This window comes from Oncorhynchus mykiss, chromosome 14 (assembly GCF_057628025.1).
Source record: "Oncorhynchus mykiss isolate SJ-2025 chromosome 14, ASM5762802v1, whole genome shotgun sequence".
NCBI lineage: Eukaryota > Metazoa > Chordata > Actinopteri > Salmoniformes > Salmonidae > Oncorhynchus > Oncorhynchus mykiss.
Genome location: NC_143035.1, coordinates 10371686 through 10515864, shown reverse-complemented (window position 1 = coordinate 10515864; position 144179 = coordinate 10371686). Strand labels below are relative to the sequence as shown.

Sequence of the window (144179 nt, the reverse complement as noted above, 5' to 3'; positions counted from 1 at the left end):
ATGATTGTTGTTCCGGGGGGTTAGAGACTGGTGATAGGCCCTTTCTCCTGCACCCCAACAGATGTTGCTGGGATTTTAATGTGGTTATCAAATCAGAGTGCCCTCTGAGCCCTGGGAGTCCATTGTGTGCTGGTCGCATTCCAGGGCCCTGCCGTGGCAACAGGGCATCCTAGGGGCCAAGCGGGGCTCCCGCTGAGTCTTCCAGCAGCCTTCAGCTCTGACAGGTCAGGGCAGCCCCTCTCCCACACCATGCCAGCTCCTCTACCCCCCCTCTACCCCTCTGTGTCATAAAGAGCCCCACACATCCACCCTCTCCTCTCCCACACTAGCCCCTCTGTCACGGTAGTGATGAGTCTTTCTCACAAACAGCCCCACTCACTCACATTACCCCACCCACTGACACTCACAGCCCCTTCACGCACATACGCCCATTCCCAAAATCTATCACCCCCTCGCAAACACATTACTACTACAATGCTACACCACTACCCAAACATATACAGATTTTTTTTCTCACAGCTTCACACTCCCCCATTCTCATAGTGTGCCAGTCACATAATAATTAAACAATCACTCAGTACAATACCCAACCTCACATCTATTAAGGCTACCCCTAAAAGTGGAGATAGTCTGAATACAATATACTATAATCTTGGGGGAACAAACCTCCAGGCCTCTCCTGTTAGAGGACCTCTCCTCTACCTGATGCTGCTGTTGTTAATGTGAGATTTCCTTCTCCAGGGCCTATCATCTCTTAAGGAAGTGTCCCGTTACAACATTGAATAGCAGATTTGGGGCAAGTGGGAGCTTACACTGCCGCTACAGCTAAAAAAAGGTCTGTATGCCCTCGGCACCTAGCCATGTAATAAAGTCTCCTGGGCTTTTTGCATAATGAAACAGACCTTTACCCAACACTCTATGTCAACAATGAGCACACTCTGTTGCCAGTATATGACAGTTCATTTGAAATTGTAAACAGCTTCAGTGTTCCGAGGTGTCACAGATACCTCACTGTGATGAATAGAGGCATGGCACCCATCTCACAGGCGATACTGGGGCCCTGGAGGGCGACCTGGGCTTTCAATCTCCTGCACTGCATCTACAGTATCAATGCCAGCAGCTGTGGGATTGTTTGTACACAGATGCGGGGATGCTTGATGATAATTGCCTCGCAGCTGCACTCCGGGCCTGGAGTCGGCTGGGTTTTTTCACACAGGCTCAGGCTCGTATTGTGTTTGGAGGCGTCCTTGCTCACGAGCAGGAATGTTGGAAACTGCCGTAATTAAAGTATTCTGTAACCCAATTAAGGGCCCTGCCCTTCAGCACCACAGTCTCAACCCCAGTCACAGTCCTACCTAGCCCCAGCATTAGTGACTCGATCCTGGGAGAGCTTTTAACCCTCTCTGTCACCTCTAGTTTCCCAGGAACTCTCTTAGACCAGGGACTAAAGTGTTTAACTGGACTGGTTAGACTGAGAAAGGGAGAATTTTGGGGATTGAATGTGAAGGTGTAAGGGGTTTGAGGTGGAGAGAGAGGGAGAGGAGGACAGTGAAGTGGAATAAATGGGAATGGATGCTCTTTGGTGCAGGGCTGTGAACCAGGCTTCTATTCTGAGGTGACGGAGACACTCATTAGACCTATGATTTATTTGTCACAGAGTGCTATCGCCTCACAGTGCACAGAAGATGGATGGCTGACTATTACTTTGGTGAAAACCTCATATGCCCTCATCATTGGAAGGAAAAGAACAGTTTCGCAGTGTAAAATTGCATCAACAATTTCAAACACCCAAATATAGATTGAGTTTCTGAATTTGCTATTATTGAGGAAAAATCATTTGGAGTTATACATGTAGCCACATTTCTAAATCTATTTCCAAAAGTTAAAATGGCCTTGTTGACATTGTCAATAGTATGACTAATATGTTTGGCAAAGAAATATACATTTGTTTGGTTATTTATGGGAATGGGAAACACAACTCACATCTTTTGTCCAAACCCACCCAAAGACTTGGGCCGGTTGCTGGGCAGTGTATCTGAGCACCAGGAACAATGAAAGGCTACAATAGATGTGCTCAATTAACTGTAGAACACTGCCATCAATTAAGACATCAATTACTAAATTGATTGATGAGGCCAAATGATCCGATTCATTTTATCCATCCAGCGTAAAAATTGGAAGCACCAATATGGGGAAATTAGTTGATGAATGTATTTAAGTATATGGAAATCTTTTGAGCCCAGCGAATGGTAATGTATACTGCTCTCTCTCTCTCCTTTGATTTTCTCAGCTCACAGTTCTGTAGGAAATTAGTTCTTGATAAAAACAACTCACAAATAATTTTCTAGCTCTCACACACAGTCAGTTCCATAAGTGTTGCATTTTTAGGTGGTATTTGTTGAATTACACTATGATTTTTTAAAAACTATTCTTCATTAGATTATACAAAAGTGTTCCTACACACAGCTGTTTGAGAAGGTTTGAATCCTAAGCAACCTGCATACACATTGTTTGAAGTACAATAGACCAACATAGCTACTGTAGTAGGTCAAAGCTGTGTGCTGGAAAACCTTGGTAGAGCATGGGTGGAGTAGGCATTGTGATGCTCATGTGAATTTCCTTTCTTTTTTGGCTTTAAACCAATGCCTACTTCTCACTTAAAACATTTTTTTTTGCTTCTAATTTCCATGGTTTTTACACCGGAAGGTGCTGTTGAAGGCGCATTATACAGTATTTCCACATACAAAGACAGATTTTTTTGGAGCAACCAAAAGTCTGTCATTGGCAGTGTTTTTGTAACCATTAATTTGGCCTCTACCAAAAGGTCTGGGCCTTAATGGCACAGGTGGTATGCTTGCATAACTGCAAGGGTTGCTGGTTTAAACTCTGGTCTGCTGGCTGTTGCCCTCTAATAGCTCAAATCAGTTTTGAACTAACTTTTAAAGTATGTAAATAATTTATCATGGATAGTCAAAAGGCATTGTCTGTAGTTTTCAAAAGGTGAATAGCTCAATTGATTGCAACAGTCTTACATTGTCAAATATGACTAAATTCCCATTGAAAGCAATGTAAAACAAAAAAGACATCAATTTTGAAGGTCGTATAGACTAAACAAAGATACCCCCATGTACAGTAGAGCTGCGTCTTTCTTGTGCCTTTTACAGCTTGTTACTTGTCTAAAGCATTGCAGAGTTATGCATCCTATACATTTATATAATACCATTTTGGGGGGGAAGTATCCCCCTCCACCCACTCTAGCAAGCATGGATTTGCACACTGCAGTCAGTGCACAACCGAGGCGTTGTTTACACATCTTCTGTGTCAAGGTCAGCCGGTGTTGTCTGGCTCTAGCTACCTAATGGCTGAAGTCATTTGTGTAAAAACCTTCCATGACCAAATATATGTAGCTACCTTTCTTTGCCAGTTAGCTAGCTAGCTTTCAGCTGACTGGTGTTACCTAGCCATAGAGACTAGCTGATGTCCTTCGAATATGCAAGCTAACATTAGCTATCTAACCTAAGCTAACTTTGCAGTCTTACGTTGGCTAACTTTACCTAGCTAGCTAACGTTTACTGGCTATCGTAGCAGCCAAGGGTGTTTGCTCGCTTATTTGTTTGTTCTCTGGTTACACACAAGTGTCTAGGTTACCTAGCTAATGAAAAAAAAAAACACATTCACTGGTTTATCAAATCGGAAACAGCTCACTAATAACAATCAACCCATTTTTATCATGTCAAGACAATTATCTGTATGCAATTATTGATTCACCTCAGTTTGACTCCAGTAGCCTAGGTTTGTTCTCAACCACTTCTTATGCTTGGTGCAGGTGGCCAGCTGTGTTATTGAGTTGCTGAGCAACCAAGTTGCTGGGCCCGGTTTTAGATAGAACCCTGCCCTGAGATTCGGCTGAAAAATATGTTAGCATTATCAGAAATGCTACACATCGTTGTTTCTTTCGTCGTGGGGGTTACTTACAATCAATTTGATTTGCATCGACATTGGCGTCATATTAGTGTAACAGTATAGACCGTCCCCTCGCCCATACCCGGGCGCGAACCAGGGACCCTCTGCACACATCAACAACAGTCACCCACGAAGCATCGTTACCCATCACTCCACAAAAGCCACGGCCCTTGCAGAGCAAGGGGAACTACTGCTTCAAGGTCTCAGAGCAAATGACGTCACCGATTGAAACGCTATTTAGCGCGCACCGCTAACTAAGCTAGCCGTTTCACATCCGTTACATTAACTTAGATGTGATGTTAGGAAGATTGTAATTTAACATTGAGCTTCAACCTTAGCCTACTATAGTCACGCCTGTAATTTAACTGAAAAAGTAGCAGCTCAAATTTTCATCTGCATTCATGTTACTCAGTTCTGTAACAATTTTCTGAACAATGTAGAAAAGAAGTCTTGAGCAGCAGCTTGGACTAAGGCTTGTGTTTTATTCACTCCATGTTGTTAGTGTGTAGAGGGATAATTGAACCGGCCTGCCACTATAGGATCTTTTTATCCTCAGCATAATTCCATCTGTATTCAGGCATTATCATGGTGTCAGGGACGGGACAATAGCACAATAAGGTCAATATAATGAAACTTAAAAACAATATGGTGTCATTCCTTTCATAAAACAGTGAGACACTCCCAATTCTCTTGTCTTATTTCAGAGGCGGTGATATATGGAGTGTCTTTCAAAAAGTAATTATTAACAGTAACTCTTGCTAACATGCTATTAGTGAAGGCGATGTTTGCAGAATTGTTCATCTTTATTCATTAAGAGTATTTGCCAATTAATCTACATATTTGTTAGAACAGATTAAATTGAATCTCATCAAGTTTGATTTTAAAAAGTAAAGAATTTAATGTAATGTGTACAGCACATTTTTATTCAAAAACATGTACCCTGAAGTTTGCAAATTAATGTTTGCAGATTTAAAATAAATCATGTGAGAAAATATGTTTACATAGCTAATAACACCAACATAACACCACAATAACCTAAAATGTTTATGAAGTAAGTTTATAATTTTATATTTGCCATTAGTATTTGGTCATTCCAGCCCAGACCTATTAATTACATTTGCTGGGAAGACTTCATTGTTGTGTTATTTTTAATTTGCTGTTATTCTCACCACCAAACTGTGCCAAAATGTCATCCTCTTTTTTTGCCATTAGCAATTTGACAAATACCCCTTTTATAACACCCCCAAATCATTCTGCTTGACTTTCCCTCATGGCCTGAATTCAGTTATTGATTGCCTGTTCAGTTTCACTTGGAAAAGGTTGATAAAAGGCAGTTTTCACTTTCTCTATTGGATCTGACAGCTCCCTAACAGGAATAATGGAAAGCTCCCATTCACAGGCAAATCAAGCTAATTCAGCGTGCCCCTTCACTCTCAATGGAGAAGTCACAGTCCTTCCCGGCCCATTCCATCACAAGCCTTCTTTCTTCACAAACCGTCAAATTTAGCACTACTCATGCTCTTTCTTAGCCTCTTTACCCCCACCATCAAATGAATAAATAGGTTGATTAATGTACACAAAGTCAGAAAGGAAACAAAATAGAAGCATAAAATCGGTTTTGTTTTTATGTGTAATCCACTCTCAACGATTCAGCCTGCTCTTTCTGTCGGCTTTCAAGAGCAAGGTAGAGTGGAAAGTGTTATTCTCACACTTAACCTGGAAAATGTATTCAGATTACATTGATGTTAATTAAAAGCAATGCAATAGCTTCAAATGAGGTTAACTTTATAAAAAACACTATTGGACCTGAAAATGTAATGTCTCATTTGAGCTGCTGTCAGACAGACTCCCTGTGTGGGATGGAGGTTAATCTAGGCCCATTCTTCACCTTCAGTGTAATAAACTCTAATCCCTCTGTACAGTGCCTAGGTGAGAACACACAGGTGTGCATGGTGTGTGAGTGAGTGTCTGTGTATGGACATGAGCATATTTGTGTGAGTATGTGTATGTATGTGCATGTCTGTGTGTGTGTGTGTGTGTGTGTGTGTGTGTATGTGCATGCCTGTGTGTGTGTTTACATCCTCACGTATGTGTGCGTATGGCGCCTAAATCAACAGGGAAAGGTGAATCCTAACCCCAGACAGACCCTGACACAGTGGAGTTAGTGTTGGGAGAAGATTAAATGTATCACAGGAAACTGTGGTTTAATCACACTCCAAGGTTCCTCTGAGCTCCACACAGTGGCAGCTCTGTGTGTTGCCATGCAGCATTATCCTGCCAGGAGGGCTGAGACAGGGACAGGGACAAACTGTGAGAACACACAATATTCTGTCTTATCTAGGAAACCCAGAAACTGAAATAATGTTGAACTGTACCAGAATAATTTAAATACATCTGTGTTATATATCGAATCATCCAGTGAGTGATGTCTATTTCAATAGATTTTCAGAGGGATAGTGGTCAGTGCCAACATGACGACTTGACAAGGAAAACTAAATGTTTCCAGACAGGACAGCTCTAATTCACAACTGAACAAAGTGGACATAAGATTATTACCCTATGACTTTGAGAGACCTTGGAAGAGGACATTGGAGGTGGATCAGGTTTATACCCATTTTACCCTTAAAAGATAGAGGAGATGAACATGATTTACCTTTATCCAACACATACAGGCTGTGATTTATCCGCCAGAATCCATAAAAACAACCCAAGGGCTTCAACGTCCAGCTCTGAATGCGCACTTGTTCCTGCTCTCAATTCGCCTTTCAGCCCCCACTAAAGAGACAAGGCCCAATCACAATATTGTCAAGGCTCTGTTGGTTTTCTGGTTCAAATCCTTGTTCACGCTGTTTGCTGAGTACTCATCTGCTGTGACAGCCTTCAGACAAACAGAGAGTCCTGAAAGAGGTCTTCCACGACCAGATCTTTCCTGCTGGGCAGCGGCTGAAACGGCCCTTTCTCTCTCCATCAAGTGGAACCCGGCCTATTGAGTTGGCCCCTGGGATCCCTCCATTGAGGCGGGCTATTGGACAGTGGTTTGCCCATCCGTGTCCCGGGCCGCCCGAGTTCTCCCAGAACACCTGTACACCTCAACCACCTCATGGGAACCTCCCTCTCAGCCTGTTACACCTGAGCATACAAGGGAAGACAGTACTGGTTAAATGTGGCAATGCTAAATGTTAATTAAGTTAAGCACAGAGGGTTTGGAGATGGGTTGTGTATGGCAATGTGATTTTTGAAGTTGATGTTGTTGTTTTTAGCACAGATGTAGTACTACATTTGGATAGTCCTACTTAAACCGTGTGCATTCAACGTTTACCGTTGTTAACACAACAACAACAACAACAACCAAACACCCTGAACCAACGTCCGAACTCTCTGCCTCCCACACACCCTCCCCAGTCCCCATGCACCCCATCCCTCTAAATCTCCATGGCACACTGCAGAGAAATGGCATCAATTAATCAGCATTCATAAACCGTTTACTTGAGCTCTCCTTTGTGCACTGCAGCCAGGCAGGGTCTAATCCAGACAGAGACCAGGCTGTTCTGCAGCTCTGCAGACAGCGCCACTCCACCCACTGTGGGAGAGAGATGGCCGGCTCCAGGCATAAGTGACATAAGCGGTCGCTTAGGGCCCCCATTCGCTAGGTGTCCCCCGACCCCCCCCCAAAAAAACATGTTTTTAGGAAACCTTACTGTTACGAGTTAGAATAGTAGAATATACAAGGTGCAATTTCGAAATTTGGTTTGAGCGTCAGCAGTTTTTCTCTTGCTATGTCAGTCACTGACAGTCACTAAATTAAGATAACACTTTTTAGATTGGTAAGTTAGTCTAGCCAGCTATCTAAAATAGTCATCATGGTTGAATATCGACCAGGCATGCAGGGCATGTGCCCAGGGACCCTGACCTTCAGGGGGCCCCCATTGATCACTCTCACTCAGATATAATTAACACGGCTTGGCAAAAGTCTTGGCAAAATGTGTAGAATTGCAGGTAATTTGCTTTAAAACTGAACCAATTTCTCTACACTCCATGGCAAAATGGGAAGAATTGTAGGAAATTATCTTTAAAGCGCTAATGTTTCTCTCTCCCATCAAGAGGGGGGCCACTAAAATGTTTTGCTTTGCTGTCCCTTCACTAACAGTCTAAACCTTCCACCTCTCTTCTTCTCTTCTCCTCTTTTCTCTTCTCAACTCTCCTCTCTCACCATCTCCTTCCTGTGCCCTCTCACCACTCAGGAAGCACCATCTCCTAGAGAAGGGCTCTATCCTTCCATCTCCATCACACCCTCTCCATAACCCCCTGCATCACATGTACTGTATGAAGACATCTGTCCATATTTATATCACATTTTCCATTTTGGTGCAAATGATCCCACCCCCACCCGTTACCCCTTAACTCTGAAGGAGGCAGCATTTAAATCATGGCAATACTTCTTGCCATAATTCCCTGCCAATTCTTTGCCTTTCAGAAGAAGCAAGTTTAATTGGGAGATGCATTTAGACAGCTATTTTACAATTATACAATTACAGCCAAGATGCATTTCTGCATGTTACTCTGTTTGTCCCAATTTACTGCACTGTTCCTGCAGTTTACCTCTAGTTTCCTTTTCATACGATGCAAATTTGCCTCACTCAGCTCCAAATGAAGCATAATTGCTCATAGCGAAGCGCACACCTTTCTATAAGAGGTTCCTGCCAGTTAGCGCACATTAAATCTTAGGAGAACAAAAATCTCCAATTCCATTTGCGCACGTGGCAGCTGTATCATTTGGGTGGTAAAAGCAAGGAAATGGATGATGAAATGGATGCTGAACACTGTGACTGTATAACAACCACTCAATTCTGGGTAATGGCACTGTAGGATAACACTGTTATTTGGGGGCCATACACACCGTAACTTGCTTTCCCTATACTGTAGGCCTATAGCTTTACAGTTACCAAGACTTCATGCTTTAAATCATATTTTTGAATACATCGTTTGAATAGTACATTAGTAGATAACTATTTCAAAGATGAATAAAAAAAATCTTCTATTTTAAATATTTAATTTTGTGGACAATTAGTGTTGTTAAACCTTGAAAAGCATTCAATTAAATGCAGCCTAATTAGTTCAAATATGGCCCCATTATCTTTGTATGTAAAACAAAACAAAGTGGTGTATCCCCCTGACATCTGATCATGGTCAAACTATTTCCCACTCGTTCCTTTCTTTTATTTCCTTTACCCTGGAAAGTTCTAGAACAACTCATTATCGACCATCCCCTCAGTGTCTGAAGTGGCGGCCTGTGCCCACAACAAACAATGGCTTACAAGATACTGTTTTAATTCATATATGTTCTCCCTTTCTTAAAGGGGGACAACACAACACACCGTTGACCCACTGATACACAATTAGAAGTGATGCGGCAGTTAAGGCTACAAGCAGCTCTGTTGAACAGTCTGTCTTTGACCCTTCACCACTGAATAAATATAATGCTTAGAGTGAGAGTAAGACACATAGAGGAGAGAAAGGGGAGCCAGGGGGAGATTTTAAGCCACAGATTAGTAGTTAAAGACCTTTATAGACTATAACACCATTATCCCTGCTGAATAAAAATAGGATTGAGTGTTTTTTCCACTTAATTTAAATCAAAAGAGTCCCCACCTTACATATTGCACTGGTAATGTAATGGAGAGAGAGCCACAAAAAAAGGCTTTGTGGCTCTGACACCTCCTATAGTGGGACTGTGTTGTCCTGGGACCAAAAGGGAGAGAAAGGGTTTTCCTTCTACGCTATCTGCTAACACATTCTAATTGATGCTGCTGCATTCCTGCACTGGATGCATTCAGTGAATAACGAGGCCTGAACTGAATGCCTATGAATTGGTCCCCTTTAAGCAAAGCAGTCACCCTGCCCCCCACCACCCCCCGCTATCCATCCATCAATCCACCGCACCACGACCACCACCCCGAAACAACCACCACCTCTCCTCAACCCTTCCCCAAATCTCTAATATAGCTTTACTGCCCATTAAAGCACCACCATTGTGTGGAGACGCAGCCCACAAAAGCTGTCAATCTCGCGGGGTCCACCAAAGCTTGGACTCACACAGACTGGAGTGACAGACCTCCCCCCCCCCCCCCCCCTCCTGCTTCCCCTAACCCTCTCCCCCAAACTTCTCAGCTAGCTAACTAAACTACTTCCCCCCACCACCACGCACACACACACACACAGGCACAGACACACACACACGCACACTAACACACACCCACTCTTGCCTCAACGCACAAAGCATCAATCTGTCTTCAGGCCCAGCACCCTTGGCCCTTTGTCCCATCTGCAGGTGCGTGTGAAAGCACCCACGGTCACCCCAGCCTCCGTGCACACCACGCCTAGTCCAGGGACAGGAAATGCTGACAAAGGCCCAGTGTGGGAATGAGGGATGCGTGGAAGGAGGGGGGGGGGGGGGGGGGGGGGGGGGGGGCTTCTCTAGGACAGATGGCTGGGGAAGTTTCCCAACTCCACCAAGCCAAGGCTCCTCCATGGGGACTGTCAGTTAGGATTCACAAGTAGGACTGACACACACAGTGGACGAGCCAGTGGAGGAATGCCCTCTAAACTGTGGAGGGAAGGGGGGCACTTTAATCACTACTGTAAACACTTCCCTCTCGGGATTACATATGAGGAGTATAGCAGTGCTTTAAATATAACAGACACTCCTATTTTATAACTAATATCCTTACTGCAAAATCATCCCCATACGATTCTTTCCCAAAATGTTAATCAACATTACAAAAAGGGTTATTTGGATCCATACAACGTATACCAAATAGCCTACAGGTTATGATAAAATGGTAGCAGAGAAACAGACGTTGCTTTAAAATTGCTATTACGGTTTTAAAAAAAAGTGTTACTCCACCCAATAGCCGTTCCATTGCCTTCATTGGCCTGCCATCGTGTGGAAATCTTTTGAACGACAGAAACTCAATTTTAGTTCGTTCATTTTTCAGGCTCCTCGAATATCCGCCAAGCATATTATAAAATGATGTCGACACAGTCCAAACATTGTGATTGGTGTGCTCTCAAACGGTTGGGTTTATGGCTCCATTAGATGTACCTAATTTTGTAGTGTTTGGTCTAGTGTTGAAACACAATCTCATACTCAATTCGTACAAAAAGTATGGCTTAATTCGTGTGAAAATACACGTATTTTTTGTGCGACTTAATTCGTAGGAAAAGACAACAAAAAAATCACAGGAAAATACATTTTTTGGAGGCAAACTTCGGAAAAATCTTTTGAAAGTTATTGGAGCAATGCATTTTGGGCAATGATGTTGTACGCTGCCTTTTTTGTAAAATAATCGTGTTAACAATCAACCAGGTTGTCAACGAAATATATAATACTAGCCTTACGATGTTGTTGTTTTTATACATTTATTTGTATTAATGCCAATGCTGTTTTCTATGCTTGCTTTTGCTTAATAGTTTGGGATACTGATGCTACATTTTCATGATGGGAAATTAATGAATAATGCGGGAAACAGAAGAGGTGTAAATTCCCCTGGTGCAAATGCATGGTATTTGGACAATGACCAATTAAGTAATATCAATGCAGTTAAACAGGTTATATAAGCCCTAGTTAGAGTCCCTGTTGCAGCTTTCACTTTCTTCCGCTACGTTGGTGGCAGCATTGGGATCACATCCAGCTCACGTGATCTAGTGGTGCCAAGCATTCTGTTTTTCAACATTGTGTTGGGTATAAATACATTGATATATCCATTGAACAATGGTTACGCAACAATGGGTGTGACAGATAGAAGTAGTCACTACAGGTGTGATCAAGCCTTACATCAAAGTTGCCTGAAGCTGAATGGAAAGTGCCATGCCCTGACCAGTTCTTCAGAAGAAAATCCCCTGTGGCTGTCTAATTTACCAGCGTGGAACCAAAACAAACACATTCGACACATTTATAAACTACCTGTTTCTGTTTTATTACAACCATGGTGTTCTGTTGTTACTGAAGCTCATATGTCTAATAACCTGACAATGATCCACATCATATGGGCAGACAAATCATGTAAGTGTGTTATGCAGCAGAACACAACTATCGTTTTTTTTAGGATGCAAACCAGTAACATGAATATCTGTTGATCCATCCTGTTTTGATCTAATGACATGGATGTAGAATTTTCTACTGGCTAGAATTGAGGCCCCTGTTGGTTTTCATTGGCAAAGACTGAACTCAAGTTAGGGGTTATATGTCGGACTCTCCTATACCACTTTGCCCAACATATTATACCCCAGATGTTGTAAATAAACACATTTTTTAAGGTTCTATAACTTGCATCATTATTATAGGGTTGTGAAACCCATACCCGAATTGCTTCAGACTGAGCATTTCTCACCATTTATTTACCTAGTGCAATTTCCATTTTAGAACAGGTACTGTCCATTTATTTAAAGTAGTGTGTTGATTAATTATTGCTTTCTTCAGTGGAAATACAGAATGTGTATGAAAATGGCAAATATACCAAAAGCTAAATCAAACAGAGATTCAAGCAGAGATTTAACCATGTTAATCCTTACTGAAACATCCAAACTACAAACACTTAACTAGTTAAAGATAATGAATACATGACAACTAGACACAAATATTTAAACCCAAAAAAAATCATACAATGTCAAGTCGAGTTGGCTATAACAGTACAAACAAAGTGAGTGTGTGTATATTTTTGTAAGTGTTTGTGTGGGAGTGTGTATTATGGTGTGTATTATAATTTCCCATCATAAACATGTATCCCCATTCCCCAATCAAATACCTTCATCGATACCACAAAGAAATATACACTGCTCAAAAAATAAAAGGAACACAAAAAAAACACATCCTAGATCTGAATGAATGAAATATTCTTATTAAATACTTTTTTCTTTACATAGTTGAATGTGCTGACAACAAAATCACACAAAAATTATCAATGGAAATCAAATTTATCAACCCATGGAGGTCTGGATTTGGAGTCATACTCAAAATTAAAGTGGAAAACCACACTACAGGCTGATCCAACTTTGATGTCATGTCCTTAAAACAAGTCAAAATGAGGCTCAGTAGTGTGTGTGGCCTCCACGTGCCTGTATGACCTCCCTACAATGCCTGGGCATGCTCCTCATGAGGTGGCGGATGGTCTCCTGAGGGATCTCCTCCCAGACCTGCACTAAAGCATCCGCCAACTCCTGGACAGTCTGTGGATGGAGCGAGACATGATGTCCCAGATGTGCTCAGTTGGATTCAGGTCTGGGGAACGGGCGGGCCAGTCCATAGCAGCAATGCCTTCCTCTTGCAGGAACTGCTGACACACTCCAGCCACATGAGGTCTAGCATTGTCTTGCATTAGGAGGAACCCAGGGCCAACCGCACCAGCATATGGTCTCACAAGGGGTCTGAGGGTCTCATCTCGGTACCTAATGGCAGTCAGGCTACCTCTGGCGAGCACCTGGAGGGCTGTGCGGCCCCCCAAAGAAATGCCACCCCACACTATAACTGACCCTCCGCCAAACCGGTCATGCTGGAGGATGTTGCAGGCAGCAGAATGTTCTCCACGGCGTCTCCAGACTCTGTCACGTCTGTCACATGCTTAGTGTGAACCTGCTTTCATCTGTGAAGAGCACAGGGCGCCAGTGGCGAATTTGCCAATCTTGGTGTTCTCTGGCAAATGAAAAACGTCCTGCACGGTGTTGGGCTGTAAGCACAACCCCCACCTGTGGACGTCGGGCCCTCATACCACCCTCATGGAGTCTGTTTCTGACCGTTTGAGCAGACACATGCACATTTGTGGCCTGCTGGAGGTCATTTTGCAGTGCTCTGGCAGTGCTCCTCCTGCTACTCCTTGCACAAAGGCGGAGGTAGCGGTCCTGCTGCTGGGTTGTTGCCCTCCTACGGCCTTCTCCACGTCTCCTGATGTACTGGCCTGTCTCCTGGTAGCGCCTCCATGCTCTGGACACTACGCTGACAGACACAGCAAACCTTCTTGCCACAGCTCGCATTGATGTTCCATCCTGGATGAGCTGCACTACCTGAGCCACTTGTGTGGGTTGTAGACTCCGTCTCATGCTACCACTAGAGTGAAAGCACCGCCAGCATTCAAAAGTGACCAAAACATCAGCCAGGAAGCCTAGGAACTGAGAAGTGGTCTGTGGTCCCCACCTGCAGAACCACTCCTTTATTGGGGGTGTCTTGCTAATTGCCTATAATTTCCACCTGTTGTCTATTCCATTTGCACAACAGCATGTGAAATTTATTGTCAATCAGTGTTGCTTCCTAAGTGGACAGTTTGATTTCACAAAAGTGTGATTGACTTGGAGTTACATTGTGTTGTTTAAGTGTTCCCTTTATTTTTTTGAGCAGTGTATATATGTATTTTTTCTCCAATTTTTCTTCCTCCAAAGATGCAGGAAATATGAGATTGCAAGACCCTTTGGATTAATATGACCAATATTGGACACATTTATCAAAAAATATAGAAATTGTTGAATTCATTTGACACATATTGACATATTTGGCACAACGGTTAATTTAATTAATTATTTTTTGCAAATACATACATATTATTCAATTGATTAATTGACAATACACTTTATTGATGAGTTTTGGTCATTTTACAGAAATGTTCCTTTGCAAACACATGAATGAACATTTTAGCCTACTCACAACCAAGGTTATAGACCGAGATTAGACGATGAGTGCAGATCCACACGGGGGCGATATAGTCAAGCAGACGGATCTCACCATTATGAACAGCCCACGGTTTTGTGACCAGAAATTATATTTCCAATGGTGTGACAATGTCATATTTATTTATATAATGTGCAAACCACAAATTGACATCTGTGCCTCAGAAGAAGAGAAGATGTCAGATCTGACATAATTCGATTTGGTGACACATAAGCAGCAGCAGGGGCAGCAGTAGGCCTGCTCTCAGTGTTCTGTAATAATTAACTCCTGGGTTAGATAACAGAATATACTCATGAATTCATTACAGCCATTGTTAAATGAAGTGTTCCTGTAAAAAAAAAAATATTCGGACTTCTCAACAATTGATGCAGTTGATACTGAACAAAATTATAAACGCAACATGCACCAATATCAAAGATTTTACTGTTACAGTTCATATAAGGAAATCAGTCAATTGAAATAAATTCATTAGGCCCTAATCTATGGATTTCACATGACTGGGAATACAGATATCTCCTCTTCAATGGCTGTGTGAAGTTGCTGGATATTGGCGGGAACTGGAACAGGCACGTCGATTCAAAACATCCCAACCAAGCTTAATGGTTGATATGTCTGGTGAGTACGCAGGCCATGGAAGAACTGGGCAATTTTCAGCTTCCAGGAATTGTGTCCAGATCCTTGCGACATGGGGCTGTGCATTATCATGCTGAGACATGAGGTGATGGCGGCGGATTAATGGCACAAAAATGGGCCTCAGGGTCTCGTCAAGGGATCTCTGTTCATTCAAATTGCCTCAATAAAATGCAATTGTGTTCTTTGTTCTCTGTATCTTATGCCTGCCCAAACCATAACCCCACCACCACCATGGGAAACTCTCTTCACAACGTTAACATCAGCAAACCGCTCGCCCACACAACACCATGTATGTGGTCTGTGGTTGTGAGGCCAGTTGGAGGAATTCTCTAAAACAGCGTTGGAGGCAGCTTACGGTAAAGACATTAACATTAAATTCTTTGCCAACAGTTCTGGTGGACATTCCTGCAGTTCACAGGAATGTGTTGACAATTCTGTTCAGTGTATTTAGATAGTTGCGCCGATTCGGTTTCCGGATTATGATGCATTTACAGTACATGACACTACAACATTCTATGGTAGCCATGTTAGCGGCCATTTAACATTACATGGGGGATATTTAAATATTGCCTTGTAACTGTAGCCTATGTCTAGAATTATAAACTGGGTGGTTCAAGCCCTGAATGCTGATTGGCTGACATACCCGTATACCATGGGTATGAAAAAACATGTATTTTTACTGGTCTAATTACTTTGGCAGCCAGTTTATAATAGCAATAAGGCACCTCAGGGGTTTGTGGTATATGACCAAAATACCACGGCTAAGGGCTGTATCCAGGCACTCGGTATTGCGTCGTGCATAAGAACAGCCCTTAGCCGTGGTATATTGGCCCTATACCACACCCTCTCGGGCCTTATTGCTTAATTAGAATACTATTGTCTAACTATATGGCTCTGTCATATTGTGACCTTATTGGCAGGGTAACAGTGGAATTTGTATCAGTAAGAGGATTCTATGTATCACTGATTGTGGTGTCATAAACTAACATGATGGCATCAACATTATAATCAAGCCTTAACCCTCTAAATACAGACAGACCCTGTCAGAATCTTCTACTCCTTGAAGAAACTACTTCAGATATGAACTTTTAGACTAACTGTTGGTGACTTTGAAATTCAAGATGAATAGCCCAAAACTAGGCACAGATTCAGACTGAGGCTAAGAAGCTTGCAAAGATAAGAAATTGGAGACTGGCTAAGAGACCGGTTAAGCATTTATCTACGGCTGGCCATGCTTTCCACCTGGCTACCCCAACCCGGCCAACATCTCTGCACCCCCTGCAGCAACTGGCCCAAGCCCCCCCGCCGCTTCTCCTTCACCCAAATCCAGACAGCTGATGTTCTCATAGAGCTGCAAAATCTGGATCCCCTACAAATCAGCTGGGCCAGACAATCTGGACCCTCTCTTCCGAAAATGATCCGCCGCCATTGTTGCAACCCCTATTACTAATCTGTTCAACCTCTCTTTCGTATCATCTGAGATTCCTAAAGATTGGAAGAGGCCGCGGTCATCCCCCTCTTCAAAGGGGGAGACACTCCAGACCCAAACTGTTACAGACCTATATCCATCCTGCCCTGCCTTTTTAAAGTCTTCGAAAGTCAAGTGAACAAACAGATTACCGACCATTTCGAATCCCACCGTACCTTCTCCCCTATGCAATCTGGTTTCCTGCACCTCAGCCACGCTCAAGGTCCTAAACAATATCATAAAAGACAGTACTGTGCAGCCGTCTTCATCGACCTGGCCAAGGCTTTCGACTCGGTCAAACACTGCATTCTTATCGGCACACTCAACAGCCTTGGTTTCTCTAATGACTGCCTCGCCTGGTTCACTAACTACTTCTCAGAAAGAGTTCAGTGTGTCAAATCGGAGGGCCTGTTGTCCGGACCTCTGGCAGTCTAAGGGGGTGCCACATGGTTCAAATCTCGGGCCGACACTTTTCTCTGTATATATCAATGATGTCGCTCTTGCTGCTGGTGATTATTTGATTCACCTCTACGCTGTCGACACAATTCTGTATACATCTGGCCCTTCCTTAGACACCGTGTTAACAAACCTCCAAACGAGCTTCAATGCCATACAACACTCCTTCCGTGGCCTCCAACTGCTCTTAAATGCTAGTAAAATTAAATGCATGCTTCAACCGATCGCTGCCAGCACCTGCCCGCCAGACTAGCATCACTACTCTGGACGGTTCTGACTTAGAATATGTGGACAACTATAAATACCTAGGTGTCTGGTTAGACTGTAAACTCTCCTTCCAGACTCTTATTAAGCATCTCCAATCCAAAATTAAATCTAGAATCGGCTTCCTATTTCGCAAAGCCTCCTTCACTCATGCTGCCAAACATACCCTCGTAAAACTGACTATCCTACCAATCCTTGACTTCGGAGAGGATTTACAAAATAGCCTCCAACACTCTACTCAGCAAATTGGATGCAGTCTATCACAGTGCCATCTGTTTTGTCACCAAAGCCTCATATACTACCCACCACTGCGACCTGTATGCTCTCATTGGCTGGCCCTCGCTGCTAATTCGTTACCAAACCTACTGGCTCCAGGTCATCTATAAGTCTTTGCTAGGTAAAGCTCTGCCTTATCTTAGCTCACTGGTCACCATAGCAACACCCACCCGTAGCACACACTCCCGCCGGTATATTTCACTGGTCATCCCCAAAGGCAACACCTCCTTTGGTCGCCTTTCCTTCCAGTTCTCTGCTGCCAATGACTGGAACAAATGGCAAAAATCACTGAAGTGGGAGACTTATATCTTCCTCACTAACTTTAAGCATCAGCTGTCAGAGCAGCTTACCGATCGCTGCACCTGTACACAGCCCATCTGTAAATAGCCCATCCAACCAACTACCTTCCTCATCCCCATATTTGTTCTTGTTTTTCTGCTCTTTTGCACACCAGCATTTCTACTTGCACATCCTCATTTGCACATCTATCACGTCAGTGTTAATTGCTAAGTTGTATTTTTTTTGCCACTATGGCCTATTTATTGCCTTACCTCCCTAATCTTACTACATTTGCACACACTGTATATATATTTTTCTATTGTGTTATTGACTGTACATTTGTTTATCCTATGTGTAACTCTGTGTTGTTTGTGTCACACTGCTTTGCTTTATCGTTGCCAGGACGCAGTTGTAAATGAGAACTTGTTCTCAACTGGCCTATCTGGTTAAATAAAGGTTAAATAAAATGTTAAATAAATAAATAAGCTACAGGTTAAGCATCTAGCTGATGCTCAAGAAGAGGATATAGCACGTCAAATAAGCCACAGGAACTGGCTGACTGGGAGAAAGTGGTACATGCACTGGTAAATGAACTGGCGCAGGCTAAGGATGAGTGTCGGAAATGGGTACCGAATGTTGCAGTTCTAAACAGACTGATAACAAAGGCTAAGATGAAGAAAGTAGAAGAGAAATATCTACAGTCTTTGGCTTAGTATGTGAAACACTGGGAGAGACGGACACCGGCTGAGAGACAGAAGTAAGCACAGAAGGGGCATAGCTAAAGCAGAAGTTGGATGCAATGGGAAAGAGATGAGAGGAAATAATACAACTGTCACTGTGCTGGCAAGCTGTTTTAATAAGGGATTTGGACCCAGAGCAGTGTGAGTATTACCTGAGGCCTGTAAATGCTATTCCTGGATGCCCCATAGTACCTGACCCTCTGGCTCACCCCTCGTGGGCCAAAGGTGTCCAGGAAGAGGACTTGGGATTCCAGATCTGTGAGATGCCAGGATAGCTCACTTTCAGAGAGAACCTCTTGTCTAGGCCCAGCTCATACATTTAGGCCTATATGTTTAGATGTAAAATAAACATAAAATGTATTGTAGCTACGTACTGAATTATCCTTGTTTCATTATAATCACTTGATTTCTACCAGCGTGTTAAATGTGCAACCAGAGGGAAAGAAACTCTAGACCACCTTTACTCTACACATGGAGATATGTACAAAGCTCTCCCTCGCCCTCCATTTGCCAAATCTGACCATAATTCTATCCTCCTGTTTCCTGCTTACAAGCAAAAACTAAAGCAGGAAGCACCAGTGACTCGGTCAATAAGAAAGTGGTCAGATGACGCAGATGCTAAGCTACAGGACTGTTTTGCTAGCACAGTCTGGAATATGTTCCGGGATTCTTCCGGTGACATTGAGGAGTACACCACATCAGTCACTGGCTTCATCAATAAGTGCATCGATGACATCTTCCCACAGTGACTGTACGTACTGTGGCAAAGAAGGGGGTCGAGTGATAAATGGCAGATATGTGAGAGCAGAACTAATAAACGGGCTCTGCCCGATCACTAAAATGGCCACCCCTGTCAGAACTACAGATCACAAAATGGCCAACTGCCAAAACTACAAGTCCAGGAGCAAGGGGAACCCTCAGAAGCTGGAGCCGACCCACAGATAAAGGGTCAAGAAAAACCAGGAAGGGAGAGAGAGAGGGCTGGAAGGATCTATGAACAATAGAGAAAGAGATAATAGAGATTGGCTGGATTTACCGTGTATGAGCTGGACTGTTTTGGACTTACCTGTTGGCGTTTGGACCTGGACCTACCGAGAACCCGAATTGTATACCGAACCCTGCTATCCTTGACCTTGCCTACGGCCTGGGTGGACCAGGACGGAGAAACAAACACACAGGTGCTGTTCGAAAGAACTCACATTCTGGGGTGATTTGGTGACAGTTTCCCACTTAATTTGTGACAAACGTTCCTAACCTTGAAGAGGTTTGCCACAGTACATACCCCAACCAGAAGCCATGGATTACAGGCGACATCCACACTGAGCTAAAGGGTAGAGCTGCCGCTTTCAAGGAGCGGGACTTCTAACCCGGAAGCTTATAAGAAATCCCACTGTGACCTCCGACGAACCATCAAACAGTCAAAGCATCAACGTAGGACTAAGATTGAATCGTACTATACCGGCTCTGATGCTTGTCGGATGTGGCAGGGCTTGCAAACCATTACAGACTACAAAGGGAAGCCGCGAGCTGCCCAGTGACACAAGCCAGACAAGCTAAATGACTTCTATGCTCGCTTCAAGGCAAGTAACACTGAAGCATGCATGAGAGCATCAGCTGTTCGGGATGACTGTGTGATCACGCTCTCCGTAGCCGATGTGAGTAAGGTCAATGTTCACAAGGCCGCAGGGCCAGACGGATTACCAGGACGTATACTCCAAGCATGCGCTGACCAACTGGCTAGTGTCTTCACTGACATTTTCAACCTGAGTCTGTAATACCAACATATTTCAAGTAGACCACCATAGTCCCTGTCCCCAAGAGCACTAAGGTAACCTGCCTAAATTACTACCGACCCGTAGCACTCACATCTGTAGCCATGAAGTGCTTTGAAAGGCTGGTTATGGCTCCCATCAACACCATTATCCCAGAAACCCTAAACCCACTCCAATTTGCATACTGCCCCAACAGATCCACAGATGATGCAATCTCTATTGCACTGCACACTGTTATTTCCCACCTGGACAAAAGGAACACCTATGTGAGAATGCTATTCATTGACTACAGCTAAGCGTTCAACACCATAGTGCCCTCAAAGCTCATCAATAAGCTAAGGAGCCTGGGACTAAACACCTCCCTCTGCAACTGGATCCTAGACTTCCTGACGGGCCGTACCCAGGTGGTAAGTGTAGGTAACAACACATCCGCCAAGCTGATCCTCAACACGGGGGCCCCTCAGGAGTGATTGCACAGTCCCCTCCTCTACTCCATGTTCACTCATGACTGCATGGCCAGGCACGTCTCCAACACCCTTGTCAAGTTCTCCAATGACACAACAGTGGTAGGCCTGATCACCAACAATGATGAGACAGCCTATAGGGAAGATGTCAGAGACCTGGCCATGAGGTGCCAGGACAACAACCTCTCCCTCAACATGATCAAGACTAAGGAGATGATTGTGGACTACAGGAAAAGGAGGACCGAGCACACCCTCATTCTCATCGACGGGCTGCGGTGGAGCAGGTTGAGAGCTTCAAGTTCCTTGGTGTCCACATCATCAACAAATGATCATGGTCCAAACACACGAAGACAGTTGTGAAGAGGGCACGAGAAAGCCTATTCCCCATCAGGAGACTGAAAAGATTTGGCATGGGACAGCTTCCGACCGAAAGGCACAATAGAGGGTAGTGTGTACGGCCCAGTACATCACAGGAGCCAAGCTTCCTGCCATCCAGGACCTCTATATCAGGAGGTGTCAAAGGAAGGCCCTAAAAATGGTCAAATATTCCAGCCACCTTAGTCATGGACTGTTCTCTCTGCTACCGCACAGCAAGTGGTACCAGAGTGCCAAGTTTAGGTCCAAAAGGCTTGTTAACAGCTTCTACCCCCATGCCATAAGACTCCTGAACAGCTAATCAAAGGGCTACCCAGACCTCTATTTTACGCTGCTGCTACTCTCTGTTGATTATCTATGCATACAGTGAGGGAAAAAATTATTTGATCCCCTGCTGATTTGGTACATTTGCCCACTGACAAAGAAATTATCAGTCTATAATTTTAATGGTAGGTTTATTTGCACAGTGAGAGACAGAATAACAACAAAAAAATCCAGAAAAATTAGGGAAATAACTATTTGACCCCTCTGCAAAACATGACTTAGTACTTGGTGGCAAAACCCTTGTTGGCAATCACAGAGGTCAGACATTTCTTGTAGTTGGCCCCCAGGTTTGCACACATCTCAGGAGGGATTTTGTCCCACTCCTCTTTGCAGATCTTCTCCAAGTCATTAAGGTTTCGAGGCTGACATTGGGCAACTCGAACCTTCAGGTCCCTCCACAGATTTTCTATGGGATTAAGGTCTGGAGACTGGCTAGGCCACTCCAGGACCTTAATGTGCTTCTTCTTGAGCCACTCCTTTGTTACCTTGGCTGTGTGTTTTGGGTCATTTTCAATGCCCTGGCTGAGGGAAGGAGGTTCTCAACCAAGATTTGATGGTACATGGCCCCGTCCATCGTCCCTTTGATGCGGTGAAGTTGTCCTGTCCCCTTAGCAGAAAAACACCCCCAAAGCATAATGTTTCCACCTCCATGTTTGACGGTGGGGATGGTGTTCTTGGGGTCAATAGGCAGCATTCCTCCTCCTCCAAACATAGAGAGTTGAGTTGATGCCAAAGAGCTACATTTTGATCTCATCTGACCACAACACTTTCACCCAGTTGTCCTCTGAATCATTCAGATGTTCATTGGCAAACTTCAGACGGGCATGCATATGTGCTTTCTTGAGCAGGGGGACCTTGTGGGCGCTGCAGGATTTCAGTCCTTCACGGCGCAGTGTGTTACCAATTGTTTTCTTGGTGACTATGGTCACAGCTGCCTTGAGATCATTGACAAGATCCTCCTGTGTAGTTCTGGGCTGATTCCTCACCGTTCTGGGCTGATTCCTCATGATCATTGCAACTCCACGAGGTGAGATCTTGCATGGAGCCCCAGGCTGAGGGAGATGGACAGTTATTTTGTGTTTCTTCCATTTGCGAATAATCGCACCAACTGTTGTCACCTTCTCACCAAGCTGCTTGGCGATGGTCTTGTAGCCCATTCCTGTCACGTTCTGACCTCTATTTCCGTTGTTTTGTATTTATTTAGTATGGTCAGGGCGTGAGTTGGGTGGGCAGTCTATGTTTGTTTTTCTATGTTTTGGGGCATTTCTATGTTTTCGGCCTAGTATGGTTCTCAATCAGAGGCAGGTGTCATTAGTTGTCTCTGATTGAGAATCATACTTAGGTAGCCTGGGTTGCACTGTTTGTTTGTGGGTGATTGTCTATGTTGATGGCTTGTTTCAGCACAGTCCATATGATTAGCTTCACGGTTGTTATTTTGTTTACTGGTTTTGTATAGTGTTCAGTGTTCACTACTTTCTTTATTAAAGATTGACCATGGACGCTTACCACGCCGTGTATTGGTCCTCAGATCCATCTCGCCTCTCCTCTTCAGATGAAGAGGAGGACGGCTGTGACAATTCCAGCCTTGTGTAAGGTCTACAATCTTGTCCCTGACATCCTTGGAGAGCTCTTTGGTCTTGGCCATGGTGGAGAGTTTGGAATCTGATTGATTGATTTGCTTCTGTGGACAGGTGTCTTTTATACAGGTAACAATCTGAGATTAGGAGCACTCCCTTTAAGAATGTGCTCCTAATCTCAGCTCGTTACCTGTATAAAAGACACCTGGGAGCCAGAAATCTTTCTGATTGAGAGGGGGTCAAATACTTATTTCCCTAATTAAAATGCAAATAAATTTAAATTTAAATTTATAACATTCTTGCTTTTCTGTCTCTCACTGTTCAAATAAACCTACCATTAAAATGATAGACTGATCATTTCTTGGTCAGTGGGCAAACGTACAAAATCAGCAGAGGATCAAATACTTTTTTCCCTCACTGTAGTCACCTTAACACTACCTACATGTACATATTACCTCGACTAACCGGTGCCCCCACACATTATTTCTGTACCGGTACTGCCTGGTTATAGCCTTGCTATTGTTATTTTACTGCTGCTGTTAAATTATTTGTTACTTTTACTTTCTATTTTTTACTTAACACTTTTTTTCTTAAAACATTGTTGGTTAAGTGCTTGTGAATAAGTATTTCACTGTAAGGTTTACACCTGTTGTATTCGGCGCATGTGACAAATAACATTTGATTTGAATACATTTCTCTTTCATTGTACATGTAGAATTCCATTGTATCAATGAATGTAATAATAATATTTGATGATATTTACATACATTTACAGTGTCATTACTATATTGACACTGGTAGTTAGATCAGACTGCAAAAGGCAGTTACATTTTGAAAATCGGTTTTGCAAAATGCAACAGTGTTCAGTGTCATGAATCAGATGTTTAAGAAATCAACAGAATTGTTTAAGAAACACTTTCAAGCTATTGAGAAAAACACAGCTGGGGTCAGAGTGTGGTCTATAACAAGCGGCAACGGTGAGAGACTTGTTTCTGGAAAGGTGGATTTTTAAAAGTAGAAGCTCAAATTGTTTGGGTACAGACCTGGATAGTAAGACAGAACTCTGCAGGCTATCTCTGCAGTAGATTGCAACACCGCCCCCTTTGGCAGTTCTGTCTTGTCGGAAAATGTTATAGCTAGGGATGGAAATGTCAGGGGTTTTGGTGGTCTTCTTAAGCCATGATTCAGACACGGTTAGGACATCCGGGTTGGCAGAGTGTGCTAAAGCAGTGAATAAAACAAACTAAGGGAGGAGGCTTCTAATGTTAACATGCACGGAACCAAAGCTTTTACGGTTACAGAAGTCAACAAATGAGAGCACCTGTGGAGTAGGAGTGGAGCTAGGCACTGCAGGGCCTGGACTAATCTCTACATCACCAGAGGAACAGAGGAGGAGTAGGATAAGGGTACGGCTAAAGGCTATCAGAACTGGTCGTCTAGTACGTTCGGAATAGAGAGTAAAAGGAGCAGGTTTCTGGGCGTGATAGAATAGATTCAAGGCATAATGTACAGACAAAGGTATGGTAGGATGTGAGTACATTGGAGGTAAACCTAGGCATTGAGTAATGATGAGAGAGATATTGTCTCTAGAGACGTTTAAACCAGGTGATGTCACCGCATATGTGGGAGGTGGAACTAAATGGTTGATTAAGGCATATTGAGCAGGGCTAGAGGCTCTACAGTGAAATAAGACAATAATCACTAACCAGGACAGTAATGGACAAGGCATATTGATATTAGGGAGAGGCATGCGTAGCCGAGTGATCATAGGGGTCTAGTGAGTGGTTGGGCTGGCTGGAGACACGGCGATTCAGACAGCTAGCAGGCCGGGGCTACCAAGCTAGCAAAAGGGCCTTAGAGGGACGTCACGGCGGAGGAAAGTCTGTTTTAGCCTCGCGTGCGATGAAGTCGATAGACCAGTCGTGATGGATTAGTAGGGTTCCGAGTAGCATAGGGGTTCAAGTCCAATTGGCAAAATGGTGGCCCAAGAAATTGGCCGATGGATTAATCAGTTAACAGTCCAATATGCTCTAGACAGCTAGCGGGCCGCGGCTAGCAGGCTAGCAGATGGGCATTCAGCATGACATCGCGACGGAGGGGCCTGTTGGAAAAAAACCCTCGGGCAGATTACGTCGGTAGTCCAGTCTTGATGGATAAGCAGGGCTTCGTTGAGTAAAAGGGGCCCGGGCCAATTGGCAAAATAGGTATTGTGCCCGAGAAATTGGCTGATGGGCCTATTAGCTAACAGTCCGAAATGCTCTAGACAGCTAACAGACTAACAGATGGGCATTCAGGGGAAGTCGCAAAGTAGGGGCCAGTTGAGTACCCCCTTGAGCAGATTACGTCGGTAGTCCAGTCGTGAAGGATCGGAGTTCTGTTCCCAGTACCGACAGTAGAAGGGGTCCAGGTATTGTAGCCCAGGAGTGGCTGATGGGCCTCTTCAGCTACCCGGGAGAATGGGCCTAGCATGGGCTAGCTCCAGGCTAATTGGTGCTTGCTTCGGGACAGATGTTAGCCAGGGGTAGTCACTCGGATTGCAGCTAGCTAGCTGCGATGATCCAGGTGAAAAGGTTCAGAGCTTGCGGTAGAAATCCGGGGATATGGAGAGAAAATAGGTCTGGTATGCTCTGGTTTGAATCGCATTGTACAAGGTGAAGTTGAGGTTTAGAAAAATATAGAAAAGATATGCGAAGAAAAATATATTAAAAGATATATACATGGGACACGACAAGACGAAGGACAAAGACGTCTGACTGCTACGCCATCTTGGATTAGTACAATGAGGGCTGCGGGTGTGTCCTCTAAGCATTTCATTGGGATGCGGAAGGTAATAGGATCTAGAATTGAATACGATCTCCAAGCCTCTTTCAGTTATTATTTTCATCATGATCACTTTGATTGAATATGAAATATACACTGAATGTACAAAACATTATGAAAACTTGCTCTTTCCATGACATAGACTGGTGAATACAGGTGAAAGCTATGATCCCTTATGGATGTCATCTGTTAAATCCACTTCAATCAGTGTAGAAGAAGGGGATGAGACAGGTTAAATAATCATTTTCCAGCCTTGAGACATGGATTGTGTACAGTACTGTATGTGTGCCATTCAGAGGGTGAATGGGCAAGACAAAAGATTTAAGTGCCTTTGAACGGGGTATGGTAGATGCGTACCAGTTTGAGAGTGTCAAGAACTGCAACACTGCTGGGTTTTTCCACAATTAGCAGTTTCCGTGTGTATCAAGAAGGATCCACTGATCATCCAGCCAACTTGATACAACTGTGGGAAGCATTGGAGTCAACATGGGCCAGCATCCCTGTGGAATGCTCTGAATGGCACACAATTCATGTCTCAATTGTCTCAAGGCTTAAATATGATTGTTTTTTTTCATCTACTCTTATTGAAGTGGATTTAACAAGTGACATCAATAAGGGATCATAGCTTTCACCTGGTCAGTCTATGTAATGGATGGAGCAATGTTAATTTTTATTTAACCTATATTTAACTAGGCAAGTCAGGTAAGAACAAATTCTTATTTACAATGACGGCCTAACCTGGCCAAGCCCTAACCCGAACGACGCTGGGCCAATGGTGCGCCACCCAATGGGACTCACAATCGCAGCCGGTTGTGATACAGACTGGAATCGGATCTGTAGTGAAGCCTCTAACACAGAGATGCAGTACAGACCGCAGATTGATGAAGATTTTTGTTATTATATCCATTTTAAAATAAATCTGTAATGTAACAAAATGTGGAAAAGGGGAAGGGGTCTGAATACTTTCCAAATGCACTGTATGTAATAATGTACATTTTTATATATAAAAAGTGCCCCATCTTTATTGTTGACACTGGTATAGGATAGACCAGACTGTAAAAAAAGAAAAAGTAGCTAATGTACAGAATGAATTTCAACAGGTATATCAGGCGTGGAAGGGGGGGGGGGGGGGGTCCCTTCTAAAATGGTCTTGGTCTGAAAATGGATCCGTTTTTCCAGTTACTATCTAATCAATATTTTTTGTAACATGAGGCCCCAGTAGGCCTACGATGGCAACAAATCCCAGTGCAACACCTCATATGCCACGTTCAAGACAACTGTCATCTCGGAAAAATCAGTCAAGTCAAATCATGACATCAGCGATCTTCAGGTCGGAAAATTGGAGCTCTAGAAAGAGGCTCGAGTTCCAGAATTCCTAGTTGGATGTGACTATTCAAATAGTTTTTTTCCCCAGTCGGAGCTCGTTTTTGTCAGAGTTCCCAGTTATTTTGAACGCTCGGACGTTGGAGAGTTTTGGGTTCCCAGTTCCGAGTTCCAAGTTGTTTGGAACCCGGCAATGGTCGCTGCATCTTCAACGGGCGGAGTTTATAAACGTGGGAGCGTTGTGGGGATTGAGATTAGCTTCACGGCAGCAGCATTAGCTGGATCATATCCACATTAAGACATCCGGTTTTCGGATTTTGACTTCAAAATAAAAGTCTGTGGTAAAACACTGATACGAAATCAATATTTTCTGCATCTTTGCAAGTGCATAATGTTTAAATTATGTAAATCTAAGAATATTATGCATAAATATTATAAATAAATATAAAGAATATTATTAAACGGAGCACATTGAGAAATGATTGGAGCTTAAGTTAATGATTGTCAAGCAACACTCCGTATTATTCAGAGATCCATGAATTGACACCATACATACATTCTACAGACCCTACTGAGTATTCTCTACAACCATTTTACTGAGGCACCTAGAATATGTTTTGCTCTATAAACCAATATGTATTCCCATACACAATGATTTACATTGTGGTCAATGGAATGGGTGAAGTAAAAGCCCAGCAACACTCTATATTATTCAGAGCCACATGAAATGACACCATATATATATTCTACAGACCCTGCTGACTATTCCCTACAATACTTTTACTGTGGCACCTAGAATAGCCAATAGGTATTTAATATACACTGATTTTCATTGAGGTAATTTATTTGAACTTGGAACATGTTTTAATACCCACATTTAATGAAAATGTCACTTAAATATGAACAAATATTAATCATTGTTCATGTTTAGATTTATTTTTATATTATCATGAATGAATACAGGTTGTTGACACTTTTCTTCTATTACGTAGGGAACTTTTATTTAAAACATTTCCGAAATTCCATGACCCGGAAGTTCTTTTTTAGTGTTGCTGACGAGTCGTTCATATTATATCGTCAATGGACGAGACGCCGATGACGCTAATGGGGGGGGTAGAGTAGAAAAAATATATATTTGACAGGGGTTTGACTGACGGGAGATAAGGGGGCAGAAGTAGGCGAGAAAGACCTGCGTATGAAACGAAATTGAAGTTACTTTTTGTATGTCGGTCACATTTTTTTTTGTGACTGGTGCCGCGAGTTGAATAGTAAGTGATGATTAATTCGGAAAGACACAGCAACAGGGCATAGAACTACAGGATGTCGCGGACAGTTTCAGTTTTTTGGATGGGGAAGCACGACTAGAACAGTAAAACGCAACGCGGAAAATATTTAAAAGGGAGAATGCGAATGGTTAGAAGAGATAGAATTCAAACCAAATGGAAACAATGTAGCATCGCTGCGGCATTCCATATAGCTATAAGCACTACTAGAGTAGAAAATAGAGAGCTAGTTAACAAATATAAATGTAACGTTACTTATTATTTATCAGAAAAGCTCAAACAGAGTCTGTAGTAAACTGGTTGAAATAAAAATAGTTCGTTGGTGTCCCCAGCTACCAAAGAAGAAAAAACTCAAATATGCTACGGAGAAGACTGAACCGTTTGGTATGTATGCAATACACATGGCTAGCCTGCCACCCGGCACTCAAGTTTAAGCAGCATTTAATAGCTATAGCCAGGGGTGTATTCATTTGGAACGAAACGGGGAGGGTCCTACCTGAATTTGTCCGGTAGAAACGTTTTTCGTTAGGAGTAAACGGTTACCGTTGCAAAACGTTTTAGACTAATGATTACACCCCTTCCAACGTTAGCGGATTATCGCTAGTTGAGTATATAGACAGTCTCATTTTGCTCATCTGTCAAGCAATTATCACGATAGCTAATGTGCTATGAGAGAAGTCACTTGCTACCAATGAAACCATGCTTGCTGGCAGCATTACCAACGTGCTAACTATCATTTGTGCCGCTAGACCGTTAAAGGTACAGTCGTTTATTGGCTACACTATTACTATCATGGCATTTACACAATCATTATGTTTTACATATATAATTGTAACAAAATTAACTTGTTTTTAGCTGAATAACACAAACATTATTTGTGGCCTACAGCATTTGTCGTTATGAGTTACTGTTGTCAATTGAAGTAAAACATTGCCTGATTTGAGCAATTTGCCTTTAGTGGAAATTGACAGCTTAAGTTTCCATTGCCTTGTATTGAAGCTGGATCTGCAAAGTTTCCCTCTTTACATGGCCCTTTCTTGAACAGTAGTTCAAGCTATCAACTTTCTGGTAAATCAGTCTTCTCAGATGGTCAGTTAAAAACAATTGATCTTGGAGAACAGGTTGTCATTGCCTTTTCACTTGAATGTGATATTAAATGTTAATTTATGGTAATTCAATTACTGTTACTCTGTTTATTTTAGTCCTGTATTTAAAGTAGACAATCCGTCATTGGTTTCTGTTTAACTAAAAGCTGCTCATCTGTCTTGGTTGAATTTCAGTTGTCAGTGAATTTCCACCATACGTTTCATTCTGCACATTACGTGTTTTATAGTCCTTAAATTATTGGTGGTTGATGGTCCTCATCAAAGATGAAGCATGGATCAAGTCCTTATCCACAGGCACAGTCACAAGCTTCAGTCAATGAACACATTTTTACTGCCTTTTTATAGTCCTACCCTCCAATAACCTGTTGTCACATTTAGGTTTTATCCACCAGAGTCAATGTGAGCAGTATAGATACTGGTGGTGAAGGAAGAAAAGCAATATTATAATTATGCAGCCTGACCCTCTTTAAGTGTTGCCAGTTCAGCTTATTTTTTTCTGCCTCCTGAGCTGTGTGCTCCTCTAATTTCATTTTTGTGTGAGCTGTAAATAATGTTTCGTGTGGAGCTGCCAGCCATGCTGTCATTGATGCGCATTGTTCCTGTTATATCAAGCTCTGGTTTTCTGCCTCCTAATTCATGCCGCACTCCCATTCGCTCAGGGGGAGGGGGGGTGGGAGGGAGGGAGAGCGAGCGAGAGACAGACTCTCAATCCAAAGGAGTTCTGAAGAGGAATCATGGGCACAACTTGTCTTCCCCCTAAGATGCACTGTGCCGCTAAAGCCCAGAGTGTCTTCACAAAGTCATGAAAGATGGCTGTGGAAACAGAACGAGTGGTGCTGGGCTTTACGTCAGGGGGAAGCTCCAGAGGTTGTAATGCTCTGACAGGAATTCAGATTCACGGAGCTGCTTTTCATGTTCTCTCAAGCACCTTGAAGGCAGTAGCCAAATCTGTGAAGAGGAGGAGACTGGTGGAAATGCGATAGTATTCCATTAGGAAACCCCTTCCTTGACTCTGAGGGAAGAGCAGACCCATCAAGCAGTGGCGACCTGTCATTCAGGGCAGGTGGGGCAGAGCTTGTTTTGCATATTATTTTGGCATTAATATGTTGCAAGCAAAATTTGTAAAAATCATCATAAAAAATCAGACTTAGTAAATAAAGCCGCAAACAAACATGGTCTCTTTTTTTTGCTTTCTTGAGTAAGGCAGCTCCAAAATGCAGGTTTTTAAGCCTAGTTCAGTGCTTTCTGTGGTGGTGGGGCAGCCAGTGGGAAAATATGGAGCTTAGGGGTTGGTAATGTTCTCTAGTTGTGGCGTGATTGGCTCAGTGTTGTCACTCATGGGGGCAATACGTCACTGCAAAATCTAAGGGGGAGTCCTCAAATTCAAGCCCCTCGTGTGCTGCCATAATTACATTAGAAGTGCCCATCCAAGAAGGCTCAAGGTCATTGGCCACAGATAAAATGACGTCAAATCACATATCTACCGTAGCTTTGATTGGACTGATCATATCGACATCATACATACAAAATCTTAGCTAGACAAGCAGTCATCATGAGTCACGTTGACAATCTACTGTACTGCAGCGCCAGCTGTGCCACCGGAGACTCTGGGTTCGCGCCCAGGCTCTGTCGTAACCGGCCGCGACCGGAAGGTCCGTGGGGCAATATCCCTACCGGCTAGGCCAATTGTATATCCTTGTCTCATCGCGCACCAGCGACTCCTGTGGCGGGCTGGGCACAGTGCGAGCTAACCAAGGTTGCCAGGTGCACTGTGTTTCCTCTGGTGCAGCTGGCTTCCGGGTTGGATGCGCGCTGTGTTAAGAAGCAGTGCGGCTTGGTTGGGTTGTGTATCGGAGGACGCATGACTTTCAACCTTCGTCTCTCCCGAGCCCGTATGGGAGTTGTAGCGATGAGACAAGATAGTAGCTACTAACAATTGGATACCACGAAATTGGGGAGAAAAAGGGGTAAAATAATACAGATTAATCGGCCTATTTATTTGTAATAGTGAATGATACTGAATGAATACTTTTAACTTAATACATCAATAAAATCAATTTAGCCTAAATAAATAATGAAACCTGTTCAATTTGGTTTAACTTCTTATGGCTGCCATCCCGTTAACGGGATAATTGTCATCAACAACCGCTGAATTGCATAGTGCCACATTCAAATAATATTACTAAAAATAATTATATTTATGAAATCACAAGTGCAATAAAGCAAAACACAGTTTATCCTTTTGTTAATCCACCTGTCGTGTCAGATTTTGAAAATATGTTTTACAGCGAAAGCAATCCAAGCATTTGTAAGTTTATCGTTCGCTCGACAAAACATTATGTACACCTAGCATCAAGTAGCTTGGTCACAAATCAGAAAAGCAATCAAATTAATCGTTTACCTTTGATCTTCGGATGTTTTCACTCACGAGACTCCCAGTTACACAACAAATGTTCCTTTTGTTCCAGAAAGATTTTTATATCCAAAATACCTCCGTTTGTTTGTCGCGTTATGTTCAGAAATCCACAGGAAAGAGCGGTCACGACAACACAGACAAATTCCAAATAGTATCCGTAATGTCCACAGAAACATGTCAAACGTTTTTTAGAATCAATCCTCAGGTTGTTTTTAAAATATCTAATCGATAATATATCAACCGCAACTGTCTTTTTCAGTCAGAGGGAAAGGCAATGGCTGCCTAAACTCTGTTACGCATACAATGATGCAATGTTATCTTTCTCGCAAAGTTTTTCAAAATAAAAGCCTGAAACTATGTCTAAAGACTGTTGACACCTTGAGGAAGCAATAGGAAAAGGAATCTGGTTGATATCCCTTTAAATGGAGCAATGGCAGGCTATGGAACATGGAGTTTTCAAAATAGAAGCCACTTCCTGGTTTGATTTTCCTCAGTGTTTCGCCTGCAATATCAGTTCTGTTATACTCACAGACAATATTTTGACAGTTTTGGAAACTTTAGTTTTCTATCCAATAATAATATGCATATATTAGCAACTGAGACTGAGGATCAGGCTGTTTAGTTTGGGCAACTTATTCATCCAAGCTACTCAATACTGCCCCCCAGCCATAAGAAGTTAAATAATGCAAAAACAAATGCAAGAAGTGTTGGAGAAGAAAGTAAAAGTGCAATATGTGCCATGTAAGAAAGCTAACGTTTAAGTTCCTTGCTCAGAACATGAGAACATATGAAAGCTGGTGGTTCCTTTTAACATGAGTCTTCAATATTCCCAGGTAAGAAGTTTTAGGTTGTAGTTATTATAGGACTATTTCTCTCTACCATTTGTATTTCATATACCTTAGACTATTGGATGTTGTTATAGGCACTTTAGTATTGCCAGTGTAACAGTATAGCTTCCATCCTTCTCCTCGCCGCTACCTGGTCTTGAAACAGGAACACATCGACAACAGCCACCCTCGAAGCAGCGTTACCCATGCAGAGCCAAGTCTCAGAGCGAGTGATGTTTGAAACGCTATTAGAGCGCACCCCGCTAACTAGCTAGCCATTTCACATCACATCGTTACACCAGCCTAATTTTGGGAGTTGATAGGCTTGAAGTCATAAACAGCAGAGCTGCTGGCAAAACGCACGAACGTGCTGTTTGAATGAATGCTTATGAGCCTGCTGGTGCCTACCATCGCTCAGTCAGACTGCTCTATCAAATAATAGACTTAATTATAACATAATAACACACAGAAATACGGGCCTTAGGTCATTAATATGGTCGAATCCGGAAACTATCATTTCGAAAACAAAACGCTTATTCTTTCGGTGAAATACAGAACCGTTCTGTATTTTATCGAACGGATGGCATCCATAAGTCTAAATATTGCTGTTACATTGCACAACCTTCAATGTTATGTCATACGTAAAATTCTGGCAAGTTAGTTTGCAACGAGCCAGGCTGACCAAACTGTTGCATATACTGTGACTCTGCGTGCAATGAACGCAAGAGAAGTGACACAATTTCACCTGGTCAATATTGCCTGCTAACCTTTCTTTTAGCTAAATATGCAGGTTTAAAAATATATACTTCTGTGTATTGATTTTAAGAAAGGCATTGATGTTTATGGTTAGGTACACGTTGGAGCAACGACAGTCCTTTTTTTGTGAATGCGCACCGCATTGATTATATGCAACACAGGACACGCTAGATAAACTAGTAATATCATCAACCATGTGTAGTTATAACTAGTGATTATGATTGATTTAAGTTTAATGCTAGCTAGCAACTTACCTTGGCTTCTTACTGCATTCGCGTAACAGGCAGGCTTCTCGTGAGGCAGGTGGTTAGAGCGTTAGACTAGTTAACCGTAAGGTTGCAAGATTGAATCCCTGAGCTGACAAGGTAAAAATCTGTCGTTCTGCCCCTGAACAAGGCAGATAACCCACCGTTCCTAGGCCGTCATTGAAAATAAGAATGTGTTCTTAACTGACTTGCCTCGTTAAATAAAGTTGTCTTAAAAAATCGACGTCCAAAAATACCGATTTCCGATTGTTATGAAAACTTGAAATCGGCCCCAATTAATCGTCCATTCTGATTAATCGGTCGACCTCTAGAGCAGTCTGACTGAGTGGTGGAAGGCAGCAGCAGGCTCGTAAGCATTCATTGAAACAGCAGCTCTTACAATGCTTGAAGCACAGCGCTGTTTATGACTTCAAGCCTATCAACTCCCGAGATTATGCTGGCAATACTAAAGTGCCTATGAGAACATCCAATAGTCAAAGGTATATGAAATACAAATGGTATAGAGAGAGAGTCCTATAATTCTTATAACTATACCCTAAAACTTCGTAACTGGGAATATTGAAGACTCATGTTAAAAGGAACCACCAGCTTTCATATGTTCTGAGCAAGGAACTTAAAAATGTTTACCTGGCACATATTGTACTTTTCCTTTCTTTTTAACACTGTTTTTCCATTAAACAAATTAACGTTTCATTATTTCTTTGAGACTAAATAGATTTTATTTATGTATTATAGTAAGTTAGTGTTCATTGTTCACTCAGTATTGTTGTAATTGTCATTATTACAATATATATATATATATATATATATATATACTGCTCAAAAAAAATAAAGGGAACACTTAAACAACACAATGTAACTCCAAGTTAATCACACTTCTGTGAAATCAAACTGTCCACTTAGGAAGCAACACTAATTGACAATACATTTCACATGCTGTTGTGCGAATAGACAACAGGTGTAAATTTATAGGCATTTTGCAAGACACCCCCAGTAAAGGAGTGGTTCTGAAGGTGGGGACCACAGACCAATTCCTATGCTTCCTGGCTGATGTTTTGGTCACTTTTGAATGCTGGCGGTGCTTTCACTTTAGTGGTAGCATGAGACGGAGTCTACAAACCACACAAGTGGCTCAGGTAGTGCAGCTCATCCAGGATGGCACATCAATGCGAGCTGTGGCAAGAAGGTTTGCTGTGTCTGTCAGCGTAGTGTCCAGAGCATGGAGGCGCTACCAGGAGACAGGCCAGTACATCAGGAGACGTGGAGGAGGCCGTAGGAGGGCAACAACCCAGCAGCAGGACCGCTACCTCCGCCTTTGTGCAAGGAGGAGCACTGCCAGAGCCCTGCAAAATGACCTCCAGCTGGCCACAAATGTGCATGTGTCTGCTCAAACGGTCAGAAACAGACTCCATGAGGGTGGTATGAGGGCCCGACGTCCACAGGTGGGGGTTGTGCTTAGAGCCCAACACCGTGCAGGACGTTTGGCATTTGCCAGAAAACACCAAGATTGGCAAATTCGCCACTGGCGCCCTGTGCTCTTCACAGATGAAAGCAGGTTCACACTGAGCACATGTGACAGTCTGGAGACGCCGTGGAGAACGTTCTGCTGCCTGCAACATCCTCCAGCATGACCGGTTTGGAGGTGTGTCAGTCATGGTGTGGGGTGGCATTTCTTTGGGGGGCTGCACCTCCATGTGCTCGCCAGAGGTAGCCTGACTGCCATTAGGTACCGAGATGAGATCCTCAGACCCCTTGTGAGACCATATGCTGGTGCGGTTGGCCCTGGGTTCCTCCTAATGCAAGACAATGCTAGACCTCATGTGGCTGGAGTGTGTCAACAGTTCCTACAAGAGGAAGGCATTGATGCTATTTACTGGCCCGCCCGTTCCCCAGACCTGAATCCAATTGAGCACATCTGGGACATCATGTCTCGCTCCATCCACCAACGCCACGTTGCACCACAGACTGTCCAGAAGTTGGCGGATGCTTTAGTCCAGGTCTGGGAGGAGATCCCTCAGGAGACCATCCGCCACCTCATGAGGAGCATGCCCAGGCGTTGTAGGGAGGTCATACAGGCACGTGGAGGCCACACACACTACTGAGCCTCATTTTGACTTGTTTTAAGGACATTACATTAAAGTTGGATCAGCCTGTAGTGTGGTTTTCCACTTTCATTTTGAGTGTGACTCCAAATCCAGACCTCCATGGGTTGATACATTTGATTTCCATTGGTAATATTTGTGTGATTTTTGTCAGCACATTCAACTATGTAAAGAAAAAAGTATTTAATAAGAATATTTCATTCATTCAGATCTAGGATGTATTTTAGTGTTCCCTTTTATTTTTTTGAGCAGTGTGTGTGTGTGTGTGTGTGTGTGTGTGTGTGTGTGTGTGTGTGTGTATATATGTGTGTGTGTGTTATATATATATATATACAGTGCCTTGCGAAAGTATTCGGCCCCCTTGAACTTTGCGACCTTTTGCCACATTTCAGGCTTCAAACATAAAGAAATAAAACTGTATTTGTTTGTGAAGAATCAACAACAAGTGGGACACAATCATGAAGTGGAACGACATTTATTGGATATTTCAAACTTTTTTAACAAATCAAAAACTGAAAAATTTGGCGTGCAAAATTATTCAGCCCTTTACTTTCAGTGCAGCAAACTCTCTCCAGAAGTTCAGTGAGGATCTCTGAATGATCCAATGTTGACCTAAATGACTAATGATGATAAATACAATCCACCTGTGTGTAATCAAGTCTCCGTATAAATGCACCTGCACTGTGATAGTCTCAGAGGTCCGTTAAAAGCGCAGAGAGCATCATGAAGAACAAGGAACACACCAGGCAGGTCCGAGATACTGTTGTGAAGAAGTTTTAAAGCCGGATTTGGATACAAAAAGATTTCCCAAGCTTTAAACATCCCAAGGAGCACTGTGCAAGCGATAATATTGAAATGGAAGGAGTATCAGACCACTGCAAATCTACCAAGACCTGGCCGTCCCTCTAAACTTTCAGCTCATACAAGGAGAAGACTGATCAGAGATGCAGCCAAGAGGCCCATGATCACTCTGGATGAACTGCAGAGATCTACAGCTGAGGTGGGAGACTCTGTCCATAGGACAACAATCAGTCGTATATTGCACAAATCTGGCCTTTATGGAAGAGTGGCAAGAAAGCCATTTTTTAAAGATATCCATAAAAATTGTTGTTTAAAGTTTGCCACAAGCCACCTGGGAGACACACCAAACATGTGGAAGAAGGTGCTCTGGTCAGATGAAACCAAAATTGAACTTTTTGGCAACAATGCAAAATGTTATGTTTGGCGTAAAAGCAACACAGCTCATCACCCTGAACACACCATCCCCACTGTCAAATATGGTGGTGGCAGCATCATTGTTTGGGCCTGCTTTTCTTCAGCAGGGACAGGGAAGATGGTTAAAATTGATGGGAAGATGGATGGAGCCAAATACAGGACCATTCTGGAAAACCTGATGGAGTCTGCAAAAGACCTGAGACTGGGACGGAGATTTGTCTTCCAACAAGACAATGATCCAAAACATAAAGCAAAATCTACAATGGAATGGTTCAAAAATAAACATATCCAGGTGTTAGAATGGCCAAGTCAAAGTCCAGACCTGAATCCAATCGAGAATCTGTGGAAAGAACTGAAAACTACTGTTCACAAATGCTCTCCATCCAACCTCATTGAGCTCGAGCTGTTTTGCAAGGAGGAATGGGAAAAAATTGCAGTCTCTCGATGTGCAAAACTGATAGAGACATACCCCAAGCGACTTACAGCTGTAATCGCAGCAAAAGGTGGCGCTACAAAGTATTAACTTAAGGGGGCTGAATAATTTTGCACGCCCAATTTTTCAGTTTTTGATTTGTTAAAAAAGTTTGAAATATCCAATAAATGTCGTTCCACTTCATGATTGTGTCCCACTTGTTGATTCTTCACAAAAAAATACAGTTTTATATCTTTGTTTGAAGCCTGAAATGTGGCAAAAGGTCGCAAAGTTCAAAGGGGCCGAATACTTTCGCAAGGCACTGTGTATATATATATATATATATATATATATATATATATATATATATATATATATATATATATATATATATATATATATATATATATATATATATATATATATATATATATATATATATATATATAATATAATATAATATAATATAATATAAATAACAAATTGCCGATTTTTAATCTGTATCTGCTATCGGTCAATCTCTAATTGTAAGAGCTTTCATTGTCTGCTTATATGACTCCTTTATTTATCCTACTGGTCTGACTTGGTGCACAGGGAGAATACTGTACGAACGGCCCATGTTCTGAATTTTGTTGCTGTACATTTAAAAAATGCTGAACAAATATAGTTATATTGACTACATCCATCCTAGCTGGCTCATTAATGTCTTAATAGAAATTACGCATGGCCTTTTATCCACTCGTCATCGCCTTATGCCATAGTTTGTACATTCATTTTCCAGTAGAAACCACATTTGTTTAAGCAAGTCAGCCATATCAGCTATGTTTGTAAAAAAAACAAGGCAGTAAATAAGGCTGAATGAACTGTTTTGCTGATAGACAAGCCTCCACTGATAGCCAGGGGTAGCAGTGGTGAGGATTAACTCCATGGTGCTAAAAAAAATAAACTACTGTTGGAACAGCTTTATGTAGGCTCTAACAGTTTGTGGTCACCTTTTTAATAGTGCAATTCATGTATTGTTTAGTGTTGTGTAGTGGCTTTGCTGGCATGCATCTAAAATATATATATTTTTAGTTTACCCTAAAGATTTACGTGCTAAAATCGGCAATGACGTCAAGGTACAGAACGTGTCTCCTTGAGCGGTATGACAGCTACGTGGTCCCATGGTGTTTATACTTGCGTACTATTGTTTGTACAGAGAAACGTGGTACATTCAGGCGTTTGGAAATTGCTCCCAAGGATGAACCAGACTTGTGGAGGTCTACAATATGAGGTCTTGGCTGATTTCTTTTGATTTTCCCATGATGTCAAGCCAAGAGGCACTGAGTTTGAAGGTAGGCCTTGAAATACATCCACAGGTACACCTCCAATTGACTCAAATGATGTCAATTAGGCTATCAGAAATTTCTAAAGCCATGACATAATTTTCTGGAACTTTCCAAGCTGTTTAAAGGCACAGTCAACTTAGTGTATGTAAACTTCTGACCCACTGGCATTGTGATACAGTGAAATAATCTGTCTGTAAACAATTGTTGGAAAAATTACTTGTCATGCACAAAGTAGATGTCCTAACCGACTTGCCAAAGCTATAGTTGGTTAACAAGAAATTTGTGGAGTGGTTGAAAAACAAGTTTTAATCATTCTAACCTAAGTGTATTTAGACTTCAACTGTAGCTTACATAAGGACATCTGTCTTGCTGTTTATTTGTACAAGGACTTCAAAGGACAGCACAGCAGAAGGGCGTTCAGGATATTGTGCAGGCTTTTGTCACAATGGTGCGTTCAAAAGGTTTTTTCCCTTCGTGCCCTCGTCTGAGTTTTCTATTTCTACAACACATATTTCTAGCAATTATGAAATTAGTTCTTGTTGTTCTGGAGAATTCTATGCCTTCATTCCGGACTTTAAAAAAAAATGTATTTTTATTTCCGTCCTTCATTTCTTCCAGATGTAAAAACTTTAATACTTTCTACCCTAGATACAGTATGACCCCCCCCCCCCCCCCACACACACACACAAATAGTACATGGACGTAAGCTTGTGCTCATGCTTCCTTAGAAAATGTCAGGTGACGCCGACCTTTGAGATCTAGTAGTGGAGATGGTGGGGCTCACTGAGTGTTTGTGTTAACCAACAGTGGCTTTGACTGAAAAAGACCATGTCTGAAGTGCGAGGGCCGGAGCATTTTGGCAGTTTTGTTCCCCCTGCCGCGCATCTCACTCTCTCTGTTGTGGTGTGAGGTCCATCTAACTGGCTGGGCTGCTGCAGTCTCAGGTTTTTTTCAGCAGGCTTGGCTGCCCATCCTGCTGAAGGTGGACACACTGATTGTTCTTGGGCCTGGGCCATCTCGGCCCTGCTGCCTCCATGCTGCCTGGACCCAAGTGCTAATAAGCAGGCCCTTGCCTGGCAGAGGATGTTGTCTTGTATCAGGGCTTTCCAGGCGTGGATGTTAAACAGAATGCGGGAGCCTCTAGGCTCGATGAACCTGCTTCCCGGGTCAACTCAGGGAGAAGAGCCTCTCTCTGCAGCAGTCTACAGCGACCACACACAAGGATTGTCCCATGATCCAATTCCCCTCCTACACAAACATTGTTCACTGCTGTGACCGGACAGCCAGTCTGTTAGACCTTCTCAGTTATGATTCTTCTGAGAGCAATGGTGTTTGGTCCCAGGCGGAGTGTTCATTGGTTGTCTTGATGTAACCATAGAGGCCCTGGGGCTACCGGGATACATTTTACACAGCCAGTTAGAAGCTGCACATGTTCCTCACTGATGCATAGTTTCTCGGCTGAGGAGGAGCCTGACTGGATGATTCCAGATGCTCACTTTCTTGCGCAGGCAGCCAACTCCATGTTTACTGTTCACTACACTATTTAGCAGTCTCTATTCCAACTCTTTCATTGGACTATGTGTTGTGGCATTTAGACATTACTTATGGTCCACACAGACACACTATATGCCATTTAGCATAAGCTTTTTTATCCAGTCTTGCAGTCATGCGTGCATACGTTTTAGGTATGGATGGTTCAGGAATCGAATCCACTATCCTCTATACCACATCACTTGTTGGGAAAGAGGGGGATAGTTTGTCAAGTGATGAGTGGGAACTGGCTGTCGAGACTGGGGCCAGTTTTGGGGGTTAATGGAAGGAGTGCTCTAGGAGGTGAAGAGTGCACAGAGAGGCCAAAGGCCTGGGCCGCTGTGATGTGTGATTTATTTTAAAAACAATAAAAAAACAATTCTGGCCTGTTCATCAGGAGAGCTTATTGATTAGAGCTGTGCTTTGTTTTGCCGCTGTCAGTCTTGGGCTCCATACTGGCTGATGGACAGAAGTGCTTACGCCAGATGTATTTCTCTCTGTTCTCCCTGCTCCGCTCTCCACCCTATAATGAAAACCCAGCCACTGGAGCTCATCTGCACCACACAGCAGAATAAAAAAGTATATTTAGGCTGATGGAGCACAGAGAGCCTGGCCCTGCGTGACTGAACCTGAGGAGATGGAGAGGAATACAGTGGGTTTTCCCTGTTGTAACCCCTGCACTCCCTGTCTCACTGCACCTAATGGACAGGCTTTCAGGGGGCTGAGGGCGACAGGGGGAGAGGTGGTCTGGGGGAGATAAGGGAGCTACGGGTGCACCGTTGCTTTTTTGTGGCGGTTTTCCATCTGCAGTCTAAAAGCAAGTTTCAATTCTCAGTTTGTACCTTTAAATAATTCACTCCACTTCATTTATTTTAAATTATCCTCAACGCTCCTCTCCTGGCCTGCGTATCGCCGTCGGGGTAGCGACACTTAAAATGCATTCTCGTCATCCATATATTTATGAAGGCTCATCCAGAGAATCCCTCTGTTGTGCTGCTGCGCCATCGCATTGTTTATGGTTAATCGTAACAACATCCAACTCGGATGCAACGACGTGCATCATTCTTATACAATTTTGAAGATTTTAAAATACATAGGCGGTGCGTCCATAAGGCTAGGGGAAGCTTTCCCTAAAGTCAATTCTATTAAATTGCCAAAAATGATACAGGCTAATTAGCTTACTCATGTCTATACATAAAATCATTATAAATAGGCTACTACACCAGAAAGAATAATTTGGCTACAGAGGATCATTCACGTCTTTTTAGGATTTGAGTTCCGACTCAGTGAAAAGCAGAGACACCCAGCCAGAAATAGAGCAATATTTAAACACACAATCGTGGGAAAATTTAGGAAAACAAATGGCTATTGCTGTAAAGAAAAGGCAATGAAATATGCTCAACTCAATTGAGCTAAAAGTAGACCATCTTATTGGCACCAGTGGGGAACGTCTCCGTTGAGTGTAGCATTGGGTCAGTACCCTTTTTTTATTTATTTGTATTTTTGGACTACAATTTCCTCCAAGTTAGATGGACGTCATATTTTGTCTCCCCTTCTCGTAGGTCTACTATATGGATAAGGTGATGTAGTTTTTATTGATCTGTGTGTCAGCAGAGTAGGCTACTGTATAATATGTAAAAAAAAAAAATATTCTGCTAATGTCTCAAAGTGTAGTATAATTGCATGACATGTGCTTATAAAAGGCCAACATTTTCCTGTACAAAGAGCCTAATCGCTGCATTGAAGTGTGTTTTTTTTTGTTTTTGCGAAGAGTCATTGCATTTATATTAGTATTAACTATCCAATCTATGCTTACTATTCCAAATGTGATCTTTTACATCAGTCTGCAAATGCAAGGATGCATGGAATGATGTATTATAAAGTTGAATTTTTATGGTAAAAATTAGCTTCCCCAAACGTAAAACCCACGTTTAGCCTATGTTAGAATAACCGCCAACATTTATTTTCCTCAGCCAACAATATGAGTGACGAACAGCAAAATCCCTAGCCTATGTCAATCTACTATCTCCCATAGTAGATACGTTTACCTATTCTATTGGTCAGTTTGTCATTCTTTGCGAGAAATAAATGGCCTATTCCAAACACTCTGGGACAGTTGTGGGATAGACCCCAAATTTATACAACCAGTTGGCCTAGGCTACATAATTTGTTTTTTTTTTCAAGCTATGAGGCTCATGACACAGATCAGAACGTTTAGCGTAAAATGTTGCCCAACTATTTCTTGACATTATAAGAGCAGCAATGTGCAACAGGCAGTAGGCTGCCTGTTGGGAGATGTAAATGTGCACCAACTAACATGGGTTACTAATATGACTAGGATTGTGCCTTTGGCTACTGGACAAAGTTGATTTGAAAACCAATAGAACATGAGATTTAAAAGGCTACTGGTTTCAATGGCTTATGGAAGTCTTTATAAAATAATTGCCTGTACGTTGACTAGGCAGCTTTGAAGCAAGGTAAGACATGCTTCCATAATATGTAGTAAAACGGCCAGGTTTCAACCAATTAACTATGTTTTCAAAATGCATCCCACCTCCAGCTCATTGCAAAGTGGTGTGATGTGCTGAAGCCTGCCTAGTTGCTTATACACTTGAATGGGAAGCGTGCTTCAATGACCAGCCAGTCGAGAACTAAAAATAGTAGCTCTTTTTAATCGTGGCCATTAGTTTTTTCTTTTTCTTTTCATGATTGCCTTTAGAATTGTGGCGCAATGATTAGTCTTATTAAAGCACATGTTTCACTCCAGCAGCAACAAATATCTGTTTGAGCTGTGTCAACAGCTCTCGCGCTACATCCACTGGTATTTTTAATCAATCGATGAACAGGCTAAAATGCATTATTTTACAATGGGATTTTTTTTAGGTGGTGCCAATTTCTTATTTAATGGCTTCTAAAATGTATGGCCCAAAAGCGGGAACCGTGGTGTCCAGGTAGTGTATGTGGACATCTGCTCCTCCAACATCTCATTCCAGAAATCATGGGCATTAATATGGAGTTGGTTCCCCCCCCCCCCCCCCCCATTGCTGATATAACAGCCTCCACTCTTCTGGGAAGGATTTCCAATAATGTTGGAACATTGCTGCAGGGACTCGCTTCCATTCAGCCACGAGCATTAGTGACGTTGGGCGATTAGGCATGGCTCGCAGTCTGCATTCCAATTAATCCCAAAGGTGTTTGATGGGGCTGAAACAGTGATCTATGCAGGCCAGTCAAGTTCTTCCACACTGATCTTGACAAACCATTTCTGTATGGACCTCGCTTTGTGTACGGGGACGTTGTCATGCTGGAACAGGAAAGGGCCTTCCCCAAACTGTTGGCACAAAGTTGGAAGCAAAGAATTGTCTAGAATGTCATTGTATGCTGTAGTGTTAAGATTTCTATTCAATAGAACTAAGGGGCCTAGCACGAACCATGAAAAATAGTCTGACTATTATTCCTCCTCCACCAAACTTTACAGTGGACACTATGCATTCGGGCAGGTAGTGTTCTCGTGGCATCTGCCAAACCCAGATTTGTCCGTTGGACTTCCAGATGGCGAAGCGCGATTCATCACTCCAGAGATCCAATGGTGACGAGCTTTACAACACTCCAGCCAACACTTGGCATTGCACATGGTGATCTTAGGCTTGTGTGCAGCTGCTAGGCCATGGAAACCCATTTCATGATGCTCCTGACAAACAGTTCTTGTGCTGACGTTGCATCCAGAAGCAGTTTGGAACTCGGGAGGGAGTGTTGCAACTGAGGACAGACGATGCATTTCAGCACTCGGCGGTCACGTTCTGTGAGCTTGTGTGGCCTACCACTTCGCGGCTGAGCGCAGCCCCCCAGTTCTATAACCGCACAATGATTTACTTTCAGAGCAAACTCTCATGCCGACACAGCCAGCATCACTCAGCCACAGGGAGAAAAATGAGTCTCTGGTCATGAAGGAGTGGAAGGAGCGGCCCCACTCAAACAAAGCATGGCCTGTAGCACAGAGAAAGGAAGGAGCCACATACAGTACCTGTCAGAAGTTTGGACACCAACTCATTCCAAGGTTTTCTTGTCTTTTGACTATTTTCTACATTGTAGACTTTTATAGTGAAGACATTAAAACTATGAAATAACACATGGAATCATGTAGTTACCAAAAAAGTGTTGAACAATTCAAAATATATTTTATGAGATTCTTCGACGTACTCACCCTTTGCCTTGGCGACAGATTTGCCGGCTCTTGGCATTCTCTCAACCAGCTTCACCTGGAATGCATTTCAATTAACGTGTGCCTTGTTAAATGTTAATTTGTGGAATTTCTTTCCTCCTCAATGGGTTTCAGCCAATCAGTTGTGTTGTGACAAGGTATGGGTGGTATACAAAAGATGGCCCTATTTGGTAAAAGACCAAGTCCATATTATGGCAAGAACGGCACAAATAAGCAAAGACAACAGTCCATTACTTTAAGTTATTAAGGTGTCAGTCGATGCGGGACATTTCAAGAACTTCTGCAGTCGCAAAATCCATCAAGCTCTATGATGAAACTGGCTCTCATGAGGACCCCCACAGGAAAGACCGGAAAGACCCAAGTTCATTGGAGTTACCAGCCTCAGAAATTGCAGCCAAAATAAATGCTTCATAGAGTTCAAGTAACACACATCTCAACATCAACTGTCCAGAGGAGACTGTGAATCAGGCCTATATGGTCGGGTTGCTGCAAAGAAACCACTACTAAATTATACCAATAATAAGAAGAGACTTGCTTGGGCCAACAAACATGAGCAATGGACATTAGACTGGTGGAAATCTGTTCTTTGGTCTGATTCCAACTTTGAGCTTTTTGGTTCCAACCTCCGTGTCTTTGTAAAACGCAGAGTAGGTGAACGGATTACCTCCTTCACGGTGGGAACCACACATACAGCATGGAGGAGGAGATGTGGGGGTGCTTTGCTGGTGACACTGTCTGTGATTTATTTAGAATTCAAAGCAAACTTAACCAGCATGGCTACCACAGCATTCTGCAGTGATACTCCATTCCCGTCTGGGTTGCAGGACTATCATTTGTTTTTCAAAATGACAATGCTCCAACACACCTCCAGGCTGTGTAAGTGCTATTTGACGAAGGAGAGGGTTGGAGTGCTGCGTCAGATGACCTGGGCTCCACAATCAACCGATTTCAATCCAATTGAGATGGTTTGGGATGAGTTTGTTTCTCTTCTTTTGGTTATAACGATTCCATAGTTATTTCATAGTTTTCATTATTCTACAATGAAAAAAGAGAACCCTTGAATAAGTACAGTTGAAGTTGGAAGTTTACATACACCTTAGCCAAATACTTTTAAAACTTATCACATTTCCTGACATTTAATCCTTGTAAAAATTCCCTTAGGTCAGTTAGGATCACCACTTTATTTTAAGAATGTGAAATGCCAGAATAATAGTAGTGATTTAAGCTTTTATCACATTCCCAGTGGGTCAGAAGTTTACAGACACTGACTGTCTTGAAATGTTGCTTCAATATATCCACAATTTTCCTCCCTCATGCAGCAAAGCACCCCCACAACAAGATGCTGCCACCCCCGTGCTTCACGGTTGGTCATTATGGCCAAACAGTTCTATTTTTGTTTCATTAGACCAGAGGACATTTCTCCAAAAAGTACGATCTTTGTCCCCATGTGCAGTTGCAAACCATAGTCTGGCTTTATGGTGGTTTTGGAGCAGTGGCTTCTTCCTTGCTGAGCGGCCTTTCAGGTTATGTTGATATAGGACTCGTTTTACTGTGGATATAGATACTTTTGTACCCGTTTCCTCCAGCATCTTCATAAGGTCCTTTGCTGTTGTTCTGGGATTGATTTGCACTTTTCGCACAATAGTACGTTCATCTCTAGGAGACAGAACCCGTCTCCTTAATGAGCGGTATGGCGGCTGCGTGGTCCCATGGTGTTTTTATACTTGCTTACTATTGTTTATAGAGATGAACATGGTACCTTCAGGCGTTTGGAAATTTCTCCCAAGGATGAACCAGACTTGTGGAGGTCTACAATATTTGAGGTCTTGGATGATTTCTTTTGATTTTCCCATGATGTCAAGCAAAGAGGCACTGAGTTTGAAGGTAGGCCTTGAAAGGTATCCATAGGTACACCTCCAATTGACTCAACGGATGTCAATTAGCCTATCAGAAGCTTCTAATGCCTTGGCATCATTTTCTGGAATTGTCCAATCTCTTTAAAGGCACAGTCAACGTAGTGTATGTACACTTCTGACCCACTGGAATTGTGATTGAGTGAAATCTGTCTGTAAACAATTGTTGGAAAAATGTCTTGTCATCCCCTTTCCGATTGTTTGGGGCATCTGGAAAAAAAGCTTGTCCAGGGAAGACGAGGTGAGCGATACCATCAGTCCTGTGTAATGCCAACAGTAAAGCATCCTGAGACCATTCATGTATGGGGTTGCTTCTCAGCCAAGGGAGTGGGCTCACTCACAATTTTGCCTAACAATACAGCCATGAGTAAAGAAATCAAATCAAATGTATTTATATAGCCCTTCGTACATCAGCTGATATCTCAAAGTGCTGTACAGAAACCCAGCCTAAAACCCCAAACAGCAAGCAATTCAGGTGTAGAAGCACGGTGGCTAGGAAAAACTCCCTAGAAAGGCCAAAACCTAGGAAGAAACCTAGAGAGGAACCAGGCTATGTGGGGTGGCCAGTCCTCTTCTGGCTGTGCCGGGTGGAAATTATAACAGAACATGGCCAAGATGTTCAAATGTTCATAAATGACCAGCATGGTCGAATAATAATAAAGCAGAACAGTTGAAACTAGAGCAGCAGCTCGGCCAGGTGGACTGGGAACAGCAAGGAGTCATATTGTCAGGTAGTCCTGAGGCATGGTCCTAGGGCTCAGGTCCTCCGAGAGAGAGAATTAGAGAGAGTACACTTAAATTCACAAAGGACACCAAATAGGACAGGAGAAGTACTCCAGATATAACAAAACTGACCCTAGCCCGCCGACATAAACTACTGCAGCATAAATACTGGAGGCTGAGACAGGAGGGGTCAGGAGACACTGTGGCCCCATCCGAGAAAGAATTGTACTAACACATCCTCCGAGAGCAACTTCTCCCATCCATCCAGGAACAGTTTGGTGACGAACAATGCCTTTTCCAGCATGATGGAGCACCTTGCCATAAGGCAATTGTGATAACTAAGTGGCTTGGGTAACAAAACATCAATATTTTGGGTACATGGTCAGGAAACTCCTCAGACCTGAATCCCATTGAACTTGTGGTCAATCCTCAAGAGGCGAGGGGACAAACAAAATCCCACAAATTCTGACCAACTCCAAGCATTGATTATGGAAGGATGGGCTGCCATCAGTCAGAATGTGGCCCAGAAGTTAATTGACAGCAGGCCAGGGCGGATTGCAGAGGTCTTGAATAAGAAGGGTCAAAACTGCAAATATTGACTCTTTGCATCAACTTCAGGTAATTGTCAATAAAAGCCTTTGACACTTATGAAACGCTTGTAATTATACTTCAGTATTCCATAGTAACATCTGACAAAAGTCTAAAGACACTGAGGCAGCAAACTTTGTGGAAATTAAATGTCATTCTCAACTTTTGGCCACGACTCTATGTAAACTTCCGACTTCAACAGTAGCTTACATAAGGACATCTGTTTTGCTGTTTATTTGTACAAGGACTTCAAAGGACAGCACAGCAGAAGTGTGTTTAGGATAATGTGCAGGCTTTTGTCACAAGTTTATGTAAACTTCCGACTTCAACTGTAGGTGTGTCCAAACTTTTGCCTGGTCCTGTGGATGTTTGTTGTTTTTTGGCTGCATGATAAAGCAAGCTGACCCCACTCAGTTCAAGTCCATAGCTTACATAAGGACATTTGTTTTGCTGTTGTACAAGCGTTTCAAAGGACAGCACAGCAGAAGTGAATTCAGTACAAGATCAAATATATATATATATATATATATATATATTTTTTTTTTACAATGGTCCATTCAGTAGCCAATATCCTTTTGTGCGCTCGCTGTCTGTCTGGTTTCAGTTTCTATTCATTAAACATGCATTTCTAGCAATGATGTAATGAAGTGCTTTTTATTATGGAGACTTCTATGCTTTCATTTTGGAGAGTTTCCTCCTTCATTCCATCCAGAGTATGTGAAAACTGTATTACTTATGGTTCTCCCGAGTGGCACAGCTGTCCGAGGCACTGCGGCACAGCTGTCCGAGGCATTGCAGTGCTTGAGGCTTCACTACAGACCCCGGTTCGATCCCAGGCTGTGTTACAGCTGGCCTAGCCCGCAAGACGCATGAGGCGATGCACAATTGGCTTAGGGGAGGGTTTGGCCGGCCAGGATACCTCGTCCCATCGCGCTTTAGCGACGCCTTGTGGCGGCCAGGGCGCCTGCAAACTGACCTCTGTCGCCAGCTGGATAGCGTTTTCTTCCGACACATTGGTGCGGCTGGCTTCCGAGTTAAGTGAGCAGTGCGGCTTGGCAGGGTCGTGTTTTGGAGGATGCATGGCTCTCGACCTTCACCTCTCCCGAGACCCTAGGGGAGTTGCAGCAATGGGACAAGACTGTAACTACCAATTGTATACCACGAAATTGGGGCGAAATAGGGGTGAAAATAAGAACGCTTACACTTTCTACCCATGATATACAGTATGACCCCCTTCCCCCAAATGCAACTTGCGCTTGGTGCATTATAAAAGATAATGCCCTCTAAAGTGCTGTAGCTGAGATGCAGATTGAATTTTTTAAAAGCTCATCAGTATTAAGATGCAAATATCTCCCGCCATATCAGATGGCTCCCTGCGCCTGACGCGGCGACGGGATGAAAGCCACCGCGCGCAGCGCACTCATTTGAGTCGGCCTATACAACACGCTTACGGCAGCAGCATCAGACACCTTAACCAGGCATTGTAATGTCTGCCGCTCCTAGCACCCCTCCCCCACCCACCACTCTCCATGTACGCACTTGGTTGAGGGAAAATCATATTCCAGTAATGGTCTTGCTACTCTAAATTCACGCTTTTTAATTATAGATTAGTGTGACTCTGGTGCTGCTTGAAATATGCTTCACTTTTCCCGGTCTTTTAAATATGAAGTGCAGAGAATTTCATCCAAGACCCTGGAGAATAATCCATTAGTCACTGCTTCCAGTACTGACTGAGTCAGACTACAGCAGGGCTGGGAGACCAGAAAGTTGTGGACTCGGGTTCAAGCTGAATTAAGGTTGACTCATTTTCCTCTAAACAGGACTGTCTAGTTAATAACAGTGGAGATCTGTAAACTAGGCCTAGTTACAGAATAACTTGACGCTCAAAATTGAACTGTACAGCTGAACGAACACCTGCTTTTTTTAAATAACATTTTTATATAACCTTTTTATTTAATAAATTCTTATTTACAATGATGGCCTACCCCGGCCAAACCCTAATGAAGCTGGGCCAATTGTGTGCCACCCTATAGGACTCCCAATTGCAGCCGGTTGTGATACAGCCTGGAACCGAAACAGGGTCTATAGTGACGCCTCTAGCACTGAGATGCAGTGCCTTAGACCACTGTGCCACTCTGGATCAAAGTGACACAACCTTTAATCTACCCTTTTTATTTATTTTTTACTAGGAAAAGGCGAACTTGAAGCCATCCTATTCTGAGCCAATGTTGCTGTATGCTAGATGTAAAAAAAGGAAAAGCCACAATTCAAGTGTTAAATCATAAAAGAAATCCACTGTTTCGTTTTGGCAGATCTTAAACATTATGAACCTAAAAATTCTCAAAAGAACAATAGCATATTTTCAGTTTTATATTACTAGTAGCCTATGCTGTGGAACCGTGGTTATCCTTGAAAAAGTGATACTTTTATGCGTAGCCAGTCCGCTAAGTGTCTGAGTGTGTTGGCTATATGTAGTCTGTGCTGCATACTAGGATTGGGCAATATAACCAATACAGGGGTACTTAAACATACCAATGGTTTTGGGTTGGGGGCCACCCCACCTTGCGGAGGTGTGTGTGCAACGCCACTGCTTAGAACTACAGTGCCTTGCGAAAGTATTCGGCCCCCTTGAACTTTGCGACCTTTTGCCACATTTCAGGCTTCAAACCTAAAGATATAAAACTGTATTTTTTTGTGAAGAATCAACAACAAGTGGGACACAATCATGAAGTGGAACGACATTTATTGGATATTTCAAACTTTTTTAACAAATCAAAAACTGAAAAATTGGGCGTGCAAAATTATTCAGCCCCCTTAAGTTAATACTTTGTAGCGCCACCTTTTGCTGCGATTACAGCTGTAAGTCGCTTGGGGTATGTCTCTATCAGTTTTGCACATCGAGAGACTGACATTTTTTCCCATTCCTCCTTGCAAAACAGCTCGAGCTCAGTGAGGTTGGATGGAGAGCATTTGTGAACAGCAGTTTTCAGTTCTTTCCACAGATTCTTGATTGGATTCAGGTCTGGACTTTGACTTTGCCATTCTAACACCTGGATATGTTTATTTTTGAACCATTCCATTGTAGATTTTGCTTTATGTTTTGGATCATTGTCTTGTTGGAAGACAAATCTCCGTCCCAGTCTCAGGTCTTCCCTGTCCCTGCTGAAGAAAAGCAGGCCCAAACCATGATGCTGCCACCACCATGTTTGACAGTGGGGATGGTGTGTTCAGTGTGATGAGCTGTGTTGCTTTTACGCCAAACATAACGTTTTGCATTGTTGCCAAAAAGTTCAATTTTGGTTTCATCTGACCAGAGCACCTTCTTCCACATGTTTGGTGCGTCTCCCAGGTGGCTTGTGGCAAACTTTAAACAACACTTTTTATGGATATCTCTAAGAAATGGCTTTCTTCTTGCCACTCTTCCATAAAGGCCAGATTTGTGCAATTTACGACTGATTGTTTTCCTATGGACAGAGTCTCCCACCTCAGCTGTAGATCTCTGCAGTTCATCCAGAGTGATCATGGGCCTCTTGGCTGCATCTCTGATCATTCTTCTCCTTGTATGAGCTGAAAGTTTAGAGGGACGGCCAGGTCTTGGTAGATTTGCAGTGGTCTGATACTCCTTCCATTTCAATATTATCGCTTGCACAGTGCTCCTTGGGATGTTTAAAGCTTGGGAAATCTTTTTGTATCCAAATCCGGCTTTAAACTTCTTCACAACAGTATCTCGGACCTGCCTGGTGTGTTCCTTGTTCTTCATGATGCTCTCTGTGCTTTATCACAGTGCAGGTGCATTTATACGGAGACTTGATTACACACAGGTGGATTGTATTTATCATCATTAGTCATTTAGGTCAACATTGGATCATTCAGAGATCCTCACTGAACTTCTGGAGAGAGTTTGCTGCACTGAAAGTAAAGGGGCTGAATAATTTTGCACGCCCAATTTTTCAGTTTTTGATTTGTTAAAAAAGTTTGAAATATCCAATAAATGTCGTTCCACTTCATGATTGTGTCCCACTTGTTGTTGATTCTTCACAAAAAGTTTTACATCTTTATGTTTGAAGCCTGAAATGTGTCAAAAGGTCGCAAAGTTCAAGGGGGCCGACTACTTTCGCAAGGCACTGTATGTTAACTCTCTAAGATGTGCCAAATAAATTATATCCAGCATTTGGTTTGCTAACATGCTAGCTATGTGGCTAGATGGCAAGCTCAAGCTTCTTGGTTATAAAATACACAATTAATCCCCTTCTGGGTCATCTGCATGCTCTTAGCCGTTCTGCATGCTCTTAGACACTTTTTTGAGGAACAATATGTCCCAGTGCAGACTGGACTACCACAGACTTAGGTCAGCATCGTACAAAAGTGCTTATGCATTTCCTGTTTGTTTTTTTAACACACTTGTCCCTAGTTTTTCCCTAAACTTTTTCACATCCCTCCTTTATTCAGTTTCATCAGGAGTAGTGCTCAAGGCAGGAGACTGCATTGCTTTTATACAGTGGCACTTGAATTCCTCAGCATCTCATTAGTGTTCACTAGGGATGTGCATCAAGACGATTCGATACGTATGTAGATACATGGGTGCCGATATGATACTGGAATGATATGTTTTAGTGTGAAACGCTTCAGTTAGATTAGAGGATCCATTCGGGTTCGACGCGATGCCAGTTGATGCACTAACATTTTTGTGATCTGAGCATCACCCAGTAATACATTTGTACAGATTTAAAGTATTACAGCTAGTAATGTATCAATATTTATCTTAAATTAGCTATGACAACTTTGGATGTCAACTTTACTCTGTGTATCAATTTTTTTATTTGTTTTTATAGCTACTGATTTGTTTCAAGCAAAACTATTGCTGATGGTGAACCTGATCAGCATGTATAGCCAGATGAGTTGTCTGGCAGTAGCTTAGGCTACCTTTTTTTTATTCCGGTAATAAAGCTTATATTGCCCAAGCCATTTTATGAACATTTGAATGCTGACGGTGACGTGCAGATGTGCCAGATCAGGAATAGGCCTACTTATCGTTGGTCAGTGCAGTTTGACTAGGCTAAAATGGCTTGTAGATCAATTACATGCTTAGTTAAACACTAAAGGAGAGGACGCAGTTGTCACCAAAAGATTTTCAGAATGTAAAAATAAATGAATTTCAGCAACCAAAAAAATGGAAATGGCGATTCATCATGTTTTTGAAATAGATTTCCTGAATATGCATGCTACATTTGGATCGGTTTTGGGTCCCTCAGACCGACGCACTCATACCTTATGCATACAGTTGAAGTCAGATTTACATACACCTTGGCCAAGTACATTTAAACTCAGTTTTTCACAATTCCTGACACTTAATCCTAGTAAAAATTCCCTGTCTTAAGTCAGTTAGGATCACCACTTTTATTTTAAGAATGTGAAATGCCAGAATAATAGTTATTTATTCAGCTTTTACTTCATTCATCACATTCCCAGTGGGTCAGGAGTTTACATACACTCAATTAGTATTTGGTAGCATTGCCTTTAAATTGTTTAACTTGGGTCAAATGTTTCGGGTGGCCTTCCACAAGCTTCCCACAATAAGTTGGGTGAATTTTGGCCAATTCCTCCTGACAGAGCTGGTGCAACTGAGTCAGGTTTGTAGGCCTCCTTGCGCACACATGCTTTTTCAGTTCTGCCCACACATTTTCTATAGGATTGAGGTCACAGGGCTTTGTGATGGCCACTCCAATACCTTGACTTTGTTGCCCTTAAGCAATTTTGGCACAACTTTGGAATCACGCTTGGGGTCATTGTCCATTTGGAAGACCCATTTGCGACCAAGTTTTAACTTCCTGACTGTCTTGATGTTGCTTCAATATGTCCACAATTTTCCTCCCTCATGATGTCATCTATTTTGTGAAGTGCACCAGTCCTTCCTGCAGCAAAGCACCCCCACAACATGATGCTGCCACCCCCATGCTTCACGTTTGGGATGGTGTTTTTCGGGTTGCAAGCCTCTCCCTTTTTCCTCCAAACATAACGATGGTCATTATGGCCAAACAGTTCTATTTTTGTTTCATCAGACCAGAGGACCAAAAAGTACCATCTTTGTCCCCATGTGCAGTTGCAAACCGTAGTCTGTCTTTATGGTGGTTTTGGAGCAGTGGCTTCCTTGCTGAGCGGCATTTCAGGTTATGTTGATATTGGACTAGTTTTACTGTGGAAATGGATACTTTTGTACCTGCTTCATTCAGCATCTTCACAAGGTTCTTTGCTGCTGTTCTGAGATTGATTTGCAGTTTTCGCACCATAGTACCTTCATCTCTAGGAGACAGAACCCGTCTCCTTCCTGAGTGGTATGACGGCTGTGTGGTCCCATGGTGTTTATACTTGCGTACTATTGTTTGCACAGATGAACGTGATTCCTTCAGGCATTTGGAAATTGCTCCCAAGGATGAACCAGACTTGTCTACAATTGTTTTTCTGAAGTCTTGGCTGATTTATTTAGATTTTCCCATGATGTCAACCAAAGAGGCACTGAGTTTGAAGGTATGCCTTGAAATACATCCACATGTACACCTCCAATTGACTCAAATGATGTCAATTAGCCTATCCGAAGCTTCTAAAGCCATTACATAATTTTCTGGAATTTTCCAAGCTGTTTAATGGCACAGTCAACTTAGTATGTAAACTTCTGACCCACTGGAATTGTGATACAGTGAAATAATCTGTCAAATTACTTGTCATGCACAAAGTAGATGTCTTCACCGACTTGCCAAAACTATAGTTTAACAAGAAATGGAGTGGTTGAAAAATGAGTTTTAATGACTCCAACCTAAGTGTATGTAAACTTCTGACTTCAACTGTAGGTCCCCAGTTAAAATGTTTATCTGTGAATCTTTACGTCCCTAGTACGCACATCCTGTATGATTCACTTGTCAATCTCACTTTTCAAGAAAAATATTTTTTTTGTTATGGCCAGCTGTTAGGCCTATCGTCTCACAAAATGGATGTCTAAAGTCTTGGAACAACTTTTTCCCCCCCCAATAGTCGGCAGCACAACATCTGTCAATAGCTTACTAGACTGCTCTAGGTGGATCCCAAAGTGATGTCTAGCATAGTTTCACCCCCCCCCCCCCCGGTGTAATGCAGGCCAGTCCACAGTACAGTGCACTGTCCGCTTGCTGCAGCTTGCTGTGACGCTACTGGAACAATGGGCCTTTTCCATTCAACAGCAGCTCCTTAGGACGAACCGGTCCTCAATTCAAGTTTCCATTGTGCTAATAATAAACTATGGTGCCACTCAGCACTGTCTGCGAATGGCAGTCAGGAGAGGCATAGGAACTACAATGGCCCTTTTTGTGGGTGAACCAGTGATGCCGGTGACACCATAGTGTCATGATGGTACGATGTCTCTAAGCCACATAGTCTAAACTGTAGGCTCGTCATCGACACAAGATTTGAAGTCTGTCGGAAACCATTGGCGGGAGCCTGTAAATGAATCAAATCCACATTATTTGTCACATGCGCCGAATACAACCTTACAGTGAAATGCTTACATACAAGCTCTTAACCAACAATGCAGTTAAGAAAAACAAGTGTTACTTTTTTAAAACTTTAGTTTAGTAAATACTATAAAGGAAATAAAAAATAACTAAGGACCAGGTGAGTAGGTGAATGTGTGATTTGAAACTGAGTGAATAAGAGAAAGCAAGTGCAAGAGGTAGTCAGATGGAGTAAGACAGTGAAAGTGGTAGAGTGCGTGAGAGAGGAGTGCCAGCACAACTACTGCAGTGAATAACAGCATTGGTGGCTGTTTTCAAACATTATGCACTCACTGTTACCTCGCAGATTTGCTTTATAATTGAGCAGTTTTCGCACTTAGTCATCCGTCATCTCTTGATGAATTCTGTTTTGCATTACAGGCGCCACATTTGAAATGGGCTACTTGTGTTTTGACTATGTATTTTTCACTAAACAGTTAAGCAAAACACAGTTCAGTCAGTTTGTATATTCTTGGTTATGTTTTTTCCTTCATGTTATCCATGTGTACTCATTGCACCATTTTCAATCTTTCTTGTTCCGGGGTTTCCTCCCCTCCCATTTCCCTGTGGCTGAGGGCAAGTTGTGTACTAGCCTAAATGGCAGGTGAGCTAGCTTTGTAGTGACCCAGTCTCCTGCTCCCTTGGAAGTAACCGCTCTAATATAGCGTAGTAAACCTTGTCTAGATAAGTGGCTGTTTAGTCAGACCAGGAATAAGTTAATCATCAATCGAGACCTGGTGACGCCCTACACACACACACACACACACACACACACACACAGGCCTACATGTTTGTTGTTTCCTGTTTCCCTAACAATGAAGCTGCTGTACTGGTGTTTACATTGGCGGTTCTCCATTTCCTCTGTATGAGGAAGTTGTTTCCTTTTAATCTACTTATTTTTTTTTTTCTGTCTGGAACTATTTGAAATGGATGCTCTGCTTTTAAATATTAACACAGCTTTTGCCCAGCGCTGCTACCTTTGCTCTCCGAGTGTTCAAACGCGGGTGTCGCTGGGGCACGTGCAGGACATGAAGAAGTACACTAGTTGGTCTCCAGTGTTCCCTCTCTCCATGTCCTGCACTTCACACGTCATTAAACATGCAAATAAGCGGTTGTGACGTTCCTTATGAGGCTTATACAGTGTCAGCAACAAGCTTATGATTGCATTTTACAATAGAGGGCTTTGAGGGGACTGGCCATGTTTTTGTTCTCCTGTTTCCTGGATTTAGTTTACACAACCAACAAAGAATACATCCTAGACCTACATTTAATTCCTGATTTTTTTTTTTTTTACCTTAAACATTGTCATTGCTAACTTTTTAAAATGTACTTATTTTTTTCTTAGAATTCTTGTTTTTTAATTGTTTAAATTGCTGCAACAGACCTGTTTATGTAGCAACTAACAGCTCGTTTGACCACAATCATATTCACCATATCCAGGCAAATAACATGCAAAACAAATCCAGAGATGCCCTCTGTTCTACAGAATATTATTTTTCTGACCTCAATAGCACCTGCAGTCACAGGCTTTTTAGACTGTTAGAGTACATCATGATATCAGGGCCCCACTCTTCCCAGGTCTCCACAAGCCACTTGTCATGTTCACTCACTCAGAGACCAAGTGACAACAGCCAGTATCCACTTTAGGATTGTGTTCAGGAGCTCATAGCTGCTGCTGCCTCTCTTCCCCTACTTGACCTGAGCAACCCCGCACCCCCCCAGCTAGCCTTCTGTCAATTTCACTTGGAAATTCAGGCCTCGGAAGCAGCAAGCCCATCTATTTTGCGCGCTTTTTTTTGTTGCGTGTGTGTGAGGGTAACTGTGTGCCTGTGTTGTCAGTTGGGCATAAAGAGTGCTTGTCTTCTCCTTCACTGAGCGGACCCAGGTTCGTTTTGGCAGTGTGGATTGCAGTGTGGCTTTGATAAAAGCACCGTGCCGTTGTCATCTGCTGGTCTCCAGGAGAAGCTAGCTGCTGTGTGTTTCGCATCGTGGTGGCCGACTGCCAAGCAGACATGGGTTGTCAGGAAGGGGAGGAGAGCTCTGCTCAAAGTTAAACCATGCACACTACACAGGCAGTAGCATAATCAGTAGAGGCTTATCTTGAGTGCAGACAATGTACTATATTATACACCTATAGGCTAAGCAGCAATATGAAGGTCAAGGAAATTCAGACTAAATGTGTGATGCAAGCCATTAGGCTATTCTTGAATTTGATTTTGTTGCAGCACCATAACCACACTGCATTTAATGACAGCAGAGTCAGAAACAAGTTAGTCTCGGAACCCAGACCAGAACCAAATCTCGCATGTAATAAATATGAAGTGTTTCACGGGTGACTAGATTCATTGGTACGTTAGTGTTCAAGGGCACCATGAGTTGTTTGGTACTATCTCGCCAGTTCATGTATTGAGAAATTAATTAACCAAAATTCAATACTAGATTGTTCAGACATTTAACCTATTCTAGGTATGGGGGGGATAAGCCTATATGTATATATTTTTTCTGTAACAGGAACATTGTGGTTGTGATTTCGCTGGCTAGTTACTGGTGAGATGTTGTGACAGGGCACGGTGTCATCAGACTGTGAAGTCATCATCCGGGGTTTGGCAACAGCTGAATACAGCGTTCTGTTGCCTCTGTTTTGAATAGCGTGCGTTTTTCTTCTCGTACCAGCCCGTGCCCGTTTTACAATGTGTCCCTAATTTCCTTTTTAAAGCATCATCTAATCATGTTAAATTGGGAGCTTTACCCAATCCTCTAATGCACTGTTTATTTCCCAGCAGTTGGGTCTCGGCTCAATTGAGCGTTCCATGTTTGTTTTATTGATCTCGTCTCCATATTGTAACTAATGCATTTTCATCTACTGTCGAACATTGACGTCCTGGCAAATTTTTAATATACGCTTGCTTTTGCAGCCTTGCATTATTGGCTTTGAACTGCCTTGTCTGCCTATAATTTAATCAATTTGTCTTTTTCCTTACATTAGCCGTCCCATATGCAGTTGAAGTCAGAAGTTTACATACACGTTAGCCAAAAACATTTCTGACATTTTAACAATTCCTGACCATTTGAATCCTAGTAGAAAATTCCCAGTCAGAATCACCACTTTATTTTATGAATGTGAAATATCAGAATAGTAGTAGAGAATAATTAATTTCAGATTCTATTTCTTTCATCACATTCCCAGTTGGTCAGAAGTTTACATACACTCAATTAGTACTTGGTAGCATTGCCTTTAAATTGTTTAACTTGGGTCAAATGTTTCAGGAGCCTTCATCAAGCTTCCCACAATAAGTTGGGTGAATTTTGGCCCATTCCTCCTGACAGAGCTGGTGTAATTATAAGTGAAATAATCTGTCTGTAAACAATTGTTGGAAAAATTACCTGTCATGCACAAAGTAGATGTCCTAACTGACTTGACAAAACTACAGTTTGTTAACAAGAAATTTGTGGAGTGTTTGAAAAAGGTGTTTTAATGACTCCAACCTAAGTGTATGTAAACTTCCGACTTCAACTGTGTGTATGTATGTATGTAGCAGAAGGAATAGATAGCGTGGCCTCAGGTGCACTGTTTTTGGAGATGAGTATTGCGATCACATAATGCAAAAATGTATTTGGCCCTACGGTCTGACCCTCTGTTTCAACTGAAATGAAATCAATGACCATTCAAAGCAGCTGTCCTTATCTAGCAGACCCCTGGGGCTTCTCATTGGACCTGTCCTTTTTAATAATAATCCATTTCATTATAAGACATGATTTTGTATTCTCTGAAGTGTCTTTATGTGTCGGTCCAAAAATGTCTCTGTCTGCGTCCAGGAAATCCAGTTTGTGGCTGTTTCAGTCACTTCTTGATTTGAACTTTAAATCCCCAGTCTGTGTTTACATACTGTGGCCGTAACATTGGGGCAACGTTTGCAACAACGTTGCTCTCGTGGTTAATTACTCCCAGAGAGAGACGGATGCAGATTAAAACTAAAATGGGATATTGGTAACTAACCCACAGAGATCTCTGGCTCTACAATCGAAGCTGAGCTCACTGGAATTCTCCGCTTCAAGGCTAATTTGTTTTGTAAATTGTTCCTTTTATTTGCCTCGAGACATTTGCGTTGTCCAGGGAGGATGTGTGTGTGTGTGTGTGATTTTAGTTTCTGTGCTGCCCTTTACCACAATGTTCTGTCTTCAGGGATACGTTGTCTTCTTCACTTGTGTCATCAGTCTTTAATGGTGTTGGAAGAAGCCATTTTGAAGTGTACTTCACTGAGTAACTGCAGGGTCCCTCGGAGGAGGAACTGTTAAGAATAAGATGAGCTTTAGCTCCCTAATCCGTAGTGTGGTCTACATGAGGTTTGAGTTACTAGGCCTATTTCCTGTTTGCTGAAAAACCTGGATGTGTTTTTGTCCTTGGTTCCAGTTGTGCTTCCTCTCTCCCCTCATTTCCCTGCCACCCGGGTCTGTCCTGGTGGCTGTTGGAGGAGCAGTATGCTATTCCTGTTGTGCAGTGGATTACAGGTTTGACGGACACACCGGGGTGCGAACAACACTGCCTCTCTCTCATGCCTGATGGAGCATTATGCAGTCTCTTGGCTCTTCCCGGACTGGGAAGCAGAAGTAATGTCTGCATCAGAATTTCTCCACAGGGAGACATTTGCTTTGGGGATTTCACTCAACCTTTTAATGAGAAGCAAGTGATTGCATAAGCGTCTGTCTTAGGTAGGCTAGGTTTTTCCTCATATGCATAGCTAATGAGGCTCCCCAGACTCAAGACTGTGCTTTGATCTAACCTGCCCCCAGTATAGTCGGTGGACAGCGCTGTGTCCAGATGCCCTTTGTTCACACCTCCAAGGTACCGTGGCACTGATCCAGGATGAGATCAGCTGTCTGTCAGTGGCGGCTGTGAACAGCACACATGGCCCTGGCCACAGTGCATTAGAGATCCTGGAGCTGGATAGCCTTAATAATTCCCTCTATCTGGAATAGCTGTGGAGCTAGTACTTTTAGCCAGGCAGGAACACCACAATGTATGGTCTGGGGCTTTGGGGGAGGGGGGCTATAAGAGTCAGTGGTTGGGAAATCATTGGCCAGAGGTAAAGACAGGGTGTCGTCTCCAGGGTGTCGTACTAGCCCGCCTTCACGCCCCGTCTCATCTGTTCTCCTGAGGAGCTGCTCAGCCCAAGCCCACTGGAAAGAGAATGAACGAATGCCCTTGATAAGTTGGTTCTCCCACGTGGCTTGCCTGCATAGTCCGGTTGGCTGGGGGGAGAACAGTCTTCCTTACTCTCTAGCTCTTGCCTTGTTTCACACAGGCTGTCATTTTAAGGAAGATGAATGCCTGGTGTACCTGTGACCTTGTGCTGGGGGAAATGGGAAGGCTGGTTCTGCCTGCTGACCCTGTGTACCAAGGTCTCCCAACCGGACTCTGTCTTCTTTCTGACATGTGAGCAGTCATGGGGCCTTGGTCAACCGAGCACAGCGTGTTGGTGTCATGGCTCATCCTACATAACTACTGCTGTACACCTTTTCTATTCACATATTGTCTATAATGTCTACAGTACCGTGTGTGTGTATTAGCTAATATGACATAATTCTTACAATTTTGCCATGGGGTTTTGGGGTTCTGTGATAAATACTGTATTCTCTTAATCTCATTATAATATTTATACTACTGTACATCACATTTCAGTTACTGTTTATACACACCACATATACTGTATACACACCACATATACTGTATACAGTTGAAGTCGGAAGTTTACATGCACTTAGGTTGGAGTCATTTAAAACTTGTTTTTCAACCACTCCACAAATTTCTTGTTAACAAACTATAGTTTTGGCAAGTCAGTTAGGACATCTACTTTGTGCATGACACAAGTAATTTTTCCAACAATTGTTTAGACAGATTATTTCACTCATAATTCATTGTGTCACAATTCCAGTGGGTCAGAAGTTTACAAACACTAAGTTGACTGTGCCTTTAAGCAGCTTGGAAAACTCCAGAAAAGGATGTCATGGCTTTAGAAGCTTCTGATAGGTCAATTGACATCATTTGAGTCAATTGGAGGTGTACCTATGGGATACCATCAAGGCCTACCTTCAAACTCCGTGCCTCTTTACTTGACATCATGGGAAAATCAAAAGAAATCAGCCAAGACCTCAGAAAAATATTGTAGACCTCCAAGTCTGGTTCATCCTTGGGTGCAATTTCCAAATGCCTGAAGGTACCACTTTCATCTGTGCAAACAATATATACACCATGGGACCATGCAGTCGTCATACCGCTCAGGAAGGAGATGCATTCTGTCTCCTAGAGATTAACGTACTTTGTGCAAATCAATCTCAGAATAACAGCAAAGGACCTTGTGAAGATGCTGGAGGAAACGGGTACAAAAGTATCTATCCACAGTAAAATATGTCCTATATCGACATAACCTGAAAGGCCGCTCAGCAAGGAAGAAGCCACTGCTCCAAAACTGCCATAAAAATGCCAGACTACGGTTTGCAACTGCACATGGGGACCAAGATCATACTTTTTGGAGAAATGTCCTCTGATCTGATGAAGCAAAAATAGAACTGTTTGGCCACAATGACCATCGTTATGTTTCGAGGAAAAAGGGGGAGGCTTGCAAGCCAAAGAACACCATCCCAACCGTGAAGCACAGGGGTGGCAGCATCATGTTGTGGGGGTGCTTTGCTGCAGGAGGGACTGGTGCACTTCACAAAATAGATGACATCATGAGGGAGGAAAATAATGTGGATATATTGAAGACATCAGCCAGGAAGTTAAAGCTTGGTTACAAATGGGTCTTCCAAATGAACAATGACCCCAAGGACACAATCGAGAATGCCACCTTTCCAACTTGACAATTTGTAAAATTTCTGCCCTGCTAGAGCTGCACCAGTCAACTGCAAGTGCTGTTATTGTGATTTGGAATCGTCTAGGAGCAACAACGGCTCAGCCATGAAGTGGTAGGCCACAAGCTCACAGAACGGGACCACAGAGTACCGTAGCATGTAAAAATTGTCTGTCCTTGGTTGCAACACTCACTACCAAGTTTCAAGCTGTCTCTGGAAGCAACATCAGCACAAGTGTTCGTAGGGCGCTTCATGAAATGGGTTTTCATGGCCGAGCAGCAGCAGACGAGCCTAACATCACCATGCGCAATGCCAAGTGTCGGCAGGAGTGGTGTAAAGCTTGCCGCCATTGGACTCCGGCGCAGTGGAAATGCTTTCTCAGGAGTGATGAATCACTTCACCATCTGGCAGTCCAACGGATGAATCGGAGTTTGGCGGGTGCCAGAAGAACACTGCCTGCCTGAATGCGTAGTGCCAACTGTATAGTCATGATTCGGGCTAGGCCCCCCCTAGCTCCATTGAAGAGATCTTGATGTTACAGCATACAATGACATGCTAGACGATTCTGTGCTTCCAAGTTTGTTTTCGTATGACAATGCCCTTGGGCAAAAAGCTAGGTCCATACAGAAATGGTTTGGTGAGATCAGTGGAAGAAATTGACTGGCTTGCACAGAGCCATGACCTCAACTCCATTCAACACCTTTGGGATTCATTTGAACGCCAATTGTGAGCCAGGCCTAATCACCCAACATCAGTGCCCATCACTAATGCTTGTGGCTGAATGGAAGCAAGTCCCTGGAGCAATGTTCCAAAATCTAGTGGAAAGCCTTCCCAGAAGAGTGGAGGCTGTTATAGCAGCAAAGCGGAGACCAACTCCATATTAATGCCCATGATTTTGGAATGAGAAGTTTGACGAGCAGGTGTAATATGTACTGCTGTACTGTTCTTAATATATCTTGTGTAAATTCATCCTGTGTTTTATTTACAGTGGGGCCAAAAAGTATTTAGTCAGCCACCAATTGTGCAAGTTCTCCCACTTAAAGATGAGAGGCCTGTAATTTTCATCATAGGTACACTTCAACTATGACAGACAATGAGAAGAAAAAAATCCAGAAAATCACATTGTAGGATTTTTAATGAATTTATTTGCCTATGATGAAAATAACAGGCCTCATCTTTTTAAGTGGGAGAACTTGCACAATTGGTGGCTGACTAAATACTTTTTTGCCCCACTGTATTTATTTTATGTGTGTGGATTACATTTGGATTACTGTTAGTGCTATTTGGGTTGTTAATTGAATTTGTTTCCCGACATTTCTTAATTTTCAAATTAATTTCACTTTTTTATTTTTTTTACCCCCTTTCTCCCCAATTTCGTGATAACGATCTTGTCTCATAGCTGCAGCTCCCCAACGGGCTCGGGACAGGCAACGGTCGAGTCGTGGGTCTTCTGAAACATGACCCACCAAACCACGCTTTTAAACACCCGCTCGCTTAACCCGAAAAGCCAGCTGCACCAACGTGTTGGAGGAAACACCGTTCGACTGACAACCGGCCCGAACCCCAGGCTGTAGTGACGCTGCAACACTGCGATGCAGTGCCTTTAGACCGCTGCACCACTCGGGAGGCTGATCTTATTTTTTTGGTTAAGGAAATGTTTGATTATTTGTATACAGTTTTACTGTATTGTCAGGAGCTAGTAACATAAGCATTTCGCTGCACCGCTATAACATCTGCTGGAATGTGTACATGACCAGTAGTTTTGATTTGAAATGCGGCACCACCACCGCCTCCTCCTCCTCAGTCTATCTGCACTGGAGATAACTGCACTCATAAATCTGGTGTGAGCAGTCGCTTCTCCCCAGGGGCAGCGCTTTATAACGGGCTAATTATCAATAACTCTCCACCTTAGAGGGAAGAAATGAAACTCATTACAGGACTAGTGCACTCTCCATTTTGGCCAATTTGACCCATGTCATATGCGCCGTTGTCCCCTGTGAAACCTTGGCTTGTGTTAAACAGCTTTTTGGTGCTCCACTGCATTTGAAGTTTGGGAAGAGCCTTTGTAATTATTTCTGCACCTCCGTCTGGATAGCATTATATTTTGGTTGATGGCCTTGATTTGAATTTATATTAAAGACTAGAAAGACTAATCAAGATTTGCAAGTTACGGAACGAAATGGTTTTCGACAACCTACAATGAAAGAGTTCTTCCTGATTTTGTGGTATCGTGGAGGTGAGAACAGTATCACTGTTTTCATTGGTTTGTTTTCCTCCCCATGCGTTAATGTGGACTAAGTCTTCATTTACGAACCTTGAAAGTAATGCACAAGACCTCTTTGCGTTGAACTTGATGCACATTTCCCCCAGTGTTTAGTCTACTGGTTCATTGTATTAGGAGGCTGTATACTAGATACATTTCCCCCAGTGTTTAGTCTACTGGTTCATTGTATTAGGAGGCTGTATACTAGATACATTTCCCCCAGTGTTTAGTATACTGGTTCACTGTATTAGGAGGCTGTATACTAGATACATTTCCCCCAGTGTTTAGTATACTGGTTCATTGTATTAGGAGGCTGTATACTAGATACATTTCCCCCAGTGTTTAGTCTACTGGTTCACTGTATTAGGAGGCTGTATACTAGATACGTTTCCCCCAGTGTTTAGTCTACTGGTTCATTGTATTAGGAGGCTGTATACTAGATACATTTCCCCCAGTGTTTAGTCTACTGGTTCATTGTATTAGGAGGCTGTATACTAGATACATTTCCCCCAGTGTTTAGTCTACTGGTTCATTGTATTAGGAGGCTGTATACTAGATACATTTCCCCCAGTGTTTAGTCTACTGGTTCATTGTATTAGGAGGCTGTATACTAGATACATTTCCCCCAGTGTTTAGTATACTGGTTCATTGTATTAGGAGGCTGTATACTAGATACATTTCCCCCAGTGTTTAGTATACTGGTTCATTGTATTAGGAGGCTGTATACTAGATACATTTCCCCCAGTGTTTAGTCTACTGGTTCACTGTATTAGGAGGCTGTATACTAGATACGTTTCCCCCAGTGTTTAGTCTACTGGTTCACTGTATTAGGAGGCTGTATACTAGATACATTTCCCCCAGTGTTTAGTATACTGGTTCACTGTATTAGGAGGCTGTATACTAGATACATTTCCCCCAGTGTTTAGTCTACTGGTTCATTGTATTAGGAGGCTGTATACTAGATACATTTCCCCCAGTGTTTAGTATACTGGTTCATTGTATTAGGAGGCTGTATACTAGATACATTTCCCCCAGTGTTTAGTATACTGGTTCACTGTATTAGGAGGCTGTATACTAGATACATTTCCCCCAGTGTTTAGTCTACTGGTTCATTGTATTAGGAGGCTGTATACTAGATACATTTCCCCCAGTGTTTAGTCTACTGGTTCATTGTATTAGGAGGCTGTATACTAGATACATTTCCCCCAGTGTTTAGTCTACTGGTTCACTGTATTAGGAGGCTGTATACTAGATACATTTCCCCCAGTGTTTAGTATACTGGTTCACTGTATTAGGAGGCTGTATACTAGATACATTTCCCCCAGTGTTTAGTCTACTGGTTCACTGTATTAGGAGGCTGTATACTAGATACATTTCCCCCAGTGTTTAGTCTACTGGTTCACTGTATTAGGAGGCTGTATACTAGATACATTTCCCCCAGTGTTTAGTCTACTGGTTCATTGTATTAGGAGGCTGTATACTAGATACATTTTTAGCCTCTTGTGTTCCAGTGTTGAGTCTAAATATCTGCTGAAGCAATATATTTACACTGTGTGTGGCTTCTAATTCTGTCGCTCCATCTCTGTACAGTTCGGTAGGGACGAGAGGAGGGTAGACAGCAGGACCATCTACGTAGGCCACCGGCCCTGTCCCGCCACCGACGCTTTCATCCCCCCCAAGTTCTGTGACAACAGGATTGTCTCTTCCAAGGTAAGATATACTGCCATGCTTTTACACCATCGACCTGCGGTCGGCACAACACCGTAAAACAGGCAAGTGGAAACTTGTCTGCGTTTCGACTCATGCGTGAATATTTTCCTGTCCCACTTCCACCTAAGCACCACTGTCTCTCCCTCCACGTCATGAATTCCAATGGCAGTCTTCTCTAGCTCCCTCTCCTCCCACTGCCTCTCCACATGCTCGTCTTCCTCCCCAAATGGAAGGCCATTATTTGTCTCAGGAGATCTGTCTGTGGCCGTGAAATACACTGCTACTATTTAATGTACCAGCAGGCAAGGTGGGTGATTCAATGTGTCCCCCTCTGGCTAGGGGCCAAATCAGGGCTAGGGGTGTGGGTCTGAGGAGGAGGAGGGCTGGCTGGGGGTTTAGAATCATGTATAGGAGGGGGAGGAAGGACTGGGAGAGTGGGATTTATAGTAGCGCAGAGGGTCCCACTGGGAATGGGCCAATCAATGTCTTGTCCTCCAGTGTAACCCTGGCTGTAGTGTTTACACTTCTACCATGCGCCTGTCTTTCATCATTCTGTTCCTTACAACTCCCTCAACGCTCCTTCTCTTTCTCCTTTCCTCTCTACTCACTCTGCGCCATCTCTCTCTCGCTTTATATTCTCTCTCCCTCACTGCCCTCCTCACTCATGCTCCCCCTCTGATTACTTTCCCCTCACTCTTTTCTCTCTGGCAAAATGAGATGGTCTCTTTCTGCTACTGCTGCGTTTCAGCACTGTCTCCATGCAAAGACATTCCTCTACATTCCCCTCTCAACACTGTGTCTGTGTGCGCGCACGTTTTAGTCCGGCGTGTTAGTTACTACCGGGGCATTGTTGGGCCGTCTTATGGATTTGGCAAGATAAGTGTCGCGTCAGCTTCTGTGTTGAATATCAACTGTTATGCCCACTTAAAAAAAAAACACAATCTGCCACCAATTTGATAAGGTAATCTGCTCTCTATTCAGTACTGAGTGAATTAAGGAGATAAATCTCTAATCCGAATCAACAGAATACCTGCAGGCCCCCGAGGGCTGAGAGGAGGACTGGCTCCCTGGTTCACAGGCAGTTGAGAAAGGCAGCACTAGCGGCCGTCTCACTAAGTACAGAGACCGAGCCGGAGTGGAAGGAACTGATGAATATTGAATGGCGCTAATCCTTTTCCTAGCTTAGCCTTTCTTCCTATAGTCTACTAGTCCTTTACCCTGACAATAGGTTGTCAAAGAACAGAAACGTAGTGGTTTGCAGAGAGCGAGGATTCACTGGGTAGGCCTATGTTGTGTTTTGAGCTTGTGCTTTTCATTCTCATGTCATTTCATTGGTGCACTCTCACTCTCTGTCTTTCCAGTACACGGTGTGGAACTTCCTGCCAAAGAATCTGTTTGAACAGTTCAGAAGAATCGCCAATTTCTACTTCCTCATCATCTTCTTGGTGCAGGTGAGTTGTGCGTGTCTGGGACTCGTGAGTATGTTCAATATGTGTTAGTGTGAATTGACTGGAAGTGTCTGTGTGGCAAGTGTGAAATGGTTACAATGTGTGTGTGTGCTATCAGGCATGGGTGTAACTGACTGTTTATGGCATGTGGGAAACAGTCAGCTTGTGGTCAGGCCTGTGTGTGCTTTGAGAGTGAGCCTCTGTTTGTGAGTGTAACCTATTTGTGGCAGTTGTGAAACGGGGACTGCGTGTGTTTGTGTGGCCAGAGCTGTACATGGTTTGTGTGTTATCTAGCCCTCTCCTCCACTGCTGAGTGGAAAGTGAGAGTGGGCTGAGCCAAAGCACTGGGTGACATGTTTATCCCTCGGCTTGGTGCTCACGGTCATACCACTCTGTTCCTCTACCTCTCCTCTATCAGGCTCAGAGATCTGCCCAGCGATGTTGCTCCCCCTCCATCAATCTGCTCTTCCTTCCCCCTCGCTCTCTTTTTCTTTCTCTCTTTCTCTTCCCCCTCCTGACCTGAGAAGGAAACTAACCACCTCTCTCTCTAGCAACCGTAACTTAAACTAAAAGTCTAAACAGCCCAGGCTCAGCATACGGAGGGCTAGCTGGTATAAATACAGTGGCCTACCAGTAGTCACTGATGTTCCTGTCAGACAACTGGCATGGCAATTCCACTGGAACCCCCATGGGGACTATTTTGGCTCAATTCCACTGGAAGAACCAGAAGGAACTAGGACTAATGGGATCTGGGAAGCAGCAGGCAAAGGGTGGGTGAGATGCTGTAGTCCTGAACTCTGAACTTGTTAGTCAATTGGCAACAGTTCATCGCCTCTGTTGTCTTCAGCGGCATAATCAAATTTGATGATTCATATACAACAGGTGTAGACCTTACAGTGAAATTCTTCCTTACGAGCCTCTAACCATCAATGCAGTTAAAAAAAAAAATACAGATAAGAAATAAAAGAAGTCATTAAAGAACAGCAGTAAAATAACAATACAAACAGACTATATACAGCGGGGTACCGGTACAGAGTCAATGTGCGGGGGCACCGGTTTGTTAAGGTAATATTTACATGTAGGTAGAGTTATTAAAGTGACTGCATAGATGATAACAACGGAGGGTAGCAGCGGTGTAAAAGAGGTGGGGGGGGGGGGGGCTCAACATAAAGAGTCTGGCTAGCCATTTGATAGATGTTCAGGTCTTATGGCTTGGGGGTTTGAAGCTGTTTTAGAAGCCTCTTGAACCTAGAACTTGGCGCTCCGGTGCTGCTTGCCATGCGGTAGCAGAGAGAATAGTCTATGTGGACACCAATGAACTTGAAGCTCTCAACCTGCTCCACTGCAGCCCCGTCGATGAGAATGGGGGCGTGCTTAAACCTCCTTTTCCTGTAGTCCAATCATCTCCTCAGCTGCCTCCTGTTCTTTTATTCACTGTGACCTTTACCTGTTTGAGTAGTGTATCAGTGGGTTCATCTTGGTGTACTGTGTGTACAGTGGATGTACTGGAGTGTGTGGTAAATCAGCATAGTGTGTTCAAGTTAGATTTGAAGGAGCATTTGCAACGTAAATGTGCAAAAGTGTGAGTCATGATTTTGTAAGAGGTTGTTTGTGTGTGGTGATTGCGCGCGCACTCGCATTGTTTTCCCAGCCTGGTATGTGGTTGTCCGCTACTAATCCAGCCTTACACACACACACACTTTCACATCTTGTCACACCTGCACCTTTCAATTCCCCAGAGGCTTCATGCAAATGGGCCAACAGAATCCAAACACACAAACCCCCCCCCCTCCTCTTTTTCCTTTTACCTCTATCTAACATGCTGACCAGACCGCTCACGTGCCCACGTGTGCGTGCTGATTTTGTCCATCCACACCAGACGCGATCAGGACACGCAGGTGGAAATATCTCAACCAACTATATTCATTTGGGGACAGGTTGAAATGCATAAATGTATGTCAATTTAGCTAGCTAGCTTGCTGTTGCTAGCTAATTTATCCTGGGATGTTAGTTAGATCAGCATGTTAGTGAGTCGCTCTTCTCTCTGTCGCAAGTCTATTTCTCTGTCTCTCGCCCTCGGCGAGCGTCTCCACGCTCTCTCCTCCACGCTCTCTCCTCCACGCCCTCTGCGAGCGTCTCCAGGCTCTCTCCTCCACGCCCTCTGCGAGCGTCTCCAGGCTCTCTCCTCCAGGCTCTCTCCTCCAGGCTCTCTCCTCCAGGCTCTCTCCTCCAGGCTCTCTCCTCCAGGCTCTCTCCTCCAGGCTCTCTCCTCCAGGCTCTCTCCTCCAGGCTCTCTCCTCCAGGCTCTCTCCTCCACGCCCTCGGCGAGCGTCTCCACGCTCTCTCCTCCACGCTCTCTCGCTCTCTCCTCCACGCTCTCTCGCCCTCTCCTCCACGCTCTCTCGCCCTCTCCTCCACGCTCTCTCGCCCTCTCCTCCACGCTCTCTCGCCCTCTCCTCCACGCTCTCTCGCCCTCTCCTCCACGCTCTCTCGCCCTCTCCTCCACGCTCTCTCGCCCTCTCCTCCACGCTCTCTCGCCCTCTCCTCCACGCTCTCTCGCCCTCTCCTCCACGCTCTCTCGCCCTCTCCTCCACGCTCTCTCGCCCTCTCCTCCACGCTCTCTCGCCCTCTCCTCCACGCTCTCTCGCCCTCTCCTCTACGCTCTCTCGCCCTCTCCTCTACGCTCTCTCGCCCTCGGCGAGCGTCTCCACGCTCTCTCCTCCACGCTCTCACGCTCTCTCCTCCACGCTCTCACGCCCTCGGCGAGCGTCTCCACGCCCTCGGCGAGCGTCTCCACGCCCTCGGCGAGCGTCTCCACGCCCTCGGCGAGCGTCTCCACGCCCTCTCCTCCATGCTCTCACACTCTCTCCTCCATGCTCTCACACTCTCTCCTCCATGCTCTCACACTCTCTCCTCCATGCTCTCACACTCTCTCCTCCACGCTCTCTCGCCCTCGGCGAGCGTCTCCACGCTCTCTCCTCCACGCTCTCACACTCTCTCCTCCACGCTCTCTCGCCCTCGGCGAGCATCTGCACGCTCTCTTCTCCGCTCTCTCACCCTCGGCGAGCGTCTCCACGCTCTCTCCTCCATGCTCTCAAACTCTCTCCTCCACGCTCTCTCGCCCTTGGCGAGCGTCTCCACGCTCTCACACTCGCTCCTCCACGCTCTCTCGCCCTCGGCGAGCGTCTCCACGCTCTCTCGCCCACGCTCTCTCGGCAAGTGTCGCTCTCTCGGCAAGTGTCGCTCTCTCGGCAAGTGTCGCTCTTTCGGCAAGTGTCGCTCTCTCGGCAAGTGTCGCTCTCTCGGCAAGTGTCGCTCGCTCGGCAAGTGTCGCTCTCTCGCCCTCGGCGAGCGTCTCCACGCTCTCTCGCCCTCGCTCGTTCGCCCTCTCGCTCGGCAAGTGTCGCTCTCTCGGCAAGTGTCGCTCTCTCGGCAAGTGTCGCTCTCTCGGCAAGTGTCGCTCTCTCGGCAAGTGTCGCTCTTTCGGCAAGTGTCGCTCTCTCGGCAAGTGTCGCTCGCTCGGCAAGTGTCGCTCGCTCGCTCTCTCGCCCTCGGCGAGCGTCTCCACGCTCTCTCGCCCTCGCTCGTTCGCCCTCTCGCTCGGCAAGTGTCGCTCGCTCGGCAAGTGTCGCTCGCTCGGCAAGTGTCGCTCGCTCGGCAAGTGTCGCTCGCTCGCCCTCTCGCTCGGCAAGCGTCGCGTCGCTCCCAGCGCAGACTGCAAGTGGACTACAGAGAAACCTGCCCCAGAGTGTCGCTCGCTCTCGGCGTGTGTGTCTCTCGCTCGCTCTCGGCGTGTGTGTCTCTCGCTCGCTCTCGGCGTGTGTGTCGCTCGCTCTCGGCGTGTGTCTCTTGCTCTCTCTCCATTACTGATTGTCTATCTCGCTTTGTTTGACAATCAGTAACGGGGAGAGAGACTTACTATCTCTCTACGCTGCTGACTTAAGCAGCCAGGAAGCCCTCCTGTACTTATGAGAACCTCAAATAGACTCTATAGAAAAAAGCACCACTGTCCTCTAAATAGCTCTGCATGCCTTGCTGCCTGCCTCCTGATGGAATGGGAGCGGGGTTGGAGAGAGAGATGGAGAGAGGGCCCCTGCCTCCCCTGCCCTGGGACCTGAGGGACTGTCACTCACACTGACACACTTCTTCCCTGTTCAGATGTAGGGCTCTTTATCAGTGTCAGAGATCTAACCCACCCGTCAGTTCGGTGGAGGAGTCCTCCTATAGCAGAATGCTCGTTCCTATCAAATGACTAGGTTTGGGTTTTGGTGCAGTGTGTGTGTGTGTGTGTGTGTGTGTATATATATTTATAAATATGTATGTGTGTGTGTCAAAAGTTGAGGAATGGGCCTGTTATTTTGTGGTTATTTGCAGGGGTATGGTCTGTAGTTGTGTGATTAATGTGTGACATTCAAGTTTGGTGGAGCGTAGAAAATGTACGAGGGAGGGGAAGTGAACAACGCTCAGGAGAAATAGCCCCCCCCCCCCACCCAGGTAATACTAGGGGAACATTGGGGTGGGTGTCCAGTGTTTATTTTGTTAGCAGCTGTGGAAAAGTTAGCAGGTGGTGGGGGGCTATGGGTGTGGAGTGTTTGTGTGATATAGTGCACTCTGTAGTGGCCACACTCTGCAGTATTGTGGCGCGAACCAAATCATGCCTTGCGGTCGGGTGGGACTGACCGTGTCGGGGACATACTGTCCCCGGCACTTTCAGCCGCAATACAGCCAGTCACTCTTTTAATATCTTTAATCGGCCTGGACTGGCCACGTCTAGCCCCACTCCCTACCTCCAGATGGGCTTTTATCAATTTATTAAAACGACATGCGCTTTCGACCGCCCCTATCAACATCGATCACCTGCCTGGGGGGCAGCATTAGTTACAGCTGCATAGACTTGCTGAGGGTGGAGAGGGTCCGGGCTGGGCCAGGAGAGGTGAGAGGGGAGATGTATTCAATAAAATTCGTGCTCCACCCGAGGGAACCGGCTGGTCCACTGAGGAGTCTCTAACACTGAGACCTGCCACCTGGGTCAACCCAGCTCCACACATTATAGTAAAGTCTTCTCGCGGCCTCTATTTCTGTCCGGGAACACCTGGAGCTACAGAAGAGGAGAGGAGAGGACGGTTTCACTCTCACATTCGCCCTCCTTTCTTTGACTGACTCCCGGGGAGAGAAACAATGGAGAGTCTGTTCTCTGTTTTCCCTGATTCTGCATTCTGGCTGAAGGTTCAATGTGCACCAGTCCATTTCGGCCTTCTAATTGAATTATTAACTGTAATCACAGCAGTCGGCGCTGAAATACTTTAGTGCTCAGTACGCTGGCTGCGTGTGTGTTCGCGGAAGGATGTGTTGCTGAGGGAGCAGCGAGTTCTCTTTCACTTCCTCATTGTCAGTCCTCTCACAGGTGAGCAGGGAAACACCTGAAAGAGGGCTCACAACACGGCTCCTGCCTCAGCTGATACCTATCGGACATCTTGTACAGCTCATGCTCTGAATGCCAAATACGCGTGTGTGCACAACTGTGTGTGTGTTCCGTAACAAGCGCCACTTGCTCAGTGGGAGCCTCTGGCGTCTCCTGAAAGCCCCTGGCGTGCTGCAGGATCAGGAGAGCGGGGGTAAATCTGCCTTGTGACAGCATTAAGAGGGTACACACACAATTACACAAAGGCTGCGTGTTGTTGGGGGCTGTTTTTGCAGGTCAAGCTTTTGTCTCTGTGCTCCTGAGCTGCTAGTTGCTTGGGATTACCTGACTGGCCCTGTGTAGGCCCGCTTTCGGTCTCTAGGCTCATTAGTGGCCAGATTCCTGTACACGTGCACACACACAGATTTCTGTACTGCCCCTGGCCTGCTGTCCAGCACTGCTCCGTGTTCTGTTGGCATCAGCACCAGGCAGGCAGCAGGAACCAGCCCCCGTGTGGTTTTAGATTAAATACCACGGTGTCCCTGGCCCACTTAATTAGGTGTCCTGCAGGTCCAACCTGCTTGGGTTCTTCTCCTATTTTGTCTCAGTACAAAATGTCTCCATGTCTCTCTGTTGGACGGAGAGAGGAGAGATTAGGTGCTGTGGAGCCGAGACTGGCGCACACACACACGTGCACGCGCATACTCAGGCAGACATGCACTACAACCTGTATTTATGTGGGAGTGCCCCCGCCCATGTGCTCGGAAGAATCTGTTGTAACCTGTCCAATGTTGTTTTTTTCTTCCATACAATGTATTCTCGTCTAAGAAATGGCCTTGGAAATGACTCTTTCACTGCACCACTCCTGAGACAGTCTCCTAGCTACGTTGTAGGCGAGATAATCACTAATAATCTGAGTAGATTTGGCTACCATTTGCCATTAGTCAATAGTGGTAGAATGATGATTTACTGGGAAAGACGGGTTGATCTGTGGTTATCTGAAGGTTGGAATACACACATTCACAGTATACCTGCTTGAGGTCCTCCAATCAGCGGGGAGGGTGGAGGATGTGATTTTTGCAATTGGTTGTTTTATGTTTTGATTTAAAAAAATAAATGAAGCGTTGTTAGACCTATTAATAGAAAAGTATCTTGTCTTATGAGGCTTTATTATCTGAATGGTATAGTACATAAAGTATCTGGTATTCTGTTCTACAGGTCATTGTAGACACCCCCACCAGCCCAGTCACTAGTGGCCTGCCATTGTTCTTCGTCATCACAGTAACAGCCATTAAACAGGTAAGACACTGTCCCCATTTTGAATTCATTGCCCCCCCCACCCCCCCCTTTGAAATATAACAATTACTAGAATGGACATACCCATTCTAAAGGGGTCTTTCACATTTTACAATTCTACAAATGACATAAATTAAATTTATAGCCCCTCTGTACATCTCTCCCTCCTCTCTTCCACGTTTTTAATAACATACCTTTCCCTTTAAATGCGTATATTTTAGCGGTTGAAATATTGAATAATTTCAAATGCTTTGTTATTTTTGTCAAAGCCGAAGTAATGCTGGCCGTGCGGGTCAATGCCGGTTGTCTGGAGACCAAATGGTGTGACAGTCTCTAGTATATTGTCTCTTTGACTGCTGCAGCTGTGTTCCAGCTTTTTAGATGTATTGTTTTAGGGATTGGCTTTTCTGGTGCCCTGCTGCTAGGGCTTTTTGAAATGCACAATGGAGGGTGGACTTCCTGTATGGGACACATTGATGGCAGCTAGCGACGCTGCTGCCTTTATCCAGGCTTTGAAGTGGGACACCAGGGGAGGTTCTCTGTAGACTGGGCGAGGTGAACACAGACCTGTAGTCAGTTCCGTACTAAAAAGACGTGTGTGTGTGTGTGTCGCTCTCTCGCTCCTTCTCCCCCTTCCTCCCTCTCGCTCTCCCGCTCCTTCTCCCCCTTCCTCCCTCTCCCTCCCATATCTCTCTCAGGGCTATGAGGACTGGCTGCGGCACAAGGCAGACAATGAGGTGAATAAGTACCTGGTGACGGTGCTGGAGGACGGCCGGAGAGCACGCAAGGAGAGCGAGAAGATCAAGGTAGCTTTTCAGCAAGCTGCGCCTCTGCCAAGTCCCCTAGAAATAAATATCCCCTTGGGGACGCGGGGCGGGGTGGAGGGGAAGGAGAGGTAGTTGGCATTTTGGCATGTTCCAGTGTTTTTGATAGTGTTGCTCTACTGTACCGTATGGTAATCCCAAGTAGGTAATGCTGAATGAAGGAAGGTGGATGGTATTTCAGTCACGTATAGATTTACAACCCCAAATTGACCTCTAGACCTCCCTATGCACATTGGAACTGTGTAGATCTGCATGGATTTGACAGGTATAATCTTCACAGACCTTCACATGTGCACAGGGGACTATTGGTGGATTTGGGATGGGCCTCGCCTCTACGTTCCTTACGTGTTCTATGTTCCACTAGGTCGGGGATGTGGTGGAGGTGGTGGAGGATGAGACCTTCCCCTGTGACCTCATCCTGCTGCAGTCCAGCCGGGAGGACGAGACCTGCTTTGTCACCACGGCCAGTCTGGACGGGGAGTCCAACCATAAGGTGGAGTGCTGCTACAGGAACACCAGTGTCACGGTGCCATTGAGGCGTGTGGTCTGTGGGGGCATGACATCGCTTTCAATCTGCCGTCACTCCCACTCCTTTTCTCAATCCAGGCATTTGTCACGTGCTTTGTAAACAACAGGTGTAGACGAACAGTGACATTTTTACTTATGGGTACATTTCCAACAATGCAGAGTAAAAAATGGAAATAGATTAGACGGTGTATGTCTCAGCGTATGTGAAAGTGTATGTTGGAGCGTCGGTGTCAGTATGTGTGGTGTTACGAAACGTCTCGTAGCCCGTAACAGAGGGAGACAACACGGAGATAAAGAAATAACAAACATATATATTTATCAAATGAAGTCAACTATATCCAAGTAAAAATGTGTGTGTGGTCAGTAGTGTAAGTGAGTGGATGTGCATAGATGGTGATAATAAGGGGTGTTGAGAGGTACCAAAACAAATGAACACACAAGCCCCAAAATGCCACAACCAAAAACAGTCTGTCTGCGTGGAGAGTCCCAGGAGTGTCCCATTTTACTGATGACCCTCCCAGTTCCGCCCACCGACATCCTATTAAGCAAAACAAGAGCAGCGAGAGAGAAAGTGCAGCAGTCACTGTGGGTCGAGTCCTGTGTGTGTACTCAGTCAGTGCAGAACAGGGTCAATGCAGGTAATCGAGGTAGACCTCTGATTAGCAGTCTTATGGCTTGGGGGTAGAAACTTATCAGGGTCCTGTTACTTCCAGACTTGGTGCACTGGTACTGCTTGCCGTGCGGTAGCAGAGAGAATGGTCTGTGGCTGGAGTCTTTAACAGTTTTTTGAGGGCCTTCCTCTGTCACCGCCTGGTATAGACGTCCTGAATGGCAGGGAGCTCGGCCCCAGTGATGTACTGGGCCGTACACTACCCTCTGTATAGCACCTTGCGGTCGGATGCCAGTTGCCGTACCAAGCGGTGACACGGCCAGGCAAGATGCTCCCGATGGTGCAGCTGTAGAACGTTTTGAGGATCTGAGGGCCCATGCCAAATCTTTGCAGCCTCCTGAGGGGGAAGAGGCATCGTTGTGCCCTCGTCACAACTGTGTGGGTGTGTGTGGGCCATGATAATTGCTTAGGGATGTGGACACCGAGGAACTCGAAGCTCTCGACCCACTCCACTACAGCCCCGTCGACGTGTGTTAGAGTGCGTGACTACATGCGCCTGTGTATGTGTGTGTGGGTTGCAGTGATGACCTGAAATAGTCAGCACTCACTTACTTACTTTCTCTCTCTCTCTCTCGATCTCTCTCTGTCATCTCTCTCTCTCTCTCAGACACACTACACAGTGCCAGACACAGAGAAGGGCCTGGAGTCTCTCAGTGCCACCGTGGAGTGCGAGCAGCCGCAGCCTGACCTCTACAAGTAGGCTCTGTCGTCCTCGCGTGTTCCTCACGCAGAGCTCTGAGAGTAGCAGTGCTGATCTCGGATCAGTTCCCCCCCCAGTCTATACAATGATGATCTGAAAACCAATATTGATCATAGATCAGCACTTCTACACGAGAGGCTTTGTGAAAACTGTCCCTGGACTGTAAAAACATGTGCACGCTGATTTGTTAGGGTGTAGGGCTTTAGTCAGTTTAATCCACTGTCAATCGGGAATGTCCCGATGACATTTTGATAGCAACAGTGTCATTAGGTAGAGTGTTGGCAGGCTATAAGCTTTCTAGCTCTCTGACAGGTTATTATTAGCGACGTTGGACTGTTAGTAAACCTGATTGGTAGAAGAGACTGGCCAGCAATTGAAGGGAAGGTTCAGTTAGATTTGGTCCGTGCTGCATAGAGGAACAGACCCAGTCGTTTGAACAGCTGGCGTCTCTCCAGAGACTTATTGGTTTGGCGCCACCTATGGCCAAGGAGCGGCCGTTACAGTACAATTTGGCGCCATAAATGCATCAGTGACGTTTCAGACAGCCTAAGGAACTGAAGACGCCAGATGCTGCTCCTTTTCGCAATCAATAAAACAGAGTTGCCGTGCCAGCGTGCTGTCGGACAAACCACCCATCATATTAGCTCGCTCTTAATTGGTGCAGTCTATGCAAAGTCCTGGTGATCAGCATATGGCATTGTGATTAGTTTTACATCTGACTAGTCCCTGTGCTGTGAATAGTATTATTCATCAGTGTGTGTTTCTTTCTGATATCAGAGAATATTCAAATGGACCATGTCTAGCCCATTGCACAGTTGATTCAATTCAGCTCCATTGTGAGATGAGATCAAATAGAGCATCTGCCATTGGGTAGGGCATTCATGAGGGTCTGTGTTTCTACAGGTTTGTGGGGCGTATGCACATCTACAAGAATGACCAGGAGCCTGCTGTGAGGTAAGCGTTCTGGCCACTCCCCTATCGGTTCCCCCTTAGCCCTTGTTACCCCCTTCTCCCGTACCTCAGTCTAAAAAAAGAAATGAAGGCACAGTCGTTTAAGCACTCTTGTCTTTTCGCTTTTTGTATAACCATCAAATCATTATTTCATTGATCCATAACTCCAAACGAGCATGAAAGTAATACTGGACTTGGCCCAGACTCAGGGCAGCGCTTCCAAAGTGCTCTCTGAAGCGTTTGTCACCGTGGCCGCTTTGTAATGATCTTATAAAAGATGACGTTCTGTGTCCTTCACAAGAACAGTTGGGGCAGAGTAGACGTCAACTCAAGACTGCAGTTATCCATTGATAGTATTAGGCAAGAGCAAACGCTAGTGTGCCGCTATAAGAGAAGGCAGGGGTCTTGGTGTTTTTGGAGAAGGTTTGTGACTTTCTTTTCTTTGTGGTGTCCCTCAGGTCTTTGGGTCCAGAGAATCTCCTCCTGAAAGGCGCTACCTTGAAGAATACTCAGAAGATTTATGGTAACTCAATTGTTTAATGCAAATGAGGGTCTGAATGATGGTCAGCGTGTGAGCCTATCCTGACCAACTCTCCTTCTTCTTCTAGGAGTGGCAGTGTACTCTGGCATGGAAACCAAAATGGCTCTGAACTACCAGGGGAAGTCCCAGAAGCGATCTGTGGTGGAGAAGTAAGGGCGGGCAAAGATCGTTAGAGAAAAGGACAATCAGATGTGTAAATGAGGGACCGGTCTCAAGACCACATGTTGAGTGTCTCGGTCTTGTGTCGGATACATTTGTTCTTGGTCTTAACTCGATCTCGGACAGTGAGGACTCGTAATTTCTTCCTGAGACCAGCCAAGTAAAAAATAAACTATCAGCTTCCATTTACGAGGCCAAATATATTATATACTCCTTTCTTGAAACATGAATACAGTGTCTTAACAGCTTTTATATCTATTATAGATATATTATAGCAGTGGAGGACCTATAGGTCTTCAGTGTGTGACAGGTTAGTACAGTGGTGAACCTATAGGTCTTCAGTGTGTGACAGGTTAGTACAGTGGAGAACCTATAGGTCTTCAGTGTGTGTGACAGGTTAGTATAGTGGTGAACCTATAGGTCTTCAGTGTGTAACAGGTTAGTACAGTGGAGAACCTATAGGTCTTCAGTGTGTGACAGGTTAGTACATTGGTGAACCTATAGGTCTTCAGTGTGTGACAGGTTAGTACATTGGTGAACCTATAGGTCTTCAGTGTGTGACAGGTTAGTACAGTGGAGAACCTATAGGCCTTCAGTGTGTGTGACAGGTTAGTATAGTGGTGAACCTATAGGTCTTCAGTGTGTGACAGGTTAGTACAGTGGAGAACCTATAGGTCTTCAGTGTGTGACAGGTTAGTACATTGGTGAACCTATAGGTCTTCAGTGTGTAACAGGTTAGTATAGTGGTGAACCTATAGGCCTTCAGTGTGTAACAGGTTAGTACAGTGGTGAACCTATAGGCCAGTGTGACAGGTTAGTACAGTGGTGAACCTATAGGTCTTCAGTGTGTGACAGGTTAGTACAGTGGAGAACCTATAGGTCTTCAGTGTGTGTGTAATAGGTTAGTACAGTGGAGAACCTATAGGCCTTCAGTGTGTGTAACAGGTTAGTACAGTGGAGAACCTATAGGCCTTCAGTGTGTGTGTAACAGGTTAGTACAGTGGAGAACCTATAGGTCTTCAGTGTGTAACAGGTTAGTACAGTGGTGAACCTATAGGTCTTCAGTGTGTGACAGGTTAGTACAGTGGAGAACCTATAGGTCTTCAGTGTGTGTGACAGGTTAGTATAGTGGTGAACCTATAGGTCTTCAGTGTGTGACAGGTTAGTACAGTGGAGAACCTATAGGTCTTCAGTGTGTGTGACAGGTTAGTATAGTGGTGAACCTATAGGTCTTCAGTGTGTAACAGGTTAGTACAGTGGAGAACCTATAGGTCTTCAGTGTGTGTAACAGGTTAGTATAGTGGTGAACCTATAGGTCTTCAGTGTGTGACAGGTTAGTACAGTGGAGAACCTATAGGTCTTCAGTGTGTGTGACAGGTTAGTATAGTGGTGAACCTATAGGTCTTCAGTGTGTAACAGGTTAGTACAGTGGAGAACCTATAGGTCTTCAGTGTGTGTAACAGGTTAGTACAGTGGAGAACCTATAGGTCTTCAGTGTGTAACAGGTTAGTACAGTGGAGAACCTATAGGTCTTCAGTGTGTGTAACAGGTTAGTACAGTGGAGAACCTATAGGTCTTCAGTGTGTGACAGGTTAGTGATTCTGAAAGGACATCAAGCGTAATACTAGGTCACTCATGTAGGAGAGTGCATGTTTTGTAAAACACAAAAGGCCGGTGGTGTAGTGGAGGGTATGTCAATCCACAGTTCAATGCCACTATTACTTCCCTTCCCTTTTTCAGTGGGTATTGCGTAACCTCACTCCTTAATCCTGCTGATGTGTTTCAAAGTAGTGGAGGTATACAGCTTATGTAGTACAATGGAGAAATCATCCACAAAGTAGCCTGCACAAAGTAGCCTGCACAAAGTAGCCTGCGCAAAGTAGCCTGCACAATCGCTAAGCACGTGACTTATATTCACACGCACGCCGCATATCATCTGCAGGCAGCAAGTGTGCAGCTCTCAACTGGTTTTGTCATGGAGCAGCTCACAGAAGAATGATGCAGGTAGGGTAGGGTAGGGAAGACATTTCACCTGTAAATCTACCAGTATATGCTAATTAAGGCAACAATGGGTATGCAAACCAGGTATTTAAAAAGTTTAGTCCGAAGTGTTGATTAGTAGACTATTAGTAATGCGCATTTGTCATCATGCGCCGTTTGCATCAGGGACGTAGACATGGATGGGCCTGGGTGGACAGAGGCCCATCCATTTGGGAGCCAGGCCCTGACAAGCCCACCCAATCAGATTGATGTGGTTCAAGCATTGTTGTGGACTAAGACCAATTAAAGTTTTGTATTTTTCTATTAAAAAAAGGTGATTTTGAGAGTGAAAATCTGAAATGTAGAGGAAAACTCATTTAAAAAAAACAGGAATACACAGGAGTTTTCACATAAGGTGCCATTCCTTCCTTAGGTGGGCCGTTTGGGAACATTTTTGGCAAGATCTGAGTATACCTGGCACCACTATGCCACTGCATAGGGCCGATGGAAAGAGAGCAGTCACATACAGCATGATTTTAAAGGATAAGCAGTCCATAAACTCTGACATAGTAGGTCCCAATCAGAATACAAAAACACAACCATTGAGCATTTCCCAATGGAATTTTACAACTATTACTTCCTGTTACAAAAAACATTTCACGTTAAGCACACAACGTAACCGGTGACCTAAAGTTTAAACAACGTTTTAACTACTTTGCAGATATGAAACAGACAATCATAATATCAGTCAAAAATGTCAAATTCCCAATTTACGCTACAAAACCTACATTATAAGAGGTTATAAGTTGGCTCTATTTGACTCAGCGTTCCATAACGTACACTAAGGCATTGTTGGCAGAGTAGATGGATGCAGTTCAATGCATGATTCATATAATTCATCATTAGCATTAGTTGATCTTGTTGTTAATGTGCATAACTGAGGGGGAGAGAGCCTACCTTTTTCATGGTTGTTTGATCAACGGGACTGTAAAGTTCTCAAATGAAAGAGGACTCCTGTGGTGTTTACATATTTGCATAAATCGGCTTTTGGCGAATGCGTTCTAATGATCTGAAGTCGAGGTGTTGTAACTGCCTGTAAATACACAGTCCTGTTCCAAGTGAATGATGGAAGCCCGTGTGGCTTGTTTGTATAAAGGCCTACTGTAGTTCTGATTGGCTATAGCGCACTGGTCTATGTAGACTGCAGTGTCTATTAATTGTCCAAACGCACGGCCACTTTCCCACTCTATATTGCGATAGAATTTTCACAAATGCCTTTAGTATACGTAATTCCCAAACGTTCTAAGAATTTATGAAAATTATCATATCTACAGTGATTTGGTCGCTTGTCAGAAAATGTCATACATTTTTTTAAAGTCATTCTTCCTGGGGGTGTATTTGAATTTTTTTTAATAAGATGTCATGTTGCTAAAATGCTGTTAGCTCCACTGTAAAATGCAATTTCACACAAGTTATTTTCAAAGAGATGGCTGACAACAGCAGGCTGCAATAAAAACACAGTTCCTCTCATGATCATTTGAAACTTAACTTCTTGTTGAAAGTTATTCTTGAAAAGGGAGAACCTAATAAATTAAAAACAACATCCTCTTTGATAACACCTACTGCAGCCGCTGCACACTACCTGACAGCAAAATCTAGCTCGCTAGACTGGGAAAACTACTGCTCGCTATTGCGCAGTGAACTGTTGGATTTCAAGGCAGATGTTTTTGTAAAAACGGTCCCGCTCATTAAGTCAAAATGTGATTGGTTGATTTCTCTTTCACTCCAAAATGTTGTCCTAATACAGTTGAATGGCAGATGCCTTTTATCTAGCTTCTGATAGCCAATGGCTGACTTAGCTAGATGTATCTCCCTGGAGACCAGCAAATAAAAATACTGATTCAATCGTTTTTTTCTCTTCAGTGTTAACTCTTTCCTTTACAACAAAAACTCACAAGATTAAATCAGAACATCATTGAAAATAATAATATAATTGTCATTATATGAAAAATAATTTTGTAAATCCTTAGGCCTTCTCTGAAGGTGTAGGAGAGCTTGTTCCCCACTGTGTTTAGGTTAGTAATCATTTGTGACGGTTTTCCCCCAGCATGCATTTCTTCACTATTTTGAATGTCTAAATAATGTTCTGAAAGATGGACACAGAAATACTGGACATGTTCAACTCTTATTATGGTGGTGATTTGACAAAGTTTCCTCGTGGTCTTGAATTTGACTATTCTTGAATTACTACTATTTTTCTGGTCTTGACTCGGTCTCGGACCCCTTGTCTCACGCTCGTGCTCCCCCCCTTCCAGTCTTGGTTTTGACTCAGACTTGATTGCTCCGGCCTTGGTCTTGAATTGGTCTCGCTTTAGGTGGTCTCGAACACAACACTGGAACAAGATCAATTGAAGGAAGCTGGGGCAGTTAGAAGGTTGATTCGGTGTCCATTCACACGGCTATCAGAGGAATATATATATATATATGAGTAGATGTTTCACAAAGTGGATGTGTATTTTCAGTGTTGCTAATGGGAGTTGGGTTGTTAATACTCGTGTTTCAGATCTATCAATGCCTTCCTGCTGGTGTACCTGTGTATCCTGGTGAGCAAGGCCCTGGTGTGCACCACGCTCAAGTACGTGTGGCAGAGCCAACCAGGCCAGGAAGAGCCCTGGTACAACCAGAAGACGCAGAAGGAGAAAGATGCCAACCTGGTGAGGCCTTCACTCAGCTAAAAAGACTTTACACAGACACACAGTTTAGCACCGTATAATGCACTCTGCTGACTGTAGTCAGTCTCAAATGCAACTTAATGCCTTATGGTGAGCCTTTTAGGCACATTTCATTGACCCAGAGTCACATTACACCGATGGCTTCTTGCACTGCATTATACGAGTGTGTTTTTTCTCCAAGGGCACTTCAGTTTGTGGAAGTGTGTTTTAACACTGTTCACCCCTCTCTCCCCCAGTACCTAAATATGTTTACTGACTTCCTGTTTTATCTGTGTATTTTAACCACGTTTCACTTTTGTTCCCTCTCTCCCCCAGTACCTGAATATGTTTACTGACTTCCTGTCATTCATGGTGCTGTTCAACTTCATCATTCCCGTGTCCATGTACGTGACGGTGGAGATGCAGAAGTTCCTGGGCTCCTTCTTCATCTCCTGGGACAAGGACTTCTTCGACCCCGAGATCCAGGAAGGGGCTCTGGTCAACACCTCTGACCTCAACGAGGAGCTAGGACAGGTCAGGCTTTAAAGATATGGAACCAATTTAGCGTTGATAAGACCCAAAAGCAGTCTCCCAAAGGAGCTACTTTTCATTGCAGATTCCCACCAAATTGCTGTAGCTAGTTGGCCAGATATCCCCCTGTTTGAATACTTTGATGCATCATTCCTTTCTCCTTTTCTTTAAGTATTCACGTATCTTAAATGACTGGATTTGTGAAAAGCTAGCTATATACTGCAATGGGGAACTCTGTTACCCAGTCATGTTAGATCAGTGATTACCTCAAAGGGAAGAGGGTAAGGGGAGATACATTTCAGTATTCAAATGAGGCTTTAGGTTTATTCGACGTCTAGGGCCTCTCTGCTCTCGGCCCCAGTCTTTGGTGGAGTGATGACCCTAAACCCACATGAACAACATTCCTCAAATGTCAGAATATGAAATGGTCTAACTGGTCGTAATATGCCTTGATTGGCTGTGCCTTCCCAACTCCAACCTCTGTCTCAAACAGGGGAGTTGCAGATCCGTCACGGTTGGTTTGCCCGATGATTACTTCAATTAAAGATGACGCTTGGTAAACTAGATTTATGCGGTGTAACTCTCAGGGATTAATTGCCCATTCTTATTGTTCACAGTTAATTGCGCCAAGTGTTTTTTTTTTTTTTTTTTACGACCCTGGAAGAGTCTCACATGCCTGTCCATTACGCCAATTCTGTTGCAAAATGATTTTTTCCCCCAATAGAAACCCAATTTTTAGTTACATAAACGTTTTGTAACTGTTTGGACTAATGAGTACACCCCTGATTCTCACTGTAGGTCTGAACCTGAAATGTACTGTGCTGGCGCAGATATTTTCTATTCACATTGTCCTCTCCAGCATGGTTCCAGGAACTATGGTAGATGCCTTGGTTTGGCTCTGTAGTCTGGCTCTATGAAAAGTCAGCTGACATTTACTCCTAAGACCTGTTGCACCCTCTACAACCACTGTGAATATTATTTGACCCTGCTGGTTATCTATGAACATCTAGAAGAGCCATCTGGCCTTAATGGCCACGTACTCTTATAATCTCTACCCGGCACAGCCAGAAGATGACTGGCCATCCCTCAGAGCCTGGTTTCTTCCTAGGTTCCTGACTTTCTAGAGTAATTCCTAACCTCCTTGCTTCTACATCTGCATTGCTTGCTGTTTGGGATTTTGGGCTGGGTTTCTGTGTAAGCACTTTGTGACATCTGCTGATGTGGAGAGGGCTTTATAAATACATTTGATTGTGTGAAAAGGGTATTTGTCTGACCCTGCAGTTTCCCATTGTGTCCTCTAGGTGGAGTACGTGTTCACGGACAAGACGGGCACTCTGACCCAGAACAGCATGGAGTTCATCGAGTGCTGCATCGACGGCTTCCAGTACAAGAACCGTGACTCGAGCACCGAGCTGGACGGCTTCTGTGTCACAGATGGACCCGTGAGCATGCTGCAGCAGAAGGCTGGCAGGGTGGGTAAATGACTAGTTATCTGCCCTCCCCCTCATCAATGTGCCAGTCAGGCATGCCAACATATGGGCATCAAATCAGAGGTCACCTGACAGAAGAACAAGTATCGCATGTGACCTAACATAACCTGTGACAGATCCAGTGTGATTAATGGCCATTAGTTTGTACTCTGCATCCCATAGACAGAGGTTGTTAGGTAGTGTAGTAATGTAAACTGTTACTGTGCCATATAAATGTACATACCAAATGGTGTATTCATTCTAACATTCATTGCACACTGTAGAAAAACGTTTTGCAACATAAACAATAGTTTCTTGTTGGAGAAGTTCATCCAGTTTTGCATTTGGTTCTTAATGAATGCACCTCTGGGAAATGGCACACAGTTCAATAAGTAACATGCGTCTGTGTGTTTTCAGGAGGAGGAGGAGCTGTTCCTGCGGGCTCTGTGTCTGTGCCACACGGTGCAGGTCAAGGAGTCTACGGGTCAGGAGGACGGGGTTGGGGACCAGGTGGACGGTGTCCTGGGGCTGGACGGAGAGATGGTCCACCCTGCAGAGCTCAGGGGCTTCATCGCCTCCTCACCCGACGAGGTGGCACTGGTCAAGGGAGCCATGAAGTAAGGGACAGGGCCTGTGCAACTGTTATTCATCAATCAATCAATCCATCACACAAATGAACTTCTATGTGGATTTGGTTTGATTAGTGTGTTGTGTAATCAGTGCGGCTCACTTTCTTGTCTTTGTCGCCATATATAGGTATGGTTTCACATTCCTAGGTATGGAGAGCAAGAACATGAGAGTGATGAACAGAGACAAAGATGTTGAAACGTAAGTCAACAAGTGATGAGTTTTGATTAATGTTAATAACGGATTTGATTTTATCAGTCAACATTCTCCTTTTGATTGACATGGCCATCTGATTTCCCCTTGCAGGTACGAGCTGCTTCATGTGTTGAACTTTGACCCCGTGAGAAGGCGTATGAGCGTAATAGTCCGATCCAAATGCGGTGAGACAGAGATTGAAATGAACCAACAGCTTTTCGTCTATTAGCTTCTAGTTTTGTTTGTAACCCCAGTCCTGACGTGTTCTGGCTGTGTTGGTTGCTCAGGGGACATCATGCTGTTCTGTAAGGGGGCCGACTCCTCCATCTTCCCCCGTGTCAGGCAGGAGGAGGTGGACAGGATACGCATGCACGTGGAGCGTAACGCTACGGTGGGTCTCTGCCCCATCCGCTTCACTAACTTCATGTTTATTCAATTACTTTGTACGTCTGTGCATTTGTCTGTCTCCCAGGAAGGCTACCATTTTTGTTTGTGTGTACATTGATTTAAGATGAATGTTTTACCGTCCTAGTTTATTTTCCAAATGCAACGGGTACATTGAAAGTCTAGATTTCTCACATTTATGAAACGCACAGCGAGAGTGTTTGCTCGTGTTGACTGGTAAGTTACGCCGTGTGCGTTTGTGCCATATCTCAGGAAGGCTACCGGACGCTGTGTGTGGCCTACAAGCTCCTTAGTTCTGAAGAGTACGCCCAGGCAGACGCAGGGCTGAGGGAAGCCAGGCTGGCCCTGGATGACCGAGAGGCAAAACTCATGGCTGTCTACAACCAGGTGGAGACTGGGATGAGCCTGATCGGAGCTACCGCCGTGGAGGACAGGTGGGTGGACAGTCAGCTCAGGGTTAACTCTCAGGCTGTGTCCCAGGTGGCACCCTATGGGCCCTGGTCACAAAGAAGTGCACTGAATAGGGGAATAGGAGCCGTTTTGGACACAGCCATTCTTTCGAGGCGAACAGCTCATTAATGTGCAGAGGTAAAAGTGTGGGTGCGGTGGGAGTTATGTGCATTTGTTTTCTGTTCAATATGTATTCTGTCATTTTGTCAGACACGCGCATTCACTGACTGTCTCACACACTGGCTCTCACTCTGCCTCATCTTTCTGTCTCACTTAGTCATCCCTCTCGCCCCATCGATCATTCTCTCTGACGCACCCCTTATCTTATCTTTTCACTGCAAACTGCCACTCATCATTCACGCTCCCTCTTTCTCTTCCTTCTCTGTCGCCAGGTTGCAGGAGGAGGCAGCAGAGACCATGGAGGCCCTGCAGCGGGCTGGCATGAAGGTGTGGGTTCTTACGGGGGACAAGATGGAGACGGCCAAGTCCACGTGCTACGCCTGTCGCCTATTCCAGAGGGGCACAGAGCTGCTGGAACTGACGGTGCGAACCCTGGAGGACGGCGGGAGGAGGAGAGAAGAGCGCCTGCATGAGGTGCTGTTAGACTACCACAAGAGGTCAGTGCAGGACCCTCCACCGGTTAAGACTAGGGTCACCAGGTCAGTGTTAAGTCTCGGGTTGGAGGTTTTGAAGGAGGGTCATTGGAGTTACTTACAGTACAATGTTACTATTGTTCAATAAAATTAGTTGTAGTAAATTGCTAATCATTGGTAGTAAATTGATGATAATTTGTCATAAAATTATAACAATTGGGAGCAAATTATGTCTTGAACTATTAAATATTTTTGCTCTTGTTTCGATTTGTCACAAGAAAGCTCTGCGTTCTCTTTTTCTCCCAGGAGCTGGACTTCAGCTAAGCAGGACTACGGCTTCATCATAGACGGAGCCACTCTGTCCTTATTGTTCAACTCCTCTCCTGACTCCAGCCACTACAAGAGTCTCTTCCTCCAGATCTGTCAGAACTGTACCACTGTGCTGTGCTGCCGTATGGCTCCCCTACAGAAGGCCCAGGTGAGGCGATGTCATGGGCGCTTGCTGGTAGATTTAACTGTAGATGGCTACAGTAGTTAAAGGTAAACCAGGTTCAGGCCTCACGACAAAAAAATCTGTATTTACCCACATTACACCTGGTAATGATATTACAAATGTCTGAATAGGTTTTGCATCTAGGCATCTTGTTTCGAATGCAGAACCAAGTGGGATTTAATGAACTTTTTTTCCCCCTCACTCTCTTTCCACTCTCTCGTTCCTATATAGATCGTGAACATGGTGAAGAACTCCAAAGGCAGCCCCATCACCCTCTCCATCGGAGATGGAGCCAACGATGTCAGTATGATTCTGGAGGCACACATTGGCATCGGTAAGACGCTGTGATATCGCTATAGATTCAAATGATGAAATGTTTTTAATATTGAAGTTGTTTCAAATTGAAATTGGGCGAGATGTAAAAGTGTGTAATTTCCCTGGTCTTCCGTGTCTCAGGTATAAAGGGTAAAGAGGGTCGCCAGGCAGTGAGGAACAGTGACTATGCCATCCCTAAACTCAAGCACCTGAAGAAACTGTTACTGGGACACGGGCACCTCTACTACGTTCGGATCGCCCACCTGGTGCAATACTTCTTCTACAAGGTAGGGGGCAGCACCGAAATGTAGGCACCGTAACTTACTGTGCTTGTGTTAACTGAGGATCATGAGTATTGGGCACATCAGATGAGGTCAAGGTTCGGTCATTGTTTGGAGCTATAAAACCTAATTCTGTGTTGCTGCCAAAATAAAAAGCATTCGATATGAGGATTATGTGGGAGTAATATGCAGGGATTTTTCTGCCATTTAAATCCTGAGAGGTTTTTTTCGGTAAGCCTAAATCCAAAGAGTGTAAAATAAAGTGTTCATTTTCTGGATGGAAAAACGCTTTGTGTCAAATGAAACAACTAAAACAGATATAAAGTATGTAGAAAAAATAATGGAACTATACATTTTTTGTATAATATAATCTTTGAGAACTAAAAATCACCAAAATAAAAGCTGTACAGTTGGGGTGAATTGAAAATTCCATAAACAATGAATTTAGCAGTACTGATTTTGTTATTATCTTTGAGCAAAATAACACAGAATTAGCCATGGCGAATTGCAGGATAGTAGCTTTAAAACGGCAACATTTTATCTCGGCTCCATGGAGAACTGTGTAGAATTGCAGGACATGGGCGTAAACATGCTAATATTTTACACCACCATGATGGGGGGCCTCTAAAATGTTATCTTGAATTCAGCTGAATAGAGGATGTGAGCAGAGTGGAGTGTGCGTAATTTGACTCTCTGGGCATGTTCTGCCCAGCTTTTTCCATTTCCTTCACCACTGTTCTTTTTAATTAGGTCTATCCTGTAGTATTTATTTATCCTACCCCACCGCTAATGTGCAGAGATGTCGATATGAGTCGACCGAGAAATAGATCACACAGCCTGTGTAATTTGATAGCAAGACAACGAAATGAGCCCAGCAGCAGCATCAGACACGTTTAGGTCTTTTATATAGGCTATTGCAAAAAAAATAAAAAATAAAGAGTAAGTTTGTAACTGTGCTAAAGTTGTCTATCAACTGTAAAATGTTAGCTCAACAGAGCCACAGATGTACAGAGTAAACATTTCTGATGTTGATAAAGGACACTGCTCAAGCCCATGTGATTTAGATGAGACCCAGACACAAGTTCTCGTGCGTTACTTTTTGATGTGTCTAACCTCAGGCTCCTTTCCCCCTCTCACTTGCTTACAGAACCTCTGCTTCATCTTACCTCAGTTCTTGTACCAGTTTTTCTGTGGATCTTCCCAGCAAGTGAGTACTGCACCGTGTCCTGCTGAGGCCCCTCTCCCCTCTCTGAGATTCAAAGATGCTCTAAACATGAAATAGCAGAGGATCCCATTGAATCCCAGCACCTTCTCCAGTCTACAACCATATTCTTTCCCTCTGGTTGACCTGACATCCCCCCTCTCCTGGAGTGGCTGCAGTCTTATATATTTGTGTGTGTGTGTGTGTGTGTGTGTGTGTGTAGTACCAGTCAAAAGCTTGGACACACCCACACCAGGGTTTTTCTTTATTTTTACTATTTTCTACATTGTAGCATAATAGTGAAGACATCAAAACTATGAAATAATAGATATGGAATCCTGTAGTAACCAAAGTTTTAAACATTATATTCTTCAATGCTGTCATCAAGGCAATCTTGGCATTCTCTCAACCAGCTTCATGAGGTAGTCACATGGATTGCATTTCAAGTAACAGGTGTGCCTTGTGGAATGTCTTTCCTTAAAACGTTATGTTCAGAAATCCACAGGAAAGAGCGGTCATGACAACGCAGACGAAAATTCCAAATGGTCTTCATAATGTCCACAGAAACATGTCAAAGTTTTTTTTATAATCATTCCTCAGGTAGTTTTTAAAATATATATTCAATAATATATCAACAGAGTGTGTAGGTTTTTCAATAACAGCGGGAGGAACAATGGCGGCTTTACTCTGTAGCGCAAAAACTCACTCTGAGAGCCCCCACCTATCCACTTACACAATGTGATCTCTCACGCTAATTTTTCTAAATAAAAGCCTGAAACCATGTCTAAAGACTGACACCTTAGGGAAGCCAGAGAGAAAGGAATCTGGTTGATATCCCTTTAAATGGAGGATAGCCATGCATAGGAACAGAAGGGTTTCAAAATAAGAGGCACTTCCTGATTGGATTTTCCTCAGGGTTTCGCCTGCAATATCAGTTCTGTTATACTCACAGACAATATTTTGACAGTTTTGGAAACTTTAGAGTGTTTTCTATCCTAATCTATCAATTACATATTCTAGATCTGGTCCTGAGAAATAGTCCATTTACTTTGGGAATGTTATTTTTCCAAACATAAAAATAGTGCCCCCTAGCTTCAAGAGGTTAATGTGTTTGAGCCAATCAGTTGTGTTGTGACAAGGTATGGGGTGGTATACAGAAGATGGTCTTTTACCAAATAGGGCTAAGTCCATATTATGGCAAGAACAGCTCAAATAAGCAAAGAGAAACGATAGTCCATCATTACTTTAAGACATGAAGGTCAGTCAATATGGAACATTTCAAGAACTTTGAAAGTTTCTTCAAGTGCAGTCACAAAAACCATCAAGCGCTATGATGAAACTGGCTCTCATGAGGACCACCACAGGAAAGGAAGACCCAGAGTTACCTCTGCTGCAGAGGATAAGTTCATTAGAGTTACCAGCCTCAAATTGCAGCCCAAATAAATGCAAGACACAGCTCAATATCAACTGTTTAGAGGAGACAGCGTGAATCAGGCCTTCATGGTCGAATTGCTGCAAAGAAACCACTACTAAAGGACACCAATAAGAATAAGAGACTTGCTTGGGCCAAGAAACACGAGCAATGGACATTAGACTGGTGGAAATCTGTCCTTTGGTCTGATGAGTCCAAATTTGAGATTTTGGATTCTAACCGCCATGTCTTTGTGAGATGCAGAGTAGGTGAACGGATGATCTCTGTATGTGTGGTTCCCGCCGTGAAGCATGGAGGAGGAGTTGTGAAGGTATGATGGTGCTTTGCTGGTGACACTCTCTGTGATTTTATTTAGAATTCAAAGCACACTTAACCAGCATGGCTACCACAGCATTATGCAGCTATACTCCATTCCCGTCTGGGTTGCAGGACTATCATTTGTTTTTCAAAATGACAATGCTCCATCACACCTCCAGGCTGTGTAAGTGCTATTTGACCAAGAAGAATAGGAATGGAGTGCTGCGTCAGATAACCTGGGCTCCACAATCACCCGATTTCAATCCAATTGAGATGGTTTGGGATGAGTTGGACCGCAGAGTGAAGGAAAAGCAGCCAACAATTATGTAGGAACACTTTTTAAGACTGTTGGAAAAGCATTCCAGGTGAAGCTGGTTGAGAGAAGGCAAAAGGGTGGCTACTTTGAAGAATCTAAAATATATTTAAATTTGTTTAATTTTAACACATTTTTGGTTACTACATGAAACACTTGAATGAGTTGTGTGTGTGTGTGTGTGTATATATGGCGTTCATATTACATGCACGTTATGTATACAATATGACTAGTACATTACATAGTACAGCCCTTGGTTACATGGAGTAAGTCTTCGCCATTTTAGGCAATGTATTCATTCCTTTGGCACATGTTTAGCTCTCGCAGGAGAGGGATCTCTTAGTATACACAGCTAACTTCTGATATGTAAACTCTAAGTATCGCTGTTTAAAAGATGCCCCCCAGCTTAGACCTGCTCTCTCAGAACCATCTGTGTGCATATATCAAAGGATGGCTTCGCCATGTAGTCACACAGCAACAGGCTCGACGCTGTAGAGCCCTCTTCCTGTGTTAGGTGGTGGTTGTGTGTTTGTCAACGCGTGTATGCAAGAGTGAGCGCTCTCCTCTCCGTGTAATTAACCCCTGGGTTCCCAATCCACCCCCTCCCACCCGGTCCTTCCCCCGTCCTCCCCAGCCCCTCTACGACGCAGCCTATCTGACGATGTACAACATCTGTTTCACCTCCATGCCTATCCTGGCCTACAGCCTCTTGGAGCAGCACATCTGTATGGAGGTCCTGATGAGCAACGCTACCCTCTACAGGTAGGTCCGGGAACTACACTTCACTCTGCACCTAAATAGAAAAATGCACTAGCTATGCTTCTAGTGTGATAATGACGACACAAGCAAGTGATTTCAACCCTCCGTCTTTGTTCTTTGTGGTCCTCCCTTGCTACCCTCTTTTCTCTCTCTGTCCTTTTCTCTCCTTAGGGACGTAGCAAAGAACGCCATGTTGCGTTGGAGCCCCTTCCTGTACTGGACCCTACTTGGGGTCTACCAGGGCCTCCTGTTCTTCTTTGGGGTCCGCTTTCTCTTTAGTAACCCCGCCCTGCAGGACAATGGCCAGGTGTTTGGGAATTGGTCGTACGGAACAATTGTTTTTACTGTCCTCGTCTTCACCGTCACGCTAAAGGTAAAGCACACTTGAACTTCATAGTGTTATTGAAATACATTTTCAGACCAGTGATACCACCTTTTCTTCTGTTTGTGGTTCTAGCTGGCTATGGACACGCGCCATTGGACGTGGATCAATCACTTTGTCATCTGGGGCTCGCTGGCCTTCTACATGTTCTTCAGCTTCTTCTGGGGTGGGATCATATGGTGAGGACGGGATCATCTGACACATACGTCAATCAGTGTTAGTGGTGGGCTGGAGCAAAAGCCTGCTCGCCGTGTAGTGCTCCTGAACCGTGGATGGTGACCGCTCAATTTGGACTGACCTGTGTGAATGTTGTTAACGCTCTCCCTCCCGCCAGGCCCTTCCTTCGGCAGCAGCGTCTCTACTTTGTGTTTGCTAACATGCTGCGCTCTGTGTCGGCCTGGCTGGTCATCATCCTCCTCGTCCTGCTCAGCCTGCTGCCTGAGATCCTGCTGCTGGTCCTCCGCAAGCCGCGCTGGCCCCACTCTCGACAGGTACGGTACACGCACATCTAGTTCTCGATCTGTGTATCGTTTTGACGTTCAGGGGAAAAACAACTCTTCAAAACACTTCATAGTAGTTTTCCTGTGTTCATATCCTTTCATCATTTCTACAGGCTATGACTTGTCCTTTGTGTCAGATGCTTAGATATTTCTGTTTATGCATTAGAACAGTCTCATAATTGACATTTTGTCCTTGCAAGTAGCCATTTGTGTCTTCTTGAAGATTCGGGGATGCTTGACCGGAGCCCATCGCTCTAAACGTACATTAAAGAGCTCCTCCATAGCGATCTGATTTGTGTTGTGGTCATGGATGGAGATCAGAGGAATAATCTAATTTCTCCCCCTTCTCCCCTGGTATAGTGTGTCCCTTAACTCCCCAAGAGGCAAATTAGTTTTCCTTCAAAGTATTAGTAATGGTGTGATGACTCATAATTTGGTTATTCATTTCACAAGTTATGTGATATTATCACTCAATAGCTTTTTCAACCGACATATCGTCATACAAATCCTTTTTTGTATGGACGATTTTATATGTAAATGTTTGACATTTACATTTACCAATGAACGATACTGAGTAAAAATAAACTTTACATGCGACAATTTCACGATTTTTGCTGAGTTACAGTTCATATAAGGAAATAAATGTAAACAAATTCATTATGCACTAATCTATAGATATCCCATAACTGGCCAGGTTTGCAGCCATGGGTGTGCATGGAAGGGTTTAGGCCCACCCACTTGAGAGCCAGGCCCACCCACTTGAGAGCCAGGCCCACCCACTTGAGAGCCAGGCCCACCCACTTGAGAGCCAGGCCCACCCACTTGAGAGCCAGGCCCACCCACTTGAGAGCCAGGCCCACCCACTTGAGAGCCAGGCCCACCCACTTGAGAGCCAGGCCCAGTTAATCATAATACATTTTTCTCCACAAAAGGGCTTTATTAACAGACAGAAATTTCTGTGATCTTTTATTTCAGCTCATGAAACATGGGACCAACCATGTTGCATTTTATATTTTTGTTCAGTGTAGATAAAGGCGTAGGCCACACACACACACAGATAGATAGATATAGATATATATAGAAAACTTATTTTACTTGCTAGCAGAAACAACCTACAAATAAGTGACATTTTATTACATGACTTTGAACCATAGAAGTGATAGAGTTCCATGGTGCACAAATAACAGAGCACCCAGCAAATGCATATATATATATATATATATATATATATATATATATATATATATATATATATATATATATATTCATTCATTCAGACCAAGAAAAGTTACATTTAGCCCACAATACCAATACACTTCTAATGGCAAGAGTCTAACCTGATACCAATGAGGAACATTGATGAAAGTTCCAGGGCCTCGGCAGCAAAGGCCAAACCTCTTGCCCCACTTATCTTCAATGCTCTGTTTTAATACTTTTGTTCTACTCTTTCTCCCTCTGTCTCACTCCCTTTTTATCGCCTCTTCTGTTTCTCTCTTTCTATCCTGCCTGCTTTGCTGCAGATCAAGCAACGACTTCCTTCGTCGGGAACGTCCACTGTCTTCATGCTGTCGCAGACCGCCAGCACTCACAGCTTCTCCTGGAGTGACTGAGGTCTCTCTCTCTCTCTCTGTATGCTCTTTGCCTCTCTCCTCTCCTCCTATCTATCCTGTCCTGCTTGCCGATTTCTCCCCCCTCCCTCTTCCTGCCTTTAACACGACTCAGGTGGTGTCCTATAACATCCAGCATCCACCCTCCCTTGACAGGTTAGGCCTGATCCTCACACTGTTGCCCATTCTAGAGGTTCCCACTTTAGAACATAGTGATGTTGAAGGGATGCTGCTCTTTTAAGGTTCTAATGACATTGCCCAATGCCCTGCCTTCTCTGTCACTTACCCAGCGTTGTGTTTGGTTTGGTGCTGAGACCATGGCATGTTGGTGCTATGTCTACTTCGGTATGTCCGGGTGCATCGGTCATTGTGTCTTAGCTGCCTGTGTTGCCCCTGTGCCTGCCGTCTCTGCATGCCTGTCCAGGTGAATGCGGCACGCCAACACATGAGGTTAACCTGCATGCCAGTGTGCCCCAGACAACCCCATACCCTGGACCCCCCGCCACAACCACATCCACTACAGAGATGTGTGTGTTGCTCTAAATGTGTGTCTGAAGTCAGAAATATTTGGGAGGCTGCACCAATAATAGCTTAGTTTGGCCTTTATAGAATCAAGATTAACAACACTTAAACAACGAGATCTTCCTAAACATTGACTTGTCCCTCCTGACAAACATTGGGTTGAGGAGAGCGTATTCGCCAGGGAGAGTATGTGTGTTTTAAACTACATTACATTGTCCACTTGCTGTCTTGTAAGTCTCTGTCAGCACCGAGGTGTCATTAGTGTCTCTTGCCTGACCCTTCCAGAAGAAGCCGTTGGTTCAGTCGGGTGAGGGGGAAACCCAGTCTTCAGCCAGGCCCCTGCTAATGCGAACCTTTTCAGACGAGTCCAATACTATCCTATGAACAGGTACCAGCCCCAACTCTGCGGCCTAGGTAAACCAATCAGATAACCCCCAAAACAAACCCTTTAGCAGCCTATATCTGCCGGGGCCCATTACCCCTTAACAGTAACCAGAATCCAGTATTCTACTCCAAATCCTGCTTTCTGTGCCTTCAAGAAGGAGGATCCTTTAAGAACTCGGTTCAGCCCTCTATCACTTACCATAACCCATACTTCCTGTGTGGTGAACTCTTGTTGGCTGAAAAGTGTGTTCGTCATAATGTCTGCTTCATATTTTGTTTGTGATATGTGTACATACAGGTAACTGCCAAAATAAAGGAAACACTTCAGTAAACGAGGGATACAAAGTATAATGAAAGCAGGCGCTTCCGCACAGGTGTGGTTCCTGAGTTAATTAAGCAATTAACATCCCATCATGCTTAGGGTCAGGTATAAAAATTCAGTTATCCATTATTTTTGCTACCATGGCCAGAAAAGATCTCTGTGACTTGTAAAGATGGGTCTCAAAGAAGCATAGGGGGTTTACACACACTGTGTGTGTGCTGAGAGATTACTTTTTTTAAAGGAGCATAGGGGGTTTACACACACTGTGTGTGTGCTGAGAGATTACTTTTTTTAAAGGAGCATAGGGGGTTTACACACACTGTGTGTGCTGAGAGATTACTTTTTTTAAAGGAGCATAGGGGGTTTACACACACTGTGTGTGTGCTGAGAGATTACTTTTTTTAAAGGAGCATAGGTGGTTTACACACACTGTGTGTGCTGAGAGATTACCTTTTTAAAAGGAGCATAGGGGGTTTACACACACTGTGTGTGCTGAGAGATTACTTTTTTTAAAGGAGCATAGGGGGTTTACACACACTGTGTGTGTGCTGAGAGATTACTTTTTTTAAAGGAGCATAGGGGGTTTACACACACTGTGTGTGTGCTGAGAGATTACTTTTTTTAAAGGAGCATAGGGGGTTTACACACACTGTGTGCTGAGAGATTACTTTTTTTAAAGGAGCATAGGTGGTTTACACACACTGTGTGTGCTGAGAGATTACTTTTTTTAAAGGAGCATAGGGGGTTTACACACACTGTGTGTGCTGAGAGATTACTTTTTTTAAAGGAGCATAGGGGGTTTACACACACTGTGTGTGCTGAGAGATTACTTTTTTTAAAGGAGCATAGGGGGTTTACACACACTGTGTGTGCTGAGAGATTACTTTTTTTAAAGGAGCATAGGTGGTTTACACACACTGTGTGTGCTGAGAGATTACTTTTTTTAAAGGAGCATAGGGGGTTTACACACACTGTGTGTGCTGAGAGATTACTTTTTTTAAAGGAGCATAGGGGGTTTACACACACTGTGTGTGTGCTGAGAGATTACTTTTTTAAAGGAGCATAGGTGGTTTACACACACTGTGTGTGCTGAGAGATTACTTTTTTTAAAGGAGCATAGGTGGTTTACACACACTGTGTGTGCTGAGAGATTACTTTTTTTAAAGGAGCATAGGGGGTTTACACACACTGTGTGTGCTGAGAGATTACCTTTTTAAAAGGTTTTGTTAGATTTAAATAAACCGGTTTTCGGTTTCAAACATTTTATTTTTTACATGAAATGCACTGTGGGTTGAACGCTTTAACAACACAGAAGAAAACCATTAATCAATGCCCCATGATGGTAGTGACTGCCATTTACAGTTTCAACCATTTATTCACATGATTTTATTATTTCATTCCAAGTCATCTTATCCTTATGCACTTTTTTAGTAGGTCTTCAAAGTAAATAAGGCAAACTTTTATGACTGCTGAATACCAACTATCACACTTGGATCATATATTTTCAGGTAGAGACGCCTCGCAAAGCAACTGCTCTCTGTCCCCCTCAATCAAGCATTCTTCTGTCTCTTCTCTCCATGTCTGCCCCTCACTATTTTTTAACCTTTATTTAACTAGGCAAGTCAGTTAAGAACAAATTGTTATTTTCATTGACGGCCTAGGAACAGTGGGTTAACTGCCTTGTTCAAGGGCAGAACCACATATTTTTACCTTGTCAGCTCAGGGATTTGATCTTGCAACCTTTTGGTTACTAGCCCAACGCTCTAACCACTAGGCTACCCTGCCGCCCCTAACCGGATGTAGCAGGCGTAAAATAAACACAGACCGGACACGTAGGCACAATGGATTGTGGTCATTGTAGTTAATTATCACGTTTTCTGCTCTAAACTATTTAGAATATTGGCTTGTTGGAAACTACAACTCCCTACTACGTCGCACAGTTTGGGCGTGATCGGATTAATCTCTAGAGAAACTGCAAAATCTTGACATTGAGCTCACAGGAAAAACTTTTTTTTTAACTGACATTAGTCAATTAGTTTGAAAACCAAAAAAGAACCAACATTTCAGATAATCGCTCAGCATGTCTGTCACCATATCTCTACCCAATTGAACACTTATGGAAGATTCAGGAGCGGCGTCTGAGACCAGTGTTTTCCAACATCAAACCTCAAATTATGGAATTTCTCATGGAAGAATGGTGTCCCATCCCTCCAATAGATTTTAAAGTGTCTGGAACTCTATGCCAGGGATGGAACTGTGTCTGGGTCTCAACAAGTTAGAATACACAAGGTGCCATTTCAAAATTGGTTGTGCATCAGCAGTAAGTCCCTGATTAGTCAGTCAGTTAGCCCATGTCAGCAATTTTTTTGGGGGATTGCTAAATTGGTTTTGTTGCCAGCTACCTAAACTTGTTATCATGGTCGAATTACCTGCTGGGGGGGACCCCATTGATTTTGTTCGTCAGTCTCACTATGAAATAAGATTAAAAACTGCTAACGTTTCTCACTAAAATGTGTTGCTCACAGTGGATTTGGGGTCACAGACTCCCGAGCAACCGCAACCCCTCATGATGAGTTGATATGTTTTTGTCCCCCGCCCCATGAAAGTTGCCCATCCCTGATCTGTGTCGAGGCACATTGAAGCTGTTCTGATGGCTCGTAGAGGCCCAATGCCCTATGAAGACACTGGTGTGTCCTTTTAATTGTTGCAGTTACCTGTACATGCTGTACATGCTGTACGTCCTTATGGACAAAGTTAACTCAAAAGATTTAGATTAACATTCAACTGACTGAATGTTAAAGGCGTCGCCAGGACAATGATGAATGCTCCTTTCAGCCTCCAAGTAGACGAACTGCTCATTGTGTCCTTGCATGTGCTCTTTTTAATGATTTCATGTTACCTTTTTGAAATAAAGTATCAAGTCTCCCGTGGATGGGGATTCGTCTGTGTCATCAGTTTGTGTGCATGTTAAAAGGGTGAATGAGTAATTCTGTTTTTGTTTTTTCTTTCGGCTCCATATATGTAATAAACATTGCAGACCTCGTCATCTGCCATTTTTATTTCTCCCCTCATGGCGTTGTCATTTGGTGGTTGTATTTTTTATTTTTTTTACATGCAATAACATGCTTGTGTGTCACTGGCGCCTCGTGTTTTTTCATTTGCAAGTACTTCATTTTAAGTGGCGACTATCGAGCTTAGCTGACTGCATGCGTTATGCCATTGCTTTGCCAGGTATATTAAATGTTGCGGTTACTACGACAACGAACTGACCGTCATCTGAGGGGTTGGGTTCCATTTATTGGAATGGCAGTGAAGTGTTAACACCAGGCTTTACGCTCCCATCCCTCATCTTCATTTAACCTGTTTATCTGTTCTTCCCAGCCTTCAGAGGACAGACTCCTACAGACATCCAGGTAAAATAAGGGGCTAATCTCGCATGTCTAACCCCTCGGTTATTGCTCATGGTCATGGGTGTCTTGGGTTCCCCTCACTTCACCAGAATCCTGGTTGATGATCACGTTCAATCAGAGCAAATGACATTTAATGATAGATTCCAGCTGATCTCTGTTTTCAGGGGAGGTGTGTCCAATCAATGTTGTCTGGGGGTATGTTGTCAATTCTACCCGGGGGGGGTCATCCTATCCTATCCTATCCTTTTCTTTTATTGCTGTCGGTGTCATGGTGTGGCTGGGTCTTGCCACCATCCAGTGGTTGGCAGGAGCAGGTTTCTGTTTATAGAGGTGGACTAACTTCTGTGTGTGTGTGTTTTGTATGTCCTCTCCAGATCGCTGCCGTCACGCCCTTGTCCTACAAGCACCTGAAGGAGCGGGAGTAAAGGGCACAAAGGAGGATCAACTACCCTGCGGCCACCGTCTTTCAGGAGGCCATGGCACTCTGGCTGCCTGATCTTTTGCCTGATCTAAAAAGAAAATGGGAAAACAACGTAGTAGAAATGATAAAAGACCCAGGGATGACTCCAGCAGTGTTTTGAGTACCTCTGTTCCCCTGCTCCCTCCGTCCTTCCTCTTCCTATTTCCCTCTGCATGTCTGCAGTGCAGATTGCTGCACCACTGGCCCATGCAGCACAGGCCATTTTTACCACGTTTTAACTGGACTGTGAGTTTCCGGAGGTTATTTTTCTTTTCTATGAATACTACCGGGGGGGGGGGGTGCGTGCGTACATGGCTGCCTTGTCAGAGGTACTCCTACGGTCGGCTGTGTTCTAACATGCAGCCACACCTCCACTGTCCCAGAATGATTCATCTGCATGAAACTAAGTAGGCCTCATGAATGCCACATTCCACTTGTTATTTATATTTTTCTGCAAGGTTTGTCTTTTTTTTTTTTTAAAGCAAATGTCACTCACTTTCTGAAACTAAAATTCCACTGCTCCAGATCCAAATCATAGTTTAGAAGTTGCATGATTCCAATCCAGTCAAGTCCAACGCAAAGAGAGCATATTCACTCAGTGCAGACTGCACTGAACACGGGTTACTGGAGATCTTCAAAATGTCCTTGAATACTGTGTTTAGAGCACAACCCCCTGCTGGGTTAAGTCTCTATTTTCCCATCTCCCCAAAGAGTGTGGTGAATCAAAATGACTGGTAATGAGTTGTGCTTGCCAACATTTCTACCTGGTTCGGTGTTTGTAGCATGACTTGAATCTTCCCACCTTAAGGCCGGTGATCGTTTAAGAAAATCCCAAATGTATTGAAAATGAATATATGTGCTGTATATCGCTTAACCTGTTTGAATATCTAAAGCTTGATGCCAAAAATGTGTCTGAGCTGGGGAGATGCAAGTGTCATGCCCAGCGCCATCCAAATGATTGCAATGTTGCTGAGTGGGTGTGTGTGTGCCCAGCAGCACAATTGTACTGGATGGGAATCATGGCCTCAAAGCAACGTGTGTGTGTTACATTGAGACACGTTTAACCAGAATACCTGGATCTACCTTGTACATTTAGCATGTGGTTGTCATGACCTGTCCTCTAAAGGACTTCAGGAGTTCTGTGGAGCGCACACACATGCACTAAAAGCCTAAAATTAGTGATACATGTCCCATTACCAGTTAGTGTTGTTTGTCAAAGGTGGGCTGATGTTGGTGGGTAAAGATCCCAACTTCAGACTTCCTCTTTCTTGCCACCATAGGTAATGCCACTGAGGCTTTCTACCCACCTGCTACCATAGATGTTCATGGATCTCCATTTACTATGTCTGAGATGGGTTTCTTACAGAAAGATGGTTCTGACTTCTAGCGTTAGTGCTTCAGACATTCCATTTCTACATGCTATGATTTGAATCACTTTTAGACACTATATGGGAAGATGTTTTGGAACATGTGAAATATTTATTGTTCCGTGCAATTTTTACTCACAAATTGTATATTTTTATTACGTGAATCTTTTTTTGTTGTTGTAGCGAATGATCAGCTTCGTGATTCTTCAGTATGCCTGTGTTACTTCAGACCAGATGTGTGCCCAGTGCTAACCCATATCATCTGTATCTCTCACACACACACACACACACCCTGCAGGTATATCCTACCTTACACCTCTACTATATCCTCTCCCTCCACCGATCTGGTAGCAGGTCAGATCACAGAGCACCGGTTAGATCAGTTCAGTCATATCCAGGCGAGGAATGGAGCTTCTTCTATGTTTGCCACAGAGGGATATGCCTGGGAGTAGGTGCCCTGTTGGCACCTCTTTAGTCTCTTACAAAATGCCATAATAGGTCCTGTACAGCCCTCATGTAGCTATTGCAATATCTCCTCATATGATGATTAGCATCACTGATGGTTGTAGTTCCTAAGCTGAGTATCCTTAGTCCAGATGGGCTCCATTCCAGCTCCTTAGTGGTTGGAGATACTGTAATAGCTACATGAGGGCTGTACATGACCTGTGACATACTGAGCATGTGGCAGAATTCAAGACATGGCTCCCATGCCAAATGTGATTTACCGTACTTCCATCAACTTCTTTTTTTTATTTTGACCTTTTATTTAACTAGGCAAGTCGGTTAAGAACAAATTCTTATCTTCAATGACAGCTTAGGAACAGTGGGTTACCTGCCTGTATCACATACTGTACCATCTTGTGGAGGAGAAAATGATATATTTACCTTGACTTCAAGGGTCTAGAGTTTCCAGAGGGTTGTAATACGGGGAACTCTTTGTAACGTTTCCTTTTGAAACAGTAAAGCTATGAGGAGTATGGACCGCTCAGACTAACGTGAAGATGCCGTTGAACTTTCACCTACCTGGGCTCTGTGTCCTAGGTCAGCGGGTAGGTGGAGGACTTTCTGTATGTTTTAAAAAAACAAACCTTTAACATTACATCAGAGATGCTATTTTAAAATGCTTTTTAAAAAGTATTGGATACTCATGTTTTGCCTGACAAAATATGTAAAAAAATTGATTGTATTTTAAATGCAACCTTTTTCCAGCCACTTTTTTTGTAAGAATAATCAAAACGTCCAAAAAAAAGCACGAGAGGCTGGGTGAATGTGGAGAATAACCCTGTCCGCGGGTGACTGCTGTGGTGGGGTGCCTTAGGTTCAGACGGGCACAGAATGGGCACTTCACATCTGGCCCCTCAGTCTCCAGCCTAGGCACTCTGAACCTCCGATCTGAATGTACCACTTTAAGACCAGTATGTTCAACAGTTTTTCTGCAATAAAAACACTGTTTTGAAAACTTGTTCTGTTTTTATTAATGAATTTGTGGTATGTTAGTCATCTTGTGTATCAGCAAGCATACGAAGATGGGTCTGTTGGGGGTTGTGCATGGCCAGACTAAGCAGATACTCTGTGGTAATGAGGTAGATGAGAGGCTTAACTGGAACAACCGTGCTGCGGCTGAAGGCTAGAGCCCCAAGGTAGAGTTCAGACCACTGCCAACTGCACCCCGCCACTCAACCTGCCACCACAGCACATCCTCCGTGAGAAACCTACTCTGAGTTTTTTTTGTATAATTGCGTGTACTGTACTCCCTCTGTGGACCTGTGTACAATGTGTGCCTGAGTCCTGGTCGGTTGAGGGGAGATGTAGGGATGAGTGAAGCGCTGTCATTATGTGCACAATGACCCCTGTTCATGTTCCTGTGTCTTTTGATTGAATGTGTGCACTTGCATGGGCAGAACAATTTGTTGGCTTAGCGCAAGGGAGAAAAATGTGCTGTTTACTATGCCTCGATTGACGCGTTAACGTGTAGCGCATGGTTCTGTGTGTGTATCAGAAGGTTAAGTAGGAGGGCGCATTAAAAGTATCAGGTTCCACCTCAAAAAGCACGAGAATTCGACATCCGTCATCTCAGATTGATCTGAAATTGTTTGTTAGATACAGATAAGATTAGCATTCCTGCAACATTATTTTGTTGAAATACAGCATTATTTGATCTATGATAAATTAAGCTAATCTATTGCATCTGAAATCCTGCAATGCCCACATCCTGCAATGCTCAAGAAAGCATTTATACATGCCCGTCTGAAGTTTGCCCATGAACATCTGAATGATTCAGAGGGCAACTGGGTGAAAGTGTTGTGGTCATGCGAGACCAAAATGGAGGTCTTTGGCTCAACTTGCCGTGTTTGGAGGAGGAGGAATCCTGCCTATGACCCCAAGAACACCATCCCCACCGTCAAACATGGAGGTGGAAACATGCTTTGGGGGTGTTTTTCTGCTAAGGGGACAGGACAACTTCACCGCATCAAAGGGACGATGGACGGAACCATGTAACGTCAAATCTTGGGTAAGAACCACCTTCCCTCAGCCAGGGCATTGAAAATGGGTCGTGGATTGGTATTCCAGCATGACAATGACCCAAACCACACGACCAAGGCAACAAAGGAGTGGCTCATTAAGGTCCTGGAGTAGCCTAGACAGTCTCCAGAACATAATCCCATAGAAAATCTGTGGAGGGAGCTGAAGGTTCGAGTTGCCAAACGTCAGCTTCGAAACCTTCATGACTTGGAGAAGATCTGCAAAGAGGAGTGGGACAAAATCCCTCCTGAAATGTGTGCAAACTTGGTGGCCAACTACAAGAAACGTCTGACCTCTATGGCAAAACCCTTGTTGGCAATCACAAAGTACTAAATCATGTTTTGTAGAGGGGTCAAATACTTATTTCCCTCATTAAAATGCAAATCAATTTATAACATTTTTGACATGTTTTTCTATATATTTTTTTTGTTATTCTGTCTCTCACTGTTCAAATAAACCTACCATTACATTAATAGACGGATCATTTCTTTGTCATTGGGCAAACGTACAAAAGCAGCAGGGGATCAAATACTTTTTCCACTCACTGTAACATTGAGGGGGATTCTTAAAATGTATCACTTAATAGCAAGAACAGCACCATCTAGTGGTCAGAACTTGGTATGATCAGGATGTAGGATGGGACATTAACCTAAAAGCAATGACTAATTTCTCTGAACAGTGGGGAGAAAAAAACATCACGGAGAATACATTACATAGGATGAAGAAACAATGCTCTGAACCGCAGCTCCATGCTACTTGTCAGCCATAGAGAACAGATACTCTATACTCGTTGTTGGGTTTGGTGTGGGGGTTCCGTGGGTGGTGTTTGACCATTTGTTTTGGATTCCTCATGTCTTACTCATTGTTAGAAAAAAGTTCAGTTCAAATCAGATGTAAGGTACTATATTTATTAAATTAGTCCATTACATTTAAAATGGCCAATTTGGTTACAATCAATTACCTTGATGTTTCAGAGATCAAATTATATTTGAACAAAACAATGTTGCAGAAATGCTAATTTTTCTAACCATAGAAGACCATTTCAGAACAATCTGGGATGGTCGGTGTCATGGCTTGCTGAAATGACATGGAATGACTCTAGTGTCCGATAGCCCAGCATGATGCTGTATGCATTAGGTCAGCTATTCAGTGCTGTGCGGCATCAGCCCACAATCTGCTACAGGAATCTAATGGCCACTAAGATGAAGAAAACAGAAAGGAGGAGTCTTAAGCGAGCGAGAAAGTTGGGAGGGAGTTGGCAGTGTGTCAGGACTGGAGCCACTGTGCCTCAGCAGCGGCAGAGCTGACGCACTAAAACCCAGACGGAGAGGGATAAGGGGAGGGCACACAGAGAGAGGGAGAGAGCGGGCATCCATACGGATGGGGCAGTGTTTATTTTGACACGGCAGACTGGATTTCACTACGGGTTAGCGGCTGCAGTTTAGAACAAGGCACTCCCCCTCTGGACTCTGCATGTGAGTGTGTATTCTCTCTCCCTCTCTCCCTCTCCCTCCCTCTCTCCCTCGCTTTCTGTCTCTCTCTCTCTCTCTCTCTCTCTCTCTCTCTCTTTCTCTCTCTGTGTCTCTGTATGTGTAATATATATATATATATATATATATATATATATATATATATATATATATATATATATATATATATATATATATATATATATATATATATATGAGGGAGAAGTGCTTCATTGCAGCAGGACTCTGCCTTGTACACAGTAGCCAGAAAATCTACCATATATTTTTCTGTGTGGACTTCCCCACTTCTTCCTCTGTGTGGTTCTGTGGATGCGCTCGATGCGGCTCAAGGTGACTCAGGATTCCCGAGCCAGCCCCAGGGAGCATCCGAACTGGATCCCTAGACCTCCAGGGACAAGTGGGCTGAAGCTTCCTCTCTACCTCCTCCTGGAAGTGGAGTTGGACTGCGGAGAGGACCGTAGGATAGTCGGGAGGATGTGAGGCCTTGACAGCAGCCGTTATCCACCACCAGGCCTACTAGGCCAGTCCAGCCCTGTAGGGGGGCAAGGGAATGGGCCCAGTTTCACTCCAGGTGGAGACTGAACAGGAGCAGAAGCCAGAGAGAGAAATGGATTGCTACCATAGCCTTCTGCAGGCTGGCTCTCAGCTGGAGAACACACTGCAGCGTGAGTACCTCTCCTGTACTGCCCTTACACCCCCCCCCCCCCCCCCCCTCTCACTGGCATACATATCGTGGTATATGGAGACATATAATGTAATGATGATAAGTGTGGTATATGGAAACATAATGGTGTCATGATAGAAACTATTTAAAGCAAAGTGGCAGTTTAATTAAGGTCTATATTGTGTGTTATTGATTGGATGGTTTCTGCTGCATCCAGCAGTGGGTCCCTATGTAGCCATGCAGGGATTCATGTGCTATTTTTAAACCCTGGGGGGATAGTTTTCGTCCATAGCGATCATACACAGAGGAGATATTTTTAAGTACACTCCACATCTTGGTGTGTTTGGAGAAATGCCAAACAAACCGTTCCGTCAGTGAAATGTAATACAAAATAGATGTATTGTGTGACTGAGTTGATTAGGGAAACTATCAAGATAGAGTTCTGTATGGTTGCTCGAAGCTTTTTGAAGTCTAGTCATAAACAATACATTCCTCTATTGGGGGATGAATCCTGTAAGGGCAGCCAGATGGACAGATTGGACAATGAAATAATGAAAACGAGTGGCACTGCATCCCTGTCATGGCCCAGACACTACAGAAGACAGACAAGGTGATAAACAGTGCCCATGTCTTTTACACCATTCTCCTCTATCCTTTACTTTCTATTGGAATCAAGTACATGAGGAGGAAAAGGCTATTTTCTTTGGAGATGTAGTGACAGTTTGTTGGACTCAGTCTGGGTACTGCTCCTGGATGGTGGTGATTTGTAGCTGTAGTAAACCTGATTCTCTACTCTGTAGAGGACTAGTAGGATTGTGTTGGTTAACCCTCTTTGGCACTGCTTTGTTGTGGAGCCCTGCTAGCTTTTTTACTGACCGGTTTCCCTGTACATCCCCTGGGAAGGGGGGTTGTCCTAGTCCACGTACTTCCGCTGGGAAGGGGGGTTGTCCCTGTACTTCCCCTGGGAAGCGGGGTTGTCCCTATCCCTGTACTTTCCCTGTGTAGTGGTGGCGGTGTCCCTGTGTAGTGGTGGTGTTGTCCCTGTCCCTGTGTGAAGGTGTTGTCCCTCGTGGGAGTGTTGGCTGTGTGTGAAGGTAATGGGGACATTGGGGGGAAAAGGTCATCCTTCGGAGGTTCTATTTTAACCAGGTGGAGTTTGCTGGAGGCACTGCAGTACGTTTATATCTGACGAAGGAAAAACCTGCAGGCAGACAGTCTCACTCTCACACACAGACACACACAGGTAACTGATCAGTTGTGTGTACGTTTAAATCTTCACTTCCCTCCACCTGGTTGTATTTTAACCTGTCTATCATTTACTTCTCTGTGTACGTGTGTGAAGAAACGAGGCATACAGGGTTTCCTATGGGTTGTGTGATTTTTTGTTGTTGTCATTTTAAAGCCCCAGAATGCTTCCTGCAGTTAATCCTGAACCTTCACAGTAAGTAATATGATCTCTAGGCTGAGAGACTGCGGTCCATAGCGACGCCATAACACACCTCTTCAATGATACCTGTCGGCACATGATAAACAGACTCCAATTGGTAAGAGGTATGTTTCATATAAAAAGTAAGCAATGCCTGTGCAGATGTTGAGCTATAAAAATATATCTGTCCAAGTTCACAACAGAAAATTGCAAATTAAATTTCATTTCCACCCACATTAGCTTTGCTGCATATTGATGCTAGGGCAAAAAAGAGCAGCTTGAAACCTAGATGATAAATCAGACACATCACGTTCACATGAGCCCAGATGGTCGTGTGAGTCATTTCCAACACTTTCCCTCAATAGCCCACCACTATAATCCCCTTAACGCTGAAAGCCCTGGATGGTTAAAAAAATATCTGCTGACTTCAAAACAGTCATGGCCCTTGTAAAAAATGTGTTTGTGTGTGTGTGTGCGGCGTGTGTAAACCTGAGGGACTGCATGTGTGTGCCTGTCTCCCTATGTCTCAAGGGCTGTGGACAGCGTATGCAGTATATTTTTCTCTCTCTTCACACAATGTAGCCTCTGAGACATCAGTGACTGTTGGCTGAAGGAAGAAGTCTCTGCCCTCATCAGCCCGCCCAGTGTGCCCACATACTGGCCTCATGGCACGGGCAGTGCCAGTCATGTGTGATGGCACTGAAATTGAGTGGCTGTGTGGCACCCTTCTTGTCAGGGTCTTACCTAGGCAAAATGTGTCCCATTCACGTCTAAATGACTCAATCTCTTTGCAGAGAAAAACTATTTAAATTCTGTTGATGATCATCTATTTGGGGGGGGGGGGGGTTCTTGAGTAAATGAGCACGGGAATAAGAGGGATGAAAGGAACCAGAATCTTGTTGGACTACTACAAGAAAGTTGTGCCAGCTACTGCAGGTTGGCTAATTCTCAGCAAATGACACAGGACTATCACAGATCAACCACTACAGTATGTCATCAGGAGGGACAGGATGCCTGGCCAAAGCCTGGCCAGCCCTGCTTTACCCTGAGCCTTTAATCTGTCCAGCTGTCTGGGAGTCTGTCTCAGGACCCACTTATGCTTAATGGGGAATATCATTTTCTGGGCCAGGGCAGAACAAACACAGGTTATTTGCGTTTTGAAGCAGCAAACACTACTCAGTGAAGTCACCTGACTAGGCTTTGGTGCTTTGATGAATCAAGTCAGCGGGAATATTTATTTACTAGCTGTGTGGCTGCAAAATAGAAGGCGTGATTTGGAGGCTGGGTGTGTTGTGCAGACATCTTGTTTAGCATGCCAAGCAGAGACCGAGTGGTTTACACCATGTGATGAGTGGTGCAGAGTGCTGATTGGAGAGGGGCCGTGGCGGAGTCTCATCCTGGGATCACAGACTAGCACGCATATTAAAAACACTGCAGCCAGCCTGCCTGCAGCACAAGCTTTCTCCCGTGGCTCTTCTGTATAGTATAATGCCTACAGTAAGGAGCAGGCAAGGCGACTGCAGTGTGTGTGCTGTTAAGTCTCTCAGAATTGTTTTGGTTGCCTATTATCATACAGTGCTTTCAGAAAGTATTCCCACCCCAAGACATTTTCCAAATTTTTGTTACGTTACAGCCTTATTCTAAATTGGATTGAATTGTTTTTTTTTACCCACAATACCCCATAATGACAAAGCAAAACCAGTTTAAAAAAAAACTGAAATATCACATTTGCATAAGTATTCAGACCCTTTACTCAAAACTTTGTTGGCAGCGATTTCAACCTCAAGTGTTCTTGGGTATGATGCTACAAGCTTGGCACACATGTATTTGGGGAGTTTCTCCCATTCTTCTCTGCAGATCCTCTCAAGCTCTGTCAGGTTGGATGGGGAGTGTCGCTGCACAGCTATTTTCAGGTCTCTCCAGAGATGTTTGATTGGGTTAAAGTCCGGGCTCTGGCTGTGCCACTCCAGGACATTCAGAGCCTTGTCCTGAAGCCACTCCCGTGTTGTTGGCTGTGTGCTTAGGGTCGTTGTCCTGTTGGATGGTAAACCTTCACCCCAGTCTGAGGTCCTTGATGAAAACCTGCTCCAGAGCACTCAGGACCTCTCTGTACTTTGCTCCGTTCATCTTTCCCCCAATCCTGCCTAGTCTCCTAGTCCCTGCCACTGAAAAACATCCCACAGCATGATGCTGCCACCACCATGCTTCCCCATAGGGATGGTACCAGGTTTCCTCCAGACGTGACACTTGGCATTCAGGCCATAGAGTTCAATCTTGGTTTCATCAGACCAGAGAATCTTGTTTCTCATTGTCTGAAGGTCTTTAGGTGGCTTTTGGCAAACTCCAAGCGGGCTGTCATGTGCCTTTTACTGAGGTGTGGCTTCCGTCTGGCCCCTCTACCATAAAGGCCTGATTGGTGGAGCGCTGCAGAGATGGTTGTCCTTCTGGAAGGTTCTCCCATCTCCACAGAGGAACTCTAGAGCTCTGTCAGAGTGACCATCGGGTTCTTGGTAACCTCCCTGACCAAGACCCTTCTCCCCCGATTGCTCAGTTTGGCCAGGCGGCCAGCTCTAGAACGAGTCTTGGTGGTTCTAAACTTGTTCCATTTAAGAATGATGGAGGCCACTGTGTTCTTGGGGATCTTCAATGCTGTAGAAATGTTTTGGTACTCTTCCCCAGATCTGTGCCTCGACACAATCCTGTCTCTGAGCTCGACGGACAATTCCTTTGACCTCATGGCTTGGTTTTTGCTCTGACATGCACTGTCAACTGTAGGAACCTGTATAGACAGGTGTGTGTCTTTCCAAATCATGTTCAATCAAGTTGTAGAAACATCTCAAGGATGATCATGGAAACAGGATGCACCTGAGCGTTATTATGAGTCTCATATCAAAGGGTCTCTAAATAAGGTGTTTCTGTTTTTTTATGTTTAATACATTTTAAAACATTTCTAAAACCTGTTTTCGCTTTGTCATTATGGGGTGTAGTGTGAAGATTATTATTCTTATTTTTTAATCATTTTTAGAATAAGACTGTAACGTAACAAAATTTAGAAAAAGTCATGGGGTCTGAATACTTCCCGAATTCACTTTATCTGGTTGCCGGATATTACTTGCCTGACGACTCATCCTGAATTGAATTCCGCTGCTCTATCGATTGCGACATACATTGTCTAAATCTGCCATCCTGGAACTCATTTGTGTGACGTCAAAATGAGGGGCGTTGTACAAAACAAATTAATCAGCGATTGGATCGTCTCTAACGAATCTAACCAATCAAAGTGGATAACGTCACCATGTAGACTGGCTCTGGCCCAACCTATCGTTTTCAGGGACCAATCAGAACGTTCAGAATGTGTTTGTGTTCCAAAAGACGTTGGGGAGGGGGGATAATCCAGACCCATCGTGGAGAAGAGTGGGCGTGGCGTTTTGCCGGAGCGATATGGATGGGTAGCCTGACAAGGATATTTCACCTTTTCTCATTAGATTGCCTCTAAATTACAGTCACAAATGGTGTCTTCTGTCATATGCTGTGCCGTATTAAGGGATGACAAAATCATTGGTTGTGAAGCTGCATAGTAGACATAGTTGACGTCAGCTGTACAAGAGATGCAGTGTGTCCAGGAGTACATCCACTATCTACCCCCCATGAACTATTTAGAAACTGCCTATGAGTCCTACATGTTTCCTTTCCAAGCTCTCTGATACACTCAAGCCAGAGATCTGCAGAGCTCATTACCCCTCCACTCGCTGACTCCCTGCCCGACACTGTTACCCCCGACGACATCGATGTGGAAAAGGACACGGTCTCCCCCCTCTTTCTCTCTCTCTACCCTGCATATCTCTCTTTCTCACTCTCCCTACACAACTCCTCTCGCTCTCCTTATACTGCATCTCTCTGCGTATATGAAATCCTATTCATATTTACTAATACTGTGTATTATTCACAAGGAGACTGAGTGTATGTGAATCAAGTGATCGGATGCATAAACTAGTCGACCACAGAGCATTATATATGACTATATACGACTTTTACTCTTCAGTGTGGCTTCAATCATCCCACTATATCATTGTATATTTATGTTACATGCAGTGTAGAGTCCTTTCAACATTGTGGAATGAGGAGTGAGTTAGTGCTGCCTGCCACCACAGCTTGGTGTACACCACAGGAGGCTGGTGAGGGGAGGACAGCTCATACCATGTGTTTGACGTATTCGATGCCATTCCACACCAGCCATTACCAAGAGCCCGTCCTCCCCAATTTAGGTGCGACCAGCCTCCTGTAGTGTAGACAGTATATGACCTCCTGCTGCCTCACCTGGTGACGGGAGAAGGGCATGGAAAGGTATAGTGACTGCCTCCTGCTGTTCTAGCCTGGATGACACAGTGGATAGAAGGGGTCCAGACCCACCTCGATTGACTGACTTGAACCAAACAGCTGTTACCTTTCTTACTACTGTAATGTTGTTTTACATATGACCACTGGGTGGCAGTATTTCTGTCTGCTATTTCATCATTCTTATGGGACAAGTTATGAATGATAACCACTGTGTGACAGGTTGAAAGAGCCCTCATTGGGACCTGTTATTCTAATCTCTCTCTCTCCCCCCCACCCCCCTTCCCACAGAAGTGTCAGTCTCTATGAGTATGAAGGAGGTGGACGGCTACATTGAGAAGCAGGTGGCCTACTTGTCAGGTGGGGGCTCTTTACTTAGTCTTGTCCCACTACTGAGGGTTCATAACCTCTGACCTGTGTTTACATTGGTTGTATAGATTCAGGTGGTGTCTACGAGCTGTAAAAGTAGTAGTGACATGTTGAAACTGACACCGCTGTGCTCAGTTAATCCAACACGTGTCGACTATTTGAATGAGGCGTCCGCAAAGAACGTAATACCATTGTTTAACACATTGTTGAGTGTGATTGTTCCTATGAAAATAATTTTTATTCGCAGGGGGGCGTGGTGAGGACTCTAGCGTGATCGTGACCCTCCCAGAATACTCGGCTTTCAGCGACATTCCGGAGGAATCTTTAGCCAAAGTCTTAACATACCTCACCCTCATACCTCGGTGGGTGAACCACCATATTACACTCCCTCTTAATATTCATCTCTGTAGCCCTCCCTCTCTCTTCTCACAACTCTCTCTTTCTCTGCAGTGCAGTGTGTGCCTGCTTTAGTCCAGAGTTAGAATTCTTTGCACAGGTGGCACTAGATGCTCCCTATCCTATCATCTATTTCGATGCCCTAGTGATGTCCTCTGTGCCAGCTCAGAGCAGGTATACCCTAGGGAGGAGGGATCATATCATTGGATGAGTGCAGGTCACAAGAGTAGATGAATGTCCCTGTAAGCATATCTAATGTATTCACTCTGCAGTCCTTATTTCTGTACCAAAAAATATAATTTGTTGTCAAATGAATTTAGCATATTATCAGAGTTTTTAGGTACTATACCTGTACATTTTATCAGTAAAAGTATACATTTGTTCAGTGAAAGGTACATGTGTTCAAATACTTTTGGTTCTTGTGTTTGCAGAGCAAGACAGCCAGGTGTAAAATTCATCATAATTTTAGACAGAAGACTGGATACATGGACCTCTATCAAAACAGCACTTGCCCGAATTGCGGTGAGCAAGTTAAAGTCATGGCATTTTTCTCGCGTGCATACATGCACTCTCGTGCATGTGGAAATGAAATCAAACGTTATTGGTCGCATACACAGTTTATCATATCTTATTGTAGGGGGCTGCGAAATTCCTATGTTACTAGCTCTTAATAATGCAGTAACACGTCAAACAAGTACACTAAATAATAATACTTTTTAAAGAAATCAAGAAAGGTCGGAAACCAAATCAAATCTAATGTGGAAGTATGGTAACGATACTAGTTTAGGCCTGGCGCTATCCCACTAAAGAACGGATGATTTGCTGTTGTGGAAAAAAGACCTTCAGAATATCAATACTATCAGACGACGTCAGATTGGGGAGTTGTCCATGGTGCTGAATTATCTCCACTCAATTCCTGCTGTTTCGGGATGGTCTCTTGTGCGGTTTTCATTAAAATACTGCAGTTTTGTCACCGTTTATTATTGCGCATACATCATTTTCTTAATAAATTGTTCTGTATTCACTGTATGAAAATAAAGTCCCGTCGTGAGGGAATCAAAATGCAGAGCCAGCACTCCGCTACTTGGATATTTACCCGATGACGCTATATTTCGGCGGAAAATGAGGGAGAGCGGGAAGTCGAGAAGGTTAGAGGAAGGGAGAGCTTGCAGACAGCGCTGCCACCCTACTCGTGGCAGCAATGTTGATGCAGCCGAGTAGAGGGGCCAAGTAACTTGGCACCAATTTGTTAGCGACGGAACGGGCGAGGTTTTAGCGTTATCGCATAAATGGCTGTTAACACGATGGCTGAGAGTTACCAGCGCCGAGGATTGCACAGGACACGGAAGAGCCCGGTAACGCGCTTATTACATAGTTTGATTACGTGCTAAAATAGTTGTGCTTGAGTTTGGGTGGGCAGAGTGAATGCGGCATCGGTCACTGACATCAGCTTGCTCGGCGTAGCACTGCGGTGCAGAGCCTGATTTGAGTTTAGTCATACGGTTGATGCAGTGAGACCGAGAAAGATAACTTGCTTATATGAATGCAAACCGAGCAGTGATATTTTTTTTAGCATGCTGAACTTGAAGGGCAGATTTTATGTTTGCGGTAGCCTGAAGCTAGATTTAGATAGGACAAATGAATGTCAAAGAGCTCTATAACCGAATGCATCGGTCTTTTTGGGAATAATCAATTTCCCACTGTTTTATGTCGATGTTCTGTGCTGCACATGTTCACGCTTTAACAGCTGGCAACTTCAATCGAACCAAACCCATTTGTTAGTTAGCAGACCTTCACCACCGCAGTCGAGTGAGAAAAATGGTTGTGAGCATTATTTTTCAAATTTAGCTCATCAGATTGTCATCCTTAGCCTACTGCTTTACTTGTGATCTGACGCAGGAAATCACTCTGAAAATCACCTCATCCCTAAAAAATACAGACTACCTACTATCTGCTCATGTTTAGTGAATCCATTTGATATTGACTGCAACTTTAATACACCGGTGATAGGCACTAGCAGGCAGGATATGTCTGGCTTTCCTTATCTGATTGACAGTGGGTGAGCCTGCTTTGTCTGACTGCGGGTGATTGCTTGTTAGTGCAGTCAATATGTCCTGTCAGTGACAGATGCTGGCAAATGCCTATCCCTCTATGCATCCAGAAGTGTGAACAGACTCTGGCGTAGTGTTGGGTAAAGACATGGTCCAGGAATTGTCAAAGGTCAGAGCTCACTGTCCAACCCCGGGGGTGTGACTGTGTCCCTCTCCGTCTCCAGGCCTCCTTCCCTGGGAACCTCCACCTGGTGCTGGTGCTGAGACCCACCAGCTTCTTCCAGCGCACCGTCACAGACCTGGGCTTCCGTTTCAGCCAGGAGGACTTCATGCTCAAGATGCCAGTAAGGCAGATCAGAGGCCAAATCCAACACTTCACCACATGGCATCGGCATCTCATGTTTGAAGAAGTGTGCGTAGTACTACACACAGTCGATTATGTGCAGCTTATTGTAGCTCTCCTTTATTAGGTGGTGATGCTGAGCTCTGTGACAGACCTACTGAGATATGTTGATGAGAACCAACTGACCTCTGAGTTTGGTGGAACCCTGGACTACTGCCACAGTGACTGGATCGTTCTAAGAACAGTACATACTTTACACTTACATAGCATCCGCCATGCAGCCACTCAGAACCCCCAACACTTCTGTTACAACATATCTGATGCAGAGAAACGCATTCAAACTTGGCCTGTATGTTTACACAGTTCTGAGTGATGACATCAGAGTATACATTTAGAAACACTGTGATGACTTCCCTGTGTTGTGTGTGTGTGTGTGTGCTCTCTGGCTCCCCTCCAGGCCATAGAGAGCTTTGCGGTGACAGTTAAGGACATAGCTCAGATGCTGCAGGCGTTTGGCACAGAGCTGGCTGAGACCAAACTGCCAGCTGAGGGCACCGCCATCATGCGCCTCCTCTCAACCCACACTGACAAGTACAGGAAACTCAAGGTATACTGCAACCCTTTTTACACCATAGAGGTAGAGGACTCATCTTTGTATCTGTGCCATTATACCGTCTGTGGGCAGTGCCATTTGAAGTAATAGATTTTCCCTTTCTTCATTGGCTGATTTGCTCCCAACTCATAGAAATCCCCACCCAGTTGACTACCTTAAAATGGAGGAAGCCCTCAATGGCAATGTCCATGCTAAAATGGGTTATATCTATGATGAGTCCTCTATCACTATGTTTTACACTAGACTCTATCATAATATGTTACAATTCTATATCAGTGGCAGACTAACTGACAGCCAGTCTACATGTTCACCCTGATATTTTATAACCATTTTGTCTGTCTTGATCATTGTCTGTCTTCTACAGGAAGCGATACGGTCAGTATCAAAGGAGGGTCGTCACCTGCTGGCTAGCCTGGAGGCCTCGGGGAGAGAGGAGGATTCACTTTGGGATGTCAGGCTGGACTGGGAGACTGTGCAGAGGTGTGTGTTTTTATACGGTCTGCCTAAAGAGTGGCCATGGGGCTCCTGAGTGGCAGAGCGGTATGAGGCACTGCATCTCAGTGCTAGAGGTGTCACTACAGACCCTGGTTCAAACCCGGACTGTCTCACAACTGGCTATGATTGTGAGTCCCATAGGGCGGCGCACAATTGGCACAGCATCGTCCAGGATAGGGGAGGCTTGCCTAGTTAAATAAAGGTCATTTTTTGATTATAACCTCTGTCTCTGGTCTTCAGGCTACTAGCTCAGCTGAAGGGCATGGAGTCAGCCTTTGACGGCTTCTTTGAGAAGCATCATCTAAAACTGCAACAGTACTTACAGCTGCTCAGATACGAACATCGCTTCCAGGAGGTGAGACTGATCAATTGCATAATTGATGATGGTTGATTCATTGTCGAGAGGCAACTCTTAGAACAGGGAGGACACGTGGTGTACAGTTCAATTTGAGATCGGATGGGACGTTTTGAAGTTGGGAGGGATATACGTCTCTAACTAATGTCTTTCTCTCGTTGTCAGATGGAATTGTCTCTGGAGCATCTGGCGTCCCAGGAGAGAGAGATGTCGTCGTCAGGGGAGAAGCTGACTCAGACAGAGCAGACACTCAGAGACCTGGACATCCTGGAGGCTCACGCACAGGTCAGTGTTTACTAGGGGACACTTCCCTGATCAGATCAATGGACCGGGGTTACACATACTGTATACTGTGGTTGGCAGAGATTGTCTTCTCAGGGACTCGTGCTTTTGGTAATAGCATTGTGTCACAGGCCGGCTCATAGCCTGTGGCAAAAATGAGGGGACGCGAACAACCGGTATAGGCCAATCAAAAAGGTTCTTTATTGTAAACCAAAACGATTAACTTTAAACAATGAAAAAGGAATGAGGTGTGAAAGTATCATAATGTATGGTGTATGTAAAGTGCAGGGATGCATGAATCTGTGTGTGTGAATGACTGAGTGAAAACTATGCAAAACGGAGGAGGATACTTTGAGCCCAGGTGACTCCAATCACTAACGACCCTCTGCCTGCAGGAGGAACCGCCCCTGCACTGCAGAGGGGCCGTGACAATTGGTTGTGTAGCTCGGATTGAAGTGTATTTGCCGTTGTGATGCTGTGTGTATGTAGGCCTCCTGTATGCCATGTCTTGTTGTATGTAACTGACTGTGGTGTCCTGGTTGTGTTGCTAGGAGGAGATGGTCAGTGCCCAGATCATCATCCTCCATGGGCACCAGCTGGCAGCCAGTCACCACTATGCCATGGCCCTGATCTTGCAGCGCGGCAACGAGCTACGTCACCGCTGTGACACGCTCAGTAATGCTCTGAGGGTGAAACGCGCACACCTCTCCCGGGCCCACCGGCTGCTGCTACGCCTTGGCCAGGTAGAGGACACACACACACTGTTTACACTATTGCACACAGATGAGTACAAATCTAACATCATACACAAACAACCACGCTGATGCTCTGTCAAGTGCTACCGTATATCCGAATATGACTGGTCGGTGCGACATCGTTGTCTTATCGCCTCCATAGGCCCAGAGTTGGTGTGACGATGGGGCCTACCTGTTGGCCCAGCAGCTGGTGGATAAGTTCCAGTCTAAGGAGGGGGCCCAGGCTGCTTTGAAGGACATGGATAGATTCCTGGAGGGGGCTCCGTCTCTCCTCAGCTCAGGACCTGACCTCCTGGCCGTGGAGTTTGAGTCTGTCCTCACCCCAGAGATACAGGTCCAACACCAAGCCAGTGTCTCTCATTGACAAACAGCCTTATGGTTTAAAGAGTAACCCCCTCTGTAATGTTTCTCCTGACCCATTTGTGTATAATCCATTCTCAATGTTTTCTATCACCCCATAATATATCTAATGTTGCAGGACTTATACAAGCATTAATTTCTGGTCATGGTACCTTCAGGCAACCTTCAAGACTGCATAAAGGCTATAAACGGCTGTTTAACTAACACTCAATACAGGTTTTGGGTCGATATGAATGTCCTAAGCTCCTCTTCCATCCTCCCCAGGTCCAGATAGGGGAAACATTTGAGAAGCACACGGTGGTGCAGGAGATGATCCACAACAGGCAGGTCTGTCTGAGGAAGCTGGCTGAGAAACACGTCCGTCCCATCCAACTAGTGGCCCCCAGGGCGGAGAGCCCGCCCCGCTCCAAGTCCCCACTCTTTTCCCCCAAACATGGTAAGAGGAGGCAGTGGAATATACACACACCACACACACTCAATCACACACATTCAATCACACTTGATACAGTACATTAGCATTTGTCACAGTAGATTAAAGAACATCAGACTACAGTTGACTGTTTGGGGTTATAGAGGCTTACAGCACACTTTAATTATCCAGCTCCGCTAGGCCTCCACCCAGGGCTCTGCTGTTTCCCAGGCCCTGTGTATGCAGCCCTCCCCTGGCCTCTGGCCTGACAGCCGTCCCTCTCCCCTGGGTACTGGGTGTCGTCCGTGTCCTCAGCCTAGGGCTTCACACACCATCCTCCAGGCCACAAAGCAGTAATCAAAACAGCAAACCACAGGCTCCAGTAATGAGGAAGCCCAGGGTCTTTGTGCTCGACCTCAGTTAGAGGTCCACCGTTACCAATGAGCTAGCTGTTAGAGCCCAGCACTATAATCAGTCCTTGGGGGATACTCGGTTATCCGTGATGCTAGCTGTGTACTGTATGGTAATAATGTATATGAACCACGTACGGCAAAGACCCTTTCATCTACCACTCGCCTCCAGGCAGGGCTGAACAAAGCTAGCCATACCGCACCCAATGAATAATGAGGTGTGACGCGTGGGTGTGTTTCTCACACACAGAAGGAAACCCCTTAATAAGAGGGGAGATGAAGATAAATGTGTTGGCTCTGATTTAGTGTGATAATGTGCACGCGCACACACATGCTGGTCTTAGGGTATGTGAGGAGCACGTGATCAAACAGATACAGTCAGTCAGCCATTTACACCAGACAGTACTTTGGGTGATGTGTTCTTAGAGGATATAGTAGTTTTGGAGTTCCACTGCAAGCTGCTTATTACCAATGATTAACTAGCCGTCCATCAGAAGAGAAGTATCAAGTGTAAACCCTGGACCAACAGTCATCCCCGGGGTCAAAGACCGGACAACCTGGTCCCGCAGGACCTTTCAAACCTACTATCATCGTCAAATCGCCGCAAGCATCTACTCATTGTAATGATGGCTCTATCGGGTGATGTTAGTGTTAACTACTGTGCCGTACACCACGTCATGGCTTCATCAAAGCTTACGTGGAGACATATGCTGTACTTAGCATTGTTAGCATGTTGTCCAGACAGGTCTGGTGTTTCATCAAAAGCATAGAAACCTACAGTGTTATCGAGTTCAGCTGAGAGGTCGTGTGTTGCAGGTGTCGACGGTTTGAAGTTCTCCTTCGATCTGTCACTCCCTGGGAAGAGGATGTCCCGGAAAAGCCCCGCCTCCAGAAAGGTGAGATGGTCGAAGAAGGACGTGAAAGATGAAAGTCTAGTATAGAACAGTTCACACACGTCACTGTGGCTGTGATGATGACATATATGATGGGAATGTTATGGCAACTGAAAATGCATTAGGTGGATTCCCTCCATGTAGGGGCGGCAGGTAGCCTAGTGGTTAGAGCGTTGGGCCACTAACAGAAATGTTGCTAGATCGAATCCCCGAGCTGGCAAGGTAAAAATCTGTCATTCTGCCCCTGAACAAGGCAGTTAACCCACCGTTCCTAACTGACTTGCCTAGTTAAATAAAGGTTCATTAAAATGGTTGTCTGTATGTCCTGGCCGTCTCAGATCGAGGTGATGCATGACTACCAGGAGAATAGAAGCTCCCTGCTCTCCAGCCTGGAGGGAGAGGACAGCCCAGACCTTCTCAAACGGTCCGTCTTCTCATCCTCTACATATTCCTGCTGTGGTCTTCCTGATTCCTTATGTTCAGACAGAATACTAACGAGGCCCTCTGGCCCTGTGTCTCCACAGTCACGTGATGAGGGAGCTGATTGAGACAGAGAGGGTCTATGTGGAGGAGCTGCTGTCAGTGCTGCTGGTGAGAGCACAGCAGCGTTTTCCCCAGCTATTACTGGATTACGACAGTGAGTTTTGTATTCTGATTATGTGCGTATTGTGTAGGGTTACAGGGGAGAGATGGAGAACCCGGCCCTCGCGGGGCTCTTGCCCCCCATCCTGCGCAGTAAGAGGAACGTCCTGTTTGGCAACATGCCTGAGATCTACAACTTCCACAGCAGGCAAGGAAACATCAGTTGGCAAGGGCAAACATGCATGCTCACACACGCATATACATACATACATACATACATATACACACACAGTGCATTTGGAAAGTATTCAGACCCCTTGACTTAACATTTTGTTTACGTTACGGCCTTATTCTAAAATTGATTCAATTGTTTTTCTTCCTCATAAAGTTACAAAATACTCCATAATGACAATGCAAAAACAGGTTTTTAGATTTGTTTTCTTCTAATTTATATTTTTTTAAAAACTGGGCCTCCCGAGTGGTGCAGCGGTCTAAGGCACTGCATCACAAAACTAGACACATCACTACAGACCCAGGTTTGATCCCAGGCTGTGTCGCAGCTGGCCGAGACCGGGAGACCCATGAGGCGACATACAGTTGGCCCAATGTCATCCGGGTTAGAGGAGGGTTTGGCCGGCCGGGATGTCCTTGTCACATTGCGCTCTAGTGACTCCTTGTGGCGGGCCGGGTGCCTGCACGCTGACTTTGGTCGTCAGCTGTATGGTGTTTCCTCCGACACATTGGTGAGGCTGGCTTCGGTGTTAAGCGAGCAGCGTGTCAAAAAGCGGTGCTGTTTCGTAGGACGCGTGGCTCTCGACCTTCGCCTCTCCCGAGTCTGCACGGGAGTTGCAGCAATGGGACAAGACTGTAACTACCAATTGGATATCACAAAATTGGGACGAAATAGGGGTAAAATACCATGCTTCACCGTTGGGATGGTGACAGATTTCCTCCAGACATGATGCTTGGCATTCAGTCCAAAGAGTTCAATCTTGGTTTCTTCAGACCAGAGAATCTTGTTTCTCATGGTCTCATGGCAAACTCCAAGTGGGCTGTCATGTGCCTTTTACTGAGGAGTGGCTTTCGTATGGCCACTCTACCATAAAGGCCTGATTGTCCTTCTAGAAGGTTATCCCATCTCCACAGAGGAACACTGGAGCTCTGTCAGAATGACCATTGGGTTTTTGGTCACCTCCCTGACCAAGGCAATTCCCCCCCGATTACTCAGTTTGCCCGGGAGGCCAGCTCTAGGAAGAGTCTTGGTGGTTTTACACTTCTTCCATTTAAGAGTTATGGAGGCCACTGTGTTCTTGGGGACCTTCAATTATGCAGGTGGACTCCAATCAAATTGTAGAAACATCAAGAATGGAAACAGGATGCACCTGAGCTCAATTTCAACTCAATTCCAAGTCTCATAGTAAAGGGTGTGAATACTTATGTAAATAAGGTAATTCTGTTTTTTATTTTTAATACATTAGCTGACATTCCTAAAAACCTGTTTTCACTTTGTCATTATGGGGTGTTGTATGTAGATTGAGGATTAAAAAACATATTTTATTTCAGAATAGACCTGTAACGTAACAAAATGTGGAAAAAGTCAAGGGGTCTGAATCCTTTCCGCAGGCATTGTGTGTATCTATATATATATATATCTCCTGTAGTTAAGAGGAAAGATCAGCACTGTCATTGACTTGTGAGAAGTCGGTCATGTTTTCTATAGGCATTTGTAGTCTCAAAAAACTGTAAGATTAAAGCAGTAATTGCATCATCATAACCTCTTTTGAACAACTGCTCCATCTTAAAAACAACCATCTCCCCAGTACAGTAGCTACTAGCCAGTTTCCTCTAGCCAGCTGTGTGAGTTAGTTTATGTACAACTGTTTGAGGGGCTCTGTCTGCCTCCTATATATCCTGCCTGCTGGGAGCGCTCCCCTGCTGGGCTGAAATCTAAACTGGATGACTGCATGAGGCCCTAAGCAAATTAGAGCCTCTCTAACTAGTGTTAAATGCCAGTTGCTCTAACAAGCGTTTGATTATGCCAACGAGAGAGGGAACTGGCAAACACTGGGGGCTCAGTGGCATGGATGTGTGGGTGGCTAGTCATTATCTATGGAGGAGTGCTGGATAGGGGCCTGTGTGGTGGTGTTTGCTGCTCTGTGTGGTTAGGGTGCGACCTACTGACCTTATCTGTCTTTGACCTCTGACTCATGACCTCTTGGGTTCTACAGGGTGTTCCTCCATGACCTGGAGGGCTGCCTAGAGACCCCAGAGGGAGTAGGGGCCTGTTTTCTGGAGCGGGTGAGGAACCCCTCAAACTCATCTCTGGACCGCGAAGCCAGTTCCACTGCATTTTTTAATTGTTCCCCTCTAATCAGGTACTGATTTTAGACCTGGGAAACCAGGTGGGTGCAATTAATTATCAGGTAGAACAGAACCAGCAGGATCCGGACCAAGTAGGGTATGAGTTAAATACCCCTGGTAGTTTGTCTGTGGTTGTTTGTGAAGAATGTCTTTACCTATATCAGCTGAGAATTCTCAACTCCACGATACTCAGAGTTATGTGGCGATGAGTTTTGGCGGCGTGTACCCCCGACTCCGCCGAGTCGGTGTCAGGTGATACTTCAGCAAAAATGTCCATTTAAGGTGTAACTTTTACCTATATTTGTCCTGTGTAAAGGCATTATTATCTTTGTGTGCTGGACTCCGTAGTTTCTGATGAAAACGTTCTCCTATGTAATCCGATCCGATGTAATTATTCCGAGCAATCCACTATTTTCCAAAGGAGCATAAAGTTAACGACTTCCAACATGCACTACCACGCTATACTTTTATAATGATCAGTTGTTTGACTTTACCTGTCCTGATTGTTAGAGAGTTGCTAGGGGGGAGTTGGAATCGATTGTTTGTTTTTTTTATAGAAAATTGCATTCTATGCATCACCTGCCAAAGCAAAAAGCTCTGCCGTGCTATATGACAGGGCTGCTCCTTCGCTTACCTTGGCAGAGGTTGCGTAAAATGCTATGTTTTATTTTTTTTAAACTATGAATTGTAGCACCCAAGGAAGACACAGGACAAACATAGGTACAAGGTACGCTTTAAAGGATTTGGGGAAAGTGAAGCTGATCCTAGATCTGTGACTAAGGGGAACTTCTACCTGGAACATGTCTGATGAGGTTAGGGAGTCCAGAGTTAATTCATTGTGTGGTGTTGTCGCCCTCCACGTGGAAATCGCTCTGACACCGAGTCGACGTAATCGGCATAGCACATGCGTTTCACAGTCTGGCATGGACGGTGTGTCATTGGAAATGTATGTGTGTATTTCCAGAAGGAGAATTTCAAGGTGTACGAGTGCTACTGTCAGAATAAGCCTCGCTCAGAGTCACTATGGAGGCAGTACTCGGACTGTGACTTTTTCCAGGTCATGCTTATTTTTTTCTATTCGTGCCCAATGTTTGTACTCAGCGATACTACTACTACTACTACACCACAATACCAGACATATTCATTATTTTAATAGCACAAAATGATAGATTATTTATATTAGGTTCACTGTTAATAACCGTAACACATGATTCCCAATATCTCCCTGCCATATTCTACAGGAGTGTCAGAAGAAGCTGGAGCACAAACTGGGTCTGGACTCTTACCTGCTGAAACCAGTACAACGCCTCACCAAGTACCAGCTACTACTGAAGGTCAGACCTTCGTGAAACCGGCCGACATACACGCTTCTATGCAGCACACCGTGACAATATTGCGGCATTTACAGTGCCTTGCGAAAGTATTCGGCCCCCTTGAACTTTGCGACCTTTTGCCACATTTCAGGCTTCAAACATAAAGATATAAAACTGTATTTTTTTGTGAAGAATCAACAACAAGTGGGACACAATCGTGAAGTGGAACGACATTTATTGGATATTTCAAACTTTTTTAACATATCAAAAACTGAAAAATTGGGCGTGCAAAATTATTCAGCCCCCTTAAGTTAATACTTTGTAGCGCCATCAGTTTTGCACATCGAGAGACTGAAATTTTTCCCATTCCTCCTTGCAAAACAGCTCGAGCTCAGTGAGGTTGGATGGAGAGCATTTGTGAACAGCAGTTTTCAGTTCTTTCCACAGATTCTCGATTGGATTCAGGTCTGGACTTTGACTTGGCCATTCTAACACCTGGATATATGGATATGTCCACTTCATGATTGTGTCCCACTTGTTGTTGATTCTTCACAAAAAAATACAGTTTTATATCTTTATGTTTGAAGCCTGAAATGTGGCAAAAGGTCGCAAAGTTCAAGGGGGCCGAATACTTTCGCAAGGCACTGTATATTAGCTGAAACTTCATAATCATAATTCAGCGTCCCCGAAATCCTGTCGGTGCTAACATCACTGTGACATAACCTGGCCTTACCCAGGGACATTTATTTCAATGAGTTGAATGCAGGACGTGAAGGATTACAGATTAAACTAGAGAGAAATCCTGTCGGTGCTAACATCACTGTGACATAACCTTGCCTTACCCAGGGACATTTATTTCAATGAGTTGAATGCAGGACGTGAAGGATTACAGATTAAACTAGAGAAATCCTGTCGGTGCTAACATCACTGTGACATAACCTGGCCTTACCCAAGGACATTTATTTCAATGAGTTGAATGCAGGACGTGAAGGATTACAGATTAAACTAGAGAGGTATCCTGTCTGGTTAATGGGGATTGCTCCCCATTTTCTGTCCCGTTATTCTCTGTTGTTATCTGACAAAATAAGGAACATTTTACATGCAGCACAAGGACTATTATTTTATAGTACAGCTGGAGAATTTCAGGATTTCTTTGTTACCAGATATTGATCTCTACCAGACATTAGTGTGTGTGTGTGTGTGTGTGTGTGTGTGTGTGTGTGTGTGTGTGTGTGTGTGTGTGTGTGTGCTGTAGGAGCTACTGAAGTACAGTGCAGGAGGCTGTGAGGGGACCTCCGAACTACAGGCGGCGCTAGCAGCCATGCTCCACCTCCTCAAGTCAGTCAATGACTCCATGCATCAGATAGCCATCACAGGCTACCAGGTGACTTGTCCTTTGTGTCTGTGTGTGTCTGTGTGACACAGTGCGCTGTCCTGTATCTCTGACCCTGTGTTTTGTCCCGTGTCCCCCCCCCCCCCCCCCCCCCCCAGGGAGAGTTGTGTGACCTGGGCCGGGTGCTGATGCAGGGCTCCTTCAGTGTGTGGATCAGCCATAAGAAAGGCCCCACCCGTATGAAGGAGCTGGCCCGCTTCAAGCCCACACAGAGACACCTGTTCCTGTATGAGAGAGCCCTGCTTTTCTGCAAGTGCAGGGAGGAGCATGGAGAGGGAGCAGACAAGACCCCCTCCTACAGCTTCAAGCACTGTCTGAAGGTGTGTGTAGGCGGCACACTCTGACACATGCTCCCTGTCGCAAGGATGTTTGTTTTGGTTTGCGTGTCAAGGCGTCAGTGGGTGTGTGTGTCAGGGTCTGTGTATGTTTACGGGGCGTGACGGATGGCATCACCACCCGTTGCTCTCCTCTTGATGTACGCTAAAGCTTCTTACTTTCACACGGCGGAGGAGTGTGTGTCGGCGGGCCGGCCATGTAGCATGTAGCTGAAGTGTGCCCGACGTGACGCGTGGCATGTCCTTGTAGGCCCCAGGTGCAGACTGTGTGTGTGCGTGTGTGTCCTGGCAGATGAGTGCGGTGGGGATTACAGAGAACGTCAAGGGAGATGTGAAGAAGTTTGAGATCTGGTACAGTGGCAGGGAGGAGGTGTACGCCGTTCAGGTAAGGATCACCCCTGCTGTGAAGTGACTGTTGATGCTATTCATGCAGCATTATGTTCTCCGAACAAGGACAAAGACAATAACTACCACCCACTGGCTTGTTCATTGTCTGTGTGTTGTTCTGTTATTTGTTGTGACAACTGTATTGCTACGGTACAGTATGTGTTAAGCTATTGTAGGGCCATTTTGAAATCATGCCTGTAAGATGCAAAGAAAAGTGTGTTTCCTACTATACGTTGACTGCGTTCTAATCTGTCCTGATCTTCTCCATCTCCCAGGCTCCCACAGTGGAGGTTAAGACAGCTTGGCTCGGGGAGCTGCGGAGGATCCTCACCAACCAGCAGAAACTCCTCAAAGGTTTGGACGTCACTCACATCGCTCTCCAAAGCGCACTCCGCAAAGAGCTGGTTTAACTCACCTCATCTCAGATCAATAGTCCTAGCCTGCACCTACCTAATGCACCTACCTAACTTGAACTTCCTCTTAAATGCGGGGAGACACATTTCAGTTGAGTATGTTCAGTTGGACAACTGACTAGGTATCTCCCTTTCCCTCTCTTGTTTCTAACGATCCTTTTGCCTCTTCCTCTTCCGCTTCTTTTCTCAGATGAGCGTTGTGTCGACATCCAGATGCCAGACCACATCCGACGGTCTCCGCCCATGTCTGAGAGGTCAGTCTTGTTGGGTGTTGTAGGACACCCCTCAGTTGTCACAGCAGCTCCCCACTTGGTGTGAGTGTGGCAGGCAGTTCAGTGAGCTGTTCAGATGGTTATGATATATGGTGTTGCGGGAGCATATCAACAAGCAGGTATAAAGCTGGGAAATGAGGAGGAGAAGGAGGTGTGTGTGAAGAGAAGAGGTGTGTGTGTGTGTGTGTGAAGGCCCCGCTTTCTCCTTAGCTGTCTGGTTGCTGTCCTCCCCTCCCTCCCCCCTGCAGGGGTGTGCGGCCGTCCGGAGGGGCTCATACGGGCTGTCTTTCGGGGCTGGACTTTGTCTCGCTGTCCTCCGATGTCTTTGTGTGTCTGCGTTCCCGGAATCCCCGCCCTCGAAGCCCCCGGCAACGCCCCCGGCCACGCCCCCCTAACAGACCCCGCCCCCAGCGCCACTGACCCGTCCTGACGCTCAGTGGTAAACTCAGCCCAGCTCCGCATGCCCCGGCCCGGCTTGGCATGGCTCAGCTGACCTAAACCACCCACCAGGCTGCTGTGTTTGCATACTGACCGTCATCTGCCTCTCCTTTACTAGGCGTCTCCATTCGGCTCATACATTCACCAGACGCACGTTTCCTCATGTCTTTTGATTTCTCAGCAGACCTTCCATCTCAGACATGCTCCCCAAAATGACTACACCCATCTTTTCATGGGATTTGCAATTTTGCATGGAATGCCCCAAAAACAATCAAAGGTTTGGATGTTTTTAACTTACATTTGATTTCCTCATGCTTTCAGCACGACAACTGCTTCTTAGATGGGGCTCGCTTTTTGAGAGGTTATTAAATTCAAATGATCTTAAGTTATTTGGCTTGTAAAATCTAGACAAACTGATACATTGATGAACCAGGAACTAGATAAATCGAGACCATACCTTTCCATGCGCCGGCATGTGTCTGCTGTGTACCAGGCCAGAGCCCACACTGTCTTTGTGTCAGCTTGGTTTGCACTTGGTCACATTGTTGCTTGGCGTGGGGCCTTTTGGCTGGCGTCTGAAAGATCATCATTGTGGTGCGAGATGAGTTTGAGGTAGAAATTGTCCTTAACCACAGATCTACGGTCAGTTTTGCAGTTCCCCTTTAAATGGTTAAAGGTTAGAATGTGGGAACGTTAAGCTGATCTGTGGCTAAGGGCAGCTTCTACTTGGAGCATGTCTGATGAGGTTGGGGAGCACAGAGTTAGTTCGTTCGTTGTGTCGCTCCCCACAGCAAACAGCAGAGGGCGTCGTTCAGCTCAGAGGACACAGTCAGGGAGGAGCAGTCCAGACCCACAGTCCCTCTCCCCAAATCACCAGCGCAACCGACACAGTGAGTACACCACTCCCTCAGACATGTACCCATAACATAATCATGTAGATACCTGGTAACTACTTGTAATAATGGTGATTGGGTCATGAGAGGTGATACATGAAACTCCCTTGACTTGATATTGGATTTATTTTGGCATATATTGCGATCCCTATTCCCTAAAGACTCAGGTGTTTCACATGAAAGAGCACCGGGCGTATGGAGGAGCTCTGGGGAAAAAGGCACAGCTACTGATATTATCATTTGACTCTACCGTCTTGTTAATGAGTCCGTAAGTGCCGCACATCAGGATTTGAATGGGCATTTATCGCTACAGTTACCAAGTATTTACCTTGATTATTTCTGGCACCATATAAGAGGAACAAGCCAAAAAATGTGACTCAAAACAAACGTGTGTTTTGTCATCTCCAGGCGGGCCCGGCACGCCTCACACAATGGACATCTGTCTGGGTCTGGAGGAGTGGGGTGGAGGTCAGGACCCCTCTCACCAGTCAGACACCGAGGAGGAGGACACTGCTCAGCTGGTGCGATGGGTTTTCCACGACACCAGTACAACCACTCTCACTTACTGCACACCGTGTGGCCTCGTTCCTCACCCACAGCCTTTTAGATATGCTTATCAGAATATTGAAAGGAACCTCTCGAGGCTCCTAAATGTTTTAAAGGCGTCCTCTAGTAGGATACACCGCTACACATCCTTTGTCCAGTCTAACAGACGTGTTTCTGTCCTCCCAGGCTCCAGGCAGATATAAGGCCTCGGCTGAATGTCCACGAGACGGCCCAGATGACCTCGCCATCGAGAGCGGTGACGTCATCCAGCTGCAGCACGAGGACAGCGAAGGCCACTGGTGAGTGTGTCGTCTCATATGCCTGGTGTTGAAGTTGGTTGCCAATGGCAGAACCCTATTTGACATGGCTTTTATATGGGCTCTGTGCCGATTTGTAAACTTAGGGAACCTAATATAGCCGGTGTAAAGACTTACAGACAAAACTGACCACGCAGGCAAATGGTTAAAAGGAGCAGGTGGTCATCCTATCGGCTGTCATTTTCATTTAATTTCTTAACAATTCTGCATGTTAAATGGCCAATGTTCATCAACACACAGCAGGTAATCTACCGCACAAAGCCGCCGTGAACGGCCAACGTTCATTAGTGTGTCCCGTCCTTCTCCTTAACCTCTTTTATACTCTCCCTCACTCCATCTCCAGGCTGGTGAAGAACCTGAGTCGCAGGCAGAAGAGCCTCCTCCCACTCCCCAACCTGCACGTGGTTCTGGGACACAGCAGACGAGGAGGTATGGTTGCAGTACAGGGGAAGAGGTTTCTAAAGCCATTTGTACTCTTGATCCTCCTCCCTGCCATGTAGCTCATTTGATGGGTTTGCTTGAATAATTTGTCTCCTCTCTCATCCAGATCCAGGGAATCTGAAGGCCAGAAAGCTCAGCTCCCCTGAGAGGACAAATGCTGCCTTCAAGTGCTTGTGGGAACTGGGAAACTTTACAGTATGAAGTAACTCTGGAACAATTCTTCAACCAATGGCAAGCTAGATGATCTATGTAATGATCCAGTTAGCTACCGTGATTAAAGTTGACAATATTGTAAAACTAGCTACATTATACACATTGATACATTTGACAATGTCAAAAATGGATTCGCTTTAACATATTTTGGTTGAAAAGGTGAAAGGTCAGTGATGAAAAGTCACAACTTGGAAACTCTGGTATCAAACCCTATCTCTGACTTTCCCACTTGGAATTCCGACTTGGGAGGGTCATTCAAGTGGTAATTTCCCAGTCCGGTATTTCCCACTACAGAGGAGCATTTGAAGGCAGCAATAGAACAGCTTTTGTGGGACCTTTGCACAGATTCACAGTCTGACCAGACAGACTGTTATACATTAGACACTGTGAGGTCATGACTGATGAAATATCTTAAAATCTGCTTTCTCAAAGTGCTCTGATTGGCCATGATGAGAGACAACTATCCAATTGAAGAAGGACACAGGAGCTTACATTTTGGATTATTGATTAACATTTTTCTGGGCCAATAACATGAAGACCTGCATTTTGCCCAACCGTGATGGACAGTGGACAAACTTAATGAATGTTACCTTAACTTTGGACAGCACAGGGCTCCACCAGCACACATGCACAAGGTTTTAAGGAAGGACAAGGGACACGTGAAAAGATTTGGCACTTAAAGTAAATTCCCTCACTTTCTCTTCGAACCAGCCAATGGCCTTTTCTGTTGGGTTGCTGTAGCTGGATTGGGACTGTTATACATCCATGGACTCTACCTCTCGACTGAGGGATTCTTAACCATTATCGCTATTCAGTGGGAATGCAGTTGGTGGGTGTTTGTGTGTGTGTGTGTGTGAGTGAATGTTTTTATGGATCATTACAATCCAGGTATCGCCTGAAACATTTCTTTAAAATATACTTATTTTTACATTTTGGATGTGTATACTTGAATGTTGACCTGTTTGGCTCCATGTTCATTTATTCTACATGCTCATGTTGTTTAGGAAACCATGCTGTCTTGTTCCTTAAGGCACCCTTCTCTTCCGCTCTCCAAGAGTTGAAATGCCAGAACGTGCCCGTGCCATGATGCCTTTTTATTCCTGCTATTTTGGAATCGGTCTCGTCTTCAATAAATGTCTGCTCAGCAATAACAAAACACAGTCTTGCTTCTACCTCACCTCAGACCTATACACAACTGGCACTTTATTGGGGTGGAAGGTCTACAAGAGAAAATGCATGCTGAAAGAAAACTGGACGCTGCATACCTATGATTCATTTCCCATTTTATTTCCTGAACTCATTGTTTGTCAGTGGGGATGAGATAGCTGTTGAGATCACAGTGATTGATATAAGTGTATTAATCAGGTCTTCAGATGTCTCTTTGGAGGTATGGGGAGGAGCTGCTACCAGCATGGATCCAGCAAACAGAGACTGCTGTAATTCTCCCCAGGATTTCATGCTCTCGGTCTCCCTCAGCCCTCTTTGAGAGAGTTCCTCTCCTCCTCCATCGCCTCTCACTTAGTCTTAGGTTTCCCATTAAACAGGATCATACAGCAAACATGAAATATACCCACTGTGTCGAACGCTTAATTAAATATTGATTGCAGACTTTTACCAAGGAGGTCTGCCTTTGATGTGCTGCGTTTTGATGTGGAAATTAGCTTGGAAAGCAGCACGTTTCTTGTGTTTATTTAAGTTCCGTCGCTGTGTGAGGCAGCTATGCATCACCGTGAAAAGATGTCTATATACACTGAGAGTCCTGTTTGACTACCATGCGTTGCATCTTAATATGGCAAAATGTAACTTTTTCTTTTGAGCTACTTCGGTCTAAAATGCAACACATTTTGCACTGAACTGTGATGTAAAAAAATATATACACTGAACAAAAATATAAACGCAACATGTAAATTGTTGGTTTCATGAGCTGAAATAAAAGATCCCAGAAATGTTCCATACGCACAAATTTGTTTACATCCCTGTTATTGAACATTTCTCCTTTGAAAAGATAGTCAGGTGTGGCATATTAAGGTGATTAAACAGCATGGTCATTACACAGGTGCTCCTTGTGCTGGGGACAATTAAAGGCCACTCTAAAATATGCAGTTTTGTCACACAACACAATTCCACAGATGTCTCAAGTTTTGAGGGAGCATGCAATTGGCATGCTGACTGCAGGAATGTCCACCAGAACTGTTGCTAGAGAATTGAATGTTAATTTCTCTACCATAAGCCGCCGCCAACGTTAGAGAATTTGTCAGTACGTCCAACTGGGCTCTCAACCACAGATCACGTGAATTGGGACTTGTGGGAGAGCAGTTTGCTGATGTCAATGTTATGAACAGAGTGTCACATGGTGTCAGTGGAGTTATAGTATGGGCAGCATAACCTACGGACCCCAAACACAATTGCATTTTATCGATGGCAATTTGAATGCCCAGAAATACCGCAAAGAGATCCTGAGGCCCATTTTCTTTTATGTATCTGTGACCAACAGATGAATATCTGTATTCCCAGTCATGTGAAATCCATAGATTAAGCCCTAATAAATATATTAAAATCGACTGATTTCCTTATATGAACTGTAACTCAGTAAAACCTTGAAATTGTTGCGTGTTGAATGTATTTTTGTTCAGTATATGCTTGAAAATGCTGTGCGTCTTTGACGAGCGCTGTAAGCTTGTTGCTGAATGTTTCTCAATAGAGAAATTGCATGGCAAACTGAATATTGACTGAACATGGCAGGTTTCAGGTTGTTGTTTGGCTGCATTTTAGTATATAGACCAAATAAAGTATTTATTAAAATAATACATTTGTTCTGCACCTGGTTTTAATCCTTGCTTCTCGAGAGTAAATTACCATAAAGCAATTGCTAGTTGTTTGCAGACAGCCTTTTGCCTTCGTCCCTTCATCTGTCAGTAAATTATTCTTATAGTTTTATGAATAACCATGATGTACAGTAGGCACCTGTAGGACATGCAGGTATCTGCCTTGTAAAACGTGTTCTCACCAGCTGATTGGAGGAAGACGATGCAAGGAGACGCTTTCTCTTTGAATACAAAATGGACGTCTTATGAATTGAACCCTGAAAACGAGACCTGAAACAAGACGGGGTCCTGAGGACCCCGGGGGTCAAAGGTCAAGCGTTAATCGTCCAGGTCATCATGCAGCATGTCCTTGGTCACCGCCATAACGTGACGTATCCATCTATGGTAATGCTAGTCTGGTGTACACTGGTATACACACCATACTTCCCCTCCTTGGCACACTCCAACACAGTTGGTATGAGGACCCCCGCTCTCCCCCGGCGCAAGTCTTTGGCCACGTCAACATAGCTGGCCGTGAAATACATACTTGGTGATACGGGCACTACTGCTATCCTTACACTGCATCCTCTCTGTAAATGGCACCTCTGTCTTCTGTAATGCGTGTGACCCCAGCCGGGGACTCATCCTTCACCAAGTCTTCGGTGAATACCACGGGCCCCAGGCAGATGGGTCTGGCGTGGGAGGAGAAGAGGATGGGGGTGTGGAGGCGCAGCAGGGCGATATCATGATTGTACAGACTCCGCTGAGAGTCGCAGAGAGGGTGTTTGTACTGCTTCAAAACCTCGTGGTCCTGCTCTGTGCCCTCTTTGGCATAGATGTTATGCTCCCCTGGAGGGGTACAATCAATTAAACAATCTAGTAATCCATCTGTAATCAATCAAAATGTATCAGCCTAGAATTTAAGAGTCCTACACAAAGAACATTTTCTAAAAGTAGTGACGACTTAGCTGAGCTAAAAAAAAAAGATCAAAAACTCTGCAGCAGAGGTAAGTCTGGGTCTTCCTTTCCTGTGGCGCTCCTCATGAGAGACAGTTTCATCATAGGGCTTGGTTTAAGGAAACTCATTAAGGAAAGAAAGCCCACAAATGAACTTTTAACAAGGCACACCTGTTAATTGAAATGCATTCCAGGCCTTATGAAGCTGGTTGAGAGAATGCAAAGAGTGTGCAAAGCTGTCATCAAGGCAAAGGGTGGCTACTTTGAAGAATCTCAAATAGAAAATATATTCAGATTTGTTTAACACTTTTTTTGGGGGGGGTTCATACATAATTGCATGTGTGTTATTTCAAAGTTGTGATGTATTCACTATTCTACAATGTCGAAATAAAGAAAAACACTGGAATGACTAGGTGTGTCAAAACTGATGACTGGTACTGTATGTATACATGCAAATCCCAAGTTAGCAACCACCATCCTTTCTAACACTTGACATCCAGTTCCTCTATACACCAATGTAGTAACATTGTAGTCACACTACTGTTATAACATGTTGCTACACAGTACTTAAGTAAGATTCTGGTAAATGTGGAACCAGATGTGTGAAATATTTTGGTTACATTCAGGTTTAAAGTTGACTCCATTCTGCGGCAGCTTGTAGCCCTCTGCACAGCTACATTGTGCCCCATAGGTGCCACAGAACACATTCTCAGTTATTCACCTTACACTGCCTGGCTGTTACTGTGAAGAGAAACATGCATCATCAACCCACGGCTAAAGATACATGTTAATATGTAATAGGTTCAAATTGTTATGACTGACATCTGGTTTCCCAACAGTGTTATTACAATGTTCATAGGAGAAACGTCCAGGCAAAGATGGCAGAGCGACCTTAACTGTTGTGACCTGGAAAAACTTGCCCTGAACCAAGTGAAACAGAGGACATTCGTCAAGGCCTATGCTCCTTATACGGGCTTGACTCAAGTAAGTGTGCAGTGTGTTTACGACTCTCCTACCTTCCAGTTCATCCCAGAGAAGCCTGGTAGACAGGACGCCTGGTTCAGACTGGGACGACTTACACTGGTCCTCATCTGAGACATAACACTCATCATTATTGACATATTACACAATTGAGATGGCATACCAAGATTCAAAGCGCTAAACGCTACAGTTTGTTACCCACAAAGCACACACCACCCACAGACACACAGCTCTGTATCACCACGACAGTTCATCATTAAGCAAAGGCTTGCCATCATAACCGACCCAAAACTCAATCTGAAAAATCCATACAGAATCTTTAAAATATCATAAGTATCATAACACAATACCGTATTCTAGGACTCCCCCCAACACACACACACACACACACACACACACACACACACACACACACACACACACACACACACACACACATGTCCACACACACTCACTGAGAGAGAGATGGTAAGACTGCAACAGTTGCTGCTGGTGTATAACTGTGAGAGTTGTATACTTATTACTAGTGAGAAACATACTAAAACCATCAGCAGAGAGAGCAGGACTTACCTCCCTAGAACAGCCGGCAGTCCAGCAGCATCACACACCATAGAAGAAATGTGTAAACTTTTGCCATCCCTGTCTGATTCTCTGGTATCACTATATCCCAGTGGAGAGAAAAAAGAACACACTTCTATCATGGACACACGCCCACATTCCAAAGAACAGCAGCATGTTTACTCTTCAACGCCAGAGATACAGAGTAGGTATGCTACTTGCTAGTTTAAAGGCAAAGCTTTGAGGTACTCTGGTGGAAGTTCCCATGTGTGTAAATCATTTTGTAACGGATTGTTTTCAGCTTTTAACTTTTGAGGGCCGTTATTTTTGAATCTCTGTCTTCCTCTAGGTTTGGGATGGAATCAGAAACACACACTTTAGCAGAGAGCTCCACCGTCTACAAAAAAAACCCAACATTCATTTTTGGTAATATGCCACTAGATGGCGCACACGTATATAAAACTGTGTCTACCAATGCTTTGATCGAACATCACATAATTCTCTCTCACCCACGCACACACACACACAGATACAAACACAGCGATGAAATGGCTAAGGCCCAGAGTTTTCACTGATCAGCTCACATGACCAGTACACACTCCTGGTCCTAAGGTTAACCATCGACTCACAACAGGGTAATGCAGCTCTCCTGGGTTCTGTGAGGGTAGCGCGGATTTGGGTTGTACAATTCCACGAGCGTTCAATAAATTCCCTAGTTTTCAATAAATCCTGGTTGGAGGATTCCGGATTTTCCTGCTTATTCCTTTATTCCTTATTGAAAGTTCCTGGAATTTTGCAACCTTAATGCTGATGCAGCGTATTGCTGAGGGTCAGTGTCTGTGGAGCCCCAGTGTCATTATGTGGTCTGGTCTGGAAAATACAAGCCCTGGCCCCATCTCCTTCTCCATGAGTCCCCAGGCTGCTCTGATGGAGTGTTGTATTGACCCAGACCATTTATATTTCATTGAGTCGTTAAAATGCTAAATAATTCACACTTAAGTAATTAACACTGTGTCTTTTTGATGTACAGTCGATTCATCTCATGTCATAAAAATCAAAATACAGTGTTTCGGACTTCATGAGGGAGGTTAGTGTAGTTGAAACATGATGACTTTGTTTTGAGAGCCGTCACAACTCAACACAGCTGCAGCTGATTTTCTGTTCACAACGTTATTCAAATGCTCCTGCATTTATCCATGTAATCGCCTCAGACCTGTGAGAGAGCAGGCATTTCTGGGCCAACGACAGCATTTAAATCAAATGCATAATGTACATTCTCAACAGTGGAAACTCCCTCTGTCCTAGCCGTCTGATTCACAGCCCAGTTGGTCACACTCAGGTGAGTATGAATGGTCTGGGGAGACATCCAAACAAGGCCGTGTAAGATCAGTGGTTCCCAAAAAGGGAACTAGGACCCCTGGGGGTACTTGGCCTATCCAGATGGGGGACTTGAGAAAACTCATGAGACCTTAGGCTTACTGGTGAAATGCACAAGGGGGTACTTCAGTGGTATTCCAGAGCAAAATTCAACTGGTGGTACAGTGACAAAGGTTGGGAACCACTGTGTTAGATGGGACAGCAGGAATGGAGGAGGGGAGGACAGAGAAGTAGTGTGATTTATAAAGCCAGGACATTGATTTTCTTGACTTGCCTCTCTCTGCGTCCAGGGCACAGTTGGGAACTGGTTTCCTGCTCCAATTAGATTGTTCTCTACAATTGGGGATCAGAGCCGGGCCTAGCAGATAATACAAACTGATGCCTGCACAGTGTCATCGATTGTACAGTAGCTCTTGGGGAAAGCAAGGTTGGTTGGGAGGGAGGGAGGGATGGTGTGGCACATTGAGGTCCTGTGTTTATAGATTTCACACACGCACAGCCCTTTCATCTCTTGGTGACTGTCAATACACTCAGAATGCTTTCCAAGGAATTCAACCATGTACAAACATAAGATCAGATAATGCTTGGAGTTTGAATGTTTACACTCTCCTCCAGCTCTGTTTGTCCAATAGATCAAATCAAAAAACGTCATCAAAGTGTATTGATCGGGTACGCAAATCAGTCAAATGTCAAACGAGTACACAAATAATAAATATAATACATAGAAAAAGATGGAAATCAAGAAATGGCGGCACTAATCCAATTAACAACCAAAATATCCCCATAACAGTAATCCGAATGTGTAACTAACAGGTAGTGAGTGTGCATCACCTAGTAGGCGGCTAGTGATGGCTGTTCAACAATCTGATGGCCTGGTGATCAAGCTGTCTCTCGGTTCCGGCTCTGATGCACCTGTACTGTCTCCGTCTGCTAGAAGGTAGTGGTGTAAACAGTCAGCGGCTTGGATGACTGAGGTCCTGAATAATCTTCTTGGCCTTTGACACAGAGTGCTGTAAATGTCCTGGAGGGCAGGCAGCTGGCCACTGGTGATGCGTTGGGCTGACTGCACCACCCTCTGGAGGGCAATGCGGTTGAGGGAGGTGCAGTTGCCGTGCCAGGCGGAGATGCAGCCCCACAGAATGCTCTCAATGGTGCATCTGCAGAGGTTTGTGAGGGTCTTAAGAGCCATGATGAATTTCTTCAGCCACCTGAGGCGCTGTAGAGGCGCTGTTGTGTTTTCTTCACCTTGATGTGGGGACGATTTCAGTTCCTCAGTGATGTGCACACTGAGGAACTTTAAGCTTTTGACCCTCTCCACTGCAGCTCCTTCAATGATATGGGCGTGCTCACTCTTCTGTCTCCTGTAGTCCATGACCAGCTCCTTTGTTTTGTTGACATTGAGGGAGAGGTTATTTTCCTACCACCCCTCTGCCAGGGCTCTAACTTCATTGCCTCATCATTGTTGGTAATCAGGCCTACCACAGTCTTGTTGTCAGCAAATCAGCCCGACCACTGTTGTGTCGTCAACAAACTTGATGATTTGAGGTGGTGTCGTGCGTGGCCACGTAGTCATAGGTGAACAGAATATAGAAGAGGGTTCTGAGCACACAACCCTGGGGGGCACACTTGTTGGGGATCAGCGTGGAGGAGGTGTTGTTGCCTTCCCTCACCAACTGGGATCGGCCCATTGGGAAATGTAAGACCCAGTTGCACAGGAAGTAGTTCAAACCTCAGGTCCTGAGCTTAGTGATGAGCTTAGTGATGAGCTTGGAGGGCACCATGGTGTTGAAAGCTGAGATAGGTATAGGTATCGCATAGGTATTCCTCTTATCCAGGGGGGAAAAGGCAGTGTGCAGTGCACTGCAGTGCTCTGTGTTTTCCTTGAAGCGGGTGAGGTAGGGAGGTAGGCATCTGTGTCTGGTATTCCTTTTATAATCCATGATTGTCTGAAATCCCTGCCACATGTCTGAGCTGTTGAATTACAACACCACTTTGTCCCTGTGTTGTCTTTTTGCCGCTTCGATTATCTTGCTTAGGTTATAGTTGTTCTGTTTGTACTCATCCATGTTTCCAGTCACTTTTCCCTTGTGGTGGTTTGCTCTTTCAGTTTTGAGAAAATGCTGACATGTTCTAAATGTCACTGTAGGAACAACATCCTCTATGCACATCCTGATGAACCCAGAGACAGTCCGTGTCTTCATTGATGTTACGTCCAAAGGCGGCCCCTAACATATTCCAGTCCGCGTGTTCAAAACAGTCCTGTAGCATGCATTCCGATTGGTCAGACCAGCGATGAACAGACCTTACCACGGGTGCTTCCTGTTTTCATTTCTGCATGTAGGTGGGGAGAAGCAGAATGGAGGCATGATCTGACTTGCCAAAGGGGGGCCAAGTAGGGCTTTGTATCGGAATGGAGACTAAAAATGGTCTAACGTATTTTTCCCACGAGTGTGGCAAGAGATTTGTTGGTGGTATTTCGGGAGAATTTTCCTTAAATTTCCTTTTGATAATGCCAATGAATGTGGCCTCTCTGCTGTTCCCAATTTGATCAATGTCCCGTGTAATTCCTTGAGTGCCAGCGTGGTGTTGTCTTGTGGAGGGATGTACACAGCCGTCATACAAACACCTGAGAATTCTATCGGGAGACAATGGGGTCGGCATTTGATCGTGAGGTATTCCAGGTCAGAGGAACAGAAATTATTAAGGGTTTATACAGTCCTACAATCACACCATAAGTTGTTGTTCATGAAACATACTCCTCTGCCTTTATTTTTGCCTGCACGTGCAATGTATGGAAAACCCCCTAGGTTGTATAGCCTGGTCAAGCACCTCCCCTCATCAGCCAGAGTCTCTGTAAGGCAGATTACCTTAGTCTTTCGTATCTCTCTGGAGGGAAATCTCAACTAAAATGGTGCCGGAAAAAATGGCAGCAGTTTTACGGGCGCTCAAACAATTGTGCTATTATGTGGGTTTTTTTGCGTTATTTTGTACATAATGTTTCTGCAACCGTATCTTACGGCAGAAAATAACTTCTGGATATCAGCTAATACAGGGCTAAGATTGATTCATATTACACCGGCTCTGATGCTTGTCCGACGTGGCAGGGCGTTGTTACTGTATTTTAACCAGTTATGCATTAGGGGGCGCTCTTTTAATTTTTGGATAATAAAACGTTCCTGTTTTAAACAAGATATTTTGTCACGAAAAGATGCTCGACTATGCATATAATTGGCAGCTTTGGAAAAAAAGCACACTGACGTTTCCAAAACTGCAAAGATATTGTCTGTGAGTGCCACAGAACTAATGCTACAGGTGAAACCAAGATGAAATTTCATACAGGAAGTACCCCAGATTTTGAATGCGCTGTGTTCCAATGTCTCCTTATATGGCTGTGAATGCGCCGGGAATGAACCTACACTTTCTGTCGTTTCCCCAAGGTGTCTGCAGCATTGTGACGTATTTGTAGGCTAATCATTGGAAGATTGACCATAAGAGACTACATTTACCAGGTGCCCGCATGGTGTCCTCCGTCGAAATTATTGCGTAATCTCCAGCTGCGTGCATTTTTCCATTTGGTTCAGAGGACAAACCAAACTGCCAGGAATGATTTATCATCGAATAGATATGTGAAAAACACCTTGAGGATTGATTATAAACAACGTTTGCCATGTTTCTGTCGATATTATGGAGTTAATTTGGAAAAAAATTTGGCTTTGTAATGACTGAATTTTCGGGGTTTTTTCTTAGCCAAACGTGATGAACAAAACGGAGCGATTTCTCCTACACAAATAATCTTTTTGGAAAAACTGAACATTTGCTATCTAACTGGGAGTCTCCTCATTGAAAACATCCAAAGTTCTGTATGTTTATATACAATAACATGATGTCATTTCAATGCTTCTAGACCTAGAATTAATTGAGTTTAAAAGTTAATTCCAACTCACTAACACACTCACAGGTCACACAACATAACTGAATTAACTCTTGAACCCTCACCATTATCGATCACCACTTAGCTGACAGTTCTAATTAACCTTTCTGATCTCCCCATCCCGGATCCGGGATCGTGAATACAGACTCAAGCTCATTACCATAATGCAACGTTAACTATTCATGAAAATCGCAAATTAAATGAAATAAATATGCCATCTCTCAAGCTTAGCCTTTTGTAAACAACACTGTCATCTCAGATTTTCAAAATATGCTTCTCAACCATAGGAAAACAATAATTTGTGTAAAAGTAGCTAGCTAGCGTAGCATTTAGCGTTAGCATTAGCGTTAGCATCCAGCACGCAACATTTCAACAAAAACATAAAAGCCTTCAAATAAAATAATTTACCTTTGAAGAACTTCTGATGTTTTCAATGAGGAGACTCTCAGTTAGATAGCAGATGCTCAGTTCTTCCAAAAAGATTCTTTGTGTATTAGAAATAGCTCCGTTTTGTACATCACATTTGGCTACCAAAAAAACCCGAAAATTCAGTCCTCAAAACGCGAACTTTTTTCCAAATTAACTCCATAATATCGACTGAAAACATGGCAAACGTTGTTTAGAATCAATCCTCAAGGTGTTTTTCACATATCTCTTCGATGATATATCGTTCGTGGAAGTGTGCTTTCTCTCCTGAATCCCAGGAGAAAATGCCCGCACCTGAAGATTACGCACAAATTTAGACAAAGGACACCGGGCGGACCCCTGGAAAATGTAGTCTCTTATGGCCAATCTTCCAATGATATGCCTACAAATACGTCACAATGCTGCCGACATCTTGGGGAAACGGCAGAAGGTCTAAGCTTATTCCTGTCGCATTCACAGCCATATAAGGAGACATTAGAAAACAGAGCTTCAGAAATTCTGCTCATTTCCTGTTTGACGTATCATCTTGGTTTCGCCTGTAGAATGAGTTCTGGGGCACTTACAGACAAAATCTTTGCAGATTCTGAAACTTCAGAGTGTTTTCTTTCCAAAACTGTCAAGAATATGCATAGTCGAGCATCTTTTCGTGACAAAATATCGTGCTTAAAACGGGAACGTTTTTTATCCAAAAATGAAATAGCGCCCCTAGAGATGCAACTGGTTTTAACAGAACACCTAGGAATGCACTCACTGCCTTATCTAAAACACCCCAGAGCTCAGTTTCGTCGGTTCAACCATAGGGTCGTTAACCTAACCCACTCCTCTCCAGACTAGTTTGGAATGGTGTTCGTTATGTTTAATTACTCCTTGTTCATGCCACATAATCCCTTCTTATGAACTCATATTGTTAATCAGATATAATAAAACAGAGTATAAGTTTACTTAGTTACAGTTCTATTTAAAATTAGGATATTGTTTAGTCATTTATTCATAATATTCCTAACAGGCTTGCAAACCATTACAGACTACAAAGGGAAGCACAGCCGCGAGCTGCCCAGTGACACGAGCCTACCAGATGAGCTAAATCACTTCTATGCACACTTAAAGGGAAGCAACACTGCGGCATGCATGAGAGCATCAGCTGTTCCGGACGACTGTGTGATCACAATCTCCACAGCAGCCGTGAGTAAGACCTTTAAACAGGTTAACATACACAAGGCTGCAGGGCCAGACGGATTACCAGGACGTGTGCTCCGGGCAGGTGTCTTCACTGACATTTTCAACATGTCCCTGACTGAGTCTGTAATACCAACATGTTTCAAGTAGACCACCATAGTCCCTGTGCCCATGAACACAAAGGCAACCTGCCTAAATGACTACAGACCCGTAGCACTCACGTCCGTAGCCATGAAGTGCTTTGAAAGGCTGGTTATGGCTCACATCAACACCATTATCCTAGAAACCCTAGACCCACTCCAATTTGCATACTGCCCCAACAGATCCACAGATGATGCAATCTCTATTGCACTCCACACTGCCATTTCCCACCTGGACAAAAGGAACACCTATGTGAGAATGCTATTCATTGACTACAGCTCAGCGTTCAACACCATAGTGCCCTCAAAGCTCATCACTAAGCTAAGGACCCTGGGACTAATCACCTCCCTCTGCAACTGGATCCTGGACTTCCTGACGGGCCTCCCCCAGGTGGTGAGGGTAGGTAGCAACACATCTGCCACGCTGATCCTCAACACTGGAGCTCCACAGGGGTGCGTGCTCAGTCTCCTCCTGTACACCCTGTTCACCCACGACTGTATGGCCATGCACGACTCCAACACCATTATTACGTTTGCAGATGACACAACAGTGGTAGGCCTGATCACCGACAACGACGAGACAGCCTACAGGGAGGAGGTCAGAGACCTGGCCGGGTGGTGCCAGAATAACAACCTATCCCTCAACGTAACCAAGACTAAGGAGGTGATTGTGGACTACAGGAAAAGGAGCACTGAGCATGTTCCCATTCTCATCGACTGGGCTATCGTGGAGCAGGTTGAGAGCATCAAGTTCCTTGGTGTCCACATCAACAACAAACTAGAATGGTCCAAACACACCAAGACAGTCGTGAAGAGGGCACACAGTACAACAATCACACGCCATAAGGAAGAGGGCATACAGTCCTACAATCACACCATAAGTTGTTGTTCATGAAACATACTCCTCCGCCTTTATTTTCTTCCTGTAAGTAATTTTTGCCTGTATGTGCAATGTATGGAAACCCCCCCTAGGCTGTACTGTTACTTTTTTGCCTCCAACCCAACCCCTCTTTTACACTGCTGCTACTCTCTCTTTATCTTATATGCATAGTCCCTTTAACTATACATTCATGTACATACTACCTCAATTGGCCCGACCAACCAGTGCTCCCGCACATTGGCTAACCGGGCTATCTGCATTGTGTCCCACCACCTGTTAACCCCTCTTTTTTACGCTACTGCTACTCTCTGTTCATCATATATGCATAGTCACTTTAACCATACCTACATGCACATACTACCTCGATAAGCCTGAGTAACCGGTGCCAGTATAGAGCCTTGCTGCTGTTATTTTCAAATGTCTTTTTACTGTTTTATTTCTTTACTTACCTACACACACACACACACACACCTTTTTTTCACACTATTGGTTAGAGCCTGTAATCAAGCATTTCACTGTTGTATTCAGCGCACGTGACAAATAAATACAATTTTATTTGAAATCTGCTCTCTGAGCTCGCAAAGTTTATTGTCCAGACACTGTAAATTAGCAAGTAATATACTTGGAAGCAGAGGGTGGTTTGCCATTTTCCTTGTTTAGATTGGAATGCCAGCTCGCATTCACGTTCTTTAGTGGCTTCTTTTGGGAAAATTGGCTCCAATGATGAATGAAACTGCTTCAGGTAATCCAGACTGCTTCAGGTAATCCAAGGATCCAGCTCCTGAAAACCAAATTTGTGGTGATTAATCTCCATTCTGATTGTCCAGAAGTTCTTGTCGGTCATAGGAAATAATACTAGAAACTTTCTGAGCAAA

At 44.3% G+C, this 144179-nt stretch overlaps 2 protein-coding genes across 19 annotated transcripts; both read left to right on the top strand.

The window, feature by feature from the left end:
- The first annotated feature begins 28499 nt into the window (after positions 1-28499).
- Positions 28500-103460, top strand: LOC110488757 (phospholipid-transporting ATPase 11C). 18 transcript variants are annotated; one of them, XR_005035918.2, is made up of 31 exons: positions 28528-28716; positions 29064-29115; positions 66358-66477; positions 67839-67928; positions 74545-74625; positions 75321-75428; positions 75811-75939; positions 77252-77340; positions 78248-78298; positions 78754-78818; positions 78904-78985; positions 83539-83689; positions 84023-84220; positions 85519-85689; positions 86104-86303; positions 86443-86514; positions 86620-86693; positions 86796-86899; positions 87166-87347; positions 87756-88022; positions 88263-88434; positions 88681-88783; positions 88906-89051; positions 90193-90252; positions 92923-93050; positions 93219-93420; positions 93505-93608; positions 93764-93920; positions 96344-96472; positions 100146-100177; positions 100549-103460. XR_005035918.2 is itself a non-coding variant. In XM_090198337.1 (30 exons), the coding sequence occupies exons 1-28, from the start codon at positions 29089-29091 to the stop codon at positions 96440-96442; spliced, it is 3390 nt and encodes a 1129-aa protein (XP_090054463.1). In that variant the 5' UTR covers positions 28500-29088; the 3' UTR covers positions 96443-96446; positions 100146-100177; positions 100549-103460. The 18 variants fall into 18 exon arrangements, 12 of the variants coding, with proteins under 12 accessions (XP_090054463.1, XP_036798802.1, XP_090054466.1 ...); XR_016486275.1 differs by having other exon boundaries at positions 28583-28716; positions 87756-87980; XR_005035919.2 differs by having other exon boundaries at positions 28500-29115; positions 87756-87980.
- Positions 103461-105804: 2344 nt separating this feature from the next.
- On the top strand, positions 105805-132879 carry LOC110488758 (proto-oncogene DBL). The gene is given in 32 exon segments (XM_090198336.1): positions 105805-105999; positions 106345-106679; positions 112731-112799; positions 113056-113170; positions 113636-113726; positions 115480-115599; positions 115726-115842; positions 116056-116205; positions 116576-116691; positions 116947-117061; positions 117227-117346; positions 117895-118086; positions 118241-118432; positions 118723-118894; positions 120094-120173; positions 120509-120594; positions 120695-120761; positions 120845-120960; positions 122981-123050; positions 124078-124170; positions 124355-124447; positions 125682-125810; positions 125918-126139; positions 126447-126539; positions 126817-126895; positions 127145-127208; positions 128456-128491; positions 128493-128554; positions 128966-129078; positions 129290-129402; positions 129764-129849; positions 129968-132879. Coding segments are annotated over 31 exon segments (3381 nt in total). The 5' UTR covers positions 105805-105999; positions 106345-106564; the 3' UTR covers positions 130063-132879.
- Positions 132880-144179: the final 11300 nt, after the last annotated feature.

Coding starts and splice junctions, on each gene's coding strand:
- LOC110488757 (XM_036942909.2), top strand. CDS start 29,089: ATGCTACGGAGAAGACTGAACCGTTTG. Junction 29,116..66,357: donor GGAGAAGACTGAACCGTTTG/GTATGTATGCAA, acceptor ATCTCTGTACAG/TTCGGTAGGGACGAGAGGAG. Junction 93,421..93,504: donor TCTTCACCGTCACGCTAAAG/GTAAAGCACACT, acceptor TTGTGGTTCTAG/CTGGCTATGGACACGCGCCA.